General features: G+C 51.2%; 2 protein-coding genes, 2 long non-coding RNA genes and 1 pseudogene across 4 annotated transcripts; 2 read left to right on the top strand and 3 right to left on the bottom strand.

Moving 5' to 3' along the window:
* Positions 1-6,406: 6,406 nt before the first annotated feature.
* On the bottom strand, positions 6,407-7,559 carry LOC137467263 (uncharacterized). The gene is made up of 3 exons (XR_010995469.1): positions 7,364-7,559; positions 6,900-7,017; positions 6,407-6,522 (listed from the first exon to the last, which is right to left on the bottom strand). It is a non-coding gene; the product is annotated as an uncharacterized lncRNA (long non-coding RNA).
* A 333-nt stretch (positions 7,560-7,892) lies between these two features.
* Positions 7,893-9,041, bottom strand: LOC137467235 (uncharacterized). The gene is made up of 3 exons (XR_010995462.1): positions 8,886-9,041; positions 8,617-8,737; positions 7,893-8,018 (listed from the first exon to the last, which is right to left on the bottom strand). It is a non-coding gene; the product is annotated as an uncharacterized lncRNA (long non-coding RNA).
* Positions 9,042-24,603: 15,562 nt separating this feature from the next.
* On the bottom strand, positions 24,604-34,613 carry LOC137467247 (E3 ubiquitin-protein ligase BRE1A-like; annotated as a pseudogene).
* A 24,387-nt stretch (positions 34,614-59,000) lies between these two features.
* LOC137467246 (serine/threonine-protein kinase pim-1-like) lies at positions 59,001-98,956 on the top strand. The gene is made up of 6 exons (XM_068178759.1): positions 59,001-59,019; positions 92,693-92,784; positions 92,938-92,988; positions 93,183-93,549; positions 94,199-94,436; positions 98,812-98,956. Exons 1-6 carry the CDS (start codon positions 59,001-59,003, stop codon positions 98,954-98,956), a joined length of 912 nt encoding a protein of 303 aa, XP_068034860.1.
* A 6,787-nt stretch (positions 98,957-105,743) lies between these two features.
* Positions 105,744-107,817, top strand: LOC137467260 (serine/threonine-protein kinase pim-1-like; the record flags this gene model as incomplete). The annotated part of the gene is made up of 5 exons (XM_068178767.1): positions 105,744-105,845; positions 106,017-106,067; positions 106,272-106,638; positions 107,253-107,429; positions 107,671-107,817. Coding segments are annotated over 5 exons (804 nt in total), but the record flags the coding sequence as incomplete, so codon positions are not given.
* Positions 107,818-127,240: the final 19,423 nt, after the last annotated feature.

Here is a 127,240-nt window from a genome sequence, read left to right as displayed (position 1 = left end):
CAAGCTGGAACAACACTTGCTATCGCTCCGACACCTCCGCTCTCGACGCAGCAGCCGAAGGGTCTGACCGGTCCTGCTGTGTGCTGGTGACAATGGCCACGTGTCCTTGGAAACGGGGAGTTCCATGTTCCAGGCTGGGCGGGATGTCACTGAGGAGCGGGACGCGACACAGTCGGGGCACAGGGAATTCACAATGGGCACACGTGGGGAATGCCCTGCCTTGTCCCATGACTGACTCAGCTCATTTCCAAGTGCAGAAAGGGGTGCTCTGGCCACACCAGTTGCTGCAGTAGCTTTGCAGACCAGGGCTAATGAAGTGTTTCTGCACACAAGTGCTGCACTTGGCCCTCTCTGAGCCAAAGGAGCAGCTTAACACCCCTAACCAGGGCAGCAAGGTGCAGCCCCCTCCTCCCCCAGCACTGGGTGATCCTGTCGTGGGCCAGTCAGTCTGGGAGGCTTCCAGCACATACACGGTCACTCGAATATTATCTCTTTGACAAAACCCCCCAGCCTTTCCTCATCCCAGTCTCCTAAAAGGAAACAAGCCAGCAGCAAGCCCAGGCCCCCATGTGCTGTGCAGGAGGAGCTGACGTGGAAAGGCCCACGCTGGCCCTGAGCACAATTACAGGCTGATAATTGTGCTGACTGCAGCTGGCCGTTGGAGTTACTGACACATGCAGATAAACATTTTATACTCAGTTTATGATGGTTTCATTGTCATTTTCCCCCTACCCAAGATTATTCCTGATTTAAGTCAGCTGGCACCAAAAATAAGTGCTGTCCAGTCATTACAGGGAGAGGGAATAAGAGCATGCAGTTGAGAATGTGTTGAATATTACCATCCAAAGCATATTTTCAATGACATCCTGCATTTGTTTTCAAGACCATCTCTATACCTACCCATGTCTGATTTCCTGGCTGTCCCACTCACAAGGACAGTGCAGTTTGGGGAAAGAAAGGGAGGAAGCAATTTGTCAAACACCAGAGCCCACAGCTGTGTCCCTTTTTGGGAATGACTGGATGGTGTTGATTATGGATCCCCAGTTATGAACTATTGGAAAAGCCTGTGTAGGAATCATTAGAGGAATCCATGGAGGTGTTACACTGGACTCCAGAGTGTCCAACAGCTTTTCTATATCTTTTAAAGGTTATTGGTGACAACCCCTGCTCTGCAGTTACCAGATTTGAGTGACCCCTTTGCACTGCTCACACGTGAGTGCCTTTGCCTTGCACAGTAACTCCATATTTAGCTCCAAGCATGAAGGAATGAAGGAAGTAACCCTGTGGCATTTTGAGCCTATTTCTCAAAAAAGATCTAAACTATGTACTAGAGGGATGGCCAATGCACCTCAGAGCAGGAGCCACCGTGGTCCTGATTGAGAGAATGTACTTGAAAATAATTGGGGAAAAAAGTGACAGTTTATGTGCCACACATGGTTTTGTCTGGTGTAGAGCAAAAAGGAGGTCACTGGTTATCCCTGAGCAGAATCTGAAAGTAACAGGTGGTGCTACTGGAACAAAAGACCTTGAGACCCAGGCCCCTCAAAAACTTTCTTTGTCCTTGCTGCCTAGAGTGTGCCTGGAGTGACATGTGGGTCACCTTCCTGCCAGTTCAGTATGTGCAGGGGCAGAGGGGGGAATGTCAATAAGTGATCGGTTGTCCTGAAGTCCCTTTTGCCGGGGCAGATGCCATGGGGGTCTCTCAGCCAGAGAAAGAGCCAGGACCCGCAGGGCAGATCCTGTGTCCTGGATCCGGCCAGGACAGGGGTAATTTTTGCAGCAGCCAGGAGGAGCACGGCCAGGACCTTGGGGTAACTGGCTATCACCTGCCACGTGGCAGGGGGAAATGGAAGGGGTTTGTTCTTTTCTTTCTTTTCTTTTTCTTTTTTTAAACAAAGTCTTTTCCCATTCTTTCTATTAGAAACCATTAACATTTTGTAATAGCCTTTCCTTGCAACCATAACCATTCCAGTATTCTGCATTTCCTTGCTTTTTTAAAGTTACTTTCTCCAAACACAATCTTTGCAAGCTCTCTTTGAACCCAAAACTGGTGGTACACCTCCTGCTCCAGCTCCTGTTCCTGCTGCTGAGGGTAAGTCTGCTTTTCAAGCAATTGCAGTCACTGGGATGTGGGTCCCCAGCCAGCGTCTCCCTTCATGCTGCACGGCTTCTGTAGGCAAACAATATTTAAATATAAACATCAGGCGTAGGAATGTGCCCCCGGTTGATGGAGTAAACAAGTTACCCTTTGTCTCCTTAAGAAGGAAAAAACCCCAGAAGGTTCTCTCCTCAGTTTGGTTAAAAGACACCTCATAGGACCTTGGGGACTTCACCTCAAACTTAAGGACAGCTAATTGGACAGGAGCCAAAAAGTCCCACCTAAGCAATTCCCTAGAAAAAGAAGAGAACAAAAGAGTTCATCGCTTTTGTGAAGTGTTTTAGCAGGAGCAAGAACCTCTTGCCCTGGCTCGGGTTTTCTCGGTAAAGAGCTTTTTTGTTTTGCCTTTTATTAAAATTTTTGTTTCCAACACTGTCACAGGAGCCATCCTGCTTCTTTATGCCACCTGAGGTAGCTGAGCTACCAAGGGTATAATGCTTATCTCTGAGAGCTTAGGAGACCTGGCTTGAAGAGAAAAACCATTAATAAGGGAACATTAAAACTAGTGCTAAGAGAAATGTTTTCTGAGACTTTTTTCAGAAGAGAAAGGGGATGGTGAAAGCTAGCACAGGGCTTAAAATTACTACAGTATTTTTTTTTTTTTTCTATTAGTACCTATTTCCTTGGATATATTTGGTTTTATTTTGGGTTTGGTACCTTGGTTGGTTAAATTCTTTTTGTTTTGGGGAGTGATGGTGGTGAATGGGTGCATGTTTGGTTTATGGTTGTTTTTGGGTTGTTTCTTATTTTACTATTTCATATATCTTTCTTTGTTATTTTTTTTTTTAACCAAAGATTTTTCCTTCCTTTATGTTATAAAATATATTTATAGCAGCGTTTCCTTGCAACTACAACCATTTCAGTGTTGTGCAGTTCCTTGTTTCTTAAAATGAAAACGTTTTTTAGATTGAAAATTACTTTCTCGGGATAGAATCTTTTTGGGGTCGAATTGGACACCAAGTAGCCAGAGCACCTCCTGCACATGCTCGTGATAGTGATGGTAAGTCTCCTTTTCAAGCAATTGTGGTCCCTTGGATGTGGTTGCAAGACAGCATCTCCCTCCATGCTGCACGGCTTCTGTAGGCAAATACAGCAGTACTTACATGTCAACAAAATGGAGCAATACAGAAGCAAACAGAAGCATTCTGAGCCATTTTTCAGAAGAGAAAGGGGATGGTGAAAGCTAACACAGGGATTAAAACACAGTGATTTCCATGCAACAGGGTTGATAAAGGACAGACCCAAATTTGTAGAGAGCGCGGGTCTCCAGGACGGTTTGGATGGATGAGAGATCTCTGAAGTCAGGTCTTAGAAGATGTGGTTTATTAAAAGGGGGGAAAGGCCCTGCTTGGAGTTGCCAGGCGCAACTCGTGGCAGGCCCAGGGAGAGAGGGAGAGGGAGAGAGAGGGAGCGAGGGTTCCAGGTGAGGGTCCCAAGGGAAGGTCCAAGAGAGCGTCCGGTCCCTCGGGCACACCTTATCAGGGGGCTTCAAGGTGGGCTGGAGCAGGTCTTGGGCCAATGGGGTCCCAGATACCTGATACTTCAGGGGAGGGTCACAGGTGTGGGATGAACCAGACATTGGGGGTGAGACAGAGCATTCCATTTGACCTTTGGACCCATCTGCAGGTAAAGGGCATTGTTTAATCAGAAGGGGGGATTGCTTTCAACCTGGCTATACTATTGCTTTCTAGTTATTCAGTAGTCAAGGTTTGTTATTTCAAATCTAGTTCTCATCTCAATGGCTGTATTTTCCAAATCTTTTGCCAGGCAATCATATTTATAAGGTTTTCCTATTTCATCTTCCCCAACACAAATTAACAAGAGGGATATTTGTTAGAGCCACCATTACTCATCACACACTTTAAGCAACCCATACCATCAAGCCCAAAGCTAATATGGCTCCGTGTTAAATATTCCTGATGGATTACACATCCTTGTGTGAAGATGGAATTAGGATTTAAAGCCAGTATTTATGCATATACAAGCATTGTGCAAGAACATTGCAGATTCCAAATGGAAAGTAAATATCACCTGTACAGCATAAACACTGCAATAACATGAGTACACTTCTCCCATCAGGTTCACAGGCAGCTCAACCAATTCTCTGCTTGCAAATAATCTCTTCTGGCATCTTTTGGGGCCCTGAACCAGGAATGTCACACCTAAAGACTGTGGGACCATGAAAATTCCTCCAGATACAAACCAGTCTCCAGGTGACACAAGTGACTACGGCAGCCTCCAATAATGTAGCGGGACCCAGGTTTGCTGTGTTCTCTTTGTCATCATGGGTTTGTAATTCAGACTCACAGAGGGGCTTGAGTTTGAAGGGACCTTAAAGACCCTCTAGATCCATCCCCGTCTGCCACGGGCAGGGACGCCTTCCACTGGAGCAGATGACTCAGAGCCCCTCCAAGCTGTGCCAAATACCCAAGGACCCCTTCTTCTCTGTTTTGCAAGGTCAGCTTTCCATGCTCACATTCACAGATGGCTCCAGTCTCACACAGAGCATTGCTGGCCGGTCACTCTTATCTCCACAGCCCAGTAGAGATCCTATTTTGGGTGGCTCTCACTGCTCCCAAGGCCCCAGAGAGCAGCCACTGCCTCTCCTCTGTCACCCGAGGACACAAGGAAAAACGTTACACTCAGCTTTGGTCACAATGAAGAGACTAATTTATTTCTTCTGACTCCAATCATTTCTAGTTTTCAAAAGGTGCCAGTGGATTGAAGGGTGAACGTGCCACCCCTCCAGCTACACTGGACAAACTACCAGTCTATCAAATTTCTCTGCCTCTAGGAAGGAATGCAAAACAAGAGGTTGATTACAGCAAGTTGCCTGAGAAAATTCTCTACAAGAATGTAAACTCAGAAGGCTTTAGAAAATCCTGAGAAATCAAGGCAACACTCCTCCTTCTGCTTTCCCTTCCAGGATCAGTGATTTCCTGAGCTCCTGGAGCCCTCAGTCACCCCAGGCACAGTTTGGACAGCAAGGGGATGGTTCCGTTTGGGACATGTGGGGACAGGAGGAGGGAAGACTTTGCAAACACTGTCACAAGGGCAGGGCTCTTTTCCTTTATGGTGCCAAGTGGTAGCTTGGAGTTAATGTCAGGTGCTGAGGGGCACAAATTCTCCGTGAGAAGGACAGAGTGTCTCCACTCACACAGCAAGGTAAGTGAAGGGGAAAGCGCAATCTATCTTTCATGGGAGGTGTTCAGTTTTTAACAGAATGTTTTTGCAGGAGACGTGCCTAGGCAGCGGTGATTGAGAGCATTTTATCAGACTCACAGAGCATCCCCACATCTGCTTTGCCACATTTGCTCTCTTTTTTTCATGGTGAATGATTTCTGCTGCCAGGGTGGCTCCTGCTCGGAGTTCTACTCCCAGTGGAGTCCCGGAGTCTCCTCAGCAGGCCTTTGCAGCGAGTTCTGAGCCAACGTGTGGCTCTGCTGCCATCCCAAATCTGCCCTTCCCTTGCCCAGCCTGAGTGCAAGTGGGGCATGTGCTGGGCATGGCTGAGATTTTCATGGCCAAAATCCTCCTGCATTTACATCTGCTCCTGGCTTTGGGTGGCACAACTCACAAAACACCCACTGCAGTTGACAAATGGCATTTCCTGCAGATTGCTACAGCCGCACTGCTGATCGACAAACACACGAGAATCCATTTCATCCACTGGAAAATGTCATTTATTACTAATTGCTACACCCACACTGACAATACAGGACTCTACAAATCTCAATTTAGGTTAAAACCAGGAATTTATTAGATTATTACAACCAGTCTAGGTAAAAATATACAAATACCAACTTCAGTTAATAAAACTTAATTTATTGCCAACCTCTACAGCAACTCACTATACACCAAGGTCAATTACGTGTTTAACAACTTAATTTATTACATATTACTACAAGTGTAGAGCCCATACAGAAATACAGAAATATGCATACCCTCTCTAAGTAGCCCTACACTAAGAATTCAATCAATAGACTTATACAACAATGCCCTCCATACATCTTTAAATAAATTAAATACATATGTATATGCACATATATATAAATGCACATACAAGTATAACAGTCTACAGATGTAAATATAGATTAAACATCACATACTACATACACAGACATACATACATATATATATATCAATAGATTAGATATATAAAACAACCTGTCTATAAATATACAAATATCACTGTGCTAAGGTAAATACCCATCCAACTGCATCAATACAAACATAACTGCAACGTAACTTTAAACAGAACAGCAAGCAGAGGGATCCCAGCTGCCCCATCTTCAAAGCCTCTCCCTCGGGCTCTTCCTCCCGTGCAGAGCAGCTCTCCTGCACAGGGACGGCAGATGGCACAGCTGGGAAGCAAAGGGAGCACTGAGTCAGTATGGGGACGTTTTCCTTGGCAGCAGCTGCACTTTCATCAGGGAAGGGAAGTTCTCAGAGCCTCCCCAGGAGGGTTAGAAAGAAAAAGCAGCCGAGCGGGCCAGGCTGTGGTGAGCGCAGCCGCGGCGGGACTGTCCCGCAGCCCCGGCAGCCCGGCACAGCCGGCACAGCTCCCGGGCCCTGCCGGCACAGCTGCCTTGCCCAAGGACAGCCCCTGTGCCGGCCGGGGCAGCTGCGCTGAGCAGCCCCAGCACGGGCAGGGCCCGCTGCTGCCCCGCCGGGCAGTGCCCACGGCCACAGCCCACGCCACCCTCAGCCCCACCCTGCCTCCCCGGCCCTGTGGCCTCACCCGGGCTCTCTCCAGCGGGGCAGCAGCAGGTCCCTGTTCCCTGCTCTTGCTGCTGGCCTTCAGCTTCTCCCTGCTGGCTCCCGTCAGTCTCCGGTTGTCCTCAAGTTCTCCACTGCAGCTGTGGCAAAAGCGGAGGCTCTGCAACTGGTTCCAAGGCCTGGCAGAGCTGCAGTCCCGGAGCCCTCTGTGCTCCCTGCCGGCCCCCTCCATCCCCTCAGCCCCGCCATGCTCTCGGCAAACCCCCAGCCCCCTTCAGTTTCTTCAGCCCCTCACAGTCCTCTCAGCCCCTCAGTCCCTTCTGACCCATCCCGTCCCTCTAGACCCGCCACCCCTCGGCCTGTGCCACTTCCCTGTCACCTCAGTGCCACCATCGCCCTCGGCTGCCCCACAGCCCTCAGCCCCAGCAGCACCTCAGGGTCACCGTCCCTTCAGCGTCACCGCCCCCTCAGCCCCCTCAGTCTCACCGTCCTTCAGCAGCTCCTCAGGGGACACTGCCTGGGGCCACCGGCAGCTCCCACCGCTCCAGGGACACCCGGGGCTGGAACTGCTGCTCCGCCCGGCCCGGCCGCCAGCTCGGACCCAGCACAGGGAGAGGGGACACAGGGGGCACGGGGGAAAAGCAAGAGGTGAGGGAGGAAGCAGAGCAGGGGAAGAGGTTAAAAAGAGGCCTATACCTGTACAGATATCAATCTATGTAACTAAACCCCCATATATCAATACAAATATGCCTATCTACAAATACAACTATTTATATGTAAATGTAACTATACACGTGTATAAATGCAACTATGGACATCTACACCTATACCTGCACATCTAAAAATATAAATATATACACCTAAAACTAAAAATAAATTAACTGGACAAATCTCTGTCTATGTAGATAGATAAATATAACTACAACTACAATATAATATAAATATAATTTATATAACTACATAATTTATGTAACTACAATACAATATAAATACAACTACATATATCAATAAATAGAACTATACACATCTAGAAATATAACTAGAGACAGAGGAATTCTACCTGCCCAATGGTCACAGGCTCTCCCTCTGTCTCTTCCTGGCACACAGGGCAGCCCTCCTGGACACGTTGATCACACGGGATCTGGGAAGCAAAGGGAACACTGAGACAATACTGGCCCTTGTGCAAGCGCCCCTTGAGCACCAATTGTCCTTCTATCAGGGACATTAAAAGACGGCCTGAAAGGCAGACTCTCACTTGGCAATTTCAAGCCTGCTCTATTAAGAACAGGGATACTTCCAAGTTTTCAAAACGGAACTGTGTAAATTATTTAAGTATTCTAATAAAGTCTCAGCACCCACAGTGCAAATGGCACCCACGAGAGCTTGAAACACAGACAGTCCCAGTGACAGAGAGACCACAGTCCTCACTGAAATGGCTGAAGGCTGCTGGGGGCTGAGGTATGAACCAGACTGGGACACCCAGCTTGGTGGTACAACTCCCACAAGGTCAGGTTTATTCCCTGCTCTCTTGCCACAGCAGAGGACTCAGTGCCCAGGCCTCTGGCGAAGCGTGGAGGGCAGAGCTCGGGCAGGTTGTGCATGTGCCTTTGAACGAAAGGCACCAGGAAGCACCAACCCTGCAGACAAGAACTCAACTCTTCTCGTCTCCCTTCCTGCCCGAGGCAGGCTCAGAGCAGCCGTCTCACACCTCTCTAAACCAACGGGGGCTCTGTCCTTACCAGGCTCCTCGGGCTCTGGGGAACTGTTCTCGCAGCTCTCGGTGCCAGATGAAGTTTCCTCTGCTGCAGCCCGGTTCACAGGCTCCCCTCCTGAAGACTCAGGGGCAACATTCATATTGCCCTTGAAAGAACAATAGAAAAAAAAGAAAACTAAAGATCATTCAGTATTTTGCTGGAATCACTTCAAGGATATGGTTACTCTCCTTCTCCATGTAACAGCGTTCAAAAGCTTTCAGCCCAGCCTCTTCCATTCCCCTCCAATGGGTTACCTGAGCAGAGGGAGACCTTTCAGGCAGGGATCTCCTGATCTCCCGGATCACTTGCTCAACGGCAAAGCCAAGATCCACTGGTGGCGATTGCTCTTCACCAGGTGCATTCCAGGCTGAGCTGGAGGCCGTCGATGCTGCACAACCTGCACTTCCAGGTGGAGCGCATTGGTCACACTCCACAATGTGGCTCTGGGACACAGATCTCTATTGCTGCCTTGGATCAACCATCACAGGAAGAAGGCAGGAAAACCAGGCAGACAATCTTTTGCCTTTCTAGGTGCCCCTTCTAAATAAGCTTGAGAATTTTGGGCCGAGAATGACAGAGCCTTGTGGAAAAATACTTCAAGCAGTCACTTTTCAGGACTTTTTGGAAAAGCAAGGCTACAACTCTTTTCCTACCTCGCGAGTTGTAGGCTGGGGGCTGCTGCTCCCTGTGGAGCTGCTGGAAGCTGCAGGGCTGGATCCTGAGCATCTCCCAGGCGATCGGAGGCAGCTGCCCCCCGTAGAGCTGCTGGAAGTGGCTGCGGGAAGAGCTGCCCGAGCGGCAGCAGCGGCTCCCCGTAGAAACCGAAGAAGCCGCAGGGCGGGATCCGCAGCAGCTCCCGGAAGCGGCTCGGCCCCTCCCGCCGGGCCGACACCGGCCGGTCCCTGTGCAGCAGGTGGAAGCCACAGGGCGGGCACCGGGTGAGCAGTGGCCGCTGCCCGGGGGGCGGCTGGAAGCGGCCAGGCCGGGGGCTGCGCAGCTCCCGCCCGTCCGGCAGCGTCCGCTCCCTGTGCAGCAGGAGGAAGCCGCTGGGCGGGCGCCCGGGCGGCAGCGGAGGCCGCTCCCTGGAGAGCAGCTTGAAGTGACTGCGCCCATCCCACCCGTGCGGCAGCGTCCGCGCCCCGGGGAGCTGCTGGGAGCCGCGGGGCGGGCGCCCGCGGCCCTCCCGCCCCGCCGCCGGCCGCGGCCTGTTGGCCGCGCTCCGGCGCCTGATGCGGAGCAGGAGGTCGGGGCAGTCGCGGCGAAAGCAGGGGTTGCTGTAATGGAGCGAAGCCCCGGCATCGCCCGGCGCAGCTGAGACAACCCAGCCCGGCACCCTGTGGAAGCCGTAGCGGTAGAGCTGGCACATGAAGCTGCGGAACTGCGTGGCCCTGAAGGTGTGCGGGGCAGGGCCCTGGGCGTCCCCCAGGCTGAGCAGCTCCCGCTCGAAGAGGGAGCGGTGGATGAGCAGCCCCCGGGCCCGGCTGTCCCAGCGCACGGAGCGGACGCGGGGGCTGTTCGCCAGGCGCCACAGCTTGGCGGGGAAGGCGCTGGCTCTGAGCCCGGCGGGCAGCGGCAGCTCCGCCATGGCGCCGCTCGCCGGCTGTCGCCACAACGGCCCCGGCGCAACGGCCGCGGCTGTGCCGGCGGCGCGTGGCTTGAGGGGGGCGCTGCGCTCGGGCCCGCGCGCGCCCAGCCGCACTGGGCGGGGACGAGCGCGGCAGAGCCGGGGCTGTGGGCACAGCGCGGGCAGGGCGGCTCCCAGGGCTGGCCGGGCTCTGCACAGCACAGCACCGCACAGCACGGCCGGGCAGCCCAGGGGAAGCCCCTGGCGAGGGCACTGGGGGCAGTGGCGGGCTCTGTTCCCGTGCTGCATCCCGTGCCAGGATCACCATCAGTGACAGAAGGAAAGGACATTGCTCTGTCTTGTCTGGGGAAAGAATGAAAAGAGGGGTGTAGAAAACATCCTTTTGGCCTCCTTTTCAGCAGACTAGCTGGTTTCATCTCAACATCTCTGCCTGTCTTTGGCAGAGTTGGCATATTTCTGGTGATTTGGAGTCAGCAACAGCAGCAAGAAGGGGCAGCAATTTTGTCAGCATTGTCATCAAAACCATACTGCTGCTCCATGGATGGATGTTGCTTTACCCAAGGGATTGTAATGCCTGGGCAGCAAGATAATGTTGGCCCATCACTTTCCCTGGTTTGCCGCCTCCTACTTCTCTTCTTTTAGGTGCTGATGCAAAGAGGTGATTCTTGAGCTATGCTGAAAGCTGTAGCTGTGCAGAAAGAAGTAGTTACTTTGTTCCAGGGGATGGGAATGAAGCGCTTTCTAGAAATCAGCAAATTTAGTAGAACAAGCTAACTGCAAAAGGCTAATTAACCACTGGCTATTTGAGCAGACAATCTTGTAGAGCATTTGCAGAAACAGAGGTAAAGGCATTCAAGCCCGAGGAAGCCTTCTGAGCCTTCATCCAAAACGACCAGCAGGAGGCTGACAGCTACCTCGTGCAGAAACCGCACATGTGCTACAAGGGCTTTTGTAATCGTGTAATTAGAAAATATGTTACAAGAGGAGGGTTAGGAAAGTATAATGTGCATATTAAGTAAAAAAGTATAAAAGTACCGCTGTGTGAAGAATGGGCAAGTGAATTTGTGGTGGAGCTATCCCTCTCACAGCTGGTGTCGAATAAACAAATACGTGCCCTGTGAGCCTCACACTATGGAGCACTGTTTTCTTGCCTGGTTTCCAGGCAGCAAGTAATGGACTCCAGTTGTAGTGAATTCACACTGGTGTCTTCCCAGAGGGTGTTGCACTTTTCTTTCCTCAGGAATCACATCTCCTTCCTCCATCTGGGGCGAGTTCCAATGCAAACGCCTCCCACAGCCAACTCTTGTCACTGTAGACTGACAAAGGATATCTTGCAATGGAGAGACACTGCCTAGAGCTGCTGTGGAGAGCTGGAGGGGGAAGCTTTGTCCTTTAGTCTTGAAGTCTTGCTGGGGAGCTGCTTGTGCTCTGGGGGATGGACACCAACGATGTTTATCCAAGCCTTGCAGGTTCATTCCTGAGCTTCCTGACACACCACAGAGACTTAGGGGCTGTCAAATCGGGGCACAAATTTCAGTCTGGGGACTTTTTGAAATGCTTCTGCAGAAATATTGCCATAATCTTTTGCTTCCAGGGAATCTTTTCCACGTCTTTAGGAAACTTCCCCCTGCTGGACTTCCAAATCAGGCCATTTCCCAGGGCTTCTTCTCAAACTGTGGAGTAGCCCATGGGTTCCATCTTCCAACTGGAACAGAGTTGGCTGTTGTGAGAGTGGAGCTTTACTTTCCTGCCCGCTTTCCCTTTGGGACAGGTTGGTGTGTGTTCATTTGATAAAGGGAGGTTTAATCTCTGAAGGAGTTGCGTTTCAAACTGCTTCATCCTCAAGCTCTTCTGTGGCTATCCTTGGACAAAAGGCCTCTTCTTGGTGGGAGCTCCCAGTGGCAGGTTAAGGCAGGAGGTTGATATTTCAGGGTTGTGACTGCTGAAAGCAGTTGGTTTCCAGAGGTGTCCAGAGCTGGGAGTGGCTCCTTTTCTCACCTGCCTGCAGAAAAGGAAGCTGCAAAGTGGGAATTTCATTTGTGGAGATGGCCATCAGGGGTATTTTCCAAGAGATGGGCTGGCAGAGAGGCAGGTCTCATGCCAAACTGGCTGTGTGTTTGTTTTGATAATGGGGAGGGCCAGAGACACAGACACAGACACCGGCTGAAGGAATAGTGCCATTTACTGTAATGCAAATGTGCAAAAAAGGAATAAAGGAAAAGCTAAGCAATGCACGTCATCATTATTAGAAAAGGTTTCCTCTAGTGATTAAGAAAGATACATCACCAGATAGCCCAATCCTTTGGGGTATCTGGTGATGTACCTGGGAAATCCTGCGGTGCCGCCACCTTTGCCGGCCACGAGGCTTCCGACTGCGCTGTGAGAGCAGCCCAGCTTTGATAGCGCTGGACGAGCAATGTGACAGAGCTTCTGCTCTCGGGACATTTGATTTCATTCTCCTCTTGGTTTTCTCCCCAAGCCTGCCCAGGACTCAAGGAGGAACCATGGTCAAATGTGGCCTTGTCCGGTTTCCTAATGCCAGAAGGTGAAGACGTGTTTCAACAATGAATGCATGCATCGATCCTTTTGATAGCAACGCTTGGTTAAGGAGAAGATACATAGAACGTTTGGCTGGAAAGGTCATCTAGAGGGCAGCTTTGCCTCAGGTCCTGTTGTTGAGGCTTCAGTCAGGGTCTGTTGTTCAGGCCTTAGTCCTTCAGTATTTTGTGGTGCAAATCAATGCCGTGCAGAGCTGGAAACAAACAAGCCTGTCTTTGGCACATTTGAGACAGGGAACAGCATTAGCCCTGCAAGACCGGGCTAGGGCCAAGAGCAGAAGGCCAGCACCCTGCATTTGCCCACAGGCAGCTGTCCAGACCAAGAAGCCACTCCTGCCCAGGGGCTGAGGTGCCCGAAGCTGCCTCTCCGCTGTGCAGCTCTGCAGAGCCCGTGGAGCGCAGGGCCCTGGGCAGCCGGGGCAGCCCGGCTGCCTTGGAGCACAAGGAGTGTCCCAGAGAGAAGCTGCTGCCCTTTGCTTTGGAACCGTTGCTCAGAGTCTTGTCATTAATCCACAGGGTCTGACAGGTTTTCCATTCCTCTCAAAAATTTAACACAGCTTTTTGAGAAAATTGACTGATGTAGCTTGTGCTGGTGGTGGTGCTTTTGTCTGCAGGTCAGGGTTGGTGATTGGAACCAAGGACAGAGTCCACTGTTAACACCCCGATTTTGCCAAGTCAAGAAAACCATTCCCAATTGGGCTACTGGGGCTGAGCAGTTTTCCTAGTTTTTGGATAGCTACGACCTTAAGAAACCCAACAGATTTTCCTCCATGAGGATACCAGCACTAGCATGATGCCAATTTTTTCCACCTCTTTTCTGTGCCTTTGGTGCTTTTAGGAGTTCCTCAGTGCCCAGCAGGAATGAAAGGACCTGTGATAATGTGATTGGAGAGCTCTGTGTTGTGCCCTGCCACATGAGTGTTCACAACAAGCTGGACACCCCACTCGTCGGTCTGTCGAGTTAAATTCATCCCAATTCTGTGCAAACAGCAGCCCCGAGGTGCTGAGAAGAGCAAGGACAGTGGGTAGGTGTGCATGCACACACCCAGGGCTGACTGCTGAGTGGGCAGAAGGCTTTGGACTGCTGTACATCTTCACTCTCCCAAGTTGGAGGAATATTTCAAATCTAAATGAAATTAAAATATATAAATCTATATGAAATCAAAATATATCAAATTGTATGAAATAATACATATTAATTTATCATATATGTAATTTAACATCTATATATAATTGCCATCTGGGGCTCTATGTACAAATCACGAACGGGAGGGACTGCTGAGGAACGTGTCTTGAGCTGTTTATTTTCCAGCATCAGTCTCATTACATGGTTATGACAATAGGAGATGCCAGCAGCTCACATCCCTGGCAGCAGACAAAGAACTTAATGTTACAACTTACTTTAAATTTTTTTTGACCAATGACACAAAGAAAAAGCATTGACATATTGACAGTAGTTCCATCCAACCACTATAAACTCACGTACCTTTTGTTAGAACAAATCTTGTTTATTTTTAATACAGTACCTGCTTGTAAGCCTTAATACACAATGCACAGAGCTCCATTATTAAGCTTAGAACTTCCTAATATCTTGCTAGATATACTTTTCTGTAGCTTAGGGAGTTATTCCAGCCAAGCATTAATACACAGACCATTGTTCAATTTGTCCTTACTTTTCTACTTCTTATAAAACTTTTCTACTGACAAATCTTATGGCTACTGCTCAGCTCTAACCACAGTTCTGCTGTCCCTGAGGCCTGCCTTTTGCAGCTTTCCTAAAACCCTCTGATTTTAAGGATTCCCACAGACGCCACAGGAGTGAGGGCAATAAGCCCACCACCAACTCACTTGTCCATTCTTTGCACAGTACAAGCTTTTAAACTTTTTTACTTAATGTGAACATGATACTTTCCTAATCTTCATATTGCAACATGTTTTCTAATTACAAGATTATGTGAGCCCTTGTAGCGCATGTGCAGTTTCTACAGGAGGTGGTTGTCAGCCTCTGGTGGTCGTTTTGGATGAAGGCTCACAAGGCTTCCTGTGTCTTCAATTTTTTACCTCTGTTTCTGCACATGCTCTACAAGATTGTCTGCTCAAATAGCCAGTGGTTAATTAGCCTTTTGCAGTTAGCTTGTTCTGCTAAATTTGCTGATTTCTAGAAAGTGCTTCATTCCCATCCCCTGGAATAAAGTAACTACTTCTTTCTGTACAGCTACAGCTTTCAGCATAGCTCAAGCACAATCTCATTGCCTTGGCATCCAAAAGAAGGAAGGGAAGAGGGGGCAAACCAGTGAGGGTGATGGGTCATTATCTTGTTGCCCAGGTATCAATTATGAGATTAACTAAGGGGTGTTCTCGTCCATCAAGTATGTGTGGGGATACCATAGGGACAGAGCCAACGCATGGATTTGGAGCCTGGGGGTGCTGGCACCAAAGTCCTGCTCTTGAGAGGGGTGCAGGGACACAGGGGCTGTCAGAGGACAATGAGAGACAGGGGACAGGAGGCCATAATGGGCCAAGCAAGATCCTGCCCAGCATGGCAGCAAAGACATTTCCTCCCCGTGGCCTTGGCACTCCAGGGCACCCCAAAAAGGGCCGAGGAGTCCTGTGTGTAACCAGGAGGGATGACTGACATCACTGTGGGTCCCAGCATTCCCCAGTCCCTTGCTGGCCATTCAGTGCACACTGGGGCCGCTGGGCATGTGTGGAACATGGGGATGGGGTGCACAAAATTAAAGGGGGACCCCAAAGTGGAAGGAGTGGAAGCCAAAATCGCTGGGTGGAGACCCCCAAAACGGAGGTGTGAAATCCCAAAATGGAGGGAGGAACCCACAAAATTGGGGCAATGCCCCAAAAACCCACATGAAGCTGTTCTCTCCCTCCATTGTTTACCAACAAGAGTTCCATCTACCAACTCTAATTTCAGCAAATAATTCCAAGTGTTTCAGCTGAAACTCATTCTGAGCAAACTTTGTAGAAGTGATCACAGAATCACAGAATGTTCTGTGTTGGAAGGGATCCACCGAGTCCAATTCTGAAGGGAATGGCTTGCTGGCAGGGTCAGCACCAAAGACACCCACCCCAGCTTAAGGAAGAAGTGTCATTGACTGTAGGGCAAAGCAGCACAGAAGTACAAAAGGATAAGCTAAGCAATGCACCTGATTATTACTAGAAAAGATTGCCTGTAGGGATTCAGAAAGATACATCACCAGTTACCCTCACACTTGACCATTGTCCTGACACACACGTCAGCTGGGGATGCCCTGTCACACCAAGGGATTGGAGAAGCACTCCCAGTCACTGGGAATTCCTATGTGGTTCGCCCACCCTCAGGCGAGGCCGCCAACTTTGCGCCATGTGAGAGGGCCCAGATTTTATACTGCTGAATAAACAAGCTACCATAACTTCTAGTGTGGGAAGATCTGGTTTCATCCTCCTCTTGGCCAGGGCTCAGGGAGGAACTAGGGGAGTTTGCTTTGAGCCTACACCTTCAAACAAAGCCAGATAGAGATGTGATAAATGAGTATGATTTGTGCCAATAATTGTAACTATATCGATATTTTAGAAAATATTTAGAAAATATTACATGTACAGGGATATTTACATGCGTAGACTGATACTTGTATAGGTGTCTGTGTATGTATATTGTTATATTGATGCATGTATATTGAGCTGTTTGCATCTCTAGTTATGTTTGCATACTTGCACAGTTGTGTAGCTGTGTGGTTCTGTTGCTGGGGTTGTATGGATTGTTTTAGTGCTACATTGATATTTGTATATTTATAGATACATTTGTTATGTGTGTATTATATATGTCATAATATATGTCATGAAATATTTAATAAATATTTACAGCTCCATATTGTTATGGGTATATATGTATTTAATTCTTTTTAAATACATAAGGAGTTGCATAGTTCTAAAATTCTTTTTATTTAGTTCTGGATCTCAGATTCTTTAGAGAGGGATCTTGATGTTTTTGTATTTGTATATGGGCTGTATGGTTGTAGTAATATGTAATAAATTTCATTGTTGAACTTAAATTCATGTTTGTGTAAAGCGAGTTGTTGAATTAATTTTTTTTTTAACTGAATTGATATCTGGTTGCAATAAATTATTTTTTTAACTGAATTTGATATCTGTATAGATTTACATAACAGGCTTGTCACAATAAATTAAATTTTAATCTGAAATAGATAATTCTATGTTTCTCTACTGGCAGCACAAGTATAGCAATGTAAAACAAATTTCATTTTTAAACATAAGTTGATGTTTGTGTATTTGTACATTAGTAGTGCGGGTGTAACAATCTGCCATAAATGTAATGTTTCAACTGAAATAAGCATAGGTTTGTGCTACCCAAAGAAATGAGCAGATGTAAAGATGATGATGCAGGAGGATTTTGGCCATGAAAATCTCCAGCCATGCCCAGCACACGCCCCACTTGCACTCAGGCTGGGCAAAGGAAGGGCAGATTTGGGATGGCAGCAAAGCCACAGATTGGCTCAGAACTCGCTGCAAAGGCCTGCTGAGGAGACTCCGGGACTCCACTGGGAGTAGAACTCCAAGCAGGAGCCACCAGGGATGACAAATCCACCCCCATCCCAGGGGTAGCTCTTTAGGCAGCGCTCCAAGTGTCCCTCTGAAGCTCGTCCTGGAGACCAGAAGCCAGCAGGGATCCTGAGCCAGCTCCGCTGCCTTTGGCAGCACTTTGGCAAATGAGCCACAGCAAGGGGGAGGCAACAGTGACTGTGACTGCTGCAGGCTGGGGATGAAGGAAGGGCCATGGACACAAGCGCTGAGATGCTTCAAAATCCACAAGGAGTCTGGAGAACTGGGAAGCAACAAGTTCCAACAAGCACTAAAATGATGGAAGCCCTTTGTGTGAAGTTCCCTGAGGGAACTCCCAGGGGAGTTGCTGCTAGGATCAGCAGAAGCAGAAAGGAAAAATGTACAAACACTAGGAGATGATATATAAAAGCCTCATAAGAAATGGCTTAAAAATTATAATGTATATTACTTATATCTTTTATATTATTATGTTATGTTATGTTATGTTATGTTATGTTATGTCATGTTATGTTACATTAATCTAAATATATAATATATACGATGCATGAAATTTAATGCACATGTATTTTTGGATCATTTTATTTTTAATGGATTTTTTCATTTAAGAGAAATATTTGAAATATTCTTCCAGCTTGGGAGAGTGAAGATGCAGTCCAAAGCCTTCTGCCCACTCAGCAGTCAGCCCTGGGTGTGTGCATGCACACCCACCCACTGTCCTTGCTCTTCTCAGCACCTCGGGGCTGCTGTTTGCACAGAATTGGGATGAATTTAACTCGACAGACCGACGAGTGGGGTGTCCAGCTTGTTGTGAACACTCATGTGGCAGGGCACAACACAGAGCTCTCCAATCACATTATCACAGGTCCTTTCATTCCTGCTGGGCACTGAGGAACTCCTAAAAGCACCAAAGGCACAGAAAAGAGGTGGAAAAAATTGGCATCATGCTAGTGCTGGTATCCTCATGGAGGAAAATCTGTTGGGTTTCTTAAGGTCATCAAAAACTACAAAAGCTGCTCAGCCCCAGTAGCCCAATTGTGAATGGTTTTACTGACTTGGTGAAACTGGAGTGCTGACTGTGGACTCTGGTATTTGTTAAAATCAACTGCCTAGACTTGAGAGTCTTCCTATCCTTTATTTTGAAATATGAGAAAATAGATGATCTGTACAAAAATGAACAACTCCACATACACATCCCTGCTGCGATTCTCTGAGCTCTCTGGAGCATGATCCAGGCAAGGGCTGCTTCTCCTGCCTGAAACCTCCCCTCCTGCCTCTCTTCCAGCACATCTCTTGGAGAACATCCCCGATCGCCACCTCCTTGAACACAACTTCCACTTTCCAAGTTCCTTACTGCAGGCAGGTGAGAAAAGTAGCCACCCCTTAAACCAACTGCTTTCAGCAGTCACAGCCCTGAAATATCAATCTCCTTCCTTAGCCTGCCACTGGGAGCTCCCACCAAAAGGCCTTTTGTCCAAGGATAGCCACAGAAAAGCTCGAGGAGGGAGCAGTTTGAAACACAACTCCTTCAGAGATTAAAGCTCCCTTTATCAAATGAACACGCACCAACCTGTCCCAAAGGGAAAGCAGGCAGGAAAGAGAAGCTCCTCTCCCACAACAGCAAACTGTGCTTCCTTCTGTTCCAGTTGGAGGATGGAGGCCATGGGCTGTTCCTCAGTTTGGGAAGGAACCCTGGGAATTGGCCTGATCTGGGAGGGCAGCAAAGGTAAGTCCCACAGAGAGAAGGCAAAGATTCTCTAGAATCAATAGATTATGAAAATATTTCTGCAGGAAAAAAAAAAAAATTGAAGCATTTGAAGAAGTCCCAGATGGGAATTTGTGTCTCAATTTGACAGCCCCTAAGTCTCTGTGGTGTGTCAGGAAGCTCAGGAATGAACCTGCAAGGCTTGGATAAACATCGTTGGTGTCCATCCCCCAGAGCACAAGCAGCTCCCCAGCAAGACTTCAAGACTAAAGGACAAAGCTTCCCCCTCCAGCTCTCCACAGCAGCTCTAGGGAGTCTCTTTCCTTCTCCGTGAGAACAAATGCCCAAACCAGGACAGAGTAGTGAGACGCAAAGGACTAACACTGTAATAAACCTGCACACTGCAACCACAAAAGCTTTCAGAGGCTTTGAAGGACTCAGATTTTCCTGACTTCCAGCTGAGTAATTTCATAACTGAAAAAGGTTTTGGGGAAGAAGATATTCAGGGTTCTGTTCTAGCCTCTGCTATGGTTCAATGACAAAAATGTGGTCATGTACATTAATGATTTGTGCTTTGCAAGAAAAGATAATTCCAGGAATAAAGGAATAATATTTCTATATAACATGTAACAGCAGTCTTATATTTTTCCAGTAGGATGGCTCACAGGAGAGGTCTGCACACACAAGAGCAGGCTCTGATGTGGTATTAACTCTCCTTTCTCTGTTCAGGGTCCATGGGGGGAACAGCCAGCATGCGGTGTGGAACACAGCCAACCTGGGCAACTGCCACCGAAAAAAATACATCTGCACCGATGAGGGGCAAAATGAGGTGACAATCCATCAGCACCAGGACCTCCCCCTGCCACAGGGGAAGAGAGAGACTCCACCTTCCTTAACCACCAACGGGAAAGCAGAGTCCCTCAACACTGCGAGGACCTCAGTGCTGCAAGAGCTGACAGAGCTGCAGAAGCAGATTGAAATCATCAAGCAGGAGCTGCAACTCGCCATGGACAGGAAATCAGAGCTGGAACAGTATGCATGGACAAACAGAACTGCAGAGCCCTAGGCCACCATACCTGTGCCCTTCCCCTTTTCTCCCTTTCTCCGCTTCCTCTGTAAAATTTGTAACAGCTTTTTCTGGCTTTTGTAATGCCAGAAAGTGGTGCAAAAATAAGCCAGGCAATAAGCTCTTCAGGAGAGCAGAATTGCAGCAGCCCACAGCCACTGCCACCCTCCCTCCTGAGTTCTCCTTCTTTCACAGCAAGTTTCTTATTCTCCTGGAAAACACCAGCCATTCCCAAGGGACTGGAGAGACAAGGAGCATCCCAATGAGAGTTCCTTGTTTCTTTACCTGACAGTACAGTGAGATTCCACTTTTTTAGCCCTTTCTGTGCATTAATTTAAAAAAAAGAAAAAAGATACCAAAAAAAGGTTTAAACCCTTGCCAATGCCAAGGGACATTGGCAGTATGTCCCTTTGTTGGTACATTTTTGTTGTGTTCTGTGTGGGTCTAGTCTCTGTTCATGGGAAGGCTCCTCACGGATGCCTCTTTACAGCAGGTGCTGTTCTGTGTTGGCAGTCCCTTCCCTCCTGGCACAGGCTCACCAGACAAATTCCTGGTGGCAAACCCAGCACACACCATTCCTCAGCTCTGTCAGCACAAATGGAGGAGTGGCTGCTCTGAGGCTGTGGTGAAGGAACTCACCCACCTTAAAATAACTTGGCAAAAAACAAACTACCACTTCTGTCTGCCTATAAGCCTAGGCTGGGCTTCCACTCCCTCCCAGAGAGAAGCCGTGCAAACACTGCACTGACAGGTGAAGGGATGGATTCACAGTGGCATAGGACAAGGATGAGAAGGGAGAGGGGGCACTATTAGAAATCAGTGTTTACCTCAAAAATTGAAATGTTTGCCAGTGTGAAACTACTCCCTTAATATTCTCTGTCTTAAGATGACAATAAGGTCCTTTCTCACAGGTGAGGTGACTAAAGGGGCTCTGGACCATGATTTATTCAGATACCAAGGTCCCATCAAAACCAAAAGGAGTCACCAAAACCACCCCCTGGGTGAAGAATGAGAATTGTGATTTCAGCAGCAATGTACTGAATGGGTGAGGAGGGGAAGGAAGTGTAAGCTGTTCAGCATCTGAATAAACACTGCATCAACCCAACTGACTGTGTTTTTTAAATACGTTTTCTACCAATTTTTAAAAACCATTTCCCAACACATCCTGTATTACAGAGAAAAAGAAAGTTTGCAACGCTGTCTCTTAACTCTGGTCTCCCAGATAAGTCACCAAAGTAATTTTTCCCCTCCCTGTATCTCCTGCCACCTGCAGAAATGTTGCCTGGGGTGTTCTTGTTAGGTGTAGTTCAAAGGCTGCAGGTGGATTGAGGAAGACATTCTACCTATTTGCATCTCTAACCTTTGAAAAGCCCTTGTGTATGAAAAGCTCTGCATCAGCACTAAAAGCTGATCACAGTGAGACCCAGACGAATTAGCCTCAAGAGCTGCTGTGTGTTCCCTGCTCAGGGCTTGTTCTCTGATTTTGTGTGTCTGCTCCTTCCAATGCAGGAACACGGGGAAGAGAAATTAGGATGTAAAACAAAGAAGTGAGATCCACAGGCCTGCACCTTGGTAGGTATAATAGATCTGGGATGTCCCCACATTCCTGGCAAACGTGATGGGCAAGGCACTGAGGTTACTTTGGTTGCCTTCCCTTCCCCTGCCTCCCCCCTTCAGATGATCAGTTCTCTAGAAAGAGCTTTTTCTTTGTGTAGCATCTGGTACCTCACAACCTCCAACATGACTTGTTTAGAACACATGAATATTGCTCTTTTCATCAAAACACTAGGAAAGAAGTATTTCAGGACAATTTTGTAAGTATTTTTGTCAAGGCTTTTATGTCCTTACCTCTACACAGGAGCCCAGAAACATATTATAAAAAAAAATGTAAAAGGTCAATCATATCTTAAAAAAAAATGTTTTGCTTCAAAGCTCCAAACACCAAATCCTTCAACAAATCAGACTTCATCTAAAAGCAAAAATATAAATGGAAAACTGTCAACCACCTAATAACTACTATTAAGCAAGAATTATTTCTGGTGGCTGTCTGAGGAGCTTCTCCCATGTCAAATGCAAAATACGGATTGCTCTGAATTAGTGCATCACCAGCTGTGCCTTTTCCCAAACGACTCAACTTACTGCTGCCCAACAAAGACATGCTATTTTCTCCTTCAGCCACTGCTCCAGCCTGATCCCCTGGGGACAAGAGATTGCTGTGGGTTTCTGTGGGAAGGGGAGTGGCACAGGCACATCAGTGCCTGCAGACTGTGGCAGAGGGGAGGATCTGCTGTGACAGCAGGTGCACGGGACACTGGAGATGAGGTTTTTTTCTTTCTTGTCTAAGACACTGAATTTAGAGAATGTTTTCATAAAGAATACTGTCACCCGTTTACTTTTTTTACCCCAATACTTGCTAGTCCTGATAAATGTTAATTATTTCCATACATTCTGTTTCTCGGTGGTTTAATTAAAAGCACAGAGACACTCAGTTCTTTCAGAAATGAGCTTGAAATAAGCTGTTACTTTAGAACAAGCCCAAAATGTTCATTGTTTCTAAGTGTTAAAATTATGTCTACCGACAGAAACTCAGTCACTTCCAAAATGAGCTTGAAATAAGCTTTTGTTTTAAAACAAAACCAAGACTTTTTTCTTGCTAAGGGAGAACAGGAGTTTCCCAAACTCCTCCGTGGAACTAATACAAATTGTTTGAAGTATCCATTTCCTGCCAGGAGCAGAGGGATGCCAACCTGGGCAGAGTTCACACAAAGCTCATTTCAGTAGAAAGGTGATACAAGAGTGACTGGGGACGGACAGAGGGGCTTTGCAGCTCTGCTGGGGCTGCAAAGTTCAGGCTGCTGTTCACAGCTGTAAAAGGAACTCCTGCTGCTGTAGCCAAGGTGTTTGAAGATGCAGACAGTTTATTCATGAGCCAGGTCCTGGTGCCATGAAGAAGCATCTGTACCCCAAAATCTACCAGCAGCATTACCACATCATTCCTTAGCCAACTTGCTGCCAGATCCTGTAACCCTGGGAGCAATTTCCAGGGAAAGGGGAGCGGGTTCTACTCTCATTCCTTCTAACAGCTCTTACACCATGGCAGGAACTCTCAGCAGCCCTGGTTCCCCTTGGAAAGGCAGGATGCAGTGCTCCTTCTCACTTTTCCGGATTCCTCATCATTTACAAGGCTTTACTCATATATTCTGAATGTTTTCCCCAAGATAATGAATAGTGTAAGAGCCTGTGATGAACTCCTTTTACTTTGTATCTGGTATTTCCTGCAGGGAGGGGATGGAGGAAGGCAGGAGATTTCATGCTTCAGGGAAGGGACACCCATGAGACCAACCTCTGGGAGGTGCACCTTCCAGGCAAATTAAGTTTACTTAAACACTACATCCCAGGAAGAAATGTCACAAATCAACAAGTTCCCGTTTTGATTTTAGGAACAGGCTTCAAATGCTCCAAGCACAGGGAGCACCAAGACGCTAAGCCACACCACATCCCTGCCAAAATTCCCAGCAGCCATGACAAAATGGCTGCAGAAATAATGCAGCATCCTGGCCCTCCTGTTGTGTCAGGAATAAGCTACTGGGGATAGAGCCAAAGGGACAAAAGTTGTTCTAGCTGAGCATATCTTGAAAGGAGAGGAAGGAAGAGATCAAGTGTCTCTACTGTAGAAGTTTAAAGGTTGTGAGAATTGTTTCCAAGAACTGGACAAAGGATGGGAGAGCAGAAAGTACCAGAGGCAGGAGAACCAGAAAAAATAAACCAAAGAACAGCTTTAAGAAGAATTTGTACATAACAAGGTCAATCTTTGTGGTAAAGCTGCAGCAAAGGAACCACTACAAGCCCTTTTCTGAGAAGGACAATGGCAGCAATGCTTCAGCCTAGGGGAAGGTGAGCACATCAACCAGGGCTTGTCAGTGGAATGCTGTTTTCTAAGGGTCTCCAAGGTCTCTCCTTTCTCCTCTGGTGGATATTCAGACGTGTTTGTTTGGGGTAGGGTTTCCGAGTGCACCAGCCCTCGAGGGTTCTTGCCCTGACTCAGGAAGGGGCACAGGTACCTAAGGAATTGCTCCACTGAGTGTACAGATCAATTTCCTTGGTCTCTGTTGGGCCTGTTACTTGGGAAACACTTCCCTCCCAGGAGCAGTGCCATTCCTTGATGGGACTTAATTAGCATCCAAAGCAGAGCCCTAAAATAAAGCTCTCACTGATCTCTGCTGCAGCTCAGCTTCCATCCCACCAAGGCAGCACTTCAGCTGCACCTTCCCGCCTTGGCAGTGTGAAAGCAAGGGATGGGAAACTTCCTCTCAGGCACAAAGAGCACACAAAAACTGAGGGCATGACCAAAGGGACAGGGCCAAGGAAGGAAGCAAGATCCAGAGTGTATTTCTTTGGAGACCCTGAAGGCTCCTCCCAGAAGACACTGCAGCTCAGGCAGCAGAAGCTGAGAGGGAGGGAAGGAGGCTGGCTCAGCACCAGCAGGGGCTCTGAGAGGGCCTCAGCCGATGTAGATCCTGTGGGAGTCGTTGGCCCCGAAGGCCGCGTTGCACTTGGGGCACTCGCGCTGCCGCGTGTCGTAGCGCGTCTTCACACACTCGAAGCAGAAGACGTGGAAGCACCTGGTGAGCACCGCGTCTTTCTTGCGCATGTTGCAGCACGGGCACGTCAGGCAGGCCTGCAACACACACACACACAGACACACACACACACACACAGAGACAGACACAGACACACACACACACACACACACAGACACAGACACACAGACACACAGACACACACAGACACACACAGACACACAGACACACACAGACACACACACAGACACAGACACACAGACACACACAGACACACACAGACACACACACACACACACACACACAGACACACACACAGACACACACAGACACAGACACGGACACACAGACACACAGACACACAGACACACACAGACACACAGACACACAGACACACACAGACACACACACAGACACACACAGACACACACAGGCACACACAGACACACACACACACACAGACACACAGACACACACACAGGCACACACAGACACACACACACACACACACACACACACACAGACACAGACACACACATAGAGCTGTGAGGGGCCCTGCAGCCCAGCTGCTGTGCTCAGAGATGTCTCAACATGTCGGTACTTCCATTCCTCAGAAGGACAAGGTGGTTTCTCAGGTGCCAGAGTACAGACGAGAGATGTCAGACACTGAAAGTGTGCCTACACACCTTCTGACTAAAGTAAAAAGGGAAGCTGAGGGACACAGACACTCACCTTGTAATCCTTGATTTCCTCCATCAGGATCTCATCACAGCTGGGAACCATGTCAGGCTTCTTTGTGGTCTCCAGCTTCCTGCGCAACCTAGAAATATCTTCCTGCAGAAAAACAGGAGACCAAGTGAAGGAGCAGTACATTCTCTGTCAGCTTCTTCAGGGACCAAAGAGAACGTGCACCTGCCTAAGTCATGCCAGCCATAGTTTCATCCCCTATAATCCAAGAGACAACATGATCATCTGATGCCACAAGTATTGTCAGTTATCAGGGGACAAAATCTGAAAGAGCCAAGACCCGATGAAGCCAAAATCAAAGCGAAACTGAATACCAAGAGCAGTTCAGCTGAAACCCTCTGCAAGCTCAGTGTACAAGGAGAAGGACACTAAAACAGACAGATCTTGAAGGATTGTGCATAGGGTATATACCTCAGCCCTTTTGAGGTTGAACATCTCCTTCCCTCTAGTTGCTCTGTTTTCTACAATCTCCTCCTGAAAATCATGTAACTTCTTCTGAGCCAGCTCTAGCTGGGCCTTCAGATCATCTGCAAGCTGGGCTGCATCCATGGCCTGAGAAAGAAAACCAGTATATAAGGACCAAACACAGAAGAACAGCTCTAGTGGTCTCTAGTCCCTTGTTCTTACCTTATTATCAACAAGTTCTAATCATTTAGCTTCAAGATTCCTTTGGGCAGAGCCAAACCCTGGCACACTGCAACGCACATCTCTTACAAAAACACCAATGATCATCCAATTATCTTCTTAACCTATTTTCAGCCTTCCAGCTTCCATGTCTTCTCTATTAAAGTGTTTCAGAGGCAGTTCTATCGCTGTACTAGACAGAACTGCACGATACCTATTTCTAACAATCTCTCTTCACCAGTTCTCTTCTGACTTTATAACCAAGTGCCCTTAATACCACAAATTGTCCTATTAAACACAGGTCACTGCTGAATTCTCCCCAGCTCCTCTTCACAGGGATATTCCTGCTTTCCTTTCTGCCTGTTTTAATGTAATTTCTGCATTTCTACTAAAACTTAACAACAAAGGCAGCATCAGCTATAAACTTAGACTTATTTTACTGGTAACACACCTACTTTACTCATCTTAGGCATTTGTTGAAAGTGTTCACATTCCCCAGCTGTATTTCCTTTTGCTTAACCCATCTTTGCTACAAAAGCTTTGACCCCAGTCCATCTGGCTGCTGTCTCTCTCTTCACCACAGGTTACACAGAAAAACATATGACCTGCTTCTCCTTATCAAAGGAAAACATCAGTCTCCAGTACTTTAATCATAATTCTCTCCAGGACTCCTCAGCCTTCTGATATACTCATCCAAAAGCAGGGAATACCAGGTTCTCTAATCCCAGTGAGAGCTCAGAGCCTTCCATGCCTCCCACAAGGCAGCAGCTCCACCTCACAACCCAAGAGGAAACGAAGGCATCGCTCACCTTGCGTTTGCTCATCTCCAGGGCCTGTGTTCGCAGACCCAGCTCCTTCTCTCCCGTTCCAATGCTGCTCTGCAGTAAGTGTTCCTTCTCCTCCAGCTTACATACAACCTGCAGCTGGGCATCCACCTTGGAAAGGGAGACAGGGGGAACAGAAGGAATGAATGTATGCTCTGTTTGTCTTCAGAGCTGTCATTCAAGCTGAACAGCTGTGCCTGTATCCAAAGAGCTGTACCCAGATCTCTATGGTCAACACTTTAAAGCTTAGCAGTCAAATATTTCCAACAAAGATTTCTTAATTTTTGGACAGCAGCTTAAAGACTTGCTGCAAGGCAGCAAACAGTTCCACAGTGGTTCCAAGGACGACAGGATACAGAGTCATAGAATGGCCTGGATTGGAAGGGACCTTAAAGATCATCTAGTCCCAGCCTCCCTGGGATAACTTCCTCTAGGGCACGTTTCTCAAAGCCCCATCCAAGCCTGGCCTTGAACATTCCAGGGATGGGGCATCCACAACTTCTTTGGGCAACTTCCAGCAGTGCCTCACCACCCTCTGAGTGAAGAATTTCTTCCCAACATCTAATATAAGCCTGCCCTCTTTCAGTTTAAAGCCATTGCCTCTTGTCCTGTCAATGTATGCTCATATAAAAAGTTCCTCTCCCTCAGTTTTCTAAGCCCCCTTCAGCTACTGGAAGGCTGCAATGAAGGCTCCCCTGAGTCTTCTCTTCTCCACGCTGAACAGGCACAGCTCTCTCAGCCTGTTCTTGTAGCAGAGGTGCTCATTTCTTCTCATCATCTTTATAGGCTCCTCTGGACTCCCTCCAACAGGTCCGTGTGTCTTTCTTGTGCTGAGGACCCCGCAGCTGGATGCAGCACTGCAGCTGGGGTCTCGCAAGCGCAGAGCAGAGGGGCAGAATCCCCTCTCTCAGCCTGCTGCCCACGCTGCTTTGGATGCAGCCCAGGATGCAGTTGGCTTTCTGGGCTCCCAGAGTGCACTGCTGGGTCAGGTCCAGCCTCTCATCCACCAGAATCCACAAGTCCCTCTCTGTTCCAGTGTTCTCAGTGATTTCCTCTCCCAGCCTGTGCCCTTGTAGGAGGTAGTTCAGGCTGAACCATGGTTTCCAACTGCTCCTGCTTGTTACCAATACATATAGCTACAGGTAGAATATACAGGCCGAAGTACCATTCCAACAGGAAAAGGATTTACCACTTTTCCTCACCCACAGGACATTTTAAGGCTCAAAAAGCAGTCTCAGTTTTTTTACAAAGACAGTCTCCTTTGAAGCCTGATGCATTCCTAGGCTGGTGAGAGGAACGCTCCATCCTGGACTGATTCTGGTGAGGACAGGTAATTCTCTTCAGAGCAGCTCACATGTTGCCGTGTTTTGCATTTTGAAGCAAAAGCCTTGTCAGTAACACAGCACTGTTTTAGCTGCTGCTGAGCAGTACTTACACAGCACCAAGACCTTCTGTGACTCATGCTGCTCACCAGCAGGTAGGCAGAGGATGCCCAGGAAGCTGGGATGCCACACAGCCAGGACAACTGATCCCGCTGGCCCAAGGGGTGTTACATACCCTACAGTGCTGTGCTCAGCAATAACAGCTGCTGGAAAGGAGGACTGGGAGGATGTTCAGAGCTGCAGCCTTTATTAAATAACAATAAGGCGTGATGAAGCCCTGCCTTCCTGGAGATGGCTCAACTCCTACCTGCCCCAGGAAGTAACCAATTAATTCATTTCTTGTTTGGCTTGCATGGACATCTTTGCTTTAGCTGTTAAACTCCCTTTATTTCATCTCATCTGTTTGTGCACTTTGTCCCTTCTGGTTCTTTCCCCTTTCCCTCAGTGGGGGAGCAAGCAAACAGTTCCGCTGTGTGCAGCTGCCTAAAACAGGTAACTCACACCTCCACCTCCCCACCAGCTCTCTTGTCCTCTTTCACTTTACCCTATTACCTGTGTTTTCAGTGTCAAAACTTGGTCTGCCAGCTCCTCCTTTCCCTCTTTCAGCAGCTTATGGATCTGGTTGGACTTGATACGTTCTGACATCAGTTTGAAGTTGGCATCATCCTTCTCCCGCAGCTGCTGCATCAGGCGGATGTCCTGCTCTTGCATGTCTTCAGAGGCTTGGCCTGTGACATCTATTTCTGACAGCAGGGCCTCTTCCTCCTGCAAAAGACTCACAGGCTCTGGCCAAACTGTGCCCTGGACCCCTGTCATGGTTTGACATGGAAGTGAATTTTTTTTCAGGAAGTTGGGTCAAACCAATCAGTGGTCAGGTTTAGATATTAGCACCTGGAGTGACCACTGAAAGGCACAGGCACGCCTCTGAGAACACAGAGGGTTAAAAGCAACAACTCCCAAGAGCTCACTCTCTTTGGTTCCAGTCAGAGTGCAGTGCAGACCTCCCCTGCCCAGCCATGCGCTGGGTGGGGGAAGGGAAGCCATGCGGCCTGGTCGAAGTAAACCAAAAGAGCTAAAGAACTGGAACCGAGCCAGCTCCTGTGGACAGGTCCAAAAATTCTACATGTGGACAGCTTCCAACTAACAGGCTGCCAAGCTCCTTAAACTCCCTTTGACCACTTCAACATTGACAAGGTAGAGCAGTTCTGCTCTACAATAACAAGAATCTGAATTCCAAAAAAGTACATGTCAATTCATTGGCTTGCCTCTACCCTGCTGAGGTGGTCCTGCTCTCTCATTGGATTGAGCCTTTTTTAGCAGATGGTATGTACCACTTCCATGCAAACATATTCACTAGATGAACTGAGGACGTAATAATTCTTAAAAAGAAATTGTAATCTCTTCCCCTAATGGCTGATAAAGGCAATTCTCCTCTGTGCACTTCACCGAGGCCACATGTTTAATTGCTTATTTGATGTTTAATTGTTATTTAAAATTTCCCACCATGGCCTGCCTGCGATATCCTGGAGCTGAGGGTGGAGGGGGTTATTTTATTGGTAGTTCTTTTGCTTGCTCAGTTTTCTTCCCCTTTGGTAAACAAGCACTAAACTCCCATCTCTGGCCCATACAGATATAAATTCCTTCTCTCTTCCTGGACGTAACCTGAAGGCAGCTCATTCAGTTGCCCCAGCCAAAAGAGAACTCATCAGGAATTTCTCACCTGCTTAGCCATGGCAAGTTTCTTCTGTAAATATTCAATCTGTTCCTCCACTGCTCGGATCTTGCGGAGGGCATCCTCATCAGCCACCTTCTTACTCTCCTTTTTTTCCTTGTCTTCCAATTCTTTCACCCTCTGCCTCAGTTCTTCAAGCTACAAGAACCAACCAAAAATGACACTAAGCACAGGGATATGCCCTGAGCATTGTTAAGAGCCTGCTTTCTCCACAATTCTCTGAAACACTCAGGACTGCCTTCAAAGCACGGCAAAAAACCCCAGGCTGTTTTGACAAGAGTATTACAGGCAGATGTACCATTGAGGTGGGCTGTAAGCCCAAGATCTTGACTTCCACACCTTTGAAAATATCACATCATCTTTTATCAGAGTAGGAACATCAGTCTCCTGCAATTGTACATGTATGGGTATGTGCTCAGAAAGCATCTGCTCCTTTAAGGGCATCTGGTCAAAGACCTTCTTCCATACAAGAAGGAAATAATAGGAAAAGGAGGAGGTAAAATAAAACATACAGAGATACAAACTTGGCAGCCAAATGGTAAGGGAGGCAGTGAGGAGAACGAAACTTGGTCAGTCCCACTAACTGATGAGAGCACATGGGAGTGTGAAAATGTTTATTCCATCAAGGTTATCTGATTGTGCGAGAAGGAGAAAACCCAAACCAAAATATACAGAGACACAAACCTGACAAAACAAGCACCGAGACATAGAGAGGAAGCAAACCTCTCCAGTCACAACAGCTTCCAGGAAGCTACAGGAACAACCTCCAGGAAAATCAGCTTAGACTTTGTAATTGATGACACTGTAAAGCAGGAATGGCTCCTGAAGTGGGACAGCTGTGGGAATCAAGAGCCGCTCAAATCCAGGAGCAATGTGCAGGGAAACGGAGACCAAGGATGAACAAACTGGGGTTAGACAGAGAAGGGCATAAAAGGAACCAGTCCTATGGAAAATATGGGCAGTCAGTACACATTTGTCTGGCTCGGCCTTGCCCGTGATCATCACAGCCTGTCCTGTCCTATTTTCTTGTATCTTTTCATTACACATTTTCTGAAGTATCGCCGTGCAATCTAACTCTTTACCCCACGTATATGTGCTGCACAGAGGAAGTGCTGCCTATAGGTGAGACCTGCTTGTGAAGAAGGTAAGAGGGGCTTGGAACCACAGGGATCTCAAACAGAGGGACATGCTGGAACTCCAGGGATCTGCAAATGGGTCTGTGCTTATGAACCTAGAGATTGTTGTGTGTGTGTGCCTGCACCAGCAACTAGTCCCCGTTTATCTGCAGACCATTCCAATCTCCAAGTGACAAAGCTGAGAAGACAAACAATCCTCAGTTCTGAGGAGAGAAACAACACAGTTCTGCTGCAGAGTAGCTGAAAAGAAGTTTAAGTAACACATTAAAAAGAAAAGAGGAAGAGAAATTAGGAATACCTCAGCTTTTGCTTTCTTCTCAGCTGCCATGAGCCAGGAGTCTTCCTTACTCTCTTCTCCCTTGTCTTCCCAGATCCATGCTTCCATGCCCCCTTTCCACGGAGCAACTACACAGCCACAAAGAAAAAGCATTCATTTAGTCAAAGGAAGCAGCAGAGTGCAGAGCTCCACAGAAAATTTCACTGCAACCTGCACAGTTGATCAGAAAGGCTGATACTCCTGGCAAGAGTGACAGCATTCCCCCCTCTCCTAAGCACTTTCCCCTCTTTGCTGGCATTTCCTGCTGTGTTCCCTTGCTCAGGTCAGACTGGGCCTCTCTCAGTTTGCGCTTGTATCTCAGCACCTCTCCCTTCAGCTGGTGGTTGTGATTCTGGAGGCTGCTGATGAGGTGACGCATCTCCCGATTAATGGGGCCTGCAAAAACAGAAACACCTCGGTAACAAACCACACTTCTGTCAACCTTCTTGCATGGAGATGGAGAACAAGCTAAGTGACAATGACAAATAAAACAAGATTATCACCATTCTGCTACGTAACAGAGCAACACAAAACACTTGCAGAAAAAAAGTCATACCAGTTTCATATACAACCACAAATCCTTGCAAATTCACAGTCCTAAGCTCCCACTTAGCATTCTTTTTATGCCCATGATCCTAAGGGAAACACGTCATGTTACAAAAGAAATCGGATTTAAACGCCACTTCAGAACTAATTTATTTCCTCTGATGAAATTTAAGAATTACTGCTTTGCTATCTAGATTGTCCTTACAGACTTGGAAATGAATCCTCCCGCCCCAAGAAATTTTTAATAATTCAAAATATCCTACCATAAACCAAATTGTTAGCAAAATGGATCTATTATGCAGCATCTAGAAAGAAGTGGAGCTGGCCTCCCAATAAAACAGGTGAAGAGCTTTGTTTTGAGGTGAAGAGACCTGAACAAGTATTTAACAGCAACAAAGAATCAACCCAAGTGTTCTTGTGCACTGTAGCCCCTAATGAGCATTGGTGGATAGGTGGTTGTTTTCAGGCTCAGCAGAACAACACCATACCTGCTTGCTCATTGGCAGCAAGTGTCTGTTCAAACTCTATCCTCAACATCTCATATTCTTTGCGGACTTGTGCCAGGGTGTCCTCCAGCTGAATCAGCTCAGTGCGTAGCTTCTTGTGAAGGCTGACCTCATCCCTCTGAGGAACAAAAAGGAAACAGAACTCGGTGCTTTGAACCTGGAGCATCTCTCACCTCATCAATATCAGGTACCACAAGAGCCTGGATTATTGCCAGAAACGTCAATTCCCTGAGCGTTTGCAGAGGCACGCCGACCCAGCAGTGATGGTGCTGGCATGACAGAGCTCCCAGGCTGAGGGAGCAGAGCTGTTACCTCCATCAGCTCCACCTGGCGCTGGTGCGTGCTGCAGGTGCCACGGAGCAGCGTGCGGGCCTGGTCAAGGTGTGCCTTCAGCTGGAGACTCTCGTTATACAAAACAGAAAACTGGAACTGCATGCAGCGATATTCCGGGGTCTCCTTCGCAGCCTCTTCCACTGCCTGTCACAGCTCAACCTGGTTGGGACACAAGAAAATGCCACAAAAAGAGAAATTATCCCCTTGCCTTTGGTTTCTGTCTCTCAAGACAGTGAATCAAGCTGCCACAAGCAAAGACAAAAGTAGAACTTGAATAGCATTGCTGTGAAGTAGGTCCAAGTGATAGGATTCAGTACCTATTTTAAAAAATCTCTGTGCTCTCTGCATGCATTAGGCTGCTTCTCTTGCACAACCACATGACAGAAGTTTTTGACTTTTGGGTCCTGAAATAGTTTCTCTCAAAGATGTGACCTTGGAAAACATAATAAAGCATAATCACTCAGATCAATAAAGATGGACACATAGAAAAGTATGAGAGAACAGATAAAATGCACATGCAAGTAGGCATTATGTTAGCATTCTGCCAGTAAACCATAATGACTGAGAGAGAAATTAATAAAAACCCAGAGAACTGAACTAGAAAAAAAAGTTAGCAAATGATTGTGACTAGCAGCAGTGAAACAGACACATATAGACATGCATTCAGCTTAAAACTAATTAGGGAGGGAAAAAAAAAAAAAGCTGTAAGCTAAAGACCACTTCTCTCAAAACAAACTCATGTGGATAAGCAGAATTCAGAGGTGCCTTAAGACAGTTCCCAGCATCAGATCTCTGGATTTAGGTTATCAAGACAGACATTTTGTATAACTGGCACTGACCACTAAGATGAAATTTGGGTTATTCTCTCCATGATATACTTATCTACCACAGAGCCACAGCTTCTTGTGTTACCACCTTTAAAACATCACAAACTCATAGGCTGTTTCCTATCTAGCCATCCCCCACAGTGGGAAAGACAGAAATTCAATGACTCTTTCAAGAGCCTCTCTCCCCACACAAGTTCCCTGATTGTTTCTGTTCTCTGGTTCCACTTGCACAGGACGTGGGGAAGGTGGAGGAGGGATCACTACTTGTAAAGAGGTGAAAACAGTTTGAACCAGACATGGTTAAAATGGACTAAAAGAGCAGAACGGGAACGGGCAGGAAACCAGTACAGTTTCCCACGGTGGCCACACGCTGTCACCAATGCGCTGAGCTGCAAGCGGAGCCACAGACTCGCTGAGTTGTACCTGAAGCAAAGTGTAACACTGCGAAAGAGCAGGCTCAGAACTGCTGATGAGGTTTTCTGCAGACACATCACTGCAAAGCTGAGGGCAGCCCATCCCACAGAACACCTTCACCCTCACACGGCTACAGATGTCTCACCTTGAGCTTTTCATTCTGTGTTGTTACTTCCTCAAGATCCTGACGTAGTTCCTCCAGCTTATTAAGGCGATTCCCAGCAAGCTCTTTATTCTCTTCCAGCTCTGCATTCATCTCCTCAAACTGTTGGGATAAACTGCTTGTAAATCCTACTGTTAATGTGTCTCCTGAGAATGCTACTGAACTATCTGTTCATGCAGTAACAGCAATTACAGACTGAGCAGTCAGGTCACTTGACCAAGCCAGTCTAATTCCACCAGGTGTTTTTTAAGTAGAAAACTCATACACAGACAAAATGGCTTGCCCAGAGTCACCCAGCTTTGCGGCACAGGATCTAAAAATGATCTAAAATAAGTATCTAAATTCTGTTCAAATTGTGGCCCTTGTTCTCCTTGACTGTATTCTTGCCCTTGCCCACAGCCAGGCTCCTGACCTCACCTTGCAGGCATTGATGGTGATTGTTCCCCCATAGAGGCTGCTGCTCCCAGCTCCATACACCTTGTAGCCTATGGAATTTACCTGCAAAAAATGCAAGAGATTTCCTCAAGACCCAGTGAAATACCGACAAGAGTGATGCAGCAGATCCAAGACCAAAGAAGGTACACAGCGGGGTCTCAGCTCTCCCAGCAAAGTCCCAGAGAGGATGTCACATGCCCACCCAACACCACCCCCCTTCCCAGCTTTCCTGGCCAGCGCTTACTCGTTCCAGGACGTCGGCCAGGTGGAGGTTGAGCCTCTGGCATTGACAGTCAAACTAGGGGTTATGAACTGAACCTTCCAGTTCCTACCTGCTTGAATGGAGCAGTTCTGCTGAAAGCAACAAGGCCATTGCCTTTTGTAGATGAAGCTGGTACACTGCTTTGCCAAATCTCAGCATTCCACAGGCATCTCAGCTTGGCAGTGCCCTTCATCCTATGCAAAACAGTATAAAGATTATTTCTAAGTGACTTATTGGAACAGCACATACAGGGATCCTGTGAGGTATCTTTTAAGAGAAACATTAAATTACACCTCAAATTTAAAAAGACAACTGTCATGGAACCATTTTCCTTCTCTTAGCAGCAGCACTGACTTTAGCTGGAATTCCAAACTCAAGTTAGCTTGGTGGGAAAATGTTTACAGATTCCAAGTATGCGCGTGGGTTTTACAGGCTTTTGGAAAGCTGGGAGGAAAGCTGAGAGGGAGTGAGGTTTAGGTTAACTTGCAGGAAAAAACCTTCCCTCCTCAAAGCTCAATTACTCACTTGTTGGAGGTGGTGAATTTGCCTGAGGAGGTAGAAATAAGAGCAGTTAAGGGACATCAGGCAGGGTTTTCAGAAGAGACAACAGGTAATCAACTGCTCAGTGGAGATGTTCAGAAGGCAGGCTTCTGCCAGAGGTCTCTGGGATCCTCCCTTTGCTCCAGGTGACTCAGCTGTTGCCGGCGGGGAGGGGGGAGGTGGTGGTGCTGGTGCTGTCTTTTCCACCAGAGGAGTGGGAGATTATTAAAGGTAGTGAGGCACAAGAAAGAAGCAGAACTGATTAACAAAGGGCAGTAAACAGTGGATGCCAGGAGCTTTGACCCTGGCAAAGGGTGTTGGGACAGCTCCATGGGGTGAGTCATTGGGACTTTTGAGGATTGGCAGAGACATTCTTCAAGATGTACTGCCATGGGTCTTTTTGTTTTAGAAAAACGAGCTAATGAGGGGTGCCTGGCTAAAATTAATAGCCTGACTACAAATGAGATTGCAAAGCAGGGCAATTACCTTGGGCTCTCTGTCCTTGCCAGGGATGTTGGGTGTATTTTACTGAAATGCCCTGGGCAAGAGGGCTTAGATATCCTCTGGTAGAGGTACGCTGGCTGGCAGGGTGGCCAGAGGAGTTTCTAGCAGCCTCAGCAACTATTGGGTCAGTGTGAGAAACGAGGCTCACCCTTTAAAATTTTTTAAAGGTGCAACAAGGGATAAAGCAAAAGTAACAGCACTGGGTGCATAGCCACATGTGTCGCTGCTGAGGCAGGGATGGAAATGAAGAGACTCCATCTTCAGAAGGCAAAGAATAATCTTTATTAACAAGTAGCATTCCTCTTTGATAACCAGCATCGCTAAGGTGAAATATGATTGGTCTCAAAGTGAAAACCTTTCACACCATTGGTGCACTCTGACTAGCCCACTGTGGTAGAACATATCTATGTAATAAACGCCAATCACTTGGTTTTTAAAATTTATAAAGGTTTAATAAAAATAAAATGGAAAAAAAAATTAATACAAGTATAGTAATAGAGATTAAACAATTAGAGTTAGGACAATTAAAGAGACAATAACAGCAAAAAGTTACAGCCCGGGCTGGGTACCTCTCTCTGGACAAAAGTGAGGCAGGAGAAGGACCCCGATAAAAGAGAATTCCCTCCTTAAGAGGGGTAACCTGTTGCATACACAAATCACTTCATGAATATGCATATTTTTTATTTAAAACAAGAAATTTGTTCGGTACTTCTTGAGGAATTCCTGTTAATCCCAGGCGCCTTGAAGTCTAAGTCGAGTTTGGAGAAGTTCGGTTTTTTTGTTGATAAGGAAAGCCATAAATTCCTCTCCTCTGGAAGATTTAGGGGTTTCTGTAATTGTTATCTCTGTGTGAAGAATTTCTTGATTATCTTCTCCTTCTCTTGAGCAAAAAGAATACCACACACACATATTTTCTATTTTAACTACTAAAGCTTAATTTCAATTACAAAACTACATTTACTATATTATTAAAATGTTACTACAGCATAACTTTCCAACCTAGCATAATACATGTAGTAAATATCTGCGTAGAGCCATATAATAGGCATTTTTCACACTACTATTAAAGAATGAAGTTTCAGGTTTTTAGCTGCAGACCATAAATATTTTATAATTGAATAAATACTAAGTGTATTCCCATTTAAAAAGAAGACAGACTTCATCTGTCAGATCAGAACATCTATACGTAATCAGAAATTGTTCCACAAGGTGCCGTCTTCTTAACATATTTTATGCATTTAATAAATGTAGGAGATAATAATCATTAAAACCTGCATGCACTGCAAGAAAACCACAAGCTCATTATTGGTTTTCAGTACTTACTACCAGAGCCATACTCAGAGCAAGCAACATGACTCAAAGAGCAAGAGATCAGCAACAATTAAAATCACTTTTTTAAATGCAACTCAGCTCTTGGGACAACCTGTGCCAGTTGCCAGTGTGGCACCATGCTCTAAGTGAACAAGTTCTTCCTTAGACCTAATCTGACTCAATCCCCATTATATATTCTAAATATTATCCCATGTCCTATTGCAACTGAGCCTGTGAAAAAAGGTCTTTCCTACTTCCTGAGAATCCCCTTTGAAGTACTGGAACTCAGCAATGAAGTCGCCCTGGGGCCTCTTCTCCTCCAGGCTGAATAACTCCAGGTCTCTCAGCCTGTCCTCAGAGGAGAGGCGCTCTGTCCTCTGTTTCTGTCGCCCTGTTCTGTAATTTGGTGGGGTGTTCAGTTTTATCTAGTGGCAAAAGAATTGAAGTAGAGCAATGCAGGGTACAGAGCCATGAAATGGTGGTGGAGGAACCCAAGGATGCCAGTCCTGGCAGAGCAGTCTGGAGAGATTTGGCTGTGGGCAGGAGGGGCTGTGAGGGGCTCACTGTGAGCCTCTGGTTTGTGCCCCCCACCCCACCCTTAGAGGTTTCTGGCACGCAAACAGGGAATGCTGAGAGGGACTTGTCCCAGCCCCATCTGCTGCCTGGCACGCTCAGGCAGAAGGGAACTGGCCCAGGCTTACTGCCAGGTCGTGTGGCAGAGAGGGAACTGCAGGAGCCAGCGCCACTGGGCTGGCCCTGCTGGGAAGGAAGGTGCCATCCAGCACAGGAGGGGCAGAGCATGGAAAGGTAGACACTGCTCTGTCTCCCTGTGGAAATTAGCACGGGGCCTGTCTTTCAAAGACAGGGACTTATGGGAGTCACTGGAGTTTCCTGAAAGGAAGAAACCCCAGGGACAGAAAGCACCACTTCTAGAGCACTGGCAGGGCAAAAATCCCATCAAGATGGAGAAACCAGAATAAACGGATGAGTGGGATTCTGGGCCAGGTTTGCCTGTGATGGCAAGGTCCTGCACATAAAGATGGGGTGCAGATGGTCCCATTGCTCCTCTTTCCGCATCTTTCTAGGAGCCAGAGGAATCCTGTGAAATACTGAGCTTGGAAACTCATGGTTCATTGCTTTTTGTTGATTTTTTTTCCTTTGGGCAGCATCCATTTGTGACATTTGCTGAGCCTGCGTCCAGCCTGGTGCCACTGATTGTTTCAGTGAAGAAGAGGAAGGAGACAAGAATGTGATAATCACATCAGGACGATTACCATTTACTTCGACTAGGATTGTAGGTTAGGGTTAGGGTTAGTGTTAGGATAGGATTGTCTAATAGGACAGGGAACAGTAGCATTGGAAATGAATAAAGTTTGAAACCACAACTCACCTTGAAGATTCCCTTCTTTCTCGCTCTGTGAATAACCTCAAGATTTCCTTCTGAATTGCCTGTTGCTCCTTAAAGGTGCAAAGTGACACTTAGGGAGTCTTTGGCACGGTGTGAAAGTGGGGAAGGCTCTTCTTCATTCATCCTCTTCAGACCACACTGCCTTTGGAATACGGCCCACTGGACTGTTTTTGCCCTGCTGTGGTACTTCAGTTTGAGGCAGAAAGGGCAATGACATATGCAGGAAAAACCAAAGGGGGAGTGGGGCAGTCCAAACACCCTGTGCTGATGCAGCCCTTCAGCTGTGACTCGAGAGCATTGGGGCGCCTGCCACTTGGACTTGTATCCCTAAGTGCAATGTCTTGGGCTGGAGGAGAGCCTTGCTCAGCTGAGAAAGCAGAAAGATCAGAGAGGGTGCTCTGAAAGGTCTCCTCCGGTGCAGAGCTGTCAGCGACTGTGAGGTGCGAGCGGGCCCGGCCTTGCCCGGGGTGGAGCCGCAGCAGAGCCCCGGCAGAGCCCGGAGCAGCCTGAGCCTCGGCACGGGCAGGCGGCCAGGAGGCCCTTGTAGCTGCAGGAGGCAGCAGCCCGGCCCTGCGTGCCTCTTCCTGGCACCGGGCGCATCCTCCGCTCTCAGAGCCCAAGCGGCAGCTGGCTGCTCCCGAGGGGAAGCGGAGCCCTGCTGGGCACAGCCCGGACCGGAGGCATTGGCCGTCTGGAGTCTGCCCCGGGGGAGAGGAAGGCCAAGGGCAGCCGAGGGCCGGTGGCCTGGCTGAGCATTCCTACTCTTCTGCCGGCTGCCCTGTGGCTCCTGGGAAAGGAAAGGTCAGCAGCGTGTGCAGCACTCCGGGCACCGGGGCAGGGAGCCGGGCTGCTGGGCAGGCTGGAGCACAGGGCAGCGTCCTTCAGGCACGGCAGTTCTGCCGGGGGACCCGCGGCCAGCGGGAGGCGGTGGCAGCTTGTCAGGTCCCGTCTGCAGGAGCCAGTGCCTCGCACAGCTCTGGGAGGAAGCGCCTGCAGTCCTGCAGTTCTGCACTGAGCCAGAGCAAAGGTGTGCAATGCAGAGCGTTTGGCAGAAATATTCAGGGCCAGCAGGCCAGCGGCTTTGTGCTCTCTGGCGCACAGCAAGCGCTGTGCAATGCAGCTCTGAGCTGCTGGGAGAGGGAATCGGGGATGTGCCTGAGGGTTTTGCTTGAGTAGCAAACTCATTTGGAAGAGAGCAGAATAATTGCAGTAGGCAATCTGTATTTTCTTCATTAATTTTCTGAAAGAAAGTCACAATGTGTTGCACACAGGTAGGGGCATTGTGAAAGAAAGGCCTTATAAAATCAGGCCTTGCTCTGCTAAAAATGACCAGCTGGCCTGTTATGTCTTCTACGTGCAGCTAGCTAACTTCCCATGTGAAAAATCGTAAGAATGACTGCAGTTATTACAGTGTGCATCTGAAATAAACAACAAATCTGTCCCATGAGAGTCCACAAAGGAAAAATGTAAACACCTGAGTAAAAGAGAGAGTCTTAGCACGTCCACACAAAACCACCTTCTAAGCAATGAATTGTTTGGCAAGAAAGCGACCAGGCAATTGGAGTTGAACACGAGGTCTGTGAAAACGGTATAAAAATGAGTTATGTGAATAAAGAGTTGGCTTTCCCTGCATGAAGAAACTGAGTCCTGGCTGCTTTATTGACACAGCAATTTGGCTTCACTCAGCAAGAGCACTCGCAGGGTGTATTGATGAAATGCTTGTGTTTGATTCCCAGAAGAGGAAGGAGAGGCGTTAAGTGTAACAAATAGGGCTTAGTCTTGTGAATTCCTTTAGCTTTAACAGGCGTGGCTGAACCCTGTATTGCCCCACTGCAGTGCTTAATGTGTGCAAATGGCTATTTTAGCCTTGAGAATAAAGAGAGTGGTCCTGCTAAGAAGGTCGCTAGAATGCATTCAAAGGGAAGAAAGTGTTTTTAGGAGGCTCTTGACCAGCAAAGGAGAATTTGAGGAATGGAGTATTTCCCAAACGACTGTGTCAGGAACCTGAGTCCTGTCTGAGGCCCTGCCATATTTGATCCATGGTTGAGCAGGTTGACAAGACAATGAAGAAAAGTGTATTGTTTAATGGGTGGGAACGTGACCCTTGAAAGAGAAACAAGGCATTGGTCAGTCGGTGGTCAGTTAAGGTTTGAAAGGGGAACAATGCACAATGGAGCTCTTGTTGGCATGGATTCGGTATTGTGAGCCATCGTTTCCACAGCCTCCCCTCTCCGTGTCCCAGAAGGAATTGGATGGACTGTGTTCTTCTCCCCGAGTCGTCTGGTTCAGCACGAGCAGCTGAGCACCAGGAGCTGAAGGAGCTGAAGCCTCAGGCCTCAAGAGCTGGGCCTGAGGAGACTTTGTGAGCAAATGAATGCTGCTAACATGGACCTGGCTGAATGCAGCAGATGGAATCATGGAATCACAGAACCCTTTCTGTTGGAAAAGACCTCTGAGCTCATCCAGTCCAGCCGGTCACCCAGCAGTGTCGAGCCCAGCACTAAACCACGTCCCTGAAGTGCCAAGGCCTGGACAACAGCCCTGAGTGAGGCCCTGAGCCAAAGGTGGCCTCTGGATGAACCTTCCAACCAAAGGTTATCTTTGTATCTGTTCACTAATGAAATATGCATGGTCATTAGCACTGTGATAGATGTATCCACTCATTAGTGAAACATGGATTGACCTTTCTGTGTTTAGAAGCCAGGCAAGGCCATGAAATCCGACATCTGGCCTTGTCTGGGGCTGAATGGTCAAAGTCGCCTCCCTTGGTTCCTCTTGGGCCCTGGCCAGGCTTTGGGAGGAACCCAGGAGGAGGATGAAACCAGATGTTCCCGCACCAGCAGCGCTGTCAGTTTGTTCATTCAGCACTGTCAGAGCTGGGCCCTCTCCCAGCGAGGCTGGAGCCCCACCTGTGGCTGGAGGCACCTGCAGGAATTCCCAGTGTCCAGGAGTGGCTCTGCAGCCCTTGGCTGTAACAGCTTCCCCAGCTGCTGTGTGGATCTGGGGCATGGTAAAGCCTGAGGGTAACTGCTGCTGGATCTTTCTTAATCACTGCTGCAATCTTTGGTGCTGATGGCTGGGTGCATTGCTGAGCTGCTCCTTTTGTGATTCTTTGCTGCTTTGAGCTACAGTCAATGACACTGAGTCCTTCAGTTGGTGTCTGTGTCTTTGGTGCTGACCCTGCCCACTGGGGAAACAAAACTGGCACAGTCTGGCCAGATCACAACAAAATGTCACTTTTTAAATGTAAATGTGAGGAATCAGTCCCATCAGAAATTCCCAGATGGGAAGCCCTTCCCTGGAGTTCCCTGGCTCTGGAGTGGGCTGAGGTCAGAGCACCCTGTGAGCAGTGGGGCACTCTGTTAAAAGAGGCTGAACCCCTGGATGTCTTCAAATGCATCCAAAACTTGCATGTGGAAGGAGGAAAAGAAATGTGGGTTTGGGAATATGTGGGTGAAGTTTGTAAATGGCACACTGGAAACAGCACCAAGAGAAGGAAGAATTGCTTTTGGAATGCTCCCACATGGAGGGACAGAGGAAGGTTAAAACTTGAGCTCAGGTTCATTTGTGCAAGTGAAATATAATATTATTATTATCATCATTAATAACAGTTACATAAAAATAGAACATGATTATACATTTTTTTCAGATAGAATTAAAAATTGATAATGTGAAATAAGGCTGACAATGCTAATATGTCACCTTTGGCTGCTCACTGTGACACTGAATACCCTACAGAAAAGGACTGGCCAAGACCCAAATGTCACAATAGAACTTTGTGAATTGTGTATAATGAATAAAGGAGGAAGGGATGATGTGGAAACCCAGGACGCCGGGAGTATTTCTCTGTCTGCTCTGGGGTGTCCTGACCCCCAGGGGAGCACTGACTTTGACCCTCATTCATGGAGAAAACTTCCAAAGCCTCAAGGTAAACTGGAAACCACAAAAGTGTGAAATAGATTGTAGAGATTGTAGAGAGGAGTTTAGTATGTCACATGGGTAAGAAATTTATGTTTTAGGATTTTTAGTATGTTATAGATGGATTCAAGATTGTTATAAATGAATGCTCCAATTTATTAATTGTTATAAATGCCAATCACTTGGTTTTTAAAATTTTAAGTTTAATAATAATAAAATGGTTATAAAAATAGTAATACAATTAGAGTAATGAAAATTTAGAGTTAGGACAATTACAAGACAATAAAAAGCAAAGAATTACGGACGTCCGGATGCTCTCGGGCACTTAAGCCCAATAAGCATGCCTTGTGAAAAAAGGAATAATCTTTAAAAGCAGTAGCCTGTTGCATATTCATACATCTCATACATGATGCATAAATTCCTTGCAAATTAAGAACTTTTCTGGTTTTTGTCAACTTCTTCCCCTTAATCCTGGTGGTTCCATAAAGACGGAGAGAAGGTGGAAGAATGTTTGTCTTTTCCGATAAGGAGGCAGTAATTCTTTATGGGCCCCCATCACTGTCATCTCTGTGTGAAGAGTTTCTTCATTATCTCATCTCTTGCTTGAGCTAGTAAAAAAAAAAAAAACAAAAAACCACATACATAGGCTCTATTTTAACTACAAAACTACATTTACCATACTATTAAAATGTTAATACAGCACTTCTAATCAATATAACATAATACATATAGTATTCAATTTAATATTTGCGAAAAGCCAATCATAAAATATGCATTTTTCACATTAATTAAAGTAAATTAATAAATTGTCCAAATATAAATTTAGAGAATAACAACGAAAAGCCACTATCAAAAAAAGGTCAGTGCCGAGCCCGGGATCGGCGCTGGTGAGACACAGGTTTGACCACTACAGCATAGGGTCCCCTATGTTCACCCCGACTGTTCTGTCCAAGTGATTTATAGATGGTTTTTCTTGCCTGAGGCAAAGTCTCTTTCTTCTTTTCTGGGCTGCACCTATTCTCTTTTGAAATACTGTGAAGCAACCTTCCCGTCCTTGGTGGGGTGCTTAAAAAAACTTACAGAATATTTCTTACCAATATAACATATTTCATACATCTATTTCTCACAAGCACGAATTATCTAAAATATACATAACAATTCCATGAGTCTATCTGCTGCATTCAGCCAGGTCCATGTTAGCAGCATTCATTTGCTCACAAAGTCTCCTCAGGCCCAGCTCTTGAGGCCTGAGGCTTCAGCTCCTTCAGCTCCTGGTGCTCAGCTGCTGGTGCTGAACCAGACGACTCGGGGAGAAGAACACAGTCTGTCCAATTCCTTCTGGGACACGGAGAGGGGAGGCTGTGGAAACAGGAGCAGTGTTTGGTGTGGCCTCCTCTCTGCCCAGCACGCCTTTCAGCGCTTTGAACCAGCCAAGAGCTTTCTCCAAGAGTGCAATGGAGCAGCTGTTCCTGCTGCCGGGTCTGGCTCTCTCCAGTCTCTGACCTTGCCTGCTTTTGTCCCTCTTGCTGTGCCCTCTGCTCCCCCAGGGCTCGGTGGCTGCTGCCCAGGACTGTGACACTGGCACAGATCCAGGGGTCGAGACCCTCCTTTCTCTGCCCTTGGAGCTGCCTTTTCCATCTGGAAGCTCCCCATGGACAGGGAGTCCCCAGCTCCGTTCCTTGCACAAGCTCCAGGAGCCCAGGGCTGCCATCTCAAGTCCCTGCTGGCCCTGGGGGCTCCCATGTGGGCACAAGTGGGGCAGCAGAGCCAGCAGGGAGCCTGCAAGTCTCTTCCAGCCCTGTCTGCTCAGAGTTTGGGCCTTGGAGCCTCAGGTGGCCAAAGGCAGCTGCTGCTGGTCCCCCTGTGTGCCCCTGTGTTTAGCAGTGCTGCTCCATCCGTCTGTGCCCAGCCACGGGGAAAAGCCTCAGCCCTGCAGGGCCAGGAGCTGCCGGGCTCTGCCTGAGCAGCTCAGCCAGAGGGAAGGGAGCTGCTCCCCACGGGAACCAGGAGCCAAGGGCTGGAGCACCTCGTTCTGGGGCAGAGCCCAAATTCTGTGAGGGAGTAACAGAGTTATTCACGTGCACGGGTGTGTCAGCTCTGCAGGTGCTGTGCCTGCAAACACATGGTTCGAGATGTGCAAAAGAATTCTGCAACTCTTGGCTGGACCAGGATGTCAGCAGTGCTGAACTCCAGCTTAGTCCAAAGCAAACACTTGACACCTCTGCTCATATCTGCTAGATTTTTTACCTCAGGGTATCCAGAGAAAAGTAAACGGAGGAGTAAATATTTTCATTGTTTATCAGAAATGTATCTCATTTTGCTGAACATTTCTTTTTCAGGACGTGTTATCTGCTTAAAAAGAAAAAGAAAAAAGAAAAAAAACCCGAGAAAAATATGAAAGAGAAAAAAAAAGAAACAAATGTGTAGTGAAAATCTTTTGTAATTTGGATTAAGAGGTAACTGATCTATTTAAAAGGAGAACTCATTTACTTTGTGCATGTTCTGATGGCCTGGATCCATCTTACGGACTGACCTCAGAATCTTTTTTTTTTGAAGACTTTGGGTTTTGTTCCCTATATTAAGATTTTTTTTTAAATTGGAGTTGAAGCAATAGGAAGATGAGAGATGGATTGTGCACAACTGTGTCTTGAGAACAAAAATATTGCAGTTTGAAACTTGGACCTAAAGTATTGAAAATGAAACTTACAAATCCCAGTGCATTGTGTGACAGCAGCTTTTCCTATAGGATGTGCAGCATCACAAAGACTTCATCAGTGGGGTTGGGAGTGCTTGGAGCTTTGTCCTGTGCCACTCTGGGATGTCATGAACCAGGACTTCACCTGCCACCAGCCCAGGTCACCCTCTGCCACCGCAGCTCCTTGGGCCTTGTGTCCCCAGAGCAGACACAAAGTGTTTCTGCTGCTCCCCCTTTGCACAAATCCACAGAGCGCTGGGATTTTTCCAAGCCTCGTGTCTCCATTGGGCCATATTCCCAAAGAACCAGCAGCACATCCTGATGAATACGGCGAGTTACGTGGATGGTTGTCAGCTCCACTTCCTGCCTAGAAATCCTGAAATTGCTTCTAAATGCTGCTCCTTCAGCTCCTGGACACCTTCTCACACAGAGATGGGAAAAAAATCTCCCGGCCACCGGCTAAAAGGTGAGTTATGCCCAAGTTAGAGCTCTGTGGGAAATCTCTCTCCCTCCCTGACGTTTGAATGTATCTGTACATGGGGGTGTGCATGGATGTGTCTTGTATACAAAGGAAGGAGCGTGCAAGCAACAGGACTGACACTTTCAGGGCCCATGCTATTCCATACCCATGGGTACAGAGACATTATGGAAACCCTGGCACAGACAGGGCCTTCTGTCCATGGGTACAGAGACATCCAAGAGCCCCTGGCACACACAGAGCCTTCTGTCCATGGGTACAGAGACATCCAAGAGCCCCTGGCACACACAGAGCCTTCTGTCCATGGGTACAGAGACATCCAAGAGCCTCTGGCACACACAGAGCCTTCTGTCCATGGATACAGAGACATCCAAGAGCCCCTGGCACACACAGGCCTGGCAGCACAGGTTGATTTCCCCACAGGCTGCAGGAGATGAGAACACAACATTTGCCAACACTGACTGCAAGCCACAGCTCTGGGTGCTCCCCATGAACCTCAGCTCTGGGACCACTGTCTGCCCCAAGCTCCAGGGACTGCAGTGGGAGCCCGGCCGGGCTCTGCCCTGGGGCCATCCTGCAGGGACAGCTGCAAACAGGGAGCATTCCCTTGCCACCAACAGCCAAGCCAGGGCTGCAGGGCAGCTGCTCCAGCCCGGAGTGCACTGCTGAGTGCTGTGCTCTGGGGCTGGGGCTCCCCGCACAGGGGACTGGACTGGTGTGCCACAGGAGACAGAGAAGCTGCAGCTTCAGCCTAACTGAGGTGGGTGCGTGGGCTGGGAAGAGTGGGGAGGCTCAAGGGGATTCACAGAGCTCATCCTGCTGCAAGGACAAGGAAAAGGGAGTGGGAACTCAGCAGTGAGGAGAGCTGAGGGCTGGAGAGCAGCTCTGAATGACACTAAAATCCCACTGCACCTCTGAGACATTGCTGCTCCTCAGCCAGTGACAGGATGAGTCCCTAAGCCTGGGGCTCAGCCTTCCTCGTGGTGAGGGGCATCAAGGAAAACAACAGTGTGATGGGGACTGCCATGGGCTGGGAACTCACTGGGGGAAAAGAGGGAGCAGTTGGGAAGTATAAGGCAGGTGGGGGAGAGAACTGTTCAGAGAAGGGCTGAGATACAGCTTGAGCAAGCTGCAAAATGTCATTTGGGGTCATCCCAGATTGAATTCGTTTCAGAAGCTATTGAACAAGTTTATTTTTTGGGTGGTGTCATGTTTTCCCTGGGAGGTGTACATTCTGCAACCTTGAGCTGTGTTGCTGAAATGCTCCAGCAGGTCTGTGCTGCAGGTCACCCCATTTCTTCTTTGGCTGATTGCGGCCCGGTGCTGAGCTCCAGCAGAGCCCTGGCAGAGCCCAGAGCAGCCTCAGCACCCGCAGAGCCCGGCTGCAAGGAGAGAAACCAGAAAGGGCCCGTCAGCTGAAGGCTCCTGTCCCCTTGTCCCAGCTGCCTGCGGTGCCCAGGCCATGCTGGCCGTGCCCAGAGCTGTGCCCAGAGCTGCCCATCCCTGCTGCCTGTGGGAGCAGAGCAGGAGGGCAGGACATGTACCCAGCCTGCAGCCGGCCACGGCACATCCAGCCCTCAGCAGCTGCCCAGAGCAGGATGCTCCCGTGCTCGCTGCCATCTCCCCAAAGCTCTGATCCCACCATGCCAAGCAGACGGGACCCACCTGACGCCATCCCCCGCTGGAAGAAAAGCTGGTCCCAAACGATGTCCTCAGCCTTCTCCAAGGGCACGGCCCATCCACGCCACAGCTGCTCCCAAGCACTTCCCCATCCAGACTGGACCCCACCTGGAACGCTTCCTCTAGGAAAACACACAACAAATTATTGAAAAGAGATTACAGACAAAAAGGGGAACAAGAAAAAATGTCAAAAATCTTATCTCTGTCAGGGACTTGAGGAAGGCCCAACCCCTGCATGCCAGGGAAAAACCCACCCACAGGTGAGGGAAGCCCAGGCTGTCTCCCTTCCCCCCTGCACTGCCCCCCAAAATAACGGTGACCCCAAAGCAAACAGGGGCAGTGGAGCAGCCCAAGCCCTTCCTTGCCTGCAAAGCAAAGCAGCCCCTGCACAGGTTCTGGAGTCCCACCTCTGCTCCCACCATGGGGCTTTGTTTGTGTCAGGCTGGCTGCCCCAGCCCCAGCCCCAGCCCGGGGCACGGTGGGTGCTGGGGGCTGTTGGTAGGGCCAGGAGCCCACTCCCATTTCATCACCACCCCAGCCCACCCCCCAGCCCTGCCCAAAGCAGCCTGGCAGCCGACTGAAGGATCAGCTGCATCCGCCCCAGCAAAGGGGGAACCTTTGGTTCCTGGCCAGGCTGTGCAATGCCCAAATCTGGGAGCATCCCCCTGTGTCTGGACTCATCTGCAAATTCCCTGTGGAGCCTGGCTTTGGAGAAGGTGCCAGAATCAAACTCCGTCATCTTCAGCTTGCTGGTGACCAGGTGGAGGAAGAGGTTGTCATCCTTGATGTCGTCCTCACTGTCCCCAGCAGCAGCAGCCCCACCTGGTACAGCTCCTCCAGGGGCTCCTTCTCCTTCCCTGGGGCCAGACCAGGCTGTCCGGGTTCCGCCCAGGGCCTCAGCTGTCAGGGAACCAGGACAAGCATAACCAGCTTGGATGGCAGCCACCAGTGCTTGCCACACCAGGTGTCCAGCTCAGCTCCAGTCCAAGAGCTGCATGTTCCCTTCTGCTGACCCCTGCTTAGAGCTACAGGCAGGACAAAACCAGTCTGGTTGGCTTTGCCACTGATTGCCAAGAGATGTGTGCAGCTGTTACCTGCCAGGCCCCTGGATCCAACTGTGCACGTGGATCTCTGCCATCCTCTAGGGCAGAGGAACACCCTGCACCCAAGGATCATTGAAAAGCTCTTCTAATGAGGGCCTGTCCAAGGGCTGCATGGACAAACACCTCCTAATGACATCCTGGCACTCTGGGGAGAGAAACCAGGAATCACCAGTCAGTTGGAGAAGTTGCCCCCCTGTTCCCATGCCCAGGCCATGCTGGGTGTGCCCAGAGCTGGGCCTAAACTTCCCCATGGATTCTGTTTGGAGGAGAGCAGGACATGTGCCATCTCCTCAGCAGCTGCCAGAGCAGGATGCCCACGAGCTGCTGCTGTCTCCCAGCACTGGTATTGCCCCCGTGCCCAGAGATGAGGATCCACCTTGAGAGAGGCGTCGAGGGAACAAGATCCGCCCCCAGATGATCTCCTGGCCCCTCCTGAACGGGTGCTTCCCCATGACCAGGTGGCACAGCAGGAGGCCCAGGGACCAGATCGTCGCTGCTTGGCCGTGGTAGCGTTGGTGGTGGATCCACTCTGGTGGGCTGTAGGACAGGGTTCCTGTGGAACACAGACAGAGTTCAGCAGGGGGATGCTGCTGCTCCCAGAGCCTGGCCCCAGCACCCCATGGGATGTGGGGGCTGCCCCAGTGGCACACAGGGTGACTGCTGCCCTCTCGCCAGCACCTGGGACTTGTGTACAAACTTGGGGCTGGAAAAGAAGCAACTGGGGTTGAAGAGGGCAGCAGAAACCCTGGGAAGGCCCAACCATGACACACAAAAGAAAAACTCATCCAGTGATGGAGAAAGCCTGCTCTACTCCCCGCCTGCACAGCCCCCCAAAAATGTTAAAAAGTCAAGGCAAACAATGGGAGCAGAGCAGTCCAAGCCCTTCTCGCCAGCACACCAAACCATCCAGGGCAGGGGGTCAGACCCCCCTCTCTGCTACCCCCACTGGGGTTTTTGTCAGGCTGGCTGCCCCAGCTCCAGCCCCAGCCCAGGCCACAGTGGGTGCTGAAGGCTGTGGGCAGTGCTGGGAGCTGGTCTCCTCACACCCCCTCCCAAATCAACCAGGCTCCAGCATTAATCCCATCCCGGCTGCAATAGGGAGAGCCCCGGGGCTGCACCCCGGCTGGCCCATGAGATGCCCAGGAGCATCCCCTAGCAGGGCTCACCTGCAAACTGGGTGTAGGCTGTGTCTTGGAGGAAGGCGCCACAGCCAAAGTCGATCAGCTTCAGCTGCCCGGTGGCCAGGTCGAGCAGGATGTTCTCGGGCTTGATGTCCCTGTGCAGGACCCCGCAGCTGGTGCAGTGCCGCACGGCCTCCAGCACCTGGCGGAACAGCCCCCGCGCCTCCTCCTCCGGCAGGAACCTCCGCTCCGCCAGGAAACCCGACAGCTCCTGGCACCGCTCCGGACGCTCCAGCACCAGCACGACGCTGTCGGGGAGCTCAAGCCACTCCAGGAGCTGAATGACACCAGCACAGCCAGAGGACACCTTGGCCAGCAGCACGACCTCCAGGGGTGCGCTGGTGCTGTCGGGCTGCGGGAGGAGCGCGATGCCGTCAGTGCGGCTGAGGCCGTGCCGGGGCTGGGGAACCCCTCAGCCAGCCCGGGATGCTCTGCATGCCCCGCTCAGCCCATGCCCGCTCTCCCTGCAGGGCTCCCGGCGGCTCCCACCCTGCCGGGCCCCGGCTCCTCGCCGCCCGGCACGGCCCGGCTTCTGCCGCTGGCCCCGCTCACTCACCAGCTCGCCCCAGTGCCGGACGCGGTTCCGTGGCACCCTTTTGATGGCCACCTGCGAGCAAAGGAGAGCAGCGGGTTGAGCTCGCTGCCCCCCCCGCCGAGCTCCATCCTGCTTCCCCTCCTCCTCCTTCTCCTCCTCCGCCCCCTCCTCCTGCGCCCGCCGCCGGCCCCGCCGCTCACCGGGGCGCCGTCCGAGAGCCGCGTGGCCGCGAAGACGCTGCCGAAGCCGCCGCTGCCCAGCAGTGAACCCAGCCGGTACCGCTCCTGCAGGGCCTCCTGCGCCTTCCCTGCGGGCGGGACGTGGCTGTCAGCGCTCGGCCCGGGGCCAGGAGCGGCCCCCGAGCGCCCCCCGACCGCCCCGGGCCGGCCCTCCCCAGGCGTTCTGTCCCTGGAACGGGACAGCGGCGGCTCGGGGCCGACGGCCGCGATGCCGAGCGGCGGAGCTCGGGCCGGAGAAGCCGCAGAGGAGGCGGCGGGAGCGGCCGCGACGCGTGTGTCCTCCGCGGGGCCCGGGAGGAGCCGGAGCCGGGGCCGGGACTGTAGCCCACGTCGGGGCCGGCGCCGGGGCCGGGCTCGGGCCAGGCGGAGCCAAAGGACGGCGATGCCGCCCCAGCCCCAGGCACTGATGCCCGCCCAGCAGCGCCACCGCCAGCACGGCCAGAGCCGGGCGGAGGCGAGACCCCGGCGGGACGGCCGGGGACGGGGACGGGAACGGGAACTGGGGCGGGGACGGGGCCGGTGACGGGCTGGGGACATGGGCCAGGCCAGCAGGGGAGAGGGAGACTGGGAGAGGTGGGGACACCGTGAAAGGGAGAGCAGGAAAGGGTGCGGGACAGCGGGAGAGGGAGAGGAGATGTGAGTGGGACTCGATAGAGTATCTGGTTTCTCTGCTGCCGCTGCTGCCGCTGCTGCTGCTACCGCCGCTGCTGCTGCTGCTGCCGCTGCTGCCGCTGCAACTGAAGCTCCGGGGCCGTTTGTCCCCGTGTCCGTTTTTCTGTTGCCCGCTCGCCCCCGCGCCCAGCCCCCCGCTCCCCGGGGGCAGCCCCTGAGCCTGTCCAAACACGGGAACTTTGCCCTGGTCAGCCCAGACCCTGAGTCTGGACTCCTACACAGGGGAACAGGAATCCTCTTGAGCGCTGCCATGCATTGTCCCCGCTGAGGATCAAACACTATTGGGGCACATTCCCTGAATGCAGAATTTGTACCTGACCCAGGCACTGCATTTACATCTCCAGCAATGATTAAAAAAAAAAAAAAAACACAAAAAAAAAAAAAACCCACCAAAAAAAAACAAACGGGGAAGTCAAACTGTGTGTAGCTCATGGTATTTTAGATTGTCTGAAATTCGCCAAGTCATAGATCTTAGAGATGAGATCTATTTGGATTAAGGGGATGGAGCAGTAGTGCAAGATGGAAAAGAGGAGCATAAAAATAAACAGAGAAAAACATCTTCAGTTGTTTCTTGCCATTTTCATTTCATTTCTTAAAAGCTGTTTCAGTTTTCCCAGAATCTTCTCCACACTCCTGTTTGCTCTTTCCAGGAACCTTTCCTGGAGAACGAGGTGCAGCTTCTGTCACAAGATGTGCCACCAGCTGCAGCTTCTCTAGGCTTTCCACACCTTGTGTGCAGCTCAACTCTTGCAGCACAGCAGGACAAATGTTTGAAGAACTTGACAGCTTGTTCTTTCTTTTCCTTGTGGGCTGGGCAGTTGTGCCATTGGTAAGGTTTTCATTGTTACTGTTCTGCCCTAAGAAACCATGAGGGGCTACCAGGAATTGTCAGGGAATGCAAGCCTGACTGAATGCAGAGAAAGAATCTGCAGAGCCTGCATCCAGAAATGGAGAGCTGTGTGATAATCATTGCAACATCGCCATGGGCATCTTGAACGTGATCTAGAAGATGAAAATGCTCTGACAGAGGGAGTTTGTTTCTGAGTTCAGTGTAGAGGATTCCACATCTAGTGCATTGGTTCATAAATCAAGAGTTCAATCAGTTCATGGAAAGCACCAGAACAAGCACTAGGACTGGGACACACTGGGAGCCACTAGAAATGTGCTGGGGGTAACTGGGACCACGCTGGGGGCAACTGGGGACAAGGGTGAGTGACTGGGGCCCTGCTGGGAGAGACTGGGATCGTACTGGGAGTGACTGGGACTATTTTAGGGGCAACTGGGAGAACTGGGAACTCACTGGATGGCTCTGGGAACATCGGGGACAGTGCTGGGGGCAAATTGTATCATAATGGGGAAGAACTGGGAGCAACTGGGCTCCTGCAGGGAGCAGCCCCAGGCCCCGGGAGCCCTGCACCCCTTTCCCGGCCATGCCGCCTCTCCAGCCCCCAGAGCCCCCTTCTCCTTCACCCAGAGACACCCTGGACCCCTATTCCTGCCTTTCCCAGTGCCCAGACCCTCCTTTACTCAACACCGAGGACACCCGGGACCCCTATTCCCAGCCAGCCCGGGTTTTCCCACCTTTTGCTGGGAATGGGGACACCGGGGACCCTTGGAGTCCCCTTTCCTGACGATAGTGACACAATTAAGCTCGCCCAAACTCCTCCTGGATCTCCCCTAAGCCCCCAGTGGGGATTCCTGGGAGTTCCCCTGTGTTCCCCCTTTCCCAGGACTTTGGGGGTCCCCTCGACCTGTCCGTGCACCCCCAGATTTCTTCCACAGCCCCCTGTGATGGTGGGGGTGGGGGCCGAGTGCTGGTGCCCCCCTGCCTGCAGCAGATCCAGCGGTGAGGGGAGTTTGGGGGGGTCCCTGAGCATTTGGGGTCCCCCGGGTCCCCCAGGATCTCCCAGGACACGCGGACGCTGCCTGTGCGCAGTGAGAAGGTTCATTCCCGGCTTGGGGTCCCAGCTCTGTCACCGGCATTGCCCAGGAAGCCCCAAACCTTCCTGGGAACCCCCAAACCTCCAGGACACCCCAACCTCCCCGGGACCCCAAAACCATCCCTGGGCCCTCCAAAAATTCCTCAAGACCGCAAAAACCCCACACAGACACCCCCCAAACCCTTCCAGGACATCCAAATTCCCACAAGACCTCCCAGCACACCCCAGACCCCCCTGAGAAGGTTCGTACCTGGCAGGGGGTCCCCATCTCTGTCACCGGCAGGTACCCCAAACCAGCCTTGGGTTCCCACTGGGATTGCCCAATCCCCCCCTTTGGGAATCCTGAAAACCCCCCTGGGAACCCCCCAAAAATCCATCGGAACCCGAAAAACCCGGGAGATATACAAAACCCCCCCAGGAATCCATCATGAAATTTATACCCAGCACGGGGTCCCCATCACCATCATCGGCATCACCCGGGTACCCCCAGATACTCTCGGGACTCCCAAACCCTCCTGGGATCCCCAAACCCTCCCAGGTACCCCTAAATCCTCCCAGGACTCCCAACCCTCCCCGGGCTCCGCTGCCGGAATCAGCGGGAGTGGTGTTGGCCTCTTCAGGGGAGTTAGAGTGGGACCCGACCAGAGCGGGGGCCCTTAAACCCCAAAAATCCACCCTGGGGGGCAAAACATCCCCTACAGCGGCTTGAAGTGAGTCCCCCAGAAAAATGTCACTTAAAACCGTCATGATCGCCCCTGAAAAGGGGCTTGTGGGGCTGCGACCCCAGAAGCACCTGAAAATGGGGAGGAAAAAACACCCTTGGAGTAGTGAGGTCCCCCCAAAAATCCCTAAAAAGAGAAAAACTCCTCTTCAGAGGGGCCTGAAGACCCTTCAGGGCCCTCGAGGAGGGACAAGATCCCCTCCTCTGCTGGGGCCTCTCTGAGCCGGGAGCTCTCCCGTTGGCGGCTGCCCTCGGGGGAGCCCCGAACGACGGCGGCTCCTGGGCTGAGCCCCCCTCAGCCAGGGCTGTGGAGGGAACTGGGGGGGCTGGGACGGGGCCTGGGGGTCCTGGGGTGACCTGGGGGAGCCTCAGTGGGTCCCACCTCCCCCTGTGCCCCCTCTCCCACCCCCTTCCCATTGTTCCTCCCAAACCTCTGCTCCCCGCCGCTGGGTTTGGGGATGCTGCTACAAACACTCTGACCCACAGGGTGTCAGGTCGTGTTCTGACTCTGTCAGCAGTTTGGTTTTTTTGTTTGTTTGTATTATTGCAGTTATCTTTTGAATTTTCCTAGTAAAGAACTGTTATCCCTATTCCCATATCTTTGCCTGAGAGCCTTTTGATTTCAAAATTATAATAATTTGGAGGGAGGGGGTTTACATTTTCCATTTCCAGGAAGGCTCCTGCCTTCCTTAGCAGACACCTGTCTTTTCAAACCAAGACAGATTTTGGTGCCCAACCTGCAGCACGAGGGCATCGAGAGGAAAAGGGAATAACAGTTCTTGAGTAATCTAATTTTTGTGTGCTGCTCTGGAAACCTCGTTAAGCGACACCATGTGGTCCAGCTTACCCTGGTTTGGGTAGCAGCACATGGTTGTGGCTGTGCCAGCTCCCCCACCGACCTCCAGCCCTGGGAACCTGGAGCAAGCGGAAACCACAACTTTGCAAATGCTACCTGTGCCTGAAGCAAATGGAAAGAGAACTGGGGTGTGAAAAATAAAGCTTGTTTATTTTCAGAAAAACAGCAAAGAAAACACAGAACACATTTACATTGTAAGAATATTTGTAACAACAACTATCTATGGAACGTATATACCTAAGAACATATCCAACAAAAGTCTATGAAACGTATTTACAGAAGACAAAAAGAAGCCCTAAAACCTATAGCCTAAAGACAACAACAAACTCTACAACGTATGTACAAAAGGGTGGCATCTCTGTCCAGGATCTCCATCATCTGTGAGGGAAAGCAAGAGGCACAGTCACTTAAATCAGGCAGAGAGGGCTCTTCCATGTGCCCCCAGGCTGGCCCAGCAAGCGCAGCACAGGCTGGGGATGGCCACCAGAACCCAATGCACCGGGTCCCACATCCCTGAGCAGGGACCACCCAGCCCAGTCCCAGCCTGGCAGCAGGGGACCCGCTCTGCCTGTGGGGATCACATGCCTGTCCTGCTGCTGGTATTGGTCTTCATCCCAAGATCATGGCCTCTTCCTCATCTTTCTCATCAGTGTCCATGTCCTCAAGGTACTCTTCCATTTCCACGTCCATCTCCTCTTCCACATCTACCTCCATCTCTTCTTCACCAGTCTCTTCTCCATCCACTTCCATCTCCTCCTCTGTATCCATCTGCATGTCCACCTCCATCTCTTCCTCTCCAGTCTCTTCTCCATCCACTTCCATCTCCTCCTCTGTATCCATCTGCATGTCCACCTCCATCTCTTCCTCTCCACTCTCTTCTCCATCCACTTCCATGTCCTCCTCTGTATCAGCCTGCATGTCCACCTCCATCGCATTGTCTCCACTCTCTTCTCCATCCACTTCCATCTCCTCCTCTGTATCAATCTCCATGTCCACCTCCATCTCGTCCTCTCTCTCGGTGACAGCCTGCAGAGGTAGCAACACCTCAGAGTGGGGTCCCTGTCCCACCCCATCCCCACAGAACTCCAGCCCAGCCGGGCAGCTGGGGGGGGGTCCACCTCCATGGAATGGCACTGTACCTTCCTCAGGACAAATGTGAGCATCCTGCAGGGACGGATGACAAAATCCAGGCAACAGAGAGCTTTCAGGACTGATGGCAGTATCAGGGCGCAGGTGACGAGAAGAGTGACAGGGAGCATGGTGAAGGGTGAGCTGGCACGAGGGCTGGCACAGGGTGGGCTGACACAAGGGCCAGTGGTTGTGTTGTGCTCTTTGCTGGACGCTGGAAGTTCCTGCTGGAACATCACACCTGTGACATCACAGTGGATCTAAAGAGCATCTTGTTCCGAGCTGAGCAATCTTCCCCAGCCCATGCTGCTCACAGCCCTGTTGCCAAGGATGGGGCATCCACAGCCTGGGCCAGTGCCTCAGCAGCCTCCGTGTAAAAGAGCAGCTCCCTCAGATCCAACTTCAATCAGCCTCCTGCAGTTGAAAGCCATCCCCCCTTGTCCTGTTGCCACGGGCCCGGCTGAACACTGTCCCCGTCTTTCCTGTGGGACCCTTCCAGTCCTGCAGAGCTGCACTGAGGCCTCCCCAGTGTCTCCTGTTTCCAGGCTGAGCATCCCCAGCCCCACTTGGACGGCAGTCAGGTAGATCAGGGGGAGTCAAGGCTGAAGTCAAACAGCATCAGGAACTGAGAGGTGGAAGCTTTAGGCCCAGGTTTGCCTCTATAATAACAGTGGAGGGGAAGATGGTGGGACACTGGCTCTGTTCTAACCGCTGATTATTTTCTTTTTTTTTTTTTTTTTCTTTTCTGTCATGCTGATGCAGGTGTTGCTGTTTGCAAAGAAGCTTGGCACAATATCCATTGTCTTCTCCATTTGTGAAACACCGAGCAGAGTCTGGGCAGGCTGATGATGCAGAGCAAAACCTGCAAATACACCGGTGATCCTGAGCCTGGAGGATGCAGCTAAACCCGGCCAAAAATAATTTCTGGAAAGTCAAGCCTGGTTTACATTTTCTTGAGTTTGGCTATTCCTGAACCGGGGAAGGGGGTTTAAGGGGAGGGGGTACCACAGGGGTTCCCCTCCCCCGTTTTTGGGGGGTCTCCCATGGTGCCCCCTCCCCAAAAAGCTCCGCGGGCCCCCTGAAGTGGCTCCTGTTCCACCGGCCGGTGCCCCCTGATCCAGGACTGCCCCCGGTGAGTCTGGGGGCTCTGGGGGGATTCTGGGGGGATTTTGGCAGCATTTTTGGGCATTGGGGGACTTTGTTGGTAACTTAGGGGGAATTACTGGATTTTGGAGAGAATTACTGGCTTTGGGGGGTTATGGGACTTTGCAGGGTTTTGTGGAATTGAGGATTTCGATGATTTTTTTAGGGTTTTCTGGGGTTTTTTTGGGGGGGTTTACTGAAGTTTTTGGGAGTTTTTTTTAATTTTGGTGGGTTCCACTGGGATTTTGTGGGATTCTTTGGTGTTTTGGAGGTTTTTATTGGGATTTTGGGGGGATTTTGGGGGGTTTTAGTGGAATTTTGGGGGGCTTTGGAGTTGTCCCAGGGTGTGGGGAAGGGCTGAGAGGCACCAACATCTGGTTTAAACCCCTGAAAGTCCCAATAAACCCCATGAAATCGCAATTAAATTTCACAAATTCCCATTAAAACACCCTCGAATCCCAATAAAAGCCCACAAAATCCCAATTAAACCCCACAAATCCCCCCAAAAATGTCTCCAAAACCACATGAAGCCCCACAGAATCCTCAGGAGACCCAAAGAAATCTTGGCAACACCCAAAAAAACCCACAAAACCCCCCGCAAAATCCCCGCTAAAATTCCTAACAAACCCAAATCCCCAAAGAATCCCACTAAATGCCCCCACAATTCCAATAAAATGCCTCCAAATCCCCTAAACATTCCAATAGAACACAGAAATAATTCCAGAGGATCCCACAAAATCCCCTAAAAATCCCAGTAAAACCTTCCAAAAGTCAAAAGAAAACAGAAAAAATTTCAATTAGCTCCAAATACCCCCAGGAAAACAACTTCCCCCTCAAAGCACCAATAAAACCCCTCAAAACCAAACTCCCCAAAATTCCCCAACTGCCTCCAAACCCAGTAATTCTCCCCAAAAACCCCAACAATTCCCTGTAAACTCCCAACACAATTCCCCAAAGCCCAAAAAAGCCCCAGATGCCCAAACCCCTCCTGAGCCCTCCCTGGTCCCTCCCGGTCCCGCCCAGGCCCGTCCGGGGCCGCGGCCAAAACTGCCCGGAGCGGACGCGGAGGTCCCGGAGCGACCCCGGAGCCGATCCCGGGCTCGGCCTCGGGCTCGGCCCCTTTGGGGGATTTTGGGCCGAACCGGGCAGGTTTAGGGTGGGCTTCAGATCCCTTGCGGGGATCCCGAGCCTTTTTGGGTGGATTTTCAGCCCCTGTGGCTGATTTGAGGCCGAATCTGGTGGGGTTTAGGGGGGATTTCAGACCCCTTTGGGTGATTTTAGGTCCATATGGGTGAATCTTAATCTTGTGTGCATGATTTTAGGTCCCTTTTTTGTGATTTAGGGTCCATTTAAGTAGTTTTTTTTTGCTTCTTTGGGCAATTTTAGGTCAAACCAAGCCATTAAGGTGATTTTAGGCCAAAGCAGGTACTTTCAGGGTGGATTTTAGCTGCATTTGAGGGATTTAAGGGTGATTTTAAGCCATTTCATGTGTCTTTTAAAACATTTGAGGCAATTTTAGACCCCATTGTTTGGATTTTAGAGCCCTTTGGATACTTTTAATACCATTTGGCTGATGTCAGGCCGAACCATGTGGATGTAGGTTGCATTTGATGCCCTTTTGGGTGATTTTAAACCAAACCGGGCTTTTTTAGGACAGCGCGTCCCCTTGGCCCCGCTCCTTTCCCCTCACGGTTCAGGATCCCGGAGCAGGGGAGGAGGAGGAGGGAGGGAGGAAGAGGCGCAGCGGCAGCAGGGAGCAGCCGGAGGAGAGGAGAGAAGGAATCGCGTGGCCCTGGCACTGCCTGAGCTCGCAGCACCCCGGGAGCATCGCCCCCATCCCGCAGGTGCCCGGGGAGGGGGAGCTCGGCCCAAATATCCTGGGGCTGCCTGGGTTTGGGGTTTTTTGCAGGGGATATTTGGAGCTGGCAGGGCTCCAAAGATCAGCCGTGGTGGGCCTTAGGGGGACATCATGGGGTCTTGAAGTCGGGAGCGGCTACACCCGGTATGAGACCTGTCACTCCCAGTATGAGCCTGGTTAAGGTCTTTCAGCTCCTGCCAAAGGTCTGACAGCTCCTAGTGAAGGTCTGACAGCTTCTGCTGAAGGTGTGACACTTCCTGGTGAAGGTCTGACAGCTCCTGTGAAGGTGTGACAGCTCCTAGTGAAGGTCTGACAGCTCCTGGTGAAGTTATGAAACCTCCTAGTGAAGGTTTGACAGCTTCTGGTAAAAATCTGACAGCTCCTGCTGGAGGTCTGACAGCTCTTGCTGAAGCTGTGACAGCTCCTTCTGAAGGTGTGACGGCTCATCCTGGTGGTCTGACAGCTCCTGGTGAAGGTCTGACAGCTCCTACTGAAGGTCTGACAGCTCCTGCTGAAGGTCTGACAGCTCTTTCTGAAGGTGTGACAGCTCCTGGTGAAAGACTGAAAGCTCCTCTTGAAGGTCTGGCAGCTTCTGGTGAAGGTGTGACAGCTCCTGGTGAAGGTCTGACAGCTCCTACTGAAGGTCTGACAGCTCTTTCTGAAGGTGTGACAGCTCCTGGTGAAAGACTGAAAGCTCCTCTTGAAGGTCTGGCAGCTTCTGGTGAAGGTGTGACAGCTCCTGGTGAAGGTCTGACAGCTCCTCCTAAATTCTGACCATTCCTGCCAAAGGTCTGACAACTCCTGCTGAAGGTCTGACAGCTCCTACTGAAGGTCTGACAGCTCCTGCTGAATTTGTGACAGCTCCTAGTGAAGGTGTGACAGCTCCTGGTTAAGGTGTGACAGGTCCTGCTGAATTTGTGACAGCTCCTAGTGAAGGTGTGACAGCTCCTGGTTAAGGTGTGACAGGTCCTGCTGAAAGTGTGACAGCTCCTTCTGAAGGTCTGGCAGCTTCTGGTGAAGGTGTGACAGCTCCTGGTGAAGTTCTGACGGCTCCTGGTGAACATGTGAAAACTCCTGGTGAAGGTCTGACAGCTCCTGCTGAAGGTCTGACACCTCCTGGTGAATGTTCGACAGCTCCTGCTGAAGGTGTGACAGCTCCTGGTGAAAGTGTGACATCTCCAGGTGAATGTTTGACAGCTCCTGCTGAAGGTGTGATAGCTCCTGGTGAAAGTGTGACATCTCCAGGTGAATGTTTGACAGCTCCTGCTGAAGGTGTGACAGCTCCTGCTGGAGGTCTGACAGCTCCTTCTGATAATCTGACAGCTCCTTCTGAAGGTGTGACAGCTCCTGGTGAAGGTGGGACAACTCCTAGTGAGGTTGAGACAGCTCCTGCCGAAGTTCTGACAGCTCCTGCTGTCGGTCTGACAGGTCTTGTTTAGGTCTGATAGCTCCTCCTGAAGGTCAGAGAGCTCCTGCTGAAGGTGTGATAGCTTCTGGTGAAGGTCTGACATCTCCTGGTGAAGGCGTGACAGCCCCTGCTGGAGGTGTGACAGGTCTTGGTGAAGGTCTGACAGCTCCTGCTGAAGCTGTGACAGCTCCAGGTGAAGGTGTGACAGCTCCTAGTGAAGGTCTGACAGCTCCTGCTGAAGGTCGGAGAGCTCCTTTGAAGGTCTGACAGCTCCTGGTGAATGTCTGACAGCTTCTGGTGAAGGTCTGACAGCTCTCAGAGCGTCAAATTTACGTGGCTAGAGGGTGGTGTGCAGAAAGGAGACAGAGGAGTCCTGTAAAAGTCCCTTGATTGGCATAGAGGGAGAGCGTGCATCAGGCGTGTGTCCAACGCAGTCTCCCAATCACTTGGATCAAGTAGCCTTCTTTTCTTCTTTCCCAGCTGCATTTTCTTTCATTCCCTTTCCCCCTTGGCTGAGCTACTTGGAAGGTACTCGGGACTTCCCGATCTGCCCATCATGTCCCCCTCATTACGTGCCCTCTATAAAACACACGATCCACGATCATTTCAACTAGCTAAATCAATTGATATTTTTAGTGAGCTTTACTGATTGACATGGACTGCTCCTCAGCCAAGGCCATGCTAAACTCCTGAACTTAGGGAAGAAGAACTTTATAGGGTTGTGAGAGACGAGGTGACATTTTGCTGAAGCCAAAAGATTATTCAGCTAAAGAATGAAAGCTGTTGGTTCTATGTGTTGTTGTTTGTGGTTTGGATATGTTCTGGTTGGTTTGTTGGGTGTTGCTGGAGAGGGGCGGGGTTGAAGCCCTGACTAAAAAGGAATTCAGATGATGGGGGAGTAGACAGAAAAGCAGGTGGTCAGGAGAGAATGGAAGTGCCCCAGTACCGAGCCAATGGGAAAGGGGACAGGGACTGCCCCAGCCGGGAAATGCCCGAAAATTTTCCACTTTGTTGGAAGGTGTGTGTGTTCTGCTCTCGGGAGGGACATGCAAATTCAGCTCGGCTGAATCGGTATGAATGAACAGTTGTTGCCCTCATTTTTAAAAGTGTTAAGTTTTCTTTTATAGTTCTTTTGAAAGTTTTAAAGTTCTCATAAAACTTCCTTAGCCTTCTGATAATGTTTACATATTTCTACTAAAGTTCTCATGCACTGTTCATGTAAATAACGATTGTTTTACATTCTTCTTTGTGGGAGGAGAAAATTAATAGACTGTTAGTTTGACCAGTGTGGTTACAGAAGTGGCAATTTCATCCTCCAATCTACTGCCACTTTTAGAATTCTACATATTGCAAAGTCAGAAATAAAATTAACTCTTTTTCTCTCTTGAACTCATCAAGCTTCTGTGTACTCCTTTGGTGCCAAATAGCAACAAAGTTTCTTTTTGCTTTGAAGACTTTGTCCCCATTTAATTGTGTCAAAAAGCCTGTTCATTTCTAACAGGATTATAAATATTAAGTTCTTCACCCAGGGCAGATTTAAAGCCCAAACTCCCATGTCACGTCCCCCAGACTTCCGGAACATCGCCAGAGCTCCCCCAAACCCTCCTGTCAGCCCCTGGAAACGCCCCAGAAACCTCCCAACCCCTGTTTCAACCCCGCAGCTGTCTGTAACTCCCCCAAAGACCCCACCCCAGCTGCCCATAACTTCCCCAAAGCCCCCCCAAGCCCCATATCACATTCCCTGACCTCAAACAAACCCTTATTCTCCCCCCTGCCCCCTGCAATTTCACTCACACACGGCCATGGCCTGAGGGGACACGCTGGTGGTCTTCAGGTGGGAGCTGGCCAGGGCATCCTGACCAAAGACCTGCGGAGCTTCATCCTTTGCAGGGGAGGCTGGCAGCAGCTGCACCCCCAAAACAGCCCCTGCAGCCCCCTCAGCCATGCAGCTGCACTGCTGGATGACTGGCTCTACGTGTCTGGAGGTGCAGGGGGGGCTCTGGGCATCCTAGGGTGGGCTGGTGGGATTTTCAAGAGGCTACAGGGCCAAGGGGCCTGGAGGATCTGGAAGTGCTGGGGGAATTTGGGGAAAGGGGAGGTTGGAGGGTTTTGGAGAGCTGTGTCATGACTGGCTCCATGTGTTTGGAAGTGGGAAGGCGTATCAGGGGGTCCGGGGCAATTTCTCGGGGGGCTTTGCAGGGACTATAGTGGCTGGAGGAGCTTCAGGGCATCTTGGGGGTGTGGGAGCATTTTGGAATGAGAGGGGATACGGGAGGGCTGGGGGGCAACGTGTTCTATGTCTTTAGAAGTGGGGAGGGGACTGGGGGCTGATTTTGGAGCCTCCACTGATTACTGGGTGCCCCCCTCCAGCAAAGGGCCAAGGCTGTTTTCTCCTCCCATCTGGGAGGGGGGGTGAGCTTTGAGGATCCCATCTTCAGTCGGGGGGGTCCCTTTGTCACTGAAACTGTGTGAAAATGAAACATCTCCAACAGCAAATTCAGGGTTAGAGAATCAAAGGCGTTACTTTATACTGGTCAGGACGTGCAACAGAAATCATTGCATCTACACATTGCCCGGGTGTGCAGCCAGCAACACACGGGCAGGAGGACACAGATGGCGCTTCCTGGCTGGGAGAGGGCTTGTGGCCATCTCCAGGCACCGGTCTGACAGGGATCCCCGCAGCTCCGGCCCTGCACAGCCACTCTGTCGCCAGCACAAAGGCTTCAGCAGAACCAGCAAAGGCCAAGGGGCTACTTTTCCCTTCCCCACTGCTGGCCTGGGCCGCTTGCTGAGCACAAGGACCCGTTTTCCCCTCTACCCCTGTGCTCTGCAGACCCTGGGCAGCAAATGAAAGATCCTGGGAGTCTGTCTATTACAACATATCCTACATTTATATGCTAAGGAAAAAGGAAAATAAGGAAAGAACAATGTTGAACAAATGAAACATTGCTTCTGGCTCAGGTGGCCCCAGCAGACAGAGCTTCTGGGATCAGCTCTCTGCAGAGCTCCAGCAGTGCAGCCAGCCGAGCCCTGAGAGACGAGGCCGTGTCCTCCATGCCCTGTGGAGCTGATCACGCAGGCTGTCGAAGATGGAATATCGAGCTCTCTCTACTGCCTGGAGGACGTACAGTGTTTGAATTGCCAGGCTTCCGACGGCGACGCTGATGTCATCTGCCATGCCTTCAAGGGCTGAAAGAGAGAGGAACAGAGCCATGGTCAGTTCCCGGATCTGAGGGGACCCGAGGAGACCCCCGTTCCAGGGCCGTGCCAGCCGGCTCTAGCCATGGCCAGCAGGGAGCAGGGACCAACAGGATCAGCCCGAAGCTGCTGGCCACGAATCCCCCAGGTGGCCCTGACGTCTCTGTGTGCTCTGCCCACACCGCCCCTCGTCCGCACAGGGAGCAGAGCCCTCGGCAGCCGGGGCAGGGCTTGCAGCTCCCCCGCCAGCCCCCGCTGACAGCCCGCTGCCCTCACTCACCCTCACAGATGAGCTGGAGCTCTTCCTTCTTCCCCCTGAGGTGCTGCCCGGCCATCCCTGTGAACACAGAGCCTGTCACGGCCCAGCGGCACAGCTCCCTGCCAGCGGCGCTGCCAGCCCTGTGGCCACACGGCCTCCTGGCCCGGCAGGGCTCAGCCCGGGCCCTTGCCGCACGCTGCCGGCCCAGGGCACGGCTGCGAGAGGGCGGCAGCAGCGCCGAGGCCAGGCGGGGCTCCACGGCGCCGGGCCCGGATGGCGCTGCCGGGGCAGCAGCCGGGGCTGGGGCCGAGCTGCGGCGGGGCGGGGAGGGAAGGGGAGCCCGGGCTCACGGCTCACCGATGAACCTGATGGCCTCCTCTCGCAGGGACTGCTGCGGGCTGTCCAGGTACTGCAGGGCCCGGCGCAGGTGCTCGGCCGCTCGGCTCCTGTCGTCGGCCAGCTGCAGAGAGCGGCAGGAGGGAAGGGTTGGCGCGGGCTCAGCCCCTGTGCCGGGCGCTCCCTGCGCCCAGCCCCGGCCTCCCCTGCCCGCACAGCCCTGAGGCGCGGCCAGCAGCCGCGGGCGCCGGGCTCTGGAGGGGGCAGAGGGGCGGCTGCTGCCCCGGGAGCCGCGGCGCCGCCCCGCCCCGCGGCCCCGCCGGGCCGGGGCTCCATCGGCCCCGGCTCGGGCCCACGGGAGCCTGGAGAAGAGCCCGCGCAGCCTCTGGGTGCAGCAGCGGGCAGGGGCACAGCTGCCAGCCCACACACTGAGCACCGCGCTCAGGGGGCTTCTCCAGCCTGAGGCTGGCACTTCCAGGCCGTCCTTACCAGGCACTCGGTGAACTTCCACAGCTTCTTGTTCTTCACCAGTTTTTGAAGATCCCTCCTCTTCAGGAACTCAGCCACACAAAGCAGCGTTTCCTGAGAAACCTGGAGAGCAGCAGAGATGCGGAGATGGCCCCACAGCCCAGGGCGCAGGACCTGTGTCCCTGTGTCCCTGTGCCAAGGCCTGGAGGAGGCTGCAGCCCACGAGGCGCTAGGGCAGGAGGCAGCTGAGCCCCCTCCCAGGGGGACAGCAGCAGCCCATGAGTCCTCACCTGTGCCACATGCTGATTCTCATCATGGCAGTGGAAGAAGAGTGGCAGCAGGCTCTGGCGCACGTGTGTCTTCAGGGCCTTTTCTTCCTTTTCCAGTGGAAGAGACATCAATGTTTGGAAGAGCAGTATGGAGAGCAGCTGCACATGGCTATTGTCCTGTATGAAAGGAAGAAAAAAAGACCTCAGCATCGGCTGCACGGGGCTCAGCTTGGCTCAGGCCTGCAAATCCACAGGGCACAAAGTGTCCAGGCAGCAGTCAGTGGCCGTGGCTGGGGGCAGCGAGCCTTACGTGGTCAAAGAGTGGCAGGAGCGCCTCAACCAGCTGCAGTGCGATGGGGCTGGGTATCAGCATGGCCTTGTCCCAGAAGATAAAGCTGAGGAGCCTGACTGTCATGCTGACTATCTCTCCATCTGCGTCCCACAGGAGCTCCACAAGACTTTCAGTCAGGCTCCACATTTTTTCGCTCTGTGCAGAACACAAGTTTGTGAAACGCCATCCTGCTGCCGCAGGGCCTAGGGGCCAAAGGGCTGTTCCGAAGCACTTGGGCAGTTGAACCAGGAGGCAGGAGAGCTGGGAGCAGCTGCCCCAGCGCCCAAAGCCCAGCCAAGCCCAAGCGACTGCATTCCCAAGCGCAGCCTCAGCCGCTGCCCCCTTCTCACCATCAAGGGATCATCGATGAGCACAAGAAGGGCCCTGAGCGCCAGGCGACGCCTCTCCCTGCACTCGCTCCGCAGGTGCCTTGACAAGATTTGCAGGATTCTCTTAGCACCGCGTTCACTCAAGTTCAGGCACTCAAGAACCTGAAAGGCACAGGGCAGTGACAGGGGACCTGGCCGGCAAGAGCCCGGAACAGCACAGGGCTGGGCCCAGGCAGCAGCGCAGGGCGCGGGCACCGTCCCAGGCAGTTGCGGCTACGAGAGGGCAGAGAGCTGGGAGGCAGCTGAGCGAGGCAGCGCTGGCCATCAGGCTCACCTCCACAAGGAACGCCAGGGCGGGCAGTTCCCAGCGTGGCTCCTGTGTGCTGAGCAGCCGGAGCAGGTCGCGAGCGATCCTTGAGCACAAGGGGATGGAGACACAGGACATCTCCCTGGCAGGAGAAAAAGAAACCAAGACTTTGGGCCGGGGGACAAACCTCTCCCAGGACTGACTCACAGAGGTCTGGCCTTTCCCCAGCATCCTGTAAGGGCCCTGGGCTATTTGGGAGGTGGCTCCTTGTGGGCCCCCTCCTCTCCCAGCCTTTTCCAGTCGGCTTGGCTGTTCCTCGGTGACAAGGCCCTCTGGCCCACGACCACGGGGACTGTGTGGGGCACCCTGGGCACTGAGCACAAATGTCAGAGGCAGTGGGGAGAAGGGGGTCTCACCTGGCCAGCAGACCCACGGCATAGTGGTGGGTGTCAGCACACAGCAGCGTGTCCCAGCCACACTTGCGTTCTATTGCCACCACCACATCCTCGTGCTGCATTTGGCAGAGCAGGGACTTCAGGGTCCGCACTGCAAACCTGCATGCAGAGCAAAGCCCAGGTCATGCTGGGAGCACTGGCTCCTGCCCTGGGCACCTGGCAGGGACAGGAGGACTGGCATGGAGCACCTGTTGGGGTTGGTGGCAAGGCCGTATTGCTGCTGGCATCCCTTCCAGAAGGTATCGACCTCCGCTGGCACATCCAACGTGCTGAAGAACACTTGGAAGAGCAGATGCACAAAGAGGCGGGGGAAATACACGGTCACTACATGTGGGACACAGGGCATCTGGAGGATCTTCCACATCACCACAGTTGCCTGCAAAGGACAGAGCAGCCCGAGACAGTGCTCAGTGCCGAGGTGTCCGTGTGGCAGGGCCCGAGCATGGGAGGGAGAGGCCCGGAGAGACACAGGGGGAGCACCGGGCCTGGTGGCCCTGAAGCTGCCCCGAGGCCAGGTTTCAGCCCAGCGCCTGAGGCAGGGAGATGCAGTGGGGGAAGGAGGATGCAGAGCTGCTGGACAGGTGGCCTTGGGGCCAGCAAAGGCCAGTGTCAGAAACTCACAGCCAGGACAAAGACACCCGTTTTGTCCCCATCGGAGGTGCACGTGCTGTGCTCTGGCCAGCTCCCCAGCACATCGAGGAGTATCAGCTGCGCCGGCTCCGCAGTCCTGGGCGAGCACATGATGCTCTTCCACATGGTCAAAGCAGCTCTGTGGGGTCAGAGCTCTGTCTCAGAGGAGTCTGGGACACAGCACCGTGGCCTGGGCGGCAGCGGGGAGCTGAGCTGGCTGCCAGCCCTGCCTCTGCCCACTGCCCCTCGCCAGCAGCACCCAGACAGCCCAGCCCTGTGGGGACAGGTCCCTGAGGGCCAGCGAGGAAGCATGGCAGAAGGCTCGGGGGCTGACGTGCCAGGGCTGGCAAAGGGAGCAGCCAGAGGGCCCTGGAACTCTCTGTTGGTCAGACACCTGGGACAGGCTGTATAGGCTGATGGGCTGGGGAGCCCTGAGCCCTCTGGGCAGGTGGGCCCCATACCTGTCACAGGATGGGGCCACACGCAGGAGCGTCATTACTACGTCAGCAGGCTGCTCTTTGGTGAGATCCAGCAGGGCCCTGTTCAGCCTGTGCTCAGCAAACTGATTGTCCATGAGCCACTGGTGGATGTACCTCACCATGGCAGGCACCTGGAGAAGGCACGGGGAGACTTGGAAAGCTGCCAGAGGGAGGAATGTCCCCAGCTTCCCCAGAGAAGTGCTTCCCTTGCCACCCCACTGCCATGGCCCTCAAAGCCAGGGATGTTCCACAGAATGCTCCAAGCGCGGTGCTCGGCTGAGCAGTGACAGCAGGCCCAGCCCAGGTGGGGATGGCTGCAGGTACCTGCGCTGTTCTGCGGAAGAGGCCACGGGTGCGTTCCTGCTCTTGTGTGCGCTGCACGGCTGCATCTGGCAAAGAGCGAGCGCAGCCTGAGCTGAGGGGCTGCGGGCGAGGCCGGAGAACACAGCCCAGCCCTGCGCTCCCCAGGTAGGAACAGCCCCGGGATGTCCCAAGGGATGGAGCACGGCTCTGGGGTGTCTGTCCTGGCCCCTATTCCGTCCTGTCCATGGGCATGTCCCCAGGGGATGGGATGGGATGGGATGGGATGGGATGGGATGGGATGGGATGGGATGGGATGGGATGCAATGGGATGCAATAGGATGCAATGGGATGGGATGTGGCCAAGCTGGCTGCAGCCACCAGCCCTGCAGCCCAGCAGCCCAGCTCTGCCACTCACCCTCCTGCAGAGGCTTGAACCGCACCACCTCTTCAGTCTCCTGTGCTGGGCCAGCTCCAGGGCCTTCTTCCTCTTCCTCCACCCAGGCCAGCTTGGGCACTCTCGGGGATCTCTGCTCCATGTCAGTGACTGGATTTGTGACGACTCACAGGAGAGATGTCTCAGAAATCTCCGAGTCAGCAAGGCCTGCAGTCGTGCCTGGAAGGCACCTTCAAGAGAGAAGCCTCAGGAAGGCTACAGGACAGCAAGTCCTGCACTCTGGTCTCGAGGGCTCCTTGCCACAAGGACAGGAGACTCCTGTCAAGGATTGTGGTCTGGCCTCGAGGGCACCGGTGGCAGGGATGGGAGATGCCTCTGGGGCACCAAGTCCCACGGTCTGCCCTCGAGGACACCTGCAGAAGAGAAGCCTTGGGAAGGCCACGGGTCACCAAGTCCTGTGGTCTGGCCTCGAGGTCAGCTGCAGGAATAGCACCTCGGAAAAGCTCTGGGTCAGACACGAACAAGTGTGCTGTGCGGGGGCTCCTCACGGCACCGCTCTGTCCCGTCCTGTCCCGTCGCGTGCTCCGAGCACTGTGGTGTGGCCTTGTCACCACCAGCTCCTATGTCACCCCGTGTCACAAAGGGCCCTTGGACACGCTGTCCCGTTCCATGCCACGGTGACCATGCTGCACCATGTCACAAAGGGCCCCTGCACACACTGCCCCCTGCCCTGGGACCACCCCCAGCCCACCCAAAGTGGCTCAGGTTGGAAGGAATCCCTCACCCCAAGTGTCTAAGACACCCCGACAGGATCTTTAGGAACGGCTCAAACCATCAGCAAACGCTGCCCTGCTCTGCGGGCTCAGGGCAGCAGAAGGAGGCCCCAGGGCTGCCGACGCAGCTGCGCTGGGAAGGGCATGGGGCCTTCCACAGAAGCTGGCACGGCCTCCTTGGGACACGTCCTGGCTGGTGGCCATCCTAAGCGTGGCCGTGTGACACAGACGAGGAACGTGTGGGCCAGGGCAGGAATGCTGCTCTGACCCCTTGCGCCCGGGGAGCGCTGACATCAGCAGATGTGGCAGGGTCCCTGCCCAAGCAGACCTGCCACCCCCGAGCCCTGGCAGCACCAGTGCCTGTCTCCTGCCCCAGAGACCTGTGCCCGTGGGGGGCTTCTGTGCCAGAGGGAGCCAAAGCCCACGTGCATTGGGGGCTGCACTCCTGCCTGCAGGGGCTGTTGGCAGGAGCACCTGGAGCAACTGCTGGCAACACTTGGGTCTCTGTCAGAAGCTCTTACTCCATGCTGAAATTATCTTCTCATTGAAGTTATTGCCTTCAGCACAAAACCACCTCAGCGGCGAAGGCACAAAAGAATCTGGCAAGTAAGAATCCTCAATTCAGGAATGCTTTACTTCCCATTGCTCGACTCAAGTAGTTCCAAAAAGTTGCAAACTTCCCAAATTAATTGGGATGGCCTGAGGAGGTGAAGATTTGTAATTTTGCTTCCCATCTCAAAGCAGCAACTCATTTGCCTTAACTTCATCCACTGAGGGTCACTTTACAGAACATAACACTACACAAAAAAAGGGCAAAAAACAAGGGCCATGCTTTGGTTTTCTAGGAAGGGATGATAATATCCTAATTCTCTTAAGGAATAAAAGCTCTCAAGAAATGAGAGTCCACTCAGTGGTACAAAAGTAGCCCAAAGAAATGAGTAGATTACAAAAGGGCTAATCCTCCCCCTGGTACAGATTTCTAAGTGGCCAGTAAAGTACAGCTCTCCCCTCTTGTTCCCTGCAGGAGAATCAGGACCATGAAGAGGAAAAGTCACAGATATTCTTTCTGCCCTCCCTAACCAAAACTGTGCCAAAGCACAGATGCTGCCTTCAATCTGACTCAAATTCCAGCCTAGACCTCTCACCTTCCAGACAACTCCTTCTCCAACACCCCCCCAACACCAACCCCCCCAGACTCCCACACAGAAGCCCTCAACACCCCGCCAGGAGCCCCAGCTGTCCCCATCCCTCCGCAGAGCTTTCCCACCCTCCAGCAAACGCCCTGGTTCCCTGCAGGTGCCGTGGGATGGCACTCAGGAGGATCTGCTCCAGGGCCTTCCCCTGGAGCACGCTCAGGCTGCCAGGCCTATGGATCCTGGATCATCCTTCCCACCGAGCCTTCCCGTGCACGGCTGTTCCATTTGCACCTTTGCGCTCAGCTCGGACTTCTCCACTTCACCAGGAGTGCTGGGAAAGGATGGAGAGCAGCCGGGCAAGCTCTTTCTCCAGCTCCCTCTTTACCCTTGGGGAGGGAGAACATTCCACAGGAAAGCAACTGGTGCCACAAGGAGCGGGTGGCCTCAGGCACCTTTGGGGATGGAACAAGGCCTTTGTTTGACATAAGTAAGCACAAGCAATGCACATGAGTAAACAAGTAATTAGCACAGACATACCTAAGTACTTAGCACCAGTTAGCATAAGAAGAACCTGGTGGCCTAACTTGACATAAGAGTGACCTGACAAAAAGCTTTAGACATAGTCTACCAGAAGAACTAAGGGCAAGTGTGGAATCAGCCCTGTGCAGGGAAGCTGTGATGAAGACTTTGTGCTGCTTTGGGGCATCGAGACCGCTCCTGGCCAGCGCCTGGAAATCAGCTTCAAGTTTGGGAATCAGACACCATGTATTTCTAACCCCCTGCCTATCAAATCACCACAGCCGTGTAAAGAAGGACGGTATGTTTGATACATTCCTACATCAACCCACTGAAATTTATATGTGGCAGAGAAACATTTTAGTGGGTGCAGACCCCTGCCCTCCCGCCAGGTCAATAAAAGGGCTTTTGGTAGACCATACATTTGGCTGCCGATTTGTTTGAACGAGGGAGACCCCTCAGGACTGCTGTATCCTGAGGGAACACCATTGGCCTTGGCCTGTAGGCACCTGCACAAGCTTAAAATCAGCTGCCTCAGCTTCCAGGACCTCTCTTGGCCAGCATCCTGACGTGGATGCAGGACTGCTGTGAGGCACTGCTGGGACCCAGCGGGACAGGACCGGCTGTCTCGTGTCCACGCAGCACCCCTCACACAGCCAGGGCCATCCCAAAACCAGACAAACACTCACTTGTCAGCAGAGGGGAGCAAGGAGCACTGGGCTCCTCTCAGGGTATCTCAGCTGGGCTGGCTCCACAACATGCCCCCACTCTCAGGCCTGCTGATGCCCAGCTGCCAGAAATGCCTACCTTGTTCTCTCCAGGATGTACAGGGAGAGCCAATGAGCAGGACGCCTTGGGAGGCAAACCTTCCCAGCCTTTTCTGAGGCCAGGGACACACCAAGATCAGCCAAGACTCTCCACGCTGCCTGGCCCACACAGCCCAGCTCTGTGCTGGCCCTGGGCCACAGCAGCTTCCACTAAGCAAGAGGCAAATGCACATTGCCAAGAGTTGAAACACAGCAGACAGGGAAGAGGTGAAAAGTGTGTGTGTAAAGGCCTTTTAATTCACAGCTCTCAGAGAGAGCTCTGGGGCTCACGGCTGGACAGAGATGCTCCTGCTCATGCCTCTGTCCAAAGGGGGAACACACCCTGCTGCAGGTGCTTGGGTTGGTCTCTGCAGGTCACGGCAGATGCCAAACCCGCTCTTCACAGCCTTCTCCCTTCCCTTGCCACTCTGCCACAGAGAGCCAAAGGGGGACCCTTGCACCTACCTCACTGGGAGCTCCCTGGGAAGCACTTTCCTTGAGAAGCAAGCCCTTTTCCTCCAAAGGCATTTCCCCAAATGAAGCTTTCTTGGGCAACACCAACACACTCTTAAGAAAAGCTGGAAAGGCTTAATGACTTCAGGTCCTTTCAGGACAGGCACTCCAGCTGTAGCTCATATTCTCCCAAGTGTGTTTCCAGGTGGAGGTTCAGAGGGGCAGCCCCAGGCCCTCTACAAACACAAGCTGCCCGCTGCCTCTTCACCTGCCTCAACTCCTGCCTGCGGTCACGGCACCAAAACCAGGCTGTTCCAGCCAGAGCCCAGAGTCCTGTTCCCGCAGGAAGCTGTTGCCAGCACCTTCCAGGACTCTCCGCTGTGCATGCAGAGCTTTTCATGCCCGCTCCCAACAGGCTTTGGAAGGCAGAGCACAACCTGGCTGGCTCTGCCACCAGCACAGCCCAAACACTGGTGGAGGAAGAAGTAGCAGGGGTTGTTTTGCGGCCATGCCCAAGAGAAACTGGAAGGGTGCCCTCCCTCTGGTCTCACTTGGTTGGCTTTCTGACTGGCTCTGAGCCTGGGGCTGCCATTGCTCAGTTGTGGGGACCAGAACCACACCCGGGATCCCGGCACTGCCTGACCGTGCTCCAGGCACTCTGTGCAGAGATAAACAGTGTGTATCAAGCTTAAAAGGGGCCTTGACCAAAAGGGCTGCTGGTAAGCTGCTCAGAGACATCTGGTGCACAGCTCAGTCCCTGTGTGAGTAAAGGTTTGGGGCTTGCAAGCAGTCGCCAACCAAGCATGGCCGGAGGGAGGGGGAAGGGTCCATTTGCCAATAGAGCGGCAGGAGGAAGGGATATTTACTGTTCAATTCTGTGACCACTAGTGATCCTGGGGGTGGGTCAAGTGAATCTGGACCTTAATGCTGTGATTCTACTTACTGCTATTGTGCGCTTGTGGTGTCTGGACATTGTGGTTAATGTAGGTGGGTTTTTGTGATTGTGTGAGTGAGTGCCTTTGTGGGCTCAGTTATACGAAGGAGGGGGCGAGTGAGTGAGTGTACCCATGGTGCGGGGCGGGGAGGCTCTGCCCACTAGTGAGGCGGCCAAGTGAGGCCCAGGGTGCCGGCTGGGAGGCTGTGTGGGCAGATAGCGTCCTGCGGGGAGGCAGCTGGGGAGAAGCAGAGCAAGCAAAGAAGTGTGGGTGAGGACACGTGGCATGTTTGAATGTGTTTGTGTAGATTGTGCATGTTTTAACTGTGGCTAGACGAACTGAGAGGATTCCACTGCCTCAGTGGTTCGGGTTTGACCCCTGGGAGTTTGTAAATCCAGTGAATCACTGGATAGATAAAGGGGATGAATGGGTTTATTTAGAGGGACTTTATTGGACCTCAGCTAATGGTAACATAAAGGTAATTTACATCGTTTCTCTAGATTGGAAGCAACCCACTGTGGAGAATTTAGAAATTCACGAAGGAGTAAGTGGAATAGCCTGCCTTTGTGGGCAATTCTTGGGAGCCTTGGGCACCTCGAGAGACTGGCACCCTCCATGGGCACTATTGCAGTGCGGAGTTTGTGAGAAGCGTTGGTATTGCTGTTCAGCAGGCGGCGGGGCATATGCTCTGAGTGTGGATGGATGTTTCCTAATTGAGCCCATTTTGAACCTCAGATTTTAAAGCTTGTGTGTGGAAAATCACATCTGGTACCTGTAACCTGGGGTTGCACGTGGGAGGAGAATTGGGAAAGGACTGTGAGGCTTTGTGAAGAGAGTTTTGGGTGGAAGTGAGAAGGAGAAGGAGATAATGGGAACGCACCAGAGCAAAGAAGTTACCCCGAGCTAGCTCTTTAGGGTGTATCTTAACCCACTGGAAAGAAGTCACCAGTAGGGGGGGATTGGAGAACAAGATTTAATCCAACACTGCATGCGGTGGTGGCCATTATACAGGCTGGAAGATTGAGCCAAGTGGCCACCGGCAGGAACTTTAGATTGTAATACCTTGTTGCAGTTAATGCGGTTTTTAAGACAGGAAGGAAGTAGGATGAGGTCTCTTATGCTGATATGTTTCTTGCCTTACGAAATCATCTGGAATGGGAGAGGCACTGTGGGCTCAGCGCTCCCTCAGACCCACTGGTGTTAGCCCTTGAGAAGGAAAACAAAGGAAATAGAGGGCAAATTAAGCAATGTTGCTCAGCGTGCAGCATAGGACAGCCATGTACCAAATCAGATAAGGTCTACCGTGCTGCAGCTCAAGAACAAGATGCAATAGATTTGCTGAAAGTGCCTCCTAGGAGACGGGAGGATGAGGATGAGGATGAGGATGAGGATGAGGATGAGGTGGACTTTCCAAAAAAAGAGGATGCAGGCTTGGAAGGGACATCTACTCAAACCCACTCCCCTCCTGGCAGTCCGGTTTTGTCCAGAACCAGGAGACAAGCAGTGTTACAGGCCGCTCTGCGAGAGGCAGTGGGACCAGAAGGAGGGAGACTGATGGTTAAAGTACCATTCTCCACCCCTGATCTAGAGGCGTGGGAAAGGATTGCTAAAAATTACCACAGCAACTCGACACTTATAGCGAAGCATTTACAATATGTTATCAAACAACACAACCCAGATTGGAGAGACACCCAGGTATTACTGGATACTTTCACTGAAACAGAAAAGCAGCTGATCCTGAGAACAGCAGGGGCTTTGGCAGAGGATCACCGTAAAAGCCAGTGATTGGATGTAAGAGAATTTTTCCCTCTCCAAGGGATCCTAAATGGGATCCAAATATATCGGCAGAGTTTCAGAAATTAGCAGATTATCAAGATTGGATAGCACTGGGAGTGGAGAGAGCTATCCCAAACACCAAAAAATGGTCTGTCCTGTATTCTATTAAGCAGGGGCCTTCCGAGACTCCATCTGAGTTTCTAGAGTGTCTAAGGGATTCTATGCATCAACATGCATCATTAGACCTGGGGTCTGAGATAGGAATTGTGGTGCGGAGAATCACAAATGGGACATCTCGCCATGATCAATATGATCAAGTGAAGCCAATTTTATTGTACAGAGGCCTGTATTTAGAATCAGTTCTGCTGTGCAAGAGTCTCTATCTAATACATGATTGGTTAATCCTAGCTGTTTATGCGTCTAAAATTAAATGCTGGTTGGATCACCCGATTCTTCATGCGTCTTGCTTTGGTTGTCTGGCCCACCCTGAGTTCTCTTTTTTATTTTGCTGACAACTTTGCGGATTCCTCTGACTTCTTCTTTTCCTGTCGTCAAGGATTCACTGACCCCGTTTCTAGAACTGGTTCCTTTGTTACCAGAAGGCTGGACTGTGCATCTGCTGAATGTGTCCATTGTCCTGCAAAAAATCCTCAACAGGGGATGTTCTATTAGTTCCAGAAGCAGGGTGAAATCTATTAGGGTGGGATTTACAGGTGCAGTTAGACATTGGAGTACTGCCAGAGGAAGGAAAAATGGTGGTTAAACTTCTCCAATTAACAGAAGAGAATGAGGACAAAATTCATGAGATGGTGCGGGCAAAACCAAAAAATTAAGGTAAATTGAACATGAAACCTGTAGTAATAAAAACAGTTGATGAGAACCATCCAGTTCAGGTATGACAATACCCACTCTCCCTGGAAGGGAGACAAGGACTGCAGCTGGCCACCCAGGACCTACTTGAGTAGGGTGCCTTAGAACCATGTATGTCCCCCATAATACACCTGTTTTACCAGTAAAGAAGTCTGATGGGACTTACAAGCTTGTCCAAGATTTAAGAGAAGTTAACAAAAGAACAGTGAATCAGTACCCAGTAGTGCCTAAGCCCTATACACTACTGAGTAATATCCCCCCAGCACACCAGTGGTTTAGTGTGACAGACCTAAAAGATGCCTTTTGGGCATGTCCACTGGCAGGAGAAAGTAGGGATATGTTTGCCTCTGAATGGGAGGACCCCGATTCAGGGAGAAAGCAACAGCTTCGGTGGACTAGGTTACCACAAGGGTTTTCCAAATCCCCAAACCAAACAATTCTCCATCAAACCTGAGATAAAGATCATCCAGTATGGAGACGATTTGCTTCTCTCAGGACGGGAAGAAAACAAAGTTCGAGAATCCACCATAGCATTGTTAAGTTTTCTGGGGAGCCAAGGACTTTGAGTATCAAAAGGGAAACTCCAATTTGTAGAGAGGGAAGTAAAATGCCTAGGACGTGTGATTTGTCAAGGGAGCCAGTGGCTGAACCCTCAGAGAATTGCAGGGATTGCCTCACTCCCACGGCCAAAATCTAAGAGAGAAGTCAGAGGGCTTTTAGGCCTGTTGGGATAGTGTAGGCTATGGATTGAAGGATACATGCAGGCCATCAGGTTCTTGTTTGAAAAGTTAATAGAAGAAGAGATAAGGTGGGAAGAAGACGACAAGCAAATTTTGAAGCTTTAAAGAAAAAATTAGTCAGTGCAGCAGCACTGAGTCTTCCTGCCTTAGACAAACCCTTCTATCTGTGGATATAGAAAAAGGGGCAGCACATGGAGTGTTAGCCCAGGACCGGGGAGGATCCAGGAAACCAGTGGCCTGTTTATCAAAACTGCAAGACCCTGCCAGCTGGGGGTGGCCAACCTGTATTCAGGCGGTGGCAGCGAGCGCCCTACTCGTAGAAGAAAGCAAAAAATTAACCTCTGGGGGAAAATTGAAAATATATACCACTCACTCAGTAAGGAGTATCCTCAGCTAAAAGGCTGAGAAATGGCTCACTGATTCCCAAGTGCTAAAATATGAAGCCATCCTAATAGACAATGGATAATTAGAGTTAATTGTGAGTAACCAACTGAACCCTGCCCAGTTTTTAGATGGAAATCCAGGTGAGGAATTAATATATAATTGCCTAGAGGTTATAAATTATCAAACTAAAGTAAGAGAGGACCTAACACATCAACCATTCCAAGGAGGGAAATGATTGTACATTGATGGATTTCCACAGGTAATCCGGGGACAATGGGTATCAGGATACATTATGGTAGATGAAGAGTTAGTGGCCCTAGAAAAAGGAAAGTTACCTTCCAACTGGTCAGCCCAAGCATGTGAGTTGTATGCCCTAAAGCAAACTCTGGAAATATTAGCACAGAAAAGAGGAACAATATATACAGACTCAAAATATGCTTTTGGAGTAGTGCATACCTATGGGAAAATCTGGGAAGAGTGTGGGCTATTAAATTCAATGGGGAAAGGAACTAAAAACTTATTTTAGAAGTGATAGAAACCTTACAAATACCAGAAGAAGTGGCAGTAGTATATGTTAAAGGACATAAAAAAGGGGTGACTCAAGAAGAACAGTGGAACCATTTAGCAGATTTAGACGCTAAGAATTCAGCCAAATCAGGGTCAGAAAAACTAATGATAGCATTAACCCCTATGGGAGAAATAGAAGAAGTTCCCGTATTCAGTGAGACAGAAGAGAAAGAATTCCTTAGAATAGGAGCTAAGAATGATAACAAAGGGAAGTGGAGATTAGCAGATGGGAGACAAATGTTGAATAAACTCCTTGCCAGGAAAATGTTAGAAGGCATACATGGAACAACACATTGGGGTACACAAGCGCTAAGTGATCAATTTCTAAGGGACTGAGGCTGCATTGGAATTTTTTTGGGATAGCTAAGCAAGTAACTGAAAGGTGTGTGATATGCCAACAAGTGAGTCAGAAAATCATGAGGAAAACACCCAGAGGAGGGCAAGAACTAGCCTTAAGACCCTGTCAAAACATCCAAGTAGACTTTACCGAGCTTCCCCATGTACAACGGTGGAAGTTTTTACTAGTGATAGTAGGCAACTTGACTCACTGGGTAGAGGCGGTACCCACGGTTAAAGCCAATGCCAATGTTGTGAGTAAAACACTTCTAGAATCAATCATTCCCCAATATGGGATGGTGAACAGGATTGATTCAGACCAAGGAACTCATTTCACCTCTAAAATATTGCAAAAAGTTGTTCAAACCCTGGGAGTAAATGGGAATTACATACTCCATGGCATCCACAGAGTTCTGGTCACACTGAGAGGATGAATCAAACTCTTAAAAGAGCTCTAGTTGAGCTGATGACTGAAACCCACGTCATAGATAAAATGTCTCCCTTTGTCCTTATTAAAAATTAGAAACCAACCCCGGTCAGATCTGGGGGTGTCACCCTATGAAATGACATTTGGTTACCCTTTTTGACCTCACCCCAGAGCATTGCCATCTATGAGGAAGGGGAAGCCAATGCCAAGAAATATGTTATGTCTATAGGAGAAACCTTACAAGGGCTATAACATAAAGGAGCAATTCCTCAAACTAACACCCTGGATTTCAGAATCCATAATGTTAATTCTGGGGATTGGATCAAGTAATGATCAAGCCATGGAGAGATCAACCTCTAACTCCTCAGTGGGAAGGTCCCTTTCAGGCACTGTTCATCACCGAATCAGCCGTGTGAACTGCAGAGTGGGGATGGACTCATGCCAACAGATGGACTCATGCCAACAGTTAAAGGCCCGGTAGAAGAACCCAAAGAGTGAACTACAACATCCAGACTGGGTGAAACGAGATTGACTCTTAAGCAGAGACTGAAAGACAACCAGAAAGACACCAAGATGCCCAAAGTCAAGCTTCCACCAACCAGTTTGAGGACTGTCTTCCTGTGTTAATGGGTGAGAATTATCAGCATCTGTTGATGGGAAGTACACAAGGGTCTGTAAAAGGTGATGGGACAGCTTCTTTAAGAAAATAAGACAAAGGAAGCAGGGCAAGACCCCTTTGTTCACTACCAAGAAGACCCCATAGCCCTGCTGTGGGTAGCAACCCCGTAGGCATGGTAAGGTAGGGACAAAAGGCCATACTGGACATCTGTAATTCCCCAACTGTCTTTGAATACAAAAGGGACTGGAGGGCGAGACCGAGCTGGCCTCTGGACCCCTAAGATACAATGACTATGGATCGCAACCACATAGGCACGGTAGATGGGAGTCAGAGCCATACTGGACCTCTGTAAGGCCCTTTTGTCCATTCCAAATAAGTGTGTCTAAGGAAAACCTGAGATTTTTCTCCTGTTCCCACTGTCCTTGCCCACATAAACAGCTGCTAGTATGACTCATTCAAGAGAGAGAGAATTTTTTTAATGTAATTGTTCAAGCAAAATGACTTATAGAAAAAGAAAAGGGGGTTTGTTATAGATGGGTAATCCTATTGTTGACTCTCACAATTAAGGGGTGAATATTAAGTATATGTTAAGAGAAGTTGTGTAGGTGTATAGTTATCTTTCCCCTCCCTCTTGCATTGTTATCACGGGATGCCCTCAGTAGTCAAGGCATTTGGGAGGGTCGGCTTGTTGCTATGGCAGCGCCTGACCTCCAATCAAGCTGTAAGAAAGTGATCTCCACCACTGGACAGTGAAGAAGAAGTGGATTGACAAGACTTTGGGAGGGGCTAGAGGTATAAAAGATAGAGCATCCATTTTGTAGATGAGCACAGGGTGACTGAATGCTTTGCTTCTGGCACTGTATTTATTCTTTATTCACTCTTCTGTTGTATTTTGATAAGGTCGTAATAAACCATTTACATTTGTGAAAGTGAAAATAGTTTCTCACATGGGGTTAGGGAATGTGGGGCAAGGTGTCCACACTGGGTCAGACCTCAAGTTAAACTTCTCTGACCTGGCCAGACCTCTTTAGGAGCGGCCCTACATCAATATCAATCACAGAATGCTGCAATCACCTCTTCTCTAATGAGAACAGTAATAAAAGACACTCTTTAAAATAGGAATACATATTTCTTAGAAGCTCTTTGAAATATTTCTCCATAACTGTATAAGGAAACCTTCTTAATGAACTACATTAGAGCAGAGGGGAATCAAGGCAGAGCCATGGTTTGTCAGAAGTTGCTTGATCCTAATGAGCCCTGTGGTGCATTTGGAGCTGAGCCCTGGAACCTCAAGGCCTGAGAGGAGATTGCGCAAACCTTTCCAGGAGTCAAAGTCAGAGGAAAAACCCAAAATGTCTCAAAGCATTAATGGGTGCCACTGAGGTCCATCCCAAACACAGGCTCCTCATGGACTCCTTGGAGGAGAGAACTGGAGGCCAGGATGGTAAAAAAAAAAGTCTCAGAAACTCAGTGTGGAAAGGAAAATCCAAAGTACCTTAAACTCCTTGAGTATCTCAAAACATCAATGAGCCCCACTGAGTGTCAGTACAAAGCTCTCAAGGGACTCGTTAAAGCAGATAATTGGGGCCATGATTGCACAAACCTCTCACAGAGTCTGGATCAAAAGGGAAACACCAAGTACCTTAAAAGAACTGAAGTACCTTGAAGCATTAATGAGCCCCACTGAGTGTTGTTCCTGACAAAGCCTCTCCAGGGACTAATTACAGCAGATAATTGGAGGCCATGATTGCACAAAGCTCTCAGAGACTCCAAGGCAAAAGCCAAAGCCAAAGTGCTTTGAAAAACCTGCAGTCCCTGGGAGCATGAAGGAGCCCCCAGGGCCATTCCTGAGCAAGGCTCCCCAGGGACTCCTTCCAGCAGATCCTTGAGGCCACTGGGATGTGGGCTAGGGGGGGATGCTGAGGGCAGGAAAAGGGGGTGACAGTGCCCAGCCTGGCTGGGGCTGTGCCAGGAGGCCCCAGCCTCAGGACAAGGTGTCTCCTCACGGCCCTTGGTGGCACGGCCCTTGGTGGCACAGATGCTGCTGTGCCCCAGGGCACCAACACTTGGCTTCTCTTTGTCCCCACCTGTCATCAGTGCCTCCAGTTCTCTGCTCTGCCTGGGGCCTGGGGACACTTTCTCAGTCGTGTCCCTCAGTGGAACCCATTAAAAGTCAAAGAAACTTTGGAGTTGGATTCTGTCTTGGAGTTCTGGAGAGGTTTCTGCAGCTCCCTCTCAGGGCCTGATGTTCAGGGCCTGAGCACAAAGCCCCAGAGGGTCATTAAAGTCCTTGTGCTGTGTCTGTGCTGCTGAGCTGGGCCGGGCTCCTGGCACAGAGGGTGATCCTGGTAACCAAGGAGAGCTTCAAAAGCACATTTCTCTGGATGAGCAGCTCTGCTCCCAGCCCAGCAGGGCTGGGGCACTGCCTGCAGCCAGCCCGGGCACAGCACAGAGGCACAGAGAGCTTCAATCAGTCAGGGCTGGGAAGGTGCTGAGAAGTGCCTGGGGCAGAATCAGTGCCAGCCCTTGGCACAGGAACCTCTGGCTGCAGGACAATGCAGCTGCAGCTCCTGGAGTGATCTCCTACAGCTGGAACATCCCAATGCCCACAGACCCTGTGAGTACATTCTCTGATCATCTCTTGTGCAGAGCAGCCAGGGGTGCCCAGGGCTGTCCTGCAAAGCAGGGTCCTGCAGCTCAGGGCGCTGTGCTGGGCCAGGGACTCTGCTGCCTGCCAGGGACAGCTCTCAGCCGGCCCGGGGAGCTGCTCCCAGCGCTGGGGGACAAAATGTGGGTGGAAGGAGACAGCTGGAAAGGCTGGAAAGTGTTCTTCTTGTGTGGTGAGGATTCTGTGTTGCTCAGGATTGCTCCCAGCATGACATTTACCTCCAGAACATTTCCAAGCATATTAAACAGGGAGCACAGCCAGTCATGGGCTACAAAATGGGAAAATCCTGCATTTTTAGTGTACTGATCTGTGTTGCCTGTATGGGAAATTGCACATAGATATTCATTTCTCAGTTCACCATGAGAAATATAAAAAAAATTGTCTCAGATCTGAATAAACCAGGCAGTGACAGAAACGAGCACAGGGCCCCTTAGAGGCAGCATCAGTGTTGCTTTTCCAGCCTCCTCAGGGTTGCTCTAACATTGCCATCAGAGCCTGCAGAGCCAGAGCTGCCCCTGGGCAGTGCCTGAGCTGGGAGGGGTCTGCAGGGCAGAGCTGAGCCCCCAGGGCTGGGCTGGGCTCTGGCAGCACTGGCAGGGCCCAGCCCTGGGCACAGGGGAGCAGCTGCTGGCAGGGACAGCTCCAGGCAGCAGAGCCCTGGGCAGACAGGGTTGGGAAAGTGCCCCCAAGCTGTGCTGGGATATTTAAAGTCCTCTCCAAACCCAACTATTCCATGATTACTTTTATTACAGAACCCCATGTGCAGCCACAGCCAATGTCCAACAGCAGCTCCAACAGCCACTTCCTCCTGCTGGCACTGGCAGACGCGCGGCAGCTGCAGCTCCTGCATTTCTGCCTCTTCCTGGGCCTCTCCCTGGCTGCCCTCCTGGGCAACGGCCTCATCATCAGCGCCGTAGCCTGCGGCCACCACCTGCACTCGCCCATGTTCTTCTTCCTGCTCAACCTGGCCCTCAGCGACCTGGGCTCCATCTGCACCACTGTCCCCAAAGCCATGCACAATTCCCTCTGGGACACCAGCACCATCTCCTACATGGCATGTGCTGCACAGCTTTTTCTGATTATCTTCTTCCTTGGGACAGAGTTTTCCCTCCTGACCATCATGTGCTATGACCACTATGTGTCCATCTGCAAACTCCTGCACTACGGGACCCTCCTGGGCAGCAGAGCTTGTGCCCACATGGCAGCAGCTGCCTGGGCCAGTGCCTTTCTCAATTCGCTGCTGCACACGGCCAATACATTTTCCCTGCCCCTGTGCCATGGCACTGCCCAGGTCTTCTGTGAAATCCCCCAGATCCTCAAGCTCTCCTGCTCCAAATCCTACTTCAGGGAACTTTGGCTCATTGTGGTTAGTGGCTGTTTAGCTTTTGGCTGTTTTGTGTTCATTGTTTTCTCCTATGTGCAGATCTTAAGGGCCGTGCTGAGGATCCCCTCTGAGCAGGGACGGCACAAAGCTTTTTCCACCTGCCTCCCTCACCTGGCTGTGGTCTCCCTGTTCCTCACGACTGCCACATTTGCTCACCTGAAGCCCCCCTCCATCTCCTCACCATCCCTAGATCTGGCCTTGTCAGTTCTGTACTCGGTGGTGCCTCCAGCCCTGAACCCCCTCATCTACAGCCTGAGGAACCAGGAGCTCAAGGTTGCAGTGAGGAGACTGATGACTGGATGCTTTCAGGAACATTAAACTGCTGGCCAATTTCTGCAAATCACTTGTAATAAAAGTTATCTTTGATGCTTCTTGTTGGTTTCATTTTGGAGGTTCTTTTTCTTTGTTTTACATTTTAATGTTGTCCACAAAGAAATGTCCTTGTTTGTGCCATTTCTCATTTTGTTTCTCTCCACCTTCCCTGTGGCCACAGACTGTGTCAATGAGGGGCTGTGCTCTTGGTGGATTTAAAGGAACTAAAGGGTCTGCCAGCAGAGTTTTCTGCAGAGATGCCCTTTTGTTGCCTTCTCTGGAGCTGCAGCAGCAATGTCTGTGTGCAGAGCGGGGGACAGAGTGGCTGGACAGCAGCCAGGCAGAAAGGGACCTGCAGGGACTGATGGACAGCAGGCTGGACATGAGCCAGCAGCGTGCCCAGGTGGCCAAGAAGGCCATTGGCTCCTGGCCTGGATCAGGAACGGTGTGGCCAGCAGGACCAGGGCAGTGATTCTTCCCCTGTGCTCGGCACTCGTTGGGCAGCACCTCGAGTGCCGTGTCCTGGCACTTGGACTTGTTAAACCTCACCTTGCTGGATTTGGGCCCTGGATCCAGCCTGTCCAGGTCCCTGTGCAGAGCCCTCCTCCCCTCCAGCAGATCAACACTCACAGGCAGCTTGTCATCTGCAAATTTCCTGATGGTGGACTCAGTCCCCTCATCCAGATCATGAATGCAGACATTTAAATCCAAGCTGGCTGGCTCTGACCCCTCGGCCATCCTGTGGGTGCCCTGTGATGGCACTCAGGGTGATCTGTTCCATAACCTTGCCAGGCACCAAGGTCAGGCTGACAGGCCTGGAGTTCCCCAGATCCTCCTTCCAGTTTTTCTTGGGGATGGGCTCACACTGGCTCCTCCAGTACTCTGGGACCTCCCTGCTGAGCCAGGACTGATGGTAAATGATGGAGAGCAGCTTGGCGAGTTCATCCACCAGCTCCCTCATCCCCCTAGGATGGATCCCATCTGATCCCATACACCTGTGAGCATCTGAGTGTCTCAGCAGGTCCCCAACTGCTCCCTCCTGGACTACAGGGGGCTGTTCTGCTCCCTGTGCCTATCTACCAGCTCAGGAGATTTCTTGTCCTGAGGACAACCTATCCTAATATTGAAAATTGATACAAACAAGGTGTTAAGTTACTCAGTCTTTTCTTTGTCTTTACTTACTATATTCTCCACTGCATCCAATAAAGATGTTCTCCTTATCCCAGATTTTGCTATTAATTTATTTACAGAAACCTTTTCAATTTTTTTTCACAGAAGTGGCCAACTTAAGCAGTAGTTGAGTTTCACCTCTCAACTTTTCTTTCTCCATGACCTAATAACATCCTTTAACACTTCCAAAGTTGCCTGACATTCTGTCCAAAGTTAATGCACCCTCTATTTTTCCTTTGAGTTCCCACAGAAGCTCCATGGGCAGTCAGGGCAGTCATTTTCCTCACCAGCTCATCTTTTGCTACACTGGCACAGGCTGCTCCTTCCCCTGTAAGATTACTTCCTTGAAATGTGTCCATCCTCCCAGGACGCCTTTGTTTTAAAGGGCTGTTTCCCTTAAAAAAATCAGTACCTGATTCGGTACTCCCCAAATCTGCATCCTAAATAGGCCAAAGTCTGCCCTTCCTAATTTCAATGTGGAAGTTTTGTTGCTACCCCTCCTTCTTTCACAAAACATTGAAATCTTGATTATTTCATGGTCAGTGTGCCCCAGGCAGCCTCCGACCCCCACATCTGCCACCAGCGCTTCTCTGTTTGTGAGCAGCAGGAGACAGAGCTTTCCTTGGGAGTGGAGTGTTTCCAAAAATTCAGTAAAACAGAAAACTCCTTAACCCCAATGCAGCATTAAGAAGCAGCATTCTTTATTCAGCCGGATGCACGGGGGATAGCTCCTCCCAAAGCCGAGCGTGCTGAGTACAGGAAAGTTTCTGTTCATATTCTGTATTTTGCACACATATTCATTGATTGTCCTGGACTAAACACACATCTGATAATCATTCCCCCAGAATCATTAACGTATTTCCCCTCCCCTTTTGCATGCTCTCTTCTGTTCTGGGGGTCTCTCTGGTGGTCCCTGGTGGTCGTGGACCCCAGTGTTCCAGTGGGCCTGGCTGAGCTGGCAGGACACTGAGGCTGGTGAACTTCCAGTTCCCCTTCTGACACAATGGGCATTGTGTGGTTTCCATAGGCCTGGGGTTTTGGAGAACAAGCTCCGGTGTTAACTCACCTGGTGTAGATAATTTATCATCTGGTAACATGAGGTCACAGAGTTATGTGAGGTCATCGAGCAGCTACAGCATCATAGACTGCCTCTGTGACATCCCAGAGCCTGCTGTGACATCATAGGGCAGAGGTCTGATATCCCAGAGCAGGCTGTGACATCACAGAGGGGCTGTGTGACATCCCAGGAGGGCTCTGTGACGTCACTGGGGTGGTCACTCCGCCCCAGCTCCCCCTCACAGTTTCTCCCAACAAGTCCAATGCTGTTCATGCCCAGCGGGGTCCCTTATCCCCTGGTATCCCCCCGGTCCACCTGGAGCCACAGCCCCCACCAAAGGACATTCCACAGGATCCCCCCCAGAGCCTGACATGGGGAAAAGGGGCCAGGGCTGTGTGACCAGGACATCAAGGACGTGGATTATCCAGGTCCCTGTGGCCTGGGTTGGGTTCCCCAGGGCAGGAAAGATGTCTGGCAGCTGGAGCAGGGTTAGGGAAGGGCCTCCAAGGTAGGGCTGGAGCCCTCGGGCTGTGAGCAGAGGCTGAGGGAGCTGGGTTTGTCCAGCCCAGAGCAGGGAAGGCTGAGGGGCTCCTCATCCCAGCCTGGCAGCGCCAGCAAGGAGGGGATGGAGAACACAGAGCCAGGCTCTTCACCCTAAGACAGCTTTGTGGCTACCCCGGCTTTGGGATGGGCCCTGGGCCTGGAGCAGGAGCAGCTCTGGAGGGCCCCAAGGCCGGGGCTCTTGTGCTGGCCTGGGCAGATGGGATGGCAGCAGGGGCTGCAGAGCTCTCAGCACCTCAGCCCGAGGGGAGCAGGGCACCCAGGGAGCCTCCTTTGGCCTTGGCCAAGCCCCTTCCCCCATGGCTGGGGCTGAGTCCTGGGTGAGCTGCAGCTGCTGCTGTGCCCTGGCCAGGGGCTGAGGCCGTGGGGCCAGTGGCCAGAGCAGCCTGGGCTGAGCAGAGCTGTGGGGCCAGAGCCGGCTGGGCTGTGCTGGGGAGAGGCCCTTGGTGCTGCACAGAGCTCAGGGCAGCTGGCAGAGCTTGCAGGGAGCTGGGCTGGGCTCAGAGAGCCTGGCACAGGAACCATCAGTGTCCATCCCAGCCTGGCTGAGCGTGCAGGGCAGGACTCAGCCCAGGCCTTGTGGGGCAGGGCCAGCGCCTGTGCAAGGCATGGAAAACAGGCAAGTGTCTGAGAGAGGAGGCTGCTGTGTGCCCTTGGGGGCATGGACACAGCAGGGAGGGGGCCCAGGACATTTGTCTCCGCCCGCCTCTGTCCCCAGCCCTTGGCAGCCCTGGCTGCTGAGCCCAGCTTTGCCCTGGGCTGAGTTTGGCTGTGGCCCAGCTCCATCCTCCTGCGGGGCTCAGGGCCTGTTCCCGGCCATGGCCAGCCCTGGCCAGCCTCTCTGCTGGCCCAGAGGCCGGCAGAGCCCGGGGCAGGGCTGTCTGTGCAGCCCCACAGGTGCCACGGGCTCTGCAGGAGCTGGCAGAGGCTGCCCAGCAGGGAGGCCATGGGGCACAGAGCCCCAAGGCTGCTGTGGGCACCACGGCACAGGGGCCGTTCCCAGCCGCAATGCTCCTGTCCTGGGCTGGGCCTGCACAGGGGCTGTGGCACCATGGCCGGGCCAGCACAGGGTCACAAAGGGGCCACGCAGCCGCTGCCGAGGCTGGCAGCAAGGCCGGGCACAGACAAGGAATTGCTGAGCATGGCCTGCGCTGGCCAGGGCTGACTGCGCCAAAGGCAGAGCTCAGCTGCCCTTGGTGGCTGCAGGAACACTCAGGAGCCCAAAGAGCCTCCATGGCTGTGCTGGAGACCAAGGCTGGAGCAGGGAAATGCAGGGCTGCTGCGCCATGGGGAGGGCATTGAATTCCAGCACACACCTCAGCTCTCTGATGATCCCGGCACCATGCTGGGCCCTGTTTCAGACTGGAGCAGAGCAGATGTTGATGGCACAGGAGCCCTGCGGGGCTGGCAGGGACCTGCAGCTTGCAAGGTGCTCTGCTCTCCCTCAGCTCCACTCTGAGAGATCCAATCCCAGTTTGGCACCTCAGGGCACAAGTGGCACTGCCTGTCCATGGGCACACAACTGATATCTGCCTGGAAAGGGGCACAGGTTTAAATTCTTGTACATTTCATAATATACAAGGACATTTTTATTATCTGGGTCACTTGAGTACTTTTAAGAAATACCAAAGTCTTCCCTCCAGGAACAGGAATTTCCTGGAAGTGTATTGATGGGAGAAGGAGAAGAAATACTGATCTTCCCCTTTACTTGAGTCACCAATATTGTTTATAACATCATCTCTCTCTTCCTTCAGGTATTTCCACCTCTTCTGTTGAAATGGCCATGTCTAAGGACATCTCTTCACTAGACCAGCTGGATCTATGTCCTTCCTGTTACTCCCAGATTTCCTCCTCCAGATGCTCTCTGGTCACACAAGGGCCTCTCAACTGACTGGTTACATGCTTTAAGCTTCAGGGAGTTGCCCAGTCTTTAAGAAGTTCAAAAATAAATATCACATTAATCAACACCTTACTTATATTAATATCTGTCACAGTATTGCCTTTTCTTATGTCTCTGTCTAAAACTGTTCCTGTATGGAAATCCCTTGGGGATGGGGGACATGTCAGATGCTGCTGGGACATCACAGAGAGCTGAGGGAAGAGCTGTGATGGTTATTAAACTGTTCAAATGTTCAACTTGTGTTTGTTGGCAAGAAACCTTTCTGTGCTTCTGAGTGTCACCAGTCCCTGAGCCCAAAGGACACAAACCTGATGAGTTGTGGTTCCCTGCAGGGGCCCTTGGACCTTGGCTCTGCCCAGGAGAGCTCTTCATCCACTTTCCCGCTTTTCCTCCCTCTGGGCATGGAAGGAGCTCGTGCCTTCAGTGTGTGACTCGTGTGTGCAAAGAGCAAATCTGGGCAGAATTGGGGCAGGGAGGGTTTGGGGGGACCTTGGGACCTGTGCTGGGCACAGAAGGTGTTTTCCATTGCTCTGAGACTGTCTGCTGTGCAAAGTGGATTTAATATCCAGCAGAGAAATGACTTTTGCATTTGATGGAGCTGTGCCTTCCCTTGGCTTTGCTGACTGACAAGAAATGAACATCCCTCTAGGTCTGGGGCAGCTCCTTCTCCAAGGAAAGCAGGTGGGAGTTGGAGCTAAGGAGCTGAAACTTTGGTAAAAGGTTTAATAAGACATTCAATGAACACAAAACACTTCTCAAAGCTGCATATTGGTCCATTCAACTTCACAAACTCTAAGCCATCTGAGTTTTAAGTTGCTCAACATTTTCAAGAAGTCAGAAATAAAAGAACGAGAGACAGAAATAGAGAATGATGAAAAAGATTTGGAGAAGCACACACAGAGCTACCAACTCCTGGATTCCAGCACTGTTCAGATCGGAATTCCAAGAGGAGGTAGGGTCAAGATGTGTGCTCGCCTTGTGCTCAGCCTTAAATACCCCTTGGTCTTCCTGGGCCCTTCCCCCAGGTGGGACTTGGGGTCATTTGGTCACTCAGGAGCTGGGCTGGGGGCTCCAGAGGTGGCTGTGGAGCATTGCCTGTGCTGTGCCAGGGACTGGCAGACACTGCTGGGCTGGGATAGAGGCCCTGGGGGGATTGGGGTTCCAGGGCAGGGCAGGGCTGGGGTTCCAGGGCAGGGCAAGGCTGGACCTGCCCCTTCCTCCCCCACACACAAAATGTTTCCAGCCCACAATCTCCTCCAGTCTGTCACAACAGGCAGTGTTGGAGGTGAAATCCCAGTTGTGGCCACGGGCATCTGCAGGAAGAAGGACAGTTCTTTTCCATAGGAATGAAAGCCCCAGTTCTCGGTTTATTTCTGATTTAATTGCCTGGATTCTGTTTGGTTTTGTTGTTGCTTTGTTTCCTGTTTTGTGCCTGAAGTGTCCAGTCAAGAGCAGAGTGACTCTTGCCAAGGAACTTTGTGGTGCTGTTACTCAATATTAAATCTGGTTTTTGCTGCTCCCTTGCCGGGGATTTTTTCAGCGCTCTCAAGCCCTCGTTGGCAACAGGGTGAAGGAGCCCTGGGCCAGGCTCTGGCCCTGGGGGACACGGGGACGCTGCCGGGGGGTCCCTGTCCCCTGTCCCGCCCCCCATGGCCCTGTGTCAGGCTCTGGGCTCGATCTCGTGGAACATCCTCTGGGGGAGGCTGCGGCGCCGGGGGCGGGGGGACCCGGGGGGACAGGGGACCCCGCTGTGCACGAGCAGCGTTGGACTTCTCTGGGGGAACTGGGAGGGGGGGCTGGGGCAGAGTCACCTCCCCAGTGACCTCACACAGCCCCTGTGATGTCACACAGCCCCTGTGGTGTCACAACCCACTCTTGGATGCCACATAGCTCCCTTGTGATGTCATAGGCCCAAATCTGCGATGTCACTCTGTGATGTCACAAAGCTGTGCTGTTACAGAAGATTCTGTGATGTCAGAAATTCACCCTGTACTATGACGTCACAAAGTCATCCTGTGACATCACAGTCTGTTCCATGATGTCATAGCCTGCTCTATGATGTCACACAGCCAACTCGGTGATGTCACAACCCACACTCTGATGTCCCAGAGCCACTCTCTACATGACGGCAGAGTCTGCCCTATGGCCTCACACTATGATGTCACACCCTGCTGTGTGATGTCACAAGCCCCTCAGTGATGTCACAAAACCCTCCCTGTGATGTCATACTGCCACTCAGTGATGTCACAGCACACACTTTGACCTCACTGCCCGCTCTATGATGTCATACAGCCATGCCATGATGTCACAGCCTGCTCTCTGATGTCACACTGTCCCCTCTATCATGCCATAGCTGCTTGATGACCTCACACAACATGCTCTGTGATGTCATAGCCCAGTCTGTGACCTCACACAACCCACGCTGTGCTGTCACACAGCCCCCCTCTGACATCACAGCTGCTCTGTGCCTCCGTGACACAGCCACAGAGGCGCTGCTGTGACACAGCCCCCTCTGGGACACCCCACAGCCCCTGCCAGTGCTGAGACCCTGTGAGCTCTGTCTGCGCCCTGCTCGTGTCCCTGCGATGCCCTGGCAGTGCCCCAGCCCTGCTGGGCTGTGCACAGGAGCTGCTCCTGGCCACAGCTGTCTCTCTGCAGCGCTGCCCTTGCCAGGAGCTGCCTCTGGGCCAGGAGCCTGGCCCAGCTCAGCAGCACAGACACAGCACCAGGACGTTAATGACCCTCTGGGGCTTTGGTGCTCTTTGCATCGGACCCAGACCTCAGAGTGTGCTCAAAGAACTTCTCAAGAACTCAAAGTCAGATTCAAAGTCCAGACTTTCTTTAACTTTTAATGGGTCCCACTGAGGGACACAACTCATGTGAAAGTGTCCCCGGGTTCCAGTTAGAGCAGAACACTGGAGGCAGTGATGACAGCTGGGGACAAACAAGGCAAAGGTGTCTCTGGTGCTGAGCAAACCTGGATATCACCATGGTGTCCTTGGACCTGCATTGTCACACTGACCCACGGTTCCATGAGGTTCCCCAGTGTCACCATGGTCACTGTCAGAGGCTGGATGAGATCAGTGTCCCGAGACACCTTGGGTTGAGCTGTCAATCAGTCCCACAGCTGGGACAGCGCTAACCCGGCTCTGAACGCCCCAGCAATCACAAGTCCCAGCTGGGGGGAGGCCCACGAAGGCCCAGGGGCTTAAAACCAAGGAGCACAAGGTCAGCCCCTGCTATGGACTCTGCCTTCTCCTGGGGCTTGTGTCTCACCCACACTGGAACCCCAGGAGCTGGGAGCCACATGTGTATCTTTCTGTGGAGCTTCTGTCTCTCTGTCTCTCTGTCTCTTTCCTCTCCTTCTAATGCTCTTTCTATGGAACATTTTTGGGTCCCTGAACAACTGAAGTGTTTAAGGCTGAGAGGTCCAGCTTGTTCTGGTGCTTTCCATGAACTGATTGAACTCTTGATTTATGAACCAATGCACTAGATGTGGAATCCTCTACACTGAACTCAGAAACAAACGCCCTCTGTCAGAGCATTTTCATCTTCTAGATCACTTCCAAGATGCCCATGGCGATGTTGCAATGATTATCACACAGCTCTCCATTTCTGGATGCAGGCTCTGCAGATTCTTTCTCTGCATTCAGTCAGGCTTGCATTCCCTGACAATTCCTGGTAGCCCGTCATGGTTTCTTAGGGCAGAACAGTAACAATGGAAACCTTACCAATGGCACAACTGCCCAGCCCACAAGGAAAAGAAAGAACAAGCTGTCAAGTTCTTCAAACATTTGTCCTGCTGTGCTGCAAGAGTTGAGCTGCACACACGGTGTGGAAAGCCAAGAGAAGCTGCAGTTGGTGCCACATCTTGTGACAGAAGCTGCACCTCGTTCTCCAGGAAAGGTTCCTGGAAAGAGCAAACAGGAGTGTGGAGAAGATTCTGGGAAAACTGAAACAGCTTTTAAGAAATGAAATGAAAATGGAAAGAAACAACTGAAGATGTTTTTCTCTGTTTATTTTTATGCTCCTCTTTTCCATCTTGCACTACTGCTCCATCCCCTTAATCCAAATAGATCTCATCTCTAAGATCCATGACTTGGCGAATTTTAGACACTCTAAAATACCATGAGCTACACACAGTTTGCCTTCCCCGTTTGTTTTTTTGGGTTTTTTTTTTGTGTTGTTTTTTATTTTTTTTTAATCACTGCTGGAGATGTAAATGCAGTGCCTGGGTCAGATACAAATTCTGCATTCAGGGAATGTGCCCCGATAGGGTTTGATCCTCAGCGGGGACAATGCATGGCAGCGACCGAGGGGATTCCTGTTCCCCTGTGTAGGAGTCCAGACTCAGGGTCTGGGCTGACCAGGGCAAAGTTCCCGTGTTTGGACAGGCTCAGGGGCTGCCCCCGGGGAGCGGGGGGCTGGGCGCGGGGGCGAGCGGGCAACGGAAAAACGGACACGGGGACAAACGGCCCCGGAGTTTCAGTTGCAGCGGCAGCAGCGGCGGCGGCAGTCGCAGCAGCAGCAGCAGCAGTGAAAGCAGCAGCGAAAGCAGCAAAACCAGTCACTTTGAGGACTCCCTCGCCCGCTGTCCCGCACCCTCTCCCGCTCTCCCTTTCCCGGGGTCCCCTCCTCTCCCAGTCCCCCTCTCCCCTTGCCGGGCCATGTCCCCAGCCCGCCCCCGGCCCCGGGCGGGGCGGCCCCGTCCCCGCCCCGGTTCCCGGCCCCGGCTCCTCCCCGGCCCCGGACCCGGCCCCGGCCCCGCCCCGGTTCCCGGCCCCGTCCCCGTCCCCGTCCCGGTTCCCGGCCCCGGCCCCGTCCCCGTCCCCGTCCCGGTTCCCGGCCCCGTCCCCGTCCCCGGCCGTCCCGCCGGGGTCTCGCCTCCGCCCGGCTCTGGTCGTGCTGGCGGTGGCGCTGCTGGGCGGGCATCAGTGCCTGGAGCTCGGGCGGCACCGCCGCCCTCTGGCTCCGCCTGGCCGGAGCCCGGCCCCGGCCCCGACGTGGGCTCCAGTCCCGGCCCCGGCCCCGGCTCCTCCCGGGCCCCGCGGAGGACACACGCGGCGCGGCCGCTCCCGCCGCCCCCGCTGCGGCTTCCCCGGCCCGAGCTCCGCCGCTCGGCAGCGCGGCCGTCGGCCCCGAGCCGCCGCTGTCCCGTTCCAGGGACAGAACGCCTGGGGAGGGCCGGCCCGGGGCGCTCGGGGAGCGCTCGGGGGCCGCTCCTGGCCCCGGGCCGAGCGCTGACAGCCCCGTCCCGCCCGCAGGGAAGGCGCAGGAGGAGGCCCTGCAGGAGCGGTACCGGCTGGGTTCGCTGCTGGGCAGCGGCGGCTTCGGCAGCGTCTTCGCGGCCACGCGGCTCTCGGACGGCGCCCCGGTGAGCGGCGAGGCCGGCGGCGGGCGCAGGAGGAGGGGGCGGAGGTGGAGGAGGATTAGCAGGAGGAGGAGGAGGAGGTGGAGGAGGAGGAGGGGGATGGGGCTGCGCAGGGCAGGCGGGCGAGCTCAACTCGCTGCTCTCCCTTGCTCGCAGGTGGCCATCAAAAGGGTGCCACGGAACCGCGTCCGGCACTGGGGCGAGCTGGTGAGTGAGCGGGGCCAGCGGCAGAAGCTGGGCAGGGATGAGCCGAGGCCCGGCAGGGTGGAAGCCACCAGGACACCTCGAGGGAGAGCGGGCGTAGGGCCAGCGCAGGGCGCAGAGCATCCCGGGCTGGGTGAGGGGTTCCCGACCCCCGGCACGGCATCAGCCCCACTGATGGCATCGCGCTCCTCCCGCAGCCCGACGGCACCAGCGCACCCCTGGAGGTCGTGCTGCTGGACAAGGTCTCCACTGGCTTTCCCGGTGTCGTCCAGCTGCTGGAATGGCTTGAGCTCCCCAACGACATCGTGATGGTGCTGGAACGCCCAGAGCACTCTCAGGACCTGCACCATTTCATTCGGGAACGGGTGGTCCTGTCCGAGGAGTTGGCGCGGGATCTGTTCCGCCAGGTGCTGGAGGCTGTGCGGCACTGCACCAGCTGCGGGGTCCTGCACAGGGACATCAAGCCCAAGAACATCCTGGTTGACCTGGCCACCGGGCAGGCCAAATTGATTGACTTTGGCTGCGGCACCTACCTGCAGGACACAGCCTACACTCGCTTTGCAGGTGAGCCCACGCAGGTGCGTGCTCTCAGTCCCGTCATCTCATGGCCCAACACCTCACAGCCCAAGCTGGGTGTGGCAGCGGGGATTCTCCCTTTTGCTGCCCTTCATGGCACTGAGATTTCAGCTGAGCTGCTTTTGAGCAGGGCTGGGTGGGGAGCCAGCTTCCAGCCCTGCTGGCAGCCTTTGCCCACCACTCTGGGCAGGACTGAGGCTAGGGCTGGGCAGCCAGCCCAACAAAAACACCCCTGGGTGGGGTAGCAGAGAGGGGTGGCCAGAACCTGTGTCCCAGCCGGTTTGGGGTGCAGGTGAGAAAGGGCTTGGACTGCTCCACTCACCTGGTTTCTTTTGGCTTCATAATGGTTTTTGGGGCAGTGCAGGCAGGGAGGATGAGGGCATGGTTTTCCCAAGCACTGAGTGGGATTTTCCTCCTCATGGTCGGGCCTTGCCAGGGCTTCCACTGCTCTCTTCCAACCCCAGTGGCTTCTTTTCCATCCCCGAGTCTGTACACCTGTACACAAGTCCCAGGTGCTGGCGAGAGGGCAGCGGTCACCCCGTGTGCCACTGGGGCGGCCCCCACACACCCAGGGATGCTGGAGCCAGGCTCAGGGAGCAGCAGCGTCCCCCTGATGAACCCCATCTGTATTCCATAGGAACACGGTCATACAGCCCCCCGGAATGGACCCAGTTTGGCTGGTACTACGGCAAGCCAGCTACCATCTGGTCCCTGGGCATCCTGCTGCACCAGATGGTCTGCGGGGAGCACCCTTTCAGGAGGGGCTGGAACATCAGCTGTGACCATGAGCTCTCGCTGCCAGGACGGCTCTCTCAAGGTGGATCCTCATCTCTGGCCACGGGGGCAATACCAGTGCTGGGAGACAGCAGCAGCTCGTGAGCATCCCTCTCTGGCAGCTGCTGAGGAGGTGGCACATGTCCTGCTCTCCTGCTCTCCTCCAAAACAGGGAATTGATGGGGAAGTTTAGGCCCAGCTCTGAGCACATCCAGCATGGCCTGGGCACGGGAATAGTGGGGCAAAGCCAACAGGAGCCTTCTCCAACTGACCGGTGGTTTCTGGTTTCTCTGTCCAGAGTGCCAAGATCTGATCAGGAGGTGTTTATCCATGCTGCACTCGGACAGGCCCTCATTAGAAGAGCTGTTCCGTGATCCCTGGCTGCAGGATATTGATCTGCCCTAGAAGAAGGGAGAGAGCCACAGGCACACTTTGATGCAAGGCCCTGGTAAGTTACAGCTCCACACATGCCTTGGCAATCAGAAGCAAAGGAACGCAGACATTTTGTCCTGCCTGTGTCACTGCCCAGGGGTCATCAGATGGGAACACGCAGCCCTTGTGCTGGAGCTGAGCTGCTCTGCCCAGCACTGCTGGCCACCATCCGAACTGGTTTTGCTTGTCCTGGTTCCCTGACAGCTGGGGCCCTGGGCAGAACCCTGACAGCCTGGGCTCACCCCAGGGAAGGAGAAGAAGCCCCTGGAGAAGCTGTACCAGGTGGGGCTGTTGCTGCTGGGGACAGTGAGGACGACAACCTCTTCCTCCACCTGGTCACCGGCAGCTGAGGATGATGGACTTTGATTCTGGCACCTTCTACAAAGCCAGGCTCCACAGGGAATTTGCAGGTGAGTCCACACACAGGGGGATGCTCCCAGATTTGGGCATTGCACAGCCTGGCCGGGAACCAAAGGTTCCCCCTTTGCTGGGGCGGATGCAGCTGATCCTTCAGTCGGCTGCCAGGCTGCTTTTGGCAGGGCTGGGGGGATGGGCTGGGGTGCTGATGAAATGGGAGTGGGCTCCTGGCCCTGCCAACAGCCCCAGCACCCACCGTGCCCCGGGCTGGGGCTGGGGCAGCCAGCCCGACACAAAGAAACCCCCATGGTGGGAGCAGAGGTGGGACTCCAGAACCTGTGCAGGGGCTGCTTTGCTTTGCAGGCAAGGAAGGGCTTGGGCTGCTCCACTGCCCCTGTTTGCTTTGGGATCACCGTTATTTTGGAGGGCAGTGAAGCGGGGAAGGGAGAAAACCTGGGCTTCCCTCACCTGTGGGTGGGTTTTTCCCTGGCCTGCAGGGGTTGGGCCTTCCTTAGCCCCTGACAGAGATAAGATTTTTGACCTTTTTTCTTGTTCCCCTTTTTGTCTGTAATCTATTTTCAATAATTTGTTGTGTGTTTTTCTAGAGGAAGCGTTCCAGGTGGGGTCCAGTCTGGATGGGGAAGTGCTTGGGAGCAGCTGTGGCGTGGATGGGCCGTGCCCTGGGAGAAGGATGAGGACATCGTTTGGGACCAGCTTTTCTTCCAGCGAGGGATGGCGTGAGGTGGGTCCTGTCTGCTTGGCATGGTGGGATCAGAGCTTTGGGGAGATGGCAGCGAGCACAGGAGCATCCTGCTCTGGGCAGCTGCTGAGGGCTGGATGTGCTGGGGCCGGCTGCAGGCTGGGCACATGTCCTGCCCTCCTGCTCTGCTTCCACAGGCAGCAGGGATGGGCAGCTCTGGGCACAGCTCTGGGCACGGCCAGCATGGCCTGGGCACCGCGGGCGGCTGGGACAAGGGGACAGGAGCCTTCAGCTGACGGGCGCTTTCTGGTTTCTCTCCTTGCAGCCAGGCTCTGCGGGTGCTGAGGCTGCTCTGGGCTCTGCCAGGGCTCTGCTGGAGCTCAGCACCGGGCTGCAATCAGCCAAAGAAGAAATGGGGTGACCTGCAGCACAGACCTGCTTGAGCATTTCAGCATCACAGCTCAAGTTTGCAGAGTGTACACCTCCAAGGGCAAACATGACACCACCCAAAAATTAAACTTGTTCAATAGCTTCTGAAATGAAATCAATCTGGGATGACCCCAAATGATATTTTGCAACTTGCTCAAGCTGTAGCTCAGCCCTTCTCTGAACTGTTCTCTCCCCCACCTGCCTTTTACTTCCCAACTGCTCCCTCTTGTCCCCCAGTGAGTTCCCAGCCCATGGCAGTCTCCATCACACTGTTGCCTTCCTTGGTGCCCCTCACCATGAGGAAGGCCGAGCCCCAGGCTTGGGGACTCATCCTGTCACTGGATGAGGAGCAGCAATGTCTCAGAGGTCCAGTGGGATTTTAGTGTCATTCAGAGCTGCTTTCCAGCCCTCAGCTGTCCTCACTGCTGAGTTCCCACTCCCTTTTCCTCGTCCTTGCAGCAGGATGAGCTCTGTGAATCCCCTTGAGCCTCCCCACTCTTCCCAGCCCACGCACCCACCTCAGTAAGGCTGAAGCTGCAGCTTCTCTGTCTCCTGTGGCACACCAGTCCAGTCCCCTGTGCGGGGAGCCCCAGCCCCAGAGCACAGCACTCAGCTGTGCACTCCGGGCTGGAGCAGCTCCCTCCCAGCCCCAGCCCAGGGACTCCTCCGGCCGCAGGGCTTGGGGCACTGTCAGCACCCGCTGCTCCAGCCACCGCTTCTGCTGGTCCTGACAGCAGCAGCCAAAGTGGGGCTGATCCCGAGGGAGCAGCAGCAGGGCCTGGATCTGATCCCTGACTCTGGGGCAGGGCTGGACAAATGACACCCAGCAGCAGCAGCAGCACATGGAGCTGACTTTCAGCACAGCCCCTGCCACTCTTGCCTCCCGTGTGCAGCGGTGTCACAGCAGCCTGAGGCACCTGGGAGCACCCTGAGCCATGCCAGGGTCAGTGCCAGGAGCATCCCCTGGCGCTGTTTAAAACCGGCTCAGCAGGAACTGGGGATGCAAACAGGATGAACCTGAGCATCTCCCACCAGCAGATACATCAGAGCTTACACAGTAACACGGCCGTGACTCTCCCAAACTGGATTTAGGAATGGCACACCTACTGCAGCCATTGGATCATGAGCTGCCCAGATCCCTTTGGGACTCCTGCTTTTGGTGTCTCTGCCTCCTCTCCCTGCCCCAAGGAGGCTCCTCTCTTCCTCTCCCTGCCCTGACAAGACAGTCACACAAATAAAGACATGGGATTACCAGGTGCTGAGGAGCTGTAGAAGGAGCCTTCTCTAGGTCTGGCCTGTTTCCAAAACCTGCACAGTCTCCCTCAGCAAGGAACCTCCTTGTCCACCCTCTCCAAGGGTGTCAAGCTCAGGAAGGGATTCCTGACACCCTGTCCAGCTGGGAGAGCTCCCGTGTCTCCATACCAGGGGATAAAACCAAACCCAGGAACCCTGGGGGGACTGAGATTGTGGCATGGGGACATCTGTATTTATTTCCCAGTGGCAAACAAAAATGTGGAATGGTGCCAGAGCTTGTTTTGATCTACATCAGCTTTTGATAATTGTCCCTCCTCCTGACAGCGACTCCTCTGCAGCTGCACTGGGAGATCTCTGGGGCTGAGTCCACTAAGAGGAGATTTCAGTGGGGCTGAGGTGCTCGAGGGGGCCCATTTCAACGCTCTGCTGAAGTCCAAGGACATTGTGTTTCCCCGAGGAGCAATGCTCCTTTCTGGCACTCACTGCCCCGTGAGGGACATTATTCAGTTGCTGCCATTGGGTGAGTTCCAGCCACAGGGAGAGGGAGGAGGAGATGATCCCACCCATGGCTGCTGCTGGGTCTAGACTCTGGGTGAGATAAAGCCGAGACAGAGCTTCAGCATCTCCCCCAAAATCACAGAATCACAGAAGGGCTTGGCTTGGAAAAGACCTTCAAGTTCATCTCCTTCCATGCCCCCTTCCACTATCCCAGGCTGGTCAAAGCCCTGTCCAACCTGGCCTTGGACACTGCCAGGGATCCAGGGGCAGCCACAGCTTCTGTGGGCAAGTTCTGATCTCTGCCCAGGTGAGCAGGGACAAGACCCAAGGGAACGGCTGGAGCTGGGCCAGGGCAGGGCTGGGCTGGAGATCAGCAAAAGCTTCTTCCCCCAGAGGGGGCTCAGGCACTGCCCAGGCTCCACAAGGAATGGGCATAGCCCAGAGGCTGTTGGAGTTCCAGGAGCCGTTGGACCCCGCTCCCGGGGCTTCACGGGCTGCGATTGTTGGGGCGTCTGTGCAGGGCTGGGGGCTGGACTTGATGATCCCAATGGGTCCCTCCCAGCTCAGCCCCTTCTTAAATTCTCACCCTTTGGATCAGCCTTTGTGTCCCTTCGAGGCGCTGGCAGAGCTGCTGGGGACAGGGCAGGAGCGGGGCAGCCCCAGTGTTTCCCTGTCTGTGACACCCAGAAGTGACAGCCCCAGCGTTCCCCTGCCTGTGACACCCCAGCGGTGACAGCCCCAGCGCTCCCCTGTCTGTGACACCCCAGGGTGACAGCCCCAGCGTTCCCTTGTCTGTGGCACCCCAGTGGTGACAGCCCCAGCGTTCCCTCCCTGGAGTCGCTCCAAGGGAAGCGTCCAGAGCCGCGTCCAGTCAATGGAACTGTCCGGCCACTGACCAGCCCGGCCTGGGCTGATGTGGATTGCTCTGCAGACAGCTCGGGGAAGGTGTAAGAGGCCGTCTGAAGCCCCCACATTTGCCTACCGGTTGCCACAAGCAAAAACCCCTTCCCCCATTACAGTACCGGCTTGGAGAGAGCGGCAGTGCAGGTGCAGTTGCTGTACCGTTACGTTAGCTGTTCCGAACAAGGCCTGGCAAGGAGTTGGCAAGGAATTGGCAAGGACTTGGCATGAACCCACCAAGGAACGGCCTACTGCATATTTGCCCACTCTCCTCCTGAATCTGAATGAACTTTTAGGGTGACCCTAATCATCTCTCACTGAAGACCTCTCATCTGCCCCGTGACCACTGTGACAGACGGACGGAGATGGAAAACCCTCCTCCCAAGGACTGAGACTGAGACCCCTCCCACAGGGAGAGGGGAAACCACTAATGACATGACCTGTTCTTCTTCAGTAATTCCAACGGACTTATTCTTCATTGTGTTCGTCCTGCCTTGGTGGTTTCAGTGGACTCACCTGTTCCCCCACAGCAATCACAATAGACTCTCATTGTCCTGCATGTTCCCCCCTCTTTCCTCTGTGCACTATAACTGTGAGGATCTCGCCTGTGTTGGTAGCTATTCCTATCCCCCTCTTTTCTCTCTCTCTCTCTCTCTCTCTATCCTTTTATCTCCTTTCTGATCCCCACTATCGCATTTACTGTTTTGGCCCTTAATAAAGGTGCATTTGTTGTGATTAACTGATAGTCTCTTGCTGTTTGCCGTTTTGCACTTTTGGGATTGGTGAAAAGAACCATCACGACACCCCGCACAAGCAGATCGTGACAGATGGCCAGGGTGTCAGACCCAGCCAGCAGGAGTTTAGGAGGGCTAGGTCGTGTTTGACCAACCTGGTCTCCTTTCATGACCAGGTGACCGTCCTGGTGGATGCAGGACAGGCTGTGGATGTGTCTATTTGGACTCCAGCAAGGCCTTTGGCACTGTCTCCCACAGCACACTCCTGGAAAAGCTGCAGCCCACGGCTGGGCCAGGAGCACTCTGTGCTGGGTTCAGAACTGGCTGGATGGCCGGCCCAGAGAGTGGTGGTGAGCGGTGCTGCATCCAGCTGGGGACAGTCACCAGTGCCGTCCCTCAGGGCTCTGTGCTGGGCCAGCTCTGTTCAATATTTTTATTGACCACATGGATGAGGGCATTGAGGCTTTCATTGGTAAATCTGCAGATGACACTAAGCTGGGAGCACGTGTCCATCTGTTGGAAGGCAGGAGGGCTCTGCAGGGACACCTGGAACAGTTGGATGGATGGGTAGAATCCAATAGGATGAAGTTTAATAAATCCAAGTGCCCAGTCCTGCATTTTGGCCACAATAACCCCCTGCACTGCTCTAGGCTGGGGTCGGCGTGGCTGGACAGTGCCCAGGCAGAAAGGGACCTGGGGCCACTGGTCAACAGCAGGCTGAACACGAGCCAGCAGTGTGCCCTGGTGGCCAAGAAGGCCAATGGCTCCTGGCCTGGATCAGGAATGGTGTGGCCAGCAGGAGCAGAGAGGTCATTCTTCCCCTGTACTTGGCACTGGTGTGCTTGGCATTCCTCCCCTGTACTGGCACCCTACCTCGAGTGCCGTGTCCAGTTCTGGGCTCCCCAGTTTGGGAAGGACATGGAGGGGCTGGAGCGTGTCCAAAGAAGGACAACAAGGCTGGTGAGGGGTCTGGAACACAAGTCCTGTGAGGAATGACTGAGGGAGCTGGGGTTGTTTAGCTTGGAGAAGACTCAGAGGTGACCTTATCACTCTCTACACTCTCTGAAAGGTGGTTGCAGTCAGGTGGGGGTCGGTCTCTTTCTCCTCACAGCAACTGACTGAACAAGAGGACACAGTCTTAAGCTGCACCAAGGGAAATTTAGGTCAGATATTAGGAAAAAAGTTTTTTTATGGAAAGGGTGATAAATTACTGGACTTGTCTGTCCAGGGAGGTGGTGGAGTCACCATCATGGGATGTGTTTAAAAAAAGACTGGATGTGGCACTCGGTGCCATGGTTTAGCGGAGGTGGTGTTAGGGCATGGGCTGGACTGGATGACCTTAAAGGTCTCTTCCAACCCAGCAATTCTGTGATTCTGTCATTGTGTGACATCACAGACCAGGTTGTGGCATCATATAGTTGGCTGTGACATCTCTGGTTTATTATGCGACATCACAGAGCAGGCTGTGACATCAGAGCATGCCTGTATGACATCACAGAGCAGAGCAAGCTGTGAGGTCAAAGAGTGTGCTGTGACATTATAGGGTGCCTGTGTTCCATCACTGAAGGTGTTGTGACATCACACAGTGGGTCTGTGTGACCACAGAGGTGCTGTGTGACATGTTAAGTGAGTTCTGCCATCACAGAGCAGGCTGTGACATCACAGAGCAGGCTGTGACATCACAGAGGAGGTTGTGATGTCACAAAGTTGGCTGTGACATTACAGGCTGGCTGTGTGACATCACAGAATGGGCTGTGAGGCCACAGAGAAGACTCCGCCATCATAGAAAAGGGCTCTGTGACATCACAGAGCAGCGGTGTGATGCCACAGAGAAGGCTGAGACAATAGAGTGGGTTGTGACATCACAGAGCTGACTGTGAAATCACAGAGCAGGCTGTGACATCACAGCGAGGCTGCAAAACATCACAAAGGTAGCTGTGCCATCATAGAGCTGGCTGTGACATCACAGGGTGGCTGTGACATCACAGCCTGGGCTGTGACATCACAGGGCAGATGTTGTGACATCACAGAGCACACTGGGACCTCAAAGAGCAGGCTGTGACATCACAGGGCACCTGTATGAAATCACAGGTGGCCTGTTACATCTCCGAGTGGGCTGTGTGACATTACAGGGCAGCTGTGTGACATCACAGGGGCTGTGTGACATCAGAGGGGCTGTGTGACATCACAGGAGGTTGTATGACACCACAGGGGCTGTGTGGCATGGGGTTCCAGGGCAGGGCAAGGCTGGACCTGCCCCTTCCTCCCCCACACACAAAAAGTTTCCAGCCCACAATCTCCTCCAGTCTGTCACAACAGGCAGTGTGGGAGGTGAAATCCCAGCTGTGGCCATGGGCACCTGCAGGAAGAAGGACAGCTCTTTTCCATAGGAATGAAAGCCCCAGCTCTCGGTTTATTTCTGATTTAATTGCCTGGAATTTATTTGGTTTTGTTGTTGCTTTGTTTCCTTTTTTGTGCCTGAAGTGTCCAGTCAGGAGCAGAGTGACTCTTGCCAAGGAACTTTGTGGTGCTGTTGCTCAATATTAAATCTGGTTTTTGCTGCTCCCTTGCCGGGGATTTTTTCAGCGCTCTCAAGCCCTCGTTGGCAACAGGGTGAAGGAGCCCTGGGCCAGGCTCTGGCCCTGGGGGACACGGGGACGCTGCTGGGGGGTCCCTGTCCCCTGTCCCGCCCCCCATGGCCCTGTGTCAGGCTCGGGGGTCAATTTCGTGGAACATCCTCTGGGGGAGGCTGCGGCGCCGGGGGCGGGGGACCCGGGGGGACAGGGGACCCCGCTGTGCACGAGCAGCGTTGGACTTCTCTGGGGGAACTGGGAGGGGGGGCTGGGGCAGAGTCACCTCCCCAGTGACCTCACACAGCCCCTGTGATGTCACACAGCCCCTGGGGTGTCACAACCCACTCTTGGATGCCACATAGCTCCCTTGTGATGTCATAGGCCCAAATCTGCGATGTCACTCTGTGATGTCACAAAGCTGTGCTGTTACAGAAGATTCTGTGATGTCAGAAATTCACCCTGTACTATGACGTCACAAAGTCATCCTGTGACATCACAGTCTGTTCCATGATGTCATAGCCTGCTCTATGATGTCACACAGCCAACTCGGTGATGTCACAACCCACACTCTGATGTCACAGAGCCACTCTCTACATGACGGCAGAGTCTGCCCTATGGCCTCACACTATGATGTCACAAGCCCCGCTGTGATGTCACAAAACCCTCCCTGTGATGTCATACTGCCACTCTGTAATGTCACAGCACACACTTTGACCTCACTGCCCGCTCTATGATGTCATACAGCCATGCCATGATGTCACAGCCTGCTCTCTGATGTCACACTGTCCCCTCTATCATGCCATAGCTGCTTGATGACCTCACACAACACGCTCTGTGATGTCATAGCCCAATCTGTGACCTCTCGCAACCCACGCTGTGCTGTCACACATCCCCTCTCTGACATCACAGCTGCTCTGTGCCTCCGTGACACAGCCACAGAGGCGCTGCTGTGACACAGCCCCCTCTGGGACACCCCACAGCCCCTGCCAGTGCTGAGCCCCTGTGAGCTCTGTCTGCGCCCTGCTCGTGTCCCTGCGATGCCCTGGCAGTGCCCCAGCCCTGCTGGGCTGTGCACAGGAGCTGCTCCTGGCCACAGCTGTCTCTCTGCAGCGCTGCCCTTGCCAGGAGCTGCCTCTGGGCCAGGAGCCTGGCCCAGCTCAGCAGCACAGACACAGCACCAGGACGTTAATGACCCTCTGGGGCTTTGGTGCTCTTTGCATCGGACCCAGACCTCAGAGTGTGCTCAAAGAACTTCTCAAGAACTCAAAGTCAGATTCAAAGCCCAGACTTTCTTTAACTTTTAATGGGTCCCACTGAGGGACACAACTCATGTGAAAGTGTCCCTGGGTTCCAGTTAGAGCAGAACACTGGAGGCAGTGATGACAGCTGGGGACAAACAAGGCAAAGGTGTCTCTGGTGCTGAGCAAACCTGGATATCACCATGGTGTCCTTGGACCTGCATTGTCACACTGACCCACGGTTCCATGAGGTTCCCCAGTGTCACCATGGTCACTGTCAGAGGCTGGATGAGATCAGTGTCCCGAGACACCTTGGGTTGAGCTGTCAGTCAGTCCCACAGCTGGGACAGCGCTAACCCGGCTCTGAACGCCCCAGCAATCACAAGTCCCAGCTGGGGGGAGGCCCACGAAGGCCCAGGGGCTTAAAACCAAGGAGCACAAGGTCAGCCCCTGCTATGGACTCTGCCTTCTTCTAGGGTTTGTGTCTCACCCACACTGGAACCCCAGGAGCTGGGAGCCACACGTGTGTCTTTCTGTGGAGCTTCTGTCTCTCTGTCTCTCTGTCTCTTTCCTCTCCTTCTAATGCTCTTTCTATGGAACATTTTTGGGTCCCTGAACAACTGAAGTGTTTAAGGCTGAGAGGTCCAGCTTGTTCTGGTGCTTTCCATGAACTGATTGAACTCTTGATTTATGAACCAATGCACTAGATGTGGAATCCTCTACACTGAACTCAGAAACAAACGCCCTCTGTCAGAGCATTTTCATCTTCTAGATCACTTCCAAGATGCCCATGGCGATGTTGCAATGATTATCACACAGCTCTCCATTTCTGGATGCAGGCTCTGCAGATTCTTTCTCTGCATTCAGTCAGGCTTGCATTCCCTGACAATTCCTGGTAGCCCGTCATGGTTTCTTAGGGCAGAACAGTAACAATGAAAACCTTACCAATGGCACAACTGCCCAGCCCACAAGGAAAAGAAAGAACAAGCTGTCAAGTTCTTCAAACATTTGTCCTGCTGTGCTGCAAGAGTTGAGCTGCACACAAGGTGTGGAAAGCCTAGAGAAGCTGCAGCTGGTGGCACATCTTGTGACAGAAGCTGCACCTCGTTCTCCAGGAAAGGTTCTTGGAAAGAGCAAACAGGAGTGTGGAGAAGATTCTGGGAAAACTGAAACAGCTTTTAGGAAATGAAATGAAAATGGAAAGAAACAATCCAAGATGTTTTTCTCTGTTTATTTTTATGCTCCCCTTTTCCATGTTGCACTGCTTCTCCATCCCCTTAATCCAAATAGATCTCAGCTCTAAGATCCATGACATGGCAAGTTTTAGACACTGTAAAATACCATGAGCTACACACAGTTTTTGCCTTCCCCTGGTTTACTTGGAAAGCAGTGATGGAGACTAAGTGCAGCCCTTGGGTAAGGTACAAATTCAGCATTCAGGGAATGTGCTCCCCTAGGGTTTGATCCTCAGCGGGGACAATGCACAGCAGCGCTCAAGGGGATTCCTGTTCCCCTGTGCAGGAGTCCAGACTCTGAGTCTGGGCTGACCAGGGCAAAGTTCCCGTGTTTGGACAGGCTCAGGGGCTGCCCCTGGGGAGCGGGGGGCTGGGCGCGGGGGCGAGCGGGCAACGGAAAAACGGACACGGGGACAAACGGCCCCGGAGCTTCAGTTGCAGCGGCAGCAGCAGCAGCAGCGGCAGCGGCAGCGGCTGCAGCAGCGAAAGCAGATAAAGCAGTGATTTTGTCGCATTCCTCTTGATTCTCCTCTCCCTTTCCCGCTGTCCCCTCCTCTCCCAATCTCTCTCTCCCCATTCCCGGCCGGGCCATGTCCTCAGCCCGCCCCCAGCCCCGGGCGGGTCTGCCCCGGCCCCGTCCCCGTCCCCGGCTGTCCCGCCGGGGTCTCGTCTCCGCCCGGCTCTGGTCGTGCTGGCGGTGGCGCTGCTGGGCGGGCATCAGTGCCTGGGGCTGGGGCGGCACCGCCGCCCTCTGGCTCCGCCTGGCCCGAGCCCGGCCCCGGCCCCGACGTGGGCTCCAGTCCCGGCCCCGGCCCCGGCTCCTCCCGGGCCCCGCGGAGGACACACGCGGCGCGGCCGCTCCCGCCGCCCCCGCTGCGGCTTCCCCGGCCCGAGCTCCGCCGCTCGGCAGCGCGGCCGTCGGCCCCGAGCCGCCGCTGTCCCGTTCCAGGGACAGAACGCCTGGGGAGGGCCGGCCCGGGGCGCTCGGGGGGCGCTCGGGGGCCGCTCCTGGCCCCGGGCCGAGCGCTGACAGCCCCGTCCCGCCCGCAGGGAAGGCGCAGGAGGAGGCCCTGCAGGAGCGGTACCGGCTGGGTTCGCTGCTGGGCAGCGGCGGCTTCGGCAGCGTCTTCGCAGCCACGCGGCTCTCGGACGGCGCCCCGGTGAGCGGCGGGGCCGGCGGCGGGCGCAGGAGAAGGGGGCGGAGGAGGAGGAGGATTAGCAGGAGGAGGAGGGGGAAGGAGGAGGAGGTGGAGGGGGCGGAGGAGGAGGAGGAGGATGGGGCTCGGCGGGGCGGGTGGTGCGCTCAATCCACTGCTCTCCCTTGCTCGCAGGTGGCCATCAAAAGGGTGCCACGGAACCGCGTCCGGCACTGGGGCGAGCTGGTGAGTGAGCGGGGCCAGCAGCAGAAGCCGGGCCGTGCCGGGTGGCGAGGAGCCGGGGCCCGGCAGGGTGGGAGCCGCCGGGAGCCCTGCAGGGAGAGCGGGCATGGGCTGAGCGGGGCATGCAGAGCATCCCGGGCTGGCTGAGGGGTTCCCCAGCCCTGGCACGGCCTCAGCCCCACTGACGGCATCGCGCTCCTCCCGCAGCCCGACGGCACCAGCGCACCCCTGGAGGTCGTGCTGCTGGACAAGGTGTCCTCTGGCTGCACTGGTGTCATTCAGCTCCTGGAGTGGCTTGAGCTCCCTGACAGCGTCGTGCTGGTGCTGGAGCGTCCGGAGCGGTGCCAGGAGCTGTCGGGTTTCCTGGCGGAGCGGAGGTTCCTGCCGGAGGAGGAGGCGCGGGGGCTGTTCCGCCAGGTGCTGGAGGCTGTGCGGCACTGCACCAGCTGCGGGGTCCTGCACAGGGACATCAAGCCTGAGAACATCCTGCTCGACCTGGCCACCGGGCAGCTGAAACTGATTGACTTTGGCTGTGGCGCCTTCCTCCAAGACACAGCCTACACCCAGTTTGCAGGTGAGCTCTGCCTGGGGATGCTCCTGGGCATCTCATGGCCCAGCCGGGGTGCAGCCCCAGGGCTCCCCCTATTGCAGCCAGGATGGGATTAATGCTGGAGCCAAGCTGATTTGGGTGGGGGTGTGAGGGGGGCCAGCTCCAGCCCTGCCGACAGCCTTCAGCACCCACTGTGGCCTGGGCTAAGGCTGGAGCTGAGGCAGCCAGCCTGACAAAAACCCCAGTGGGGGTAGCAGAGAGGGGGGTCTGACCCTGTGCCCTGGATGGTTTGGTGTGCAGGCGAGAAGGGCTTGGACTGCTTTGCTCCCATTGTTTGCCTTGACTGGTTAACATTTTTGGGGGGCCGTGCAGGCAGGGAGTAGAGCGGGCTTTCTCCACCACTGGATGAGTTTTGCTTTTGTGTGTCATGGTTGGGCCTTCCCAGGATTTCTGCTGCCCTCTTCCAACACCAGTGGCTTCTTTTCCAGCCCCAAGTCTGTACACAAGTCCCAGGTGCTGGTGAGAGGGCAGCAGTCACCCTGTGTGCCACTGGGGCAGCCCCCACATGCCATGGGGTGCTGGGGTCAGGCTCTGGGAGCAGCAGCGTCCCCCTGATGAACTCTGTCTGTGTTCCACAGGAACCCTGTCCTACAGCCCACCAGAGTGGATCCACCACCAACGCTACCACGGCGAGGCAGCGACGATCTGGTCCCTGGGCCTCCTGCTGTACCACCTGGTCATGGGGAAGCACCCATTCAGGAGGGGCCAGGAGATCATCTGGGGGCGGATCTTGTTCCCACGACGGCTCTCTCAAGGTGGGTCCTCATCTCTGGCCACGGGGGCAATACCAGTGCTGGGAGACAGCAGCAGCTCATGAGCATCCTGCTCTGGCAGCTGCTGAGGAGGTGGCACATGTCCTGCTCTCCTGCTCTCCTCCAAACACAGAATCCATGGGGAAGTTTAGGCCCAGCTCTGGGCACACCCAGCATGGCCTGGGCATGGGAACAGGGGGGCAACTTCTCCAACTGACTGGTGATTTCTGGTTTGTTTCCCCAGAGTGCCAGGATCTCATTAAGAGGTGTTTGTCCATGCAGCCCTTGGACAGGCCATCCTTAGAGGAGCTTTTCCGTGATCCATGGGTGCAGGGTGGTCTTCTGCCCTAGAAGATGGGAGAGATCCACGTGCACAGTTGGATCCAGGGGCCTGGCAGGTAACAGCTCCACACATGTCCTGGCAATCAGTGGCAAAGCCAACCAGACTGGTTTTGTCCTGCCTGTGTCACTGCCCAGGGGGCATCAGATGGGAACACGCAGCCCTTGTGCTGGAGCTGAGCTGCTCTGCCCAGCACTGCTGGCCACCATCTGAGCTGGTTTTGCTTGTCCTGGTTCCCTGACAGCTGGGGCCCTGGGCAGAACCCTGACAGCCTGGGCTCACCCCAGGGAAGGAGAAGAAGCCCCTGGAGAAGCTGTACCAGGTGGGGCTGCTGCTGCTGGGGACAGTGAGGACGACATCAAAAATGACAACCTCTTCTTCCACCTGGCCACCGGCAGCTGAGGATGATGGACTTTGATTCTGACACCTTCTCCAAAGCCAGGCTCCACAGGGAATTTGCAGGTGAGTCCACACGCAGGGGGATGCTCCCAGATTTGGGCATTGCACAGCCTGGCCAGGAACCAAAGGTTCCCCCTTTGCTGGGCCGGATGCAGCTGATCCTTCAGTCGGCTGCCAGGCTGCTTTTGGCAGGGCTGGGGGGATGGGCTGGGGTGCTGATGAAATGGGAGTGGGCTCCTGGCCCTGCCAACAGCCCCAGCACCCACCGTGCCCCGGGCTGGGGCTGGGGCTGGGGCAGCCAGCCCGACACAAAGAAACCCCCATGGTGGGAGCAGAGGTGGGACTCCAGAACCTGTGCAGGGGCTGCTTTGCTTTGCAGGCAAGGAAGGGCTTGGGCTGCTCCACTGCCCCTGTTTGCTTTGGGGTCACCGTTATTTTGGGGGGCAGTGTAGGGGGGAAGGGAGACAGCCTGGGCTTCCCTCACCTGTGGGTGGGTTTTTCCCTGGCCTGCAGGGGTTGGGCCTTCCTTAGCCCCTGACAGAGATAAGATTTTTGACCTTTTTTCTTGTTCCCCTTTTTGTCTGTAATCTATTTTCAATAATTTGTTGTGTGTTTTTCTAGAGGAAGTGTTCCAGGTGGGGTCCAGTCTGGATGGGGAAGTGCTTGGGAGCAGCTGTTGCGTGGATGGGCCGTGCCCTGGGAGAAGGATGAGGACATCGTTTGGGACCAGCTTTTCTTCCAGCGAGGGATGGCGTGAGGTGGGTCCTGTCTGCTTGGCATGGTGGGATCAGAGCTTTGGGGGGATGGCAGCGAGCACAGGAGCATCCTGCTCTGGGCAGCTGCTGAGGGCTGGATGTGCCATGGCCGGCTGCAGGCTGGGCACATGTCCTGCCCTCCTGCTCTGCTCCCAAAGGCAGCAGGGATGGGCAGCTCTGGGCACAGCTCTGGGCACGGCCAGCATGGCCTGGGCACCGCGGGCAGCTGGGACAAGGGGACAGGAGCCTTCAGCTGACGGGCGCTTTCTGGTTTCTCTCCTTGCAGCCGGGCTCTGCGGGTGCTGAGGCTGCTCTGGGCTCTGCCAGGGCTCTGCTGGAGCTCAGCACCGGGCTGCAATCAGCCAAAGAAGAAATGGGGTGACCTGCAGCACAGACCTGCTTGAGCATTTCAGCATCACAGCTCAAGTTTGCAGAGTGTACACCTCCAAGGGCAAACATGACACCACCCAAAAATTAAACTTGTTCAATAGCTTCTGAAATGAAATCAATCTGGGATGACCCCAAATCACATTTTGCAGCTTGCTCAAGCTGTAGCTCAGCCCTTCTCTGAACTGTTTTCTCCCCCACCTGCCTTTTACTTCCCAACTGCTCCCTCTTTTCCCCCAGTGAGTTCCCAGCCCATGGCAGTCCCCATCACACTGTTGCCTTCCTTGGTGCCCCTCACCATGAGGAAGGCCGAGCCCCAGGCTTAGGGACTCATCCTGTCACTGGCTGAGGAGCAGCAATGTCTCAGAGCTCCAGTGGGATTTTAGTGTCATTCAGAGCTGCTCTCAAGCCCTCAGCTCTCCTCACTGCTGAGTTCCCACTCCCTTTTCCTCGTCCTTGCAGAAGGATGAGCTCAGTGAATCCCCTTGAGCCTCCCCACTCTTCCCAGCCCACGCAACCACCTCAGTTAGGCTGAAGCTGCAGCTTCTCTGTCTCCTGTGGCACACCAGTCCAGTCCCCTGTGCGGGGAGCCCCAGCCCCAGAGCACAGCACTCAGCAGTGCACTCCGGGCTGGAGCAGCTCCCTGCCAGCCCCAGCCCAGGGACCCCTCCAGCCCCGGGGCTTGGGGCACCGTCAGCACCCGCTGCTCCAGCCACCGCTTCTGCTGGCCCTGACAGCAACACTCAAAGTGGGGCTGATCCCGAGGGAGCAGCAGCAGGGCCTGGATCTGATCCCTGACTCTGGGGCAGGGCTGGACAAATGACCCCCAGCAGCAGCAGCAGCACATGGAGCTGACTTTCAGCACAGCCCCTGCCACTCTTGCCTCCCGTGTGCAGCGGTGTCACAGCAGCCTGAGGCACCTGGGAGCCCCCAGGGCCAGCAGGGACTTGAGATGGCAGCCCTGGGCTCCTGGAGCTTGTGCAAGGAGCGGGGCTGGGGACTCCCTGTCCATGGGGAGCTTCCAGATGGAAAAGGCTGCTGTGCCCAGGCAGCTCCAAGGGCACAGAAAGGAGGGTCTCCACCACGGGATCTGTGCCAGTCCCACAGTCCTGGGCAGCAGCCACCGAGCCCTGGGGGAGCAGAGGGCACAGCAAGAGGGACAAAAGCAGGCAAGGTCAGAGACTGGAGAGAGCCAGACCCGGCAGCAGGAACAGCTGCTCCATTGCACTCTTGGAGAAAGCTCTTGGCTGCTTCAAAGCGCTGAAAGGCGTGCAGGGCAGAGAGGAGGCCACACCAAACACTGCTCCTGATTCCACAGCCTCCCCTCTCCGTGTCCCAGAAGGAATTGGATGGACTGTGCTCTTCTCTCCGAGTGTCTCGTTCAGCACGAGCGGCTGAGCACCAGGAGCTGAAGGAGCTGAAGCCTCAGGCCTCAAGAGCTGGGCCTGAGGAGACTTTGTGAGCAAATGAATGCTGCTAACATGGACCTGGCTGAATGCAGCAGATGGAATCATGGAATCACAGAATCCTTTCTGTTGGAAAAGACCTCTGAGCTCATCCAGTCCAGCCGGTCACCCAGCAGTGTCGAGCCCAGCACTAAACCACGTCCCTGAAGTGCCAAGGCCTGGACAACAGCCCTGAGTGAGGCCCTGAGCCAAAGGTGGCCTCTGGATGAACCTTCCAACCAAAGGTTATCTTTGTATCTGCTCACTAATGAAATATGCATGGTCATTAGCGCTGTGATAGATGTATCCACTCATTAGTGAAACATGGATTGACCTTTCTGTGTTTAGAAGCCAGACAAGGCCATGAAATCTGACATCTGGCCTTGTCTGGGGCTGAATGGTCAAAGTCACCTCCCTTGGTTCCTCTTGGGCCCTGGCCAGGCTTTGGGAGGAACCCAGGAGGAGGATGAAACCAGATGTTGCCGCACCAGAAGCGCTGTCAGTTTGTTCATTCAGCGCTGTCAGAGCTGGGCCCTCTCCCAGCGAGGCTGGAGCCCCACCTGTGGCTGGAGGCACCTGCAGGAATTCCCAGTGTCCAGGAGTGGCTCTGCAGCCCTTGGCTGTGACAGCTTCCCCAGCTGCTGTGTGGATCTGGGGCATGGTAAAGCCTGAGGGTAACTGGGGCTGGATCTTTCTTAATCACTGCTGCAATCTTTGGTGCTGCTGGCTGGGTGCATTGCTGAGCTGCTCCTTTTGTGATTCTTTGCTGCTTTGAGCTACAGTCAATGACACTGAGTCCTTCAGTTGGTGTCTGTGTCTTTGGTGCTGACCCTGCCTACTGGGGAAACAAAACTGGCACAGTCTGGCCAGATCACAACAAAATGTCACTTTTTAAATGTAAATGTGAGCAATCAGTCCCATCAGAAATTCCCAGATGGGAAGCCCTTCCCTGGAGTTCCCTGCCTCTGGAGTGGGCTGAGGTCAGAGCACCCTGTGAGCAGTGGGGCACTCGGTTAATAGAGGCTGAACCCCTGGATGTCTTCAAATGCATCCCAAAATTGCATATGGAAGAAGGAAAAGAACTTGTGGGTTTGGGAAGATGAGGGAGAATTTTCTTAATGGCACATTGGAAACAGCACCAACAGAAGGAAGAATTGGTTTTGGAATGCTCCCACATGGAGGGACAGAGGAAGGTTTAAATCTTGGGCTCAGGTTCATTTGTGCAAGTGAAATATAACATTATTATTATTGTCATTAATAACAGTTATATAAAAAATATAACATGATTATACATTTTTTCAGATAGAATTAAAAATTGATACTGTGAAATAAAGGCTGACAATGCCAATATGTCAGCTTTGGCTGCTCAGTGTAACACTAAATACCCTACAGAAAAGGACTGGCCAAGACCCAAATGTCACAATTGAACTTTGTGAATTGTGTATAATGAATAAAGGAGGAAGGGATGATGTGGAAACCCAGGACACCGGGAGTATTTCTCTGTCTGCCCTGTGTTAAGTATTTATTCTCTATCTATTGATATGATTGATAACATCTTCCACTTACTACCATACTGTAAAATAAGCAATTAAGGCTCGATCAGGATTTCAGTTTCTTCCCAGAAGTTACAGTGATTTTATTTTTCACAAGCCCACAAGATTTCAGGCGAGCTATGTTCAGTGTCCTAAAGAATTCTTTTCTCCAAGGGCTATCCTTGAGGTCCAGTATTTTTTCTGGCTCCCATTAAAAAATACCAGAAGCCTTCTGCCTTGTTATTTACCTTCTTGCTTTCCACAGAGCAGTGACATTGCAGTAGGAAAGCCAGCACCAGCTGTATTCATGCTTTAAAATCTTTAGGAATTAATTGCATTTATATAAGTGCCAAGAAATTTTATTCTTAAGACTGTATTTTACTACCCTTTCTGCTGGAGCCAATCTTTGCACCCCACACGCACACACACAAGCCAAAACCCAGAAATGACTGTACTCAGCAACACGGCTACAAACCTCATCGGGAAAACCAAGTACATTATAAACATTAATTAATTTCAGCCACATGCCCTCCTCAGTGAAGTGGGTAATTACTACCCCCATTCAGCACAAGTGGGAAAACTAAAGGAGAATGATTTGCCCAGGTCAAACAAGGTGCATGGCACAGAACAGAGCGCCCATAACCCTAGCCAGCAGCCATCCTTTTCATCCTATAACCCACCTAACTAAATTCTTTCAGTCCAGTAGGCAAATTACCAGAAGTCCATATGATAAAAGCAAGGCTACTGTTTCTTCCTCAAATATAACTAATATGTCCATCTCCTCACTTGCCTACTTTAAGTATTCTCATGAATATTCACAGCAGAGTTTCACCCTCAGAATGTTCTGGAGAAAGAAAAAAAGAGGAACGACCTACTTAAAAAAATCTATATCTAATGACCTACTGCAACCTGGAATCTTTAATTGGCTGTAAGGTGATTAACTGTGTATGCACAGCCTAAAAGGCAAAAACCAAAGTTTGTGGACTGGCCTGCAGTAAGGAGGCTTGAACTGGCAACCTGACAGAAGCTTAAGAGATTCACCTAATTTACATATATATTCGGATTTTTTGCTTTTCAGGGGGGCAGAGGGAGGGACAGGGTACATCATAAATAAGCCCAGTTTCCTTACCACAGCAATAGAAGCACTTTGTTAGCTGATTTCATCAGCAGTATAAACCTGCACCTAATTGTTTCTCTCTGCACCCTGAGCTTAAAGGAAATAAGTTAGCTGATGGGTTAATTCAGGAGAATTAACTCCCATAAACACAAAGAACAGTTGGGTTGGAAGGGACTTGAAAGATCACCTGGTTTCATACCATGCTTGCCACCCTGTTCCCTTCACAGTCTCCACTTCCCTTCAGCCTGTCTCAACTCCTTCATGGGTTAAAGTGGAGGGCACTAAAATTTTTTATAGGGCTGGGTGGAATAAAAAAAGCCCACAGTGCTCTCCAGAATCACTAGAAGAAGTCAGAGCCTGCTGTGCTGACTCTGCCACCAAGTTTTTTCCATCAGCCTCAGGAGCCCCACCTCACATCCTTTTATCACTACTTTCCATTTCCTTACCTCAGCAATTGTGTCAGATGTGAGCAAGGGATATGTGGTGGTCACACTATCTCAGCTCATCAGTCCACCACTAATGCCTTCCTGTGTAAAGACATCCCTTGGTTACATAATATATCCTTGACACCATTTCTGTTTACATTAAATTAAAATTAATCAGCCAGGCACTTGCCACAGCAATCCATGTAACTCAGCTTGGCAGCTTGATATTATCAGTGGCTCAGCAACATTAGCTTTGTAGGGTTAGGATCTCCTGGGGACTCCTTCCACGAGAGGACTGCAGGTGTTGTAGTCATAAAACATTATGCTCCCTCCTAAGCATCTGTATGACAGCCTCTTCCAAGGACAGCAGAGAAAACTGCAACGGCAGCTCAAACCTGATTTATTAGCGTGGGCATCACAGGTACACAAGTCCTTAAGCTATCAACTCACCCTCCAGCAAGAAATGCTACAGTTCATTAACCCTTTCAGTAGGTGTCCCAGTGCAGGTCTGCCTACTGTCAGACATCAGACTGAGTCACATCAGGGAGGCTTAAATCAAGTTGGCCTTTTCCTTACTTATTCTGCCCCCAAGATGTTCAGTTCTTCAGACTTTTGATGCAAATGATTCCCAAGTGTTTACTAGCATTTTAGTTCCTAACTACTGTAGGAGCAACCCTGCTTTGCTGTTGTCAGATCAGTTGCCCACGCTGAGCTGCTGGGTATCAGCTGGCAAGGGCAGACCACAACATCTTCTGGTGACCTGCTTATTTACTAGAAAGAAATATCTGTAAACATCCCTGAACCCATGCCAGAGTATTCAGATAAACCATTTTGGGACAAAACTAAACAAAAAAGACACCAATGCATGAAAAGAAACTCTTTAGAAACTAGGTTTTCGGTCTCTGCTGCTTTCTTAAAGATTGGCATGGTCATTTCAAAGCCTGTTAAGGATAGCATCAGAACAGTCAGGACAAACAGTGACAGTCTTTGCACCCAGACAAGCAGATTGTCCCAGTCAGAGGAAAGGCTGCCTAAAGGTACAGCTTCTGCCAGAAGAGAGAGCAGCTGTTGCACTGGAAACAGAATCAACTTCAGCATTAGATTACAACCAATGTGACAGGGTTTTGTTTTCCCTTTACATTTTCTGTTAGCCAAAGAACATTTCTGTGCTTAGGTTTCATCCCATCTAAAGGCAGGCTATTAACCAGGATGGTTTCCCAGGAAAAGGGCAAAACACACATACAAACAAACAACACTTTTTTTTCAAAAAAAGAACATTTTTCCTACTACTATTTTCAGTGCAGTGAATAACCCAAGCCAACCTATACATTAATAATTTTCCTAGAGACAGATATGCTTCACTCTTGACCTGCAATTGCTAACTTGTCTAGACACTTGTGCACATGTGTACATGCATGCAAAAACATTTATATAAATCTATACTTGTGTGTGAAAAAAGACTTGTTAAATCAATGCAAACCCCACTGACATCCCTCCTTTCCATGTTCATGGAAAAAAAAAATAATTTTCCCATCTGAAACAATTCATTTCCCTGCCAGCACTGCAGTGATAATTTTTTTGTAGTTTTAAAGATAAAACTTTTTTGTTTTTCTGGTGTGGAGAGATTTAGAACAATTTGTCGAAACCTTAATTAACTTGAGAAACCATGGGAGTTGCCAGACAAAAACTATTCTTTTTAGAAAAAGCCAGGAAAATATGAATACTTTCTTCCAGCTTGGAAGTCTGCTGCTTCATTCTTTAATTAGTCATATTGCTGAAGGTTGGATTACTCATGGAATTACCTAAAAGGTGTCATAAAAAAGATTTGCAATTTTACTACTGAAGTTACACATAGGTTCTAAGATTTGAAGAACCTGACATTCATATCCATATATTATGATGCTGAGGAAAACTCGAGACAATACCTGCTACCTTTAAAAGGCTCCTATACCTGAAAAAGGAGGAAAAAAGATTGTTAATTTATGCTAAACCTAGCCAAAGAAGAAGGATGTTGAAAGTGAATTTTCAGTAAGATCTGAAGATGAGAGAAAAGGGCTAAACTCTGTGTTTATGAAGAAGAAGCGGTTCACAGTCATTATTAGGCAGCAAAAAAATCCAGGGATTTCACAAAGATCTGATTCAATCACATTCAGTAGAAGTGCAGTGTTTTCACTGCTGCCTTTGCCACTCTGAGTGCACAGGTGGCTACAGGGGAGCAGGCTGAGGCTGCACTCTGACCTGAGATTTGTTTAAAAGCTTCCCCAGTTTTGTTATTGTTCCAACTGGACCCAGCCAGTCTGTTAACTCTGCTACTGAAATAAGGGTTTAGAGAAACAGAATCAAATCAAGCATGGGATATAAATCACTCTGCTTAAAAGCAAGTGCTTTTATTCTCACTGTTAGAGTCCTAGATCAATTCAGCAGATCTTTCACACCCCCAGCAGGAATGGGCACAGCCACTTTTTGTGTGGTTTCATCGTAACACGCACAGGATTTCAGTAGATCATCCGTAAACCTGAGCTGCTGAGAAAGAACCAAATGTGTCAATGCACAGTGCAGTGCCCAGGAAAGGTCAAAACGAGGGACCAAAGGCAGTGTGGACCATCAGCCATCATGAACCGTGCTGAGAACACTTTCTTTGCTTCTAGAGTACCTGCACCATGTTGGTCTTTCTTAGCCACAATAAGAAGAGATCAGAGGGATGAACATTAAAGTGCCCCCTTCTTTAGGAGTTCCAGCATTCTCTCAAGTATTTTCCTACAGCAATTATCAAGACAGCATCCTCTGCTGTCATGTTTTGTTATGGCTCTAAATCTGCATTCCACAACCAAACTGCTAGTACCAACAAGATCTCTGTGTGAGTGGCTGTGGGGGCGTGAGAGTTAAGGAATGGCAACAGAATCACCCAAAAAGAAAAGCTTTCCATTCTGCAGTCCCAACCTACCCACCACTGACTGTACCTGTTAAAAGCAATATAAACCAGTAAACTCAGTACCAGCAGACCACACTCCTGTAAAATACTAAAATAGCAATGCTGCAAGTACTAAAGACTAGAAGAGGATGTGAAACTGCCAGCAAACTGCATTTAAGCTGGAAGAGAAGAGACTTGTGTTTGTCCTTATTACTGTGAGGGAGAAAAAAATAACATATTCAATGTAGCACATCCAAAGCAACTCCATTTTATCATCTCAGGCTTCATCTTTGCAGCCAAAGAAGGATTTCTGCTGATTGATTGAAAGCATTACCTAGAGTTTGTGCTATACTTTATTTATTCATTTGCAAGGAAGGAGTCTCAGCGCTCATTAGGTATTTATTCCATTGACCCGTCTTATCAAGGCTTTTGAAGTGCTATAAAACAGGCTAATCAGGTGAGCAACATTTATATTCATGGTTAGAGTGGCTACAAATGAATTGATCAGGTCCAAGGAAGCTTTCAATGGACGAGGTTTGAGGTTTTGCAGCCCAATACTCCGAGATGCTGAGGCTCTTCTAAACGTTACCTTAGGGATAATAACTGGGAACCTCCCTGTGTGAAAATGAACTGCTCAGCAAGTTTGGTTTTCCCCAGAGAGGGTGGCAAACTTTGAAGAGCATGATTCCAGTATCATGGAACTGGTACATCTCTAACCCACAAGTGGGAGGAGCAAACTTGTGTTTACAATAATGACAGGAGAGTCACTACAGCCACTGGGCACACCTGCAAGGACAAGGGTGACTAGCTTCAGACACGTTGTGGTATTTAGAAACATGTCCCTAAGAACACAGTGCAACTGCAAGAGCAGGACAGAGCAAAGGCACCGTGCATGTCCAGCTGCCAGCTGGGATGGAACACGTCCAAAAAGGCATGGCAGTACTTCACTTGGTGTTTCCTTCCAGTACCCTGCAGTGTAAGGACAGCCAGCAGAATTTTTAAATTTTTATTTACAAAATAACGGCATCATTTTTTCATCCAGTGCTGAACCAAGCCATCTTGTGCTGTGCTTCAGGAACTGTTACCTTTCAGATCAGATGTAAAGCCAAGCTAATGCCCTAATCCCAAGAAGCATTAAAGATCACTCCTACTGCATTTTTTCATTAATGTTAATCCTGATGCCCTGGCCATATTCCCACCGAGATAATTGCTATTTACCTCTGCAAATTCCTCCCTTTGTTTCAACAGGGCCTAAGCAGACAAAAATCATCCCTATGTAACAGCACCAGCATGTTTATTCTGTTCTTCCCCCAGGTTCTCTGCTTGCTGTATTGGGAACATGGTGCACTCCTGTCTCTTTTAGCAGCAGCATTACCCTGTGTCATTTCAGCAGGGGATGGTGCAATGCCACATGCAGAGTGGAAAGAGGGCTTTTGTCAACACTAGACTGAATATCCTCCAGGTGCTAAGAATTTCCTGAGTAAGCTGAAGCAAACACACATTAGTCAATGTTAAGTTCGAATCTCCCCAAGCACAAGAAGGAAAAAAACCCAAGCCTGAGACCAATGTGACTTTTACCAGAGAGAGTACAGAAGACAAATCCTTGGTGAGGAGTGAGTGGCACTTGAGTGTGCAGACACCACACTGCACCATCCAGGACTCTGGCACCAAACCCCAGCTTCAAGGTTCAGGGAGATGGTACACTTGCATCTTCCGTCCTTCAGCCTCATTTTTAATTGCAATTATTTTATGTACAGGTAGGTTGTTATTCACTAAGGCGGAATTCATCTCTTGGAAATTAAGCTAAACTTCAGGAATGAAACCTGGTCATGTGGACATGACCAGGAAATTGGTGAGGCACTCCTAGAGGGAAAAGTCTATAAAGAAACATTTAAGACATTTCCTGGCTCACCGTTTGCAAGTTGCATCACCTCCTAGCAGGAGCTCAGGCACTAGTTTTTACAGTACAGACGTTTTTTCTTCCCTACTTTTAAACACAGAAGAGGTGTTTTACTTTAAAAAGGTATTTGTCCAGAGCAAGTGTAGCAGAGATTAATCTCTCCATTCTTCAGAGCTGGCAGCACAGTCCCTCCAACAAACATGAGAGATGTGGGAACTATTTAAAGGAACGCTCAGCCAGCTGCATGCAGCACACTGCATGAAACAATATTCCAATCATTAAATACACCCCATGGAACATCCTTTCCTTGACATTACTGTTTAATGGCACAAGGTAATAGCCATCAAGTTACTGTATGAAATCCCAAAATATTCAAAACAGAGGGAAGGGACAAGGGGGTAAACCTATCAACTGTGACCTGTTAATGGGGCGTTGGCTTCTGCTCAGGTTCCAATAATCCATGGGCACAGGGGGTTCACTTTTTACCCCTTTAAGCTGGCATAGGCCAGAGAGACCATGCCCCCCTTCGTGGGTCACCAGGCTGCAGGTGCCAAATACTTTTTATTTTCTGGGCAAGCAGCAGGTCTCGAATCTGCACATGGCATACTCAAGACTGCTCAATGCATATTAAAGTACTGTCTTTTTGCAAACTCATCTCTCCTTTAGGCAAAGCATGGACAATTTTAAGGAGCAATTTTCAGATTTTTTCTCTCACTGCTGAGCTAGCACAGCCAATGGATCATCACTCCCATTTTCCTCCTTCCATCATGGCTTGTCAGTCACAATTAGAACCATTGCTCAGCTCCTGGATTGCTGCCTATGAACAAAGGCAACTTTGAAAAACAAAAAAAAGTCAACTTCAAACCATCTGATCTCTGCTTTCATCCCTAGCCAACAGCAAACAACACTAAAACACAACAAATCCAGATGTTCATGCATTCAACAGAAATGATCAGAACATGTCACTGTCCTAATCCAAGCATTAAAAATGCAACAATCAAAATGAGGTATTAACAAGGGACAAAAGGATTTAGAGAGTACCCAGTGGCGTTCCTATCATTACCCAGAAATTATTTTTACAGTTACTGTGCTTTTTGAAAGTTTTGTAACAGATCATTAATTTGACACAGAGCAGAAACTTCCCAAAAACAGTCCTAGTTTTTGAGCGGCACTAATCCAGCTGTACAATTTGTCAAAATTTTATCCAAATTTATGAAAACAAATTCTTTACTATATTCCAGAAGATGAAAAACACTCTGCAGATGGAATGCTGGATATAATTCAGTCAGTAAAGACAGTCATGTTCATCAGAAATCAAAGGTATTAAATGAGGTTCAGCTTTGCACAGGATGTGCAGAAAAACATCACCTGCCTCATGGGAATTGTGTAGCTAACGCTCCACCCAAAAACACTTATAATTTGAACACAACATGACAACTTGCTTTTCATCACTTCCCACGAGCCTTCTGGCTGATGAGACTCTCCAGGATTTGCAGCAGAGACTGATGGTAATACCTGGCCATGGCTTAAGGTTGGCATTGGAGAGACACGTTGTAGTTTAACTTCTGTTTTAGAAAGAACATCCAAAGCTGGACTAGAGCTACTAGAACCTAACTTCTTAAACCAAAGCAGGACAAAGCTCTACTCATGGTGCTCACACTGTGTCTGTGTTTCCACAGCAGGGGCATTAAATTCAGCAGTTGGTTCTGGTGGATGTTGGGTATAAGGTCACAATTCAAGATTCAGCCCATAGGTTGCTGTTCCCCTTCCCCTTCATCCTCACCAAAACTAGTTCATCCAGGTCTTAGACATGGTCTCCCAGTTCAGAGAAAAATTTAGGAAAGAAACTGTCAGGAAAAAAATTTCCTCCTATCCCAACAAACTGGTACTAACACCTGAGGGATATAAAACCCATGACCACACATTAATGATAACCAGCACATCTACAAATTCAAGATTGCAAATATTTACTATCTCATTTCAAAATAAGGAGAGCACCCAAACAATGCCAAGGGAAAAGGGAAAGGAAACCCTTCCACAAGCTCCCTGAGAGCAATTGGTGTCACAAGGACTAAAATGTTGGGAAAACTTCTGTGTTGATGGGAAAACAACATCAGAGATCAGAGATGCTCTGTATGCATGTCACTACCTGCAACACCATTTCGCTGCAGCTGACATGTCTAGAGAAAGGATTTCCAGCTGCCGATGTTTACTGAGCTGAAAAAGGTCAAAGAAATAGAAGTGACCTTTTCATGTGAGCCTGCTGGGTAAACATGAGGCATTGCTAGGCTTGAAAATGGATTAAAGGGGGCAGAAGGGGAGAAAAGCTCTTGAAAGAGCCTCCATGGATAACATCCAGCAGTGCTTCCCTGCTCCATCTAGTGAGATCTCAGCAGTCATATGGGCTTCACTTTGTTGCATTTTCAGAGTAGGGGCTTTTGGCCAAGTGTCACATCTGACAGCATATAAAGACTGGAAAGCTCTCCTGCTCAGTCACCTAGGAAGGCAGACCCAAATGAGGCTGCAGGTGCACCCTGTGCTTTACTGCTATCACCACTTGAGAGACACAGAAACAATTGCATGAAATCTTGATTTCCCCATGGTCCTTCATCTAGGGAAAAGGCAGCACTTTGTCTCTTTAGGCCAGGGACAGAAGCTGCCTTAGCTTTGCATAGCCAGGATTTCAGCAGTGGTCTCCTCTCACACCCCAGCTCTTCAGCAGTAAGAGCTAGCCAGGCCCTCGCTCTCACTTCAACACACAGCACCACCTTATCTCTTCTGTCACTGCTACTAAGACCTCTTTAAAAAGTGTCAATAGAATAGGATTGCAAAGAGCTCTATTTACCAGACACACTGAACATGCATGATCCAACATCAGCATGCTGCTTCAGCAGCATGCACTGGAAACACTGAGCAACTCCAAAAAGCTCAAATTGCATGAAGGCAAGCTTAGTCCAACCCTCCATATTTTCAAAAAAAAATCTCAGACCAAGAGCTGAAACCATAGTGAAATTTGTAGAAGTACAACTACTCAACCTGCTCTGGTCATATCAGCACGAAACTGCTCTTGTGAAGTCATAAATAAAAATGGACAGCAGCCAACAATATGAAAGCTTCATAATTCCTTGGTTTTTAATATAGCAAAGTATTGTCTCAAAAAGCATATTTGTCCTAACTGTAGCATTCTTCCATATCACGTTAAAATTCAACATTTTGGTGACTTAAAACCCTGCTGAGGCAAGTGACTATCACCATGTGAAATGGACATGAAAAGAAACAAGCAGGAAAAGAAATACAGCCTGACCAGTAACACATTTAGAACAGTCCTGCCATTTGAAGAGAACGTGTCATTTCACAAGACAGAGCAGTATTTCCCTTTGTGTGCATTCTTTTTTGTATTTTACTTTTGTCCTAGAACATTCAAGTGCATCTTTAATGTATTATTCAAACAGAAGCCATGATTAATTAATCAAAACTCCGTTGTATAGGGAGAAGAAAACTGGGCTCTTGTGCAACACCCGGCCAGATGCTCCAACTTAAAGGGAATCATAAGGGAGGATGTGTCAGCAAAAGTGCTTAATTATGCAGTAAAAAACGATTGAATTTCAGAGACAGCTTTTAGGGTTTTCGCAGCATCTCTTTTCAGTGCTTCTCTTGACCATATATAAACCGTGTGCCCCTGTGCATATCCCATCTACCAGAGACACTGCAAAGAGTCTTGATCCAATCTCACGGAAACCGGCTCACACGGAACCATGAGCAGCTGGATTCAAAACTGACCAATGTCTCTAAATTATGCTGCTTTAAATGACAAGTGTCCCTTGTGAGAAGCTCAGTACTTCTTAGGTAAGGAAGATGGTCTGTGTAACAAACCAGGAATCAAATCTGCAGTTAAGAAGGCTCTTCTCTGCTTTTGGCTTTGTTGAGCTGTATAAGCCTGCTCAGTTCTTGGTGCTTCTCTTTTCTTTCCCACACTGCATCTTCTTAAAGCTGAGTATTCAGCCCGCAAAAAAAAAAGGAATTTAGAATTGTTTCAAATGCTTTAAATCATCCTAATATATTATCCTAATCCCATCTAGGTCGGGTTTGAGCAGGGCTGTTTCAAAAAGGGAACAAATTTCTTTTCAGGTTTGTCATGGGCAGGAGAGGAATCAAAACCTGCAGTACCTACAAAGAAAATGCAAACTGAGTATTAAGAGAAAAGTTCCTGACAGCAATAGCAATGATGTGTGAGAACAGGTTCCTGAAATTTTCTATTCTCAGTAGGCCAGACCTTCTGAAGCATAGGCTGGATACATTTCTGTCCAAAATAGTTCAGGTTGAGTTGCTCTTGCCACAGGGAAGAAATCAGCAGTATAAGCTCTCATGATGTCTTCCAGCTCTACTTTTCTACAATTCCACATTTTTTTAATATCAGAAATTTAAAAGTTTCAAATCAGCATATCTTTATCAAAGGACTGAGCTCTTATCTGTTTCCATTCATCAAAATATTTGTATTTGTCCTAATTCAACTATACATAAGAAATAGGTTCATCTTTTTTTTTTTTTTTTTTTAGTGTTTTGCACAACATAACCTTTCTTCCTCTGGTTAATACACCAAATCAGAAGCTACAGGAAAACAACAGCCCAAATAACTGATTTTTTCCCCTGTCATTTAAAGCACAAAGTAAGGTTTTAAGAGATTAAAAATAATGTAACAAAAACATGGAATGAAACAACTATTCACTACTCATCAGTCCTGGAGCTCAAGGACCACCAATTTTGTTTCCAACCAGTGTTATTTCTCTTGAGAATAACTATCTGAAGCCCATAAGACAGAAAAAAAAAACAAACCAAAACAAAAAAACCCACCCAAAAAAACATAAAACAACACAAAAAAATACCCCCAAAAAAAACAAACCGAAAACAAGACCAGCTAGATGTAGATGGACGGTGCACATGCATACAAAATCTCAAAGCAGAAAATGTGTCGTTTTGAAGATTCATATTTACTCACAATTCTTTATTGTCCCCTCAACTCCATATTTCTTTCCCTCTCCTACTGCATCCTTCTCAAGGTCACACTTTTCCACTTTCACAATCACATGCATTATCAAACTGCAATGTCGTGACATGGTAAGGATGCAGACAGCAATGGCAGCAGACTCAAGAAGAGTTATCCACGAGGAAGAGTCCACCACAGCAATTCTTCCTCAGCCACACAGTCAAACTTTCTGATTTGACTACCTAAACAGGCAATATGGGTTTTGCTTTTCCCAAGAAAACATATACCAGTATGCAGAACACAACCACCAAAAATTTAATGCCAAATTAATTACTCAAAAATATGCAATATGAGCAAAGACAAGTGCTTGCTGGATACTTCTCCTAGGTGAGAAGTAACTGGCAGATGCACCTGTCCATCCTGAATTTAAAGAAACCGCTCTGCTTAGGTCCCTTAGAACAATCAGTCTGTAAAAAAACTGAAGCCAATTGCTCGTTGTTTGTTCTTTTTCTGAAAGCTGACAATTGCTAGGGGCAAAGCTCCATGATACACAGGTATCTGAACCCACTCTGCTTCAATTAGCCATTATGTCCAAATGGCCTCAGGTGAAACCAAGGGGCCTGAGGAGGCCCCTGGAAGGCAGGTAGCCCTTCTGCACAACTCTTGAGCTAATTAGCCCTTTCAAGAAACAGGAATAATTAGTGTAATTTGAGTCCCTTGCTACAAAGGGCACATTCCCTGCAAGTCCCTCTGCCTGGTGCTGCAGCAGGCAGACCTTGAAAGCTGGACAGCTGTGCTTCTGCCAGAGCTGTGTCTATAACATATTGATGCTAGCAAATCCTTCTCAAAAATTGATTCCCATGCTTACTTCTACTCCTTCTCCATTTTGTTGTTAAAGATTAATTTTTTCAGACCTATGTCCCTGGGGCTGTGGCTAGTTTCATTTTTAGCACTTACATTCACATGGATGATACAAAATGGGTTGTTAATGGGTATACTATGGTGCAAAATGGGTTTGTTACATCATCTTTCTTTGATCAGTAATAGTTAATACTAGTTATGACAAAAGATAACCTACAGGTTTCCCTATCACCTGATTTTTTTTTTCATCTCACTGAATCAGAAATAACTGGGGAGCAGGTGCCAGCAAGACTGGTCCTGTCATTGGTTGGGAACACTAATGTATCTTAATCCAGCTGGCCTAAACTCTTCCATTTTTTAGAAGTTGGGCATCTCCCTTCAATATCTCCCCTGAACTCCCCTAGAGATACAAGTCCAATCAAGTGTGTGTATGATTGTGCCCTTTCTTCCAAGCATCCTCTCTGCTGCCCAAAACATTGTGCACCATTAGCATCAGAGTCCAGACAACCCTCAAACTAATAAGGACAGTCCCAAGAAGCAGCTTGAGCTGATTTCCTTTGCCCTAGTCACTATGTACAGCTCTTTTTACATTTGCTCCACCATTCTGTGAGGTGTATGACCAGGAGGTATCTGTCTCACTCCACTTTGTGAGCAGCTCAGGAAGGAAAAAAAAAACAACTCACCAACATGTTTTCCCATTTCCAATAGAGCAGAGCAGTTAAAAAGAATCAGCAATTAGCCATTATAAACCCAAGCCTTGCTTTCCACATTTGCACATCAAATGTGGTGATGAAGATGGTCAGAGTAACAAGAAGACAGAGTGGCAGTGCTACAGATGCCCTGAGGAATTCAGTCCATGTTTGGCATCCTCTAAGGGAGATGAAAAAAAATCAACTCTTGCTTTTTTCTTCACTGGCAATGGAACAAAGCTATTTAATTTTAGAACAAGAGCCATCTCATGTCTTTCTTCTAAGGACAAGCAAAGGAAGGTTGGAAAGCCACAAATCCACAGGCAAAGCCATGGCTGTGTCACTGCTCATCACCAAGGAGTGGGGACAGGTGACAGGTCTGGAGTTGAATCCACCTCCACCATGCCAGATATATCCCCAGTGTGATGGCACCCTCAGGCTTGCTCCCTTGGCCAACATGATCCTAAAACTGCCAGAACAGGCAGCCAGGGGGGAGCTTTGCTCTGGTGCACCCTTGTCTTACTGCACACACATCAGTCAGTGAGGAATGACTTTGCACTCGAGTTCAGATTCCTGTTGAAACTCCTGCTTTGGACACAAACCCATGTAACTGTCTCCAGATGCAAGGGTCACAGCTGTACGGTCATGCTGCCAGATGTCTACCATGGCCAGTTACCAACCACTGATTGATTCTCTTCATTCAAGTGCCAGATCCCTCCTATTACAGCTCCTCTCCCCCTTGATGCCTTGCATCACAGCCAGCAGACTATCCTTCATCCTGAGGATCTAGGGTGCTCTTTGCCAGCTGCATCCAATCTTGCATCTATTCTTCATCTCCATTGCCACTACCAAATTACTGTGAGATAGCTCTTCATGCAGATGAAGGCTGAATGTTAATTAATAGTGTTAATATCTGCCAATGTGTTTCCTTATCATCTCCACCAAGCTCTTTTACCAAGACATAATCAGCCTGTTTTACTTCTATCCTGGCTCTGATCCTCTGTCTGCATCTCTTGTTACCAGCCAGTGCTTCTACATCAGGTAAGTCCAAAATCCCCAATAGAACAAAACCAACACTCTTTCTCAAAAAGATCATATTTCTCTCTTTGCATGAAATCAATACAGCTATTTGCATCTAAAAGAGTGAAATGTTCTTTTTCTTCTAGAGTGACTTTTTAGCCAGTCCTGGATCTTAAACCACTATTAAAACCTATTATTTTGATTGTACTGCCCCAATGCACAAACCTCACCTTCTCCCACATTTCCCCCTGCCTGCTCTTTCATTTCTCTAGGCCATGTCCCAAAAACTTAGCTTTTCAACACAATCATATTATTCTTCTCCAACAGCAACTTCCATTTGCTGCCCCATCCCTGTATTTTCCAATCAACATCTCAGCACACAGTTTTCCAGCCTTATCCCCTCCCAGTTTTACTAGGTCTTCTCTCATTCTCCACTTCACATTGCCCCACAAAGAGAAAAGCTTCCTACCTGGTTAGAACACATTTCTACCCCAGTACTGGTTCTTCAGTGGTAGAAAACATTTCAGACCACAGCAGATTTTCTTTCAATTGAGATAGCTCAACATCAGCTTCTCAAAGCTTACCAACAACCAAGGCTCAGCTTCTCTGCTGCAAGAAACTCAGCAGACTACTTAAAGCTTCACAAACTTCTGCAAAAGACCCTCAGCTCTCTACACATCCCTCATATCCTTTCCTGGTCATTAATCACTCCTTCCACCTGAGAGGGCAGGAAATTGCAGACAGATGGGTCCCTTTCAAGGGCCTCTTGACACCCTGAGAGCTTCCCTCATCTTCCTTCAAATTGCCTTCTTCTGCTCCTCCCCATACCCTAAAATCAGTGCTCATCTCCTGTGTTTGTGCCCATCTGTATCTTCTTCAACCTTTATTTTCTTTCTTCCTTTCAAAGGTAAATTGTCTAAATCACAAAAACCTTTACTTGGCTGAATGGAGTGATCGCATAATCAATGGATCTGTAAACCCCGTGTTTCTGCTGCTCCTTATCGCCTGTTCACACCTTTAAAACAGCAGCAAACATCCACCCTACCTCC

The sequence above is a fragment of the Anomalospiza imberbis genome, unplaced genomic scaffold (assembly GCF_031753505.1).
Source record: "Anomalospiza imberbis isolate Cuckoo-Finch-1a 21T00152 unplaced genomic scaffold, ASM3175350v1 scaffold_55, whole genome shotgun sequence".
Lineage (NCBI taxonomy): Eukaryota > Metazoa > Chordata > Aves > Passeriformes > Viduidae > Anomalospiza > Anomalospiza imberbis.
The sequence above is the reverse complement of the archived record's forward strand: the minus strand, read 5'-3'. Positions and strand labels throughout refer to the sequence as shown.

Coding starts and splice junctions, on each gene's coding strand:
- LOC137467246 (XM_068178759.1), top strand. Junction 92,785..92,937: donor GGCTCTCGGACGGCGCCCCG/GTGAGCGGCGAG, acceptor CCTTGCTCGCAG/GTGGCCATCAAAAGGGTGCC. Junction 94,437..98,811: donor CTGGGAGACAGCAGCAGCTC/GTGAGCATCCCT, acceptor GTGGCACCCCAG/TGGTGACAGCCCCAGCGTTC.